Raw genomic sequence first — 144179 nt, forward strand, 5'->3', positions numbered from 1 at the left:
TGCCAGAAGTCAAAATTCCAGAAGTTGGTACTTAGCCAGAAATTTGACTTCCATTGACTTTAGTCATTTTAAAACGTGCGCGTTTCGTGTTTTAAGCATGGTTAACTGACTCTGCAGAAGTCACTTCGAAATTCTGACTTAATATCTCGAACCGCTTCGCGGTTATCGATAAACGCCAGAAGTTCTCGGTGAATTCAAGCAGAGTAACTTAACCATTACTTCATGGTTTTGGATTTGGAGCCCTGAAGAACTGTTGTATACCGCTTAATAGGTTAACATGTATCATGAACTCAAAGTAATTCTCAAAGTATTTCTCTCTATGGGATACACTGTCTTGACATGGGATACAGAGAATAGTGACATGGGATACAGAGAATGGGATACAGAGAATGAGATACTATTTGAGAAGCTCACATGTTCAATAAGTATGATGTAGAGCTAACTACCTAAATTTTAGATATGTGGGCGCAGTCATTTTTGTTACTATTGTAATGAGTGAACTAGATGCGCATATTTAACAATATGACTAAAAGACATCTTTTAAACTTTCCTATCATGCTTATTAAATTTTAAAAAAAACCAACAGTATGGTATGACTTATGCTCCTCAATAAGGGCTCCATTGGGTCTAGGAAGAGACGCCCACGGAAATAAATCCCCATTTTAAAATTGATTTTTGGTGGCGATAACTTATTTAGTTGTGACTGGTTTATATCAAGTCTGCTTCTCTTATTCACTCACGAATTAGGCCCGGTTGATTAAAAAAATGAAAAAAAGTAAACTTTCAGCCTAACGGTCACAAAATTTTGAATCTCCTTTACTCCTTGGAAAACGCGAAATTAAAAAAAAAAATTATGACTCACAATCCTGTACGATCGTTGAACATTGACTGAACACAAAAAAACCGGTTGAGTATATAGTTACTCCCCCCCCCCCACTAAAATGGATCGTAACCGAAAAAAACATTAAGGCTCAGTTACAGAATTTCAACTCATATTTCGTTAGATTTTTATTTTTATTTGGAATTGTAAGGAGTCTAAGCAGGTAGCTTACATGCTAGCTGTCATTTTTGTTACTCTTGTAATGAGTGAACTAGATGCGCATATTTAACAAAATGACTAAAAGACATCTTTTAAACTTTCCTATCATGCTTATTAAGTTTTATAAAATCAACAGTATGGTATGACTTATGCTCCTCAATAAGGGCTCCATTGGGTCTAGGAAAGAGACGCCCACGGAAATAAATCCCCATTTTACAATTGATTTTTGGTGTCGATAACTTATTTAGTTGTGACTGGTTTATATCAAGTCTGCTTCTCTTATTCACTCACGAATTGAGGCGTTAATGTAATGAAGAGAATTTATAAACAGCAGTCAATCGGTTTTCTTTAATACAAAAAAGCGGCCATAAAATTTAGTTAACGGTTTTCAATTGAGTTGTTACGGGATCTTATATAAACTAATCTATTTTTATTGCTTTTTTGAAAAAAAAAGAATTTATTAAGTAGGGACTGTTTCAAATTGTCATGGTATTACAAGGCAAACAATGCATTTCATTTTAAAAACTTGTAGAATTGGGTATTTTTTGAAAATGGTATTTTGTTCATTCTAGCCAAACGTGCAAACGTATTGCAATCTATTGCAGGACAAAAAATTTAATTTTAAATGCTAACTTTTTGAAATAAATTCTTTGCTATTCCTCCGTCTTATTACACTTGCACCTGAATACCTTTAAAGACTGATTAATCAACTCTCAGTTCATTTCCAAGTTGAACAAAATTGACCTCGCTATCACTGCGCGGCTGCTAAAAAACTCATTTGTTCAATGAAAAAAATCGCTTATTTTTTTGGCAAAAATATCTAATTTATCAAAAATAAACTATGCATTTTTTTAATTAATTATCAATTTCAACTAGGAAAAAATAGGAAAAAACTGCTCAGAGAAATTGTTATTTCCAGAGAAATTTCATAAGAACCGGAGAGGCCATATCTGGCCTCCGGAGGCAATCCTAAATAGCCAATATCGGAACAAATTAAAGATTGTGTCACCAGTTTTCACGTCTGCACCACTGTCCAAAATCGACAAAGTGGAACAAATAGTTTGATTAAAAAAAATGGAAAAAGCAAACTTTCAGCCTAACGGTCACAAAACTTTGAATCTCCTTAACTCCTCGGAAAACGCGAAATTAAAAAAATGATACAACTCACATTCCTGCACGATCGTTGAAAATTGACTGAACACAAAAAAAACAGTTGAGTATATAGTTACTCCCCCCCACTAAAATGGATCGTAACCAAAAAAAATTAAGGCTCAGTCACAGAATTTTAACTCATATTTCGTTAGGTTTTTATTTTTGTTTGGAATTGTAGGGAGTCTAAGCAGGTAGCTTACATGCTAGCTGTCATTTTTGTTACTCTTGTAATGAGTGAACTAGATGCGCATATTTAACAAAATGACTAAAAAACATCTTTTAAACTTTCCTATCATGCTTATTAAGTTTTAAAAAATCAACAGTATGGTATGACTTATGCTCCTCAATAAGGGCTCCATTGGGTCTAGGAAAGAGACGCCCACGGAAATAAATCCTCATTTTACAATTGATTTTCGGTGGCGATAACCTATTTAGTTGTGACTGGTTTATATCAAGTCTGCTTCTCTTATTCACTCACGAATTAGGCCCGGTTGATTAAAAAAATGAAAAAAGTAAACTTTCAGCCTAACGGTCACAAAACTTTGAATCTCCTTTACTCCTTGGAAAACGCGAAATTAAAAAACATAGCAGGACAAGTCCTGACGTACAATTCAAAGAATTTTCATTGACTAAAAAAAACTAGACCTAAAACGGACTATGAATGGATTGGAAAAACCGTTTAGAAAAAAATCCAATCCAAAAAAATCGAAAAAACAGTAAAAATCAAAGTGAAATTGGCGCATGTGAACAAAAAACCACTAGCGAGAAAGCAAATTTTTGTTTCAAACACCGTTTTCTCACTCTACTTTAAATTTAGAGCGAAAAAATTTCACGCCGCAAAACCACTCGCTTTTTAGCTCCACTTCCTGTTTCGGCGTGACCAAAATCACTACTCCAATTTGACTTCAAAAATCATGAAAATGTGTGAACAGATCTTAAAAAAAAGACAGCGCCCCAATACAATTCAAATTCTTTGAATTGTAAAAAATGATAACTCACAATTCTGTACGATCGTTGAACATTGACTGAACACAAAAAAACAGCTGAGTATATAGTTACTCCCCCCCCCCCCCCACTAAAATGGGTCGTAACCAAAAAAAAACATTAAGGCTCAGTTACAGAATTTCAACTTATATTTTCGTTAGATTTTTTTTGTTTGGAATTGTAAGGAGTCTAAGCAGGTAGCTTACATGCTAGCTTAAATTTGATAGCCGTTACAAGCACTGGTCTTGAGCTCACAAACCTGGGTAACCCTTCTCCTTTCTTTTGTTCTTTCTTGTTTATTAACTCTGTCTAACCAGGATTATGATAAATAAATAAAGTTTTATCAGGCTATGTCAGGCTATGTCAAACTTGTTTATGAACAATTAATTTGTTGCCAACTCTAACAGAAACAAGCTTTAAATGATTGTATTTTGACACCAAGGACTTTTATACGTTACACGATTTAACTGATATCGCTTAAAATATTTTTACTTGTCAACAAAGTTGGGTTCACCTATATATTGCCGTGTAATTGAAAGAAAAATAAGATTCAGTGCTCCTGACTCAATGAAAAACATTTCTAGTTATAAGAGACTAGTAGAAAAACGCATTTCAACAGATCCTTGAGCTCTGAATCAAACTGTTCTGAAGATGACTCCGTAATTCAGTAACCATTGGCTCTTCCCCGTGCAACTACGCCTGATACCAAAAACACAATCCCCTATCATAGGTCATTTTCACATTAATTGAGAGACTGGAGAGGGGTTTAAGTTCTTTCACTTCCAAGGGGGGTAGTAGGTCTATAGCGGAAGAGATTAATCAAGTTAAAAGCCCTCTATAGGTAAATTTGAACCAGTTAATTAAACCCCCTGTCCATTTTATCGCTTTCTTTTTATCACCATATTCACACGATGATTCTGACATCCTCCATTTTTCCAGTTGTTAATGGCGTCTACTATATGATCCATCTCGGTCACCCCTGTCCTGGGGTTGTCAACAGTGTAAGAGTTCCAGATACTGTTGAAAGTGCCAGAGGTCTGCTTCCACTGTCGTTGTTGGTATGCAAATCCACTAGCAACCAATTTGTCTCGATTGGGAACTTCGCCAAATATATGGTAGTACGCCTGAATTGAAAATTCATTGTACCATTCATTGCCAATCTGACAGTTTTCTTTTTGAACTTTTTTTTTACTGTTATGTGATATTATATTCATTGATGCGATCGTGATTTAATTCCTTCTGTAGAATTTGGTAAATCCAACTTTTCTCGCAAAATTTCGCAATAAAAATGGATACAACTTGAAGTTCGAAAGTCGGTTACCATCAAAATGCTAGTAAGACTGTTGGCTTGCGATTCAAGGCCATTTGACAGATCAGGCTTTTATGGAACAAAAAAAGGGTTACTTAGAAGTTGAGTGGGTGCAATATTGATTTTCTGAGAGGGACCGAATTTGTAAAAGTTAGTTATCATCAGGTATTTACCTCAGTGCGGTTAAACTTGGTAGGGAGATAGTGAATACCGTTGGGCAAGTTCCGTTGTTGTCAGTTTTGGGGAATTTGTTTGAGAGATACCGTGGGGGGGGACTTTAAACTTCCAAATAAGGCTTAAATTCTTGAGTTCATAGTTTGACCGACTGATTAATTGGTAGCGTCATAAGTCTGATACTGCTTTTGTTTTAGTTTGAATAGCTTGAATAGAAGTCAGCAATGTATAAAGAAGGCGTTGAGGTTATTCAATTGTTCTTTTGAAGTCATAACAAACTTTACGTAAGAAAGGCCTTTCTAATGTGGTCCATAATGTGAAGTGAAAAGATTCTTTTGTTTTGATCATTCTTGTACGTTGTTGCTTGATAAGTTACTTAGGAGTAGAACCATGGCATTACCAAAACACAACCAAAACACAGCTGTAGCTCAGGAGTTGACCTGTATAGAAGTTGTGATAACAAAAACATTGTTGAGGGAGTTGAATTGAATTGATAAAATCAGAACACCGGTTTGAGCGATTGGAAACCAGAACACCGATTTGCGCGCTTGAAAATCAGAACGCTTGAGAACACCAATCAACCGCATCTAGATCAAGCGGCTTAATTGAGAGATTGTAGAGTTAGAGAATAGTAGCTCTTTATCGGTGAATTTGGTTAAAGTTGTGAACCATCTTATTATAAAACTCTGGTTGATTATTGATTTGATTTTGTTATCTTTCACATTTTCTGTTTATTCATTTTATGTTATTTGATTACTCAACTCAATTCATTATTCTAACTAGAGTTTCTTACAGCCGACAAGAGCAGTGTGGGGACAAAATAACACTCCAATAAAAGTCCGAGAGCCATCAAAACACCCCTTTCATTTCGTTAGAGTTTTGGGCGCTAGCTAGTCCCCAGCTAGTCAGCCTAAGCAAAGTACAAAATTCTACAGTGGCGCTCCTGGGTGGGCTATCTCGAGACTTCATGGCGGTTGGAGTGGTTTGGTGGCTGTGGTGGTTACAGTTGAACAATAGTGGACTTTGCAAGTGCGAACAACAAGAGAGGAAGGAGAATTGACTTGTGTGGCAACAAGTGAAGGAAAAAGAGAAACCCGAGGAGAGAGTCACGTTGGCGCTTGATTGAAAGATAGAGTGCGATTGTGCAGAGCAGTTTTCAGTTAAGTTGGAGTTCGAGGGTGGGTATTGTTATCATATAGCTTTTCTTGAGACTAGAAGAGAGAGGAGAGAAAGTTTTGACTTAGTCAAGAGCGTAAGTTGCGTGAGACTGAGTTTGTACAGAGAATTGAGTAGAGTATCGGCTTTCTTAGAAGAAGGTTGTTACAGGGCCTTGGCCAAGATCAAGAGATTTGTGAGGCAAGGTAAAGAGAGAGAAGTGAGAAATAGAGGTAGTCTAAAGAGAGAAAAGCTAAGTGAGAGCAAGTTATTCAAGACTGTCATTGTTAGTAATTGGCTTCCTTGAGAAGAAGAGGGCCAGTTCAGAGTATCGAGAGCTTGGAACAAGAAGTTGGCAAGCTGGTATTTGACAAGTGACAGTTGCGTGTGTAAGGTTTGGTGAGTATAGAGTAGAGTTTAGAGAGATTAGATTTGAGGGAGAGGGATTTTCCACGCGGTTTTTGTTTTTTTTAATACTGGAGGAACACGAGTTAGAGAGTTTGACTCTGAGGGAGAAAGCAAAAAGAAGTTTGCAAAGTAGGCTAGTGTTGGTTCAACAGCAGCAAGATTTCAGTTAAGATTGGCAAAGTAGATTAAGTCAGGTTAGAGGAACAGTAGTTAATGATAGGAGAGGAGGAACTGGGCTTAGAGTGATAGGCTAAGGGATCTTCTCAGAGAGAGAGGACTGCTGGATAGAGTAGAAGAGTTAGAGTTGAGGAAAAACACTAGTAAGCGGAGAGGGGAAAAAGAAAACCATAATTGTTTAAAAAACATGGATTGGAGTGCGTTCCCGTTTTTAGAGTATTTTCCGTCGGAAAGGTTTCCGAAGTGGGAAGACTGGAAGTTGTACTACCTTGACGTTGTAGAAACGTTTTACAAATGAATGAGGATCTAGCTATGTCGTCAATGCTTGGTCTATTGAGAGGATGGGCGTTGCAAGCGGTTTTGGATTTGCCTTTCAGATTCTGGTTGTCGGAAACTGGTGAAGTGGTAATGTCGTTAGAAAAATACTTTGATATCATTGACGAGAGACTTTCTTTAATAAAGGGGAAAAATTGTGATCATACGGATAGTAGTAGAAGTATGGGAAGAAATGTAATGGAAGAAGAAGCGGAAAGTGAGAAAAGTCAAGCAGAAGGCAGGATAAAATACTCCTTAAACGAGAACTCAGATGAAAATTCTGAGCTTAGTGAAGTTGGTTCGGATTTAGTGGGAACAGAATGTAGTAGCCAAGATGAAGCAATGAGGAAGTTCCAGATAGTGGTGGATTTGCTAAAATTGAGTAAGGAGCAAGTAGAAAAATTAGATCTGAGTTTGTTGGGAGAAGTAAACGAGGAAGAGCAAGTAGGTATTAAGTATCGATACGATCAAAGAACCGGACAGGAAATAATTGTGATCCCTAGTGAATGGCTTGAGGCAAATGTTGCTTCTACAGGTTTCAAAAAGGAGTCATTTGGAAGTTTTGATGAAGAAGCGCGTCGAGGAAATGAAGTTGAAGAATGCAAATATTTTGATGAAGAAAGAGATTTCGGGGATAGAGAGTTACAGTCTCAAAATACAAAGAAAATTGAGGAAAAGCGGCGCCGTGAGACCTTGATGCTAGTTGATATAGAGAGCAAGGAACCGAGAAGACTACAGTAAGAGAATAGGGGAAAATTCTTGTCTAAGTTGGAGAAAGTAGTTACGCCTGAAGGTTTTGTCTATTACGTTGACAACTCTTCAGCGAACAATGGGGGTGATGACTGCTTTCCCAATAGCGACTCTGACAATGGGGGCAGTAAGGATGAGGAAGTTGAGTTTCGCTCTGAACAGAATGAGTTGGCTGTTTGTACTCAAGAGAAGAACAGCGACTGCTTAGATCTCTTGTCACCTGAGTTTTTGTCTCTAGTAGGAGGCGGTGAAGTCGATATGAGAGAGATGGAATCCAATCAAAGAACTTTTGCAGAAAGCCTGGCTGAAGACTATCTTAGAGCTACTTGGAATGAAGAGATTGACACTGTAATTGAAGAAGTCCCGTGTTTAGTTGAGAGAAGGGGTTGTGTATCTAGTAGAGATGAAGTGAAGTCTTTTCGAAACAAAAATAAAATCAGAGAGAAAAGTAATGGTTCCGTTTGCCCCGCGAGCGTTAGTTCTGGACACTGGCGATGTACAGGCTTACAAACAAATAGTATTGCAGAAATTTTTAGACAGGTTGAGTGGAGTGGCAACCCAGCTGACTTAAAAGGGAAATGGCTAAAGCTTTGGGCAGTGAATAATCCACAAGGGGATGCAGCGGTTAAGGAGTTTCAGGCTGAGTTAGAAACTAGATCAAGTGCAGTTGTGGACTTCGAAAAAGATAGGAGCGTCGTCCAGAGTCCCAAAAATTTGAACAGACGAGATAGGATTCAAGTATTGTCGAGGGGTTATGAAGCATGTCTGTACTGGGATACAACAAGAGTTTTTGAATCGAGCGGAACAAGCACGTCAGCTGCTGGCTTGGAAGAGGTGTTTGACAATTGCACTTCAACTAAACAAGACGAGCAACTCGAGGTGATTTTGAGAACTTCCGAAGGAGTTGTGTCTTGGGGGACAGCTGAGGTGTTTACGGTACCAAAGCCAACAAAAGAGAAAGCTCATTGGATTTGCAATCTTGACCACTGCAAATCGGCAGGGGAATTTACAAAGAGGACCAATAACGAATTACAGAAACGACCTCAACTGCTATCGATGTCGAGAATGAGAACTTTTCAAAGAGTGTTTGAACATACGGCACCAGTGATCAGGAAGGAATGGGAGTTTGGGCAAGCTTCGTTGGTTGTTTCAAGCGAGGAGAGCATTACAGCTTTAAACGAGTTTGAAACAATTGATTTGAGGAAAAAGGTTCAATTACTAGGCAGAGCTCGTGATACCATTGTGAAGTGGGATGCTACATCAGATTTCCCTCAGTTGGATGCAGTTTTTGAGTCGCTCGCTATGTTGACAGACAATTTTCAAAGCTATAACGAAGTAGTAGAGAGTTTTAGTCAATTTCATCTTGGAGGAGGAGGAAACAGTGATGTCACGGATGCGCAAAGGCGTGTGGAATCTTGCGATAAATTGTCGGTTTTCAGGACATTGGTTGGAAACGTTTTGAGTTGTCTAGAGTTCTTGCTTGTTCTAATGTTTGGTATCACGAAAAGTTTTTGGAAGTTTGAGAGATCCAATGACTCACAGATCTTAGCAGAAAAACAGAATAACCGGGATCAGTAGGAGCAGATCTTAGGATGTTCATTGGTGGAAACAAATAAGTTGAGACAAGAACCAGGTTTTAAAAAGCTCAGTCAAGTGTTTAAGAATTACATTTCAAGGTCTGAAAAATGTCAATTGGTTCCATCAAACTTTCCTTCCAGTAGTGAAAGTATGCAGGGATGTGAATGTGGGTTTGAACAGTCAAGCAGTTTGGAATGTAGCAATCAGAGGCTTCGGTTAAGATTGAGGATTGAAGTGGGTCACGGAGTGGTTTTAGCAATCAAGAAAACCCCTCTGCTAAAGATGTCCTCAGGAAAAGAAACGTGTTTGAAGTTTAGTAAACGGCGAAGTTTGAGTTTTGGTGGAAGGTATACAAAGAGGAAATTTAAGAAGTTGAATGAAACAGTCAGAGAGCAGGTTGAACTAGGCAAAGGCAAGGAAATCTCTAGTACTGACGAATCGGTCAACAATACAGATGTAGAGGAGGCTCAACCAGACTTGACAACCAATGCGTTGTGTGTGATCACAACCGAAGAGTTGGACTTTCGGTCTACTCTTGACAGTGAAGCTGGAAACTTCTTGGGACAACTAGAAGTTATTGATGTCATGACTTCAGATAGAGTGGAGGACAGATATGTGGACCCCCAATTGAGTACAGGAGTCGAGGGAACAGAAGAATTACGGAGATTTAATGAGGGAGATATAGGGCACAGCAATGTGTGGATGGTTGAAAGAGACTCTGATGACCTGTGGTTCCGAATGGGAGTGGCGTGTAATTGTGTTAGTCAGGGCCACGGTCCTCGAAAAGAGTGTTATCCTTTTTCTTTGGGGTATTCAAACGACTTTGGAAGCAGAAGCGAGGAGGTTGATTCAATGCCTATTGCGGGGTACCCAACAGTTGATAGCACAAGTGATGTAGTGTACAACAGAGGGAGGGAATCTCAGTCAGTAGTCGATTTGCATTATGAGATGATGAGATCGATGGGCGATGTCCACAGCAGAAGGGAGGAGTTCTGTCAAACAGGATTCTGTTTCAACGGTTGTGAAGACTTGTTGTCACGAGGGACAATGTGGCTTCAGACGAGTCGGAAGGAGAAATGGAGCAGGTTGAAGCTGATGAAGAGATGGTGCTGGAGGAGGAGACTTCCAGATGTGAGGTGTTGGTCCAGAGAGGAGATGGGCGGACATCCTTTCAAGCATCGAAGGAAGAAAGATTTTGAGGAAGTACAGTCGGTTTCGTAATCTTCAGCACGATGGCCTCTTTTATTTTGGTATCCTATTATTGTGTTCAAAATTAGTTTCTGTGTCTAATCATTGGTCGGTAGAGTGCTAAAGTAAGTCCGAAGAATTGATTAATGGAGTTAAGTTTGTTTATATGGTGAAATATTTGCTTGATATTGTTACCCAAATTGTAACTGGTAGAGGGTGCATAGAGTATCTGTGGTTAAACACAGAAACTTTGCTTGTGAATTTTAGGTAGATTTGCATAGTTTGTAATATAACTAATATTGAAATAGTTATGAAAGCTGAGTTGAACCAATTTAATTGAATTTGAAGTTACCGAAATTTTTTGAAGGAGAATTTTTGATGAGATGGCCGGGGGAAATGATGAGAAGATTCGATGATTCAACTAATCGGTTGTTTTGTAGATAAGACGTAACAGAGATTGCCATTGATTTGCCTCTTTATTAGTTGTTATATGTGTTATATCTTTATACAGAGACAATTTTCTAATTTGTATAATCTTTCTAGTAGTTTCAGCCTTAATTGTTGATTTGAATTCATATGCTGTAAATTTGGTAAAAGTTCTAGATTGGAACGTTAATGTACTGATGCTTATATGTAGATAGCGATTGTTCACAATTTGATCTAGTAGGCCTAGCTTAAGTGAAAATAACTGCTGTGATGTGTTGTGGATTAAAAAAGGAAAAAGTAAGTTATGCATGAAGCAAAATCTGCTGATAAGTGAGACTAGATGTGAGAACAAGACAACCAGATAATTTTTTTAAGATTAAGCTTAGTTAAGACTTAAGTCAAATGCCAGTTTTAGCAATTATTCGAGAGAATAATAGTGTAGAAGGGAGCAGTGTAGAATTTGGTAAATCCAACTTTTCTCGCAAAATTTCGCAATAAAAATGGATACAACTTGAAGTTCGAAAGTCGGTTACCATCAAAATGCTAGTAAGACTGTTGGCTTGCGATTCAAGGCCATTTGACAGATCAGGCTTTTATGGAACAAAAAAAGGGTTACTTAGAAGTTGAGTGGGTGCAATATTGATTTTCTGAGAGGGACCGAATTTGTAAAAGTTAGTTATCATCAGGTATTTACCTCAGTGCGGTTAAACTTGGTAGGGAGATAGTGAATACCGTTGGGCAAGTTCCGTTGTTGTCAGTTTTGGGGAATTTGTTTGAGAGATACCGTGGGGGGGGGGACTTTAAACTTCCAAATAAGGCTTAAATTCTTGAGTTCATAGTTTGACCGACTGATTAATTGGTAGCGTCATAAGTCTGATACTGCTTTTGTTTTAGTTTGAATAGCTTGAATAGAAGTCAGCAATGTATAAAGAAGGCGTTGAGGTTATTCAATTGTTCTTTTGAAGTCATAACAAACTTTACGTAAGAAAGGCCTTTCTAATGTGGTCCATAATGTGAAGTGAAAAGATTCTTTTGTTTTGATCATTCTTGTACGTTGTTGCTTGATAAGTTACTTAGGAGTAGAACCATGGCATTACCAAAACACAACCATAACACAGCTGTAGCTCAGGAGTTGACCTGTATAGAAGTTGTGATAACAAAAACATTGTTGAGGGAGTTGAATTGAATTGATAAAATCAGAACACCGGTTTGAGCGATTGGAAACCAGAACACCGATTTGCGCGCTTGAAAATCAGAACGCTTGAGAACACCAATCAACCGCATCTAGATCAAGCGGCTTAATTGAGAGATTGTAGAGTTAGAGAATAGTAGCTCTTTAGCGGTGAATTTGGTTAAAGTTGTGAACCATCTTATTATAAAACTCTGGTTGATTATTGATTTGATTTTGTTATGTTTTACATTTTCTGTTTATTCATTTTATGTTATTTGATTACTCAACTCAATTCATTATTCTAACTAGAGTTTCTTACAGCCGACAAGAGCAGTGTGGGGAGAAAATAACACTCCAATAAAAGTCCGAGAGCCATCAAAACACCCCTTTCATTTTGTTAGAGTTTTGGGCGCTAGCTAGTCCCCAGCTAGTCAGCCTAAGCAAAGTAAAAAATTCTACACCTTCAATGGAAGGCAACAGAACATTCAAAATATGCGGATAACTTCCGTAAGCACGGTATTATATCGCATTTGTATTTTTGGCTTGACGGCATTTGCCGATCGTAGTTTTCAATTCCAAATTGTTTGGTTCAACTTTCAACGCCAAGTTTTGTTTTATCGAAAAGGACAATCTCTCTAGTTTTTCAGAGAACTCCAGAAGTCTTATTTTTCGTGGATCTTGATTGTGATTAATCAGAAAAGGGCATTTAGACCAACCAGAGATATAAGTTACCGTGTCATCGGGAGAGAAAAAGGAAAGTAGACATGAGTTTGAAATATGCAAGTTAAAGCGCAATCTCGCATTATAAAACTTCCTATATGAACAACACCATTGCTAAGACACCACAAAATATCCAATATTAATCAGTAAATATATAATACAAAATATATAAGATATGTATTTTAGTTGTTGACAAGGAGGCTCAGTAATGTGCGTTTGCACATAATGTTCCGACACCGCTCATCCACATTTTCGGCTTAATTGTCTACCAAATGAGGAACGGATAGAAACTTCCAAAACTCAAGTATTTTTCGAAAATAACTGGTGTATGAATAAAAACTTGCATCCAAATCAATCACTAAGTGGAATTTTAAACAACATGCCACTTCAGATGGCCATGGAGATTTGCCTTTCTAAGAACACGAGACAAGACAAACAACAAAATCAAATAACCATTAATAACGAAAATTAAATAGCGTCAGATAAAACCTGAACTATAAAAATATCTAGTTTATTGTTCATCATTGGAGAAGGTATGGAACCAGTCCTTAATGAGACTCGGTAACAAAAAGATAACAAAAAACAAAAGCGGCCAACTTAAAAGTTACGCTCATAAATTTTGAAAACAATTAGTTCCAAAGTAAAGAAAGCCAGTAGATGTGAACTGAAATCAATAAACAAATACGTCAGTAACACTACCATCTATACCTCCATTAGACATTACATTGGGTCCCGTCGACATAAAGACTTCATACGACTACAAAAATAACAACAAATACAGAAAAAACCGAAAATTAAAAAAAAAACTTAAAAGATGTCCAAGCCGTTATGACCATAATCCTTGCCCTAAGAATAAGAAATGTTGGGTAGCGTTTGTTTTGAACGCCAATAGAGGGATATGTGACCACTCATTAATGAGACTAACAAGCAGACAATAAAAGAACAAAGTTAAAAACAACGTTTGTTTTTTTTTCGAAAACAATTAATTTAAATGCCATGAAAATCGTTAGCTATCAATTTAAATCAAAAATTAGGTTTTTTCATTAATTTAAACAAAAACCTTGACACTTTTTTGGTCGGAGTATGTCCTACGTTTGCAAAAAGAACGTCGATTACAGCCAAATAAAAACAAAATGATTATTTTTTTGGAAAACCAGTGTCGAAGCCGTTAAACCTAGAATAAATTCATTTCACATAGAAAACCATGGAGACCATTATTTATTGTTTGTTTTTTTGTTTTCTGGGTTTTTGATTTTCTGCTTATTATTTACAAAACTTTCAACATCGTTTACTCACTGAAAAAGCGAAAATCAAAAAAAATTTTTAATTCCATATTCTACACTGCACGTGTTTTCTAATTATACCACTCACAGCTCTCTACAATGGTTACATCTATCAACCAAAACTGACAAAACAAAAAACCCCATTTGAGTACATAGTTCCTCGCCCCACTAAAGTGGCTCGGAGCAATAACGTTTTGCGACGCTTACAGTTTTCGTTTAATTTTCTCAATAACAGATTTCTGTAGGATACAGGACATCCCATACTTTTAGAACTGGTTGTTGATTTTTTAAATGGATATTTCAAACTTTAGCTTGAAAATTTCAACAGAATTTCATGCAATGAATCCATTCTAACACTCTGTAGCTTTAGAGAGAAAACAGAACAAAAGATAATAAAACATAAAAATAGAACATTTTAAGTGTAGGGTTGTTTAAGATTTAGGTCAAATGCAAATTTTTGCAACTACTCGGGAGAATAATAGTCAAGAAGGGAGGAGTGTAGAATTTGGGGAAATCCCACTTTTCTCAAAAGTGTCGCAATTGGAAGTGATACAAATTGAATTTCGAAAATCGGTTAGCACAAAATTGTTAGTCTCACTGCTGGCTTGCAATTCAAAGCCATTTCACAAACCAGACATTTTTGGGAAAAAAGCAGAGTTTTCAGAAATTGAATGGGTGCAATATTGATTTTCTGAGGTGGACCGAATTTATAAAAGTTAGTTATCATCCGGTATTTAACTCAGTGTGGTCAACTTTGGCAGGGAGTTAGTACAATCAACGGGGCAATTTCCATCGTTGTCACTATTGGGAATTGGTTTTCTAGATGCTGTAGGGGGGCTTTAAACCTCCAAATAAGGCCAATTTTCTTGAGTTCATAGTTTGATCGATTGATTAATTGGTAGCGTCATAAGTCTAAAACTGCTTTTGTTTTAAATTGAATAGCATGAGTAGAAGTCAGCAATGTAGAAAGAAGGCGTTCAGTTCATTCAATTGTTCTTTCGAAGTCATAACAATTTTTACGTAAGAAAAGCATAACTAATGTGGTCCATAATGCGAGGTGAACAGATTCCTTTGTTTGGACTTTCTTGTACGTTGTTGCTTGATTAGTTACTAAGGGAAGAACAGCAACACTACCAAAACAGTACCATAACAGAGCTGCAGCTTAGAAACTGACCTGTAGAGAAATTGTGATAGCAAAAAACATTGTTGAGAGAGTTGAACTCACTTGATAAATTCAGAACACCGGTTTGCGCGACTGGAAATCAGAACACAAGAGAACACCGGAGAACCGCAGTTAGATCAAGCGGCTTAATTAAGAGCTTGTAGAATTGAGTGAATAGTAGCTCTTTAGTTGTGAATTTGGCTACAAAGTTAAAGTTGTGAACCATTTTTTATAATAAAACTCCGTTTGAATTTAGTGAAGTTTTTTTGAAAACACCTCCTTTCAATTTGTCAGAGTTTCGGGCGTTAGTCAGTCCCCAGCTAGTCAGCCTAAGCAAAGTACAAAATTCTACACTTACAGGATATATTCAGCAGATTTTTTAAATTCTTGTTGACACTAAAAATTTTAACAATCGAAATTCTTACTTATTCTACTGCATCTCACCTGAAATCTATATGGATGGTCACTTAGTGTTTTAGAGCTCGAGACCGTCATAGCATATTACGAATTTTTACAGAATGCAATAAATTTGGTGTTTGAGTATGAGCGTGAGGTTGTTCCTATCAAAATAAGGTGCCCATTTTTCAACAGGTCTCTCAAGTATTTCGTTTGCTGGCTGCAAGTTTCAAGTCGGGTATAAATGGATACGAATAACAAAGTGTCCTCTGTGTGTTGCACAATATCGCAGTGTCCATTGACTCGTTTAGTCGAATCGTGTATGCAGTGATTGAAGAGGGATGGTCTTAGTGGGAATCATTTCGTACCTGTGATATCAACGTGATTCAGTGTTATTTGGCAATGTGATTCGGTGCTATATTTGAAAGAAAGCGTTTTTGGAATTAAAAGTAATTTAGCGAAAACTATAGAAAGTGGGCTATAGAACACTTTCTATAGTTTTCGCTAAACTACTTTTAATTCCAAAAACGCTTTCTTTTTTTTCGAAGCATGTAAATTACTCAGACTATAACCCTAAGGTTAGATATCTACATGCTCTAAAATGTTAAATAAATTAATCAGCATTGTTATTAATATAGTAATCTTCAAATTGTGGAGGTTCGTTTTTATAGGTAAAAATTGGATTTGAAGGCTCCTATTTGTCTATTAACGGGTACTTTCCTGTGTTGATCGAGCAAAAACTCGGTTAAAACAATTTTAAAGCAAGTTTTACTGTTAAAAATTTTGATTGAAGAGGGCAATTTGTTCCATTTTTGAACGCTTTTCAAGATTAAAGATTTGTTACTCCACTTCGTTTTCGTTTTCTTTTTTATAATAATTTGATTTGTTCTGTTGTTCTGTCTGGCGTTATGGCGACTAGTAAACATTTTAAAATTTTCGGATGTTTCCCATTGTTTTATATCTGTTTGTAACTTCATTAGGCTAACTTTTGAGATAAACAATTCGGCTGGCAGGATACGATCCTTAATGAGAAGATCAATGGAGTGGTCAAATTTTTGACGAAAATAACAAACTTTTATTCCCCAGTTAATTTGCCTGTTTATGCGGTTTATGTTTTTCACTGTAAGAGTTTGGAGGAATACTCCACTGAAAGAAAGATAAGACAGTACAACTGACTTGAAAACATCAATTCTTACTTTCAAAGTTATTTGATTTCTTACAAGATACAAAGAACGAATTGCATTAGCCATTTTGCTTAAAACTGAATTCGGGTGATTTTCAAAGGTTATGTTTGAATCAATTTGTACTCCCAGATAACGACATGCATGAGCTGGTTTGATAACTTCACTTTGAAAGAAATTTCTGGATCCGAATTAGTATGATCTAAAAAGAATAACATCTCTGTTTTATCGGCATTTAATGTGAGTTGATTCTCTGTCAGGTATTTGTCTGTTTGTTCTAAAAATTTTTTAATTTTTTGGGGAATATTTTCATTACGTTCAAATTTGCATTTAATACTAGTGTCATCCGCAAATTGAACAACATCATTTTCACCTTCCAGCTTTTCAGAAAAATCGTTGACATATAACAGAAAAATAAGAGGTCCTAACACAGTTCATTGTGGAACACCATGATTAATAGTTAATTTATCTGATAAGTCAATACCCAGTTTTACGCATTGTGTTCGATTTTCGAGAAAAGATTTGAGAAGTAAAATTGTTGATTGAGAGAGGTTGAAATTTTCAGCTTTCTTGAGAAAGATCTCATGTGAAATTGAATTGAAAGCTTTTGCAAGATCTAAGAACACAGCACCTGTGTCGTTATCTTGCATATTTCCTATTATTTTTTCAATAAAGTCCTTTCATAGGACTATAGTGACTATTATGTTGAAGATCAGCCTTTTCTGTTTGTAATGATAGGATAGACAAAGTTTTTTGAAACGCTGTTGGAAAAGAACTACGGTCAATGCATCTTAATAATAGCGTCGTAGTATGTTGACCGTGACAGTTAAAATCATTTTTTAAAGACGCTACCAACAAAAATTCATGGCACAAAGGGCCTGCTTGGATTAATTGATCCAACATACCAAGCCTAATCAAAATTTTTCTCATCATTTAGTTTTGTTTCAAACTGACATTTTGTTGGGCAATTTGTTGCTAAAAACAATTACCAAACTTGGAGAAACGATCATTCAATTTTAATTTTTTTTGCTAGTTCTTTGAAGTAACAAACATCTTTGCAAAGATTCTGTGCAAGATGGCATTATTCGATTTGTCCTTCCGAACCATTTGTCCACGATTTGTCATACGAATGGATAGTAATACTAATGGATACGAATATTGTAATACTAATGGATAGTAAAATTCTGTCAAACTGCAACAGCAGTCTTGCATCTTTGTCTTTTAGTACCGTTGATAATAGTAGCAGTTTCCACTATTCTGATGTACTGTTTTGACTGCATTATAATGTTATTTGACGTGTCATTGTTAATGTGGCTTTTGCGTTAATATGCTACCAACGTTTTCTTCACTGCTCTAAGCTTTATCGAAAGAACTCCGAAAGAATTAGACAGTAATAAAAGGCAAAATTGATTTTTCAAAAAAAAACGCAACTCGAACAGACGGCTATAAAATTAACAACAATTAATTGTCCTAGCGAAGAAGAGACAACTCAAGGCAACCCTTTTTCAATGCTGTTTTATGGTGTTGCTCTATTGCCTTTAATCAAAAATTGCACAACCAGACGAAACATAAACAAAGTTTTTATGCAGATGATGCCGCGGCTTGCGCAAAGATCGATGACTTAAAACAGTGGCTGCAACAAGTAGTTGCTGCGGGGCCAAAGTATGGATACTACCCTGAGCCAAAAAAGAGCTTCCTTATTGTTCATCCAGATCATGTTGATGAAGCCAAGCGTTGCTTTGAGCAAACCGGTTTGAAAAATGTAACTGGAAAACGTTATCTTGGAGGCTTCATTGGCGATGAAATTACCATGAAAAAATTTGTTCACGAAAAAATCAAGAATTGGCAGACTAAGATTCAATTTTTGAGCACTCCAGCCAATTTCTGCCCTCATGAGAGTTTCTCAGTGTTCACTAAATCAGTCCAGGCCGAATGGAATTTTCTGATGAGAGTTGTCCCAGGTTGCGATGAATTTTTGAAACCACTTGAAGATTCAATAAAAAACCAGTTCATATCAACCGTAACTAACATTTATACTGTGAGTAATCCCCAAAGTACCCTGTCCAGTTTGTCTGCTAAGATTGGAGGATTAGGTATTCCAGACCCACTGGTAAAAGCGAGTGAGCAGTTTGAAATGTCCAAGAAAACATCTTCACTGATTTGTGATTCTATTTGGAATGGAACGACATTGGACGTCGACGCGCACAAAACTCACGTTCGCAGCAGCAAACAAAGTTTTCAGCTGGAAAATGAGTCCCAGCAGAGTAATACATATAAGGGTTTGTTAGACCAAGCATGCATATCAGAGAGAAAAAGAATGGAGCAGAATTTCAAAACGGGAAACTCCTGTTGTTTAACAGCAAAAGTGTCAGAGAGAGACAATTTTTTTTGTCGAACAACGAATTCCAGGATACCATGGCGCTGAGATACGGTTTACCCCTAACAAACCTCCCTGTGAAATGTGACGGCTGTGGTGAAGATTTCCATGTTCAGCATGCCCTGATCTGCAAAAAAGAGGCCTGATTACACAAAGGCATAATGAATTTAGAGATTTATTGGGAGACTTATCGTGCCTTGCTTGGACTTACACAAAAAAAGCCAATAATTCGTGAACAATCAGAGAATCAGAAAGCGTTAAGAGCCGATCTTCTCATAAGAGGTGTCTTGAGCCCGCAAGAAACTGCCTCGTTTGATATTCGGGTCACAGACACTGAGGCAAAATCTTACAGCAACAGAAATCCAGAGGATGTGTTGGAAAGCTGCGCTGACGAAAAGAGGAGAAAATACTCCGAGGCTTGCCAGGAAAAACATATCGCTATTACTCCGTTATTTTTCAGTGTTGACGGCATGATGGACAGAGAGAGCAAAATTTTCCTCAGAAGACTGGCGCACAGACTCGCTTCTAAGTGGGACAAACCCTACAGCATTATCATGAACTGGGTCAAAAATCTCTTTTATAAGTCATCCAATCAGCAGGGACAGCAAATTTTAACGCTAATTATTAGCGCTCTGATGTTTTTGTCACCCAATGAGGGGGAGCATCAAACTAAAATCAAATTGACGATGGTGCGGGCAACTTTAAATGGGCTCATTTTGAAAAGTTCACCAAGCCGAAAAACTACATTATGTATCCTGAAGAAAGCCCTCTAGCTAAGTTAATGCCTAATATCACCAATTTTCGTTCTTAACTGACCTAAATGGGGAAAACAAAATCATATTGTAAGAGGCCTATTTCTTGTTGTGAAGAAAAGAAATGGACTGCTGATATTAGATTAAATAAACTGCTAATCTGTTGTGTTGATGACAATATCATGTTAACCAAGTCAATTGTCAATTGATTTTAAATTAATTGTCCTATCCTTTAGTAGCACTCCGCCCCACTCTCTCGGGTACATTTTTCTGGCACCCTGGGGCACACAATACTATATCAAATAACTTATATCTTAACTGTAGCCAGCAAAAACCTAAGGGAGGATGAAAAAAAAACAAAAAAAGATAAAGAAAAATTTGTGTATTCTAAATAATCTAGCATACTTTGGCGTGCGCGGTTCCAGCGATGCCGACCTCATTCACAGTATCCTCGTCAACTATGCAAAGGTATCCAGATTTGCACTTCCTTCCATTGAGACGCCATTCAGTCTTCCCATCGTATTCATACAGAATGAAGCCCAGGTAATTCCGATTGGCCCGGAATTGACTCGACCGGCAGGACACGTGGATGAACTCGACATAAAGGTTGCCTCGAAGTCCCTGGAAACCCGTTTTCTGCAGACCACGCGATTTGATTTGAGCTTCTCAAAATCACCAGTCAAATATTGAATTTACCAAATGTTACGTTTTATGTTAGGAATACAGCCTTAATGAATTCAAGCGTAGTGATATGTTTTAGCAGACGTTGCTTTTATTTAACTTTATATATTTCTCTTCTCATTTTGCTAATTCAAAAAGGTGATGTATATCTAAATAAAAAACTACTTTTGAGCATTTCTGTGAATCAAACTCTTTGGGTAACTCTATGTGCAAAGAAACGGATTTTCAGCTCCACCTATTTGCATATTGGCCGGCTGAAGCAAACAGCATTTGCTTTTTCCTATTCACGTTCTTTCCCAAAGTCTTTCTTTATCGACAGGTATTAGATTAGCTGCCAGGAAGGAGAGTGGTCGGGAGGCCCGGGTTGAATTTTCCCGCCCAAAATGATGTAAGAGTGGGGCTGCAATGGGAGGATCTTTTAGGAAAATGCAGCTCAAAACTCTTACGTCTTTTTGGGCTGCATTGGGCTTCCAAGGGGGGTAAAATGGTGTAAGAGTGAGGGGATAACATACAAATTAACCCCCCACTCATACATCTTTTTTGGTCTGCCAAGGGGGGTAAAACGATGTAAGAGTTGGGGGGTAATTTGTCTTTTACCACCCTCACCCTTACACCATTTTACCCCCCTTGGCGGGGTAATTCCTGAAAAAACCTCCCATTGCAGCCCACTCTTACATGGCAATTTCAGTCAGGGGGTAATTCCTGAAAACTCCTCCCATTGCAGCCCATTGCAGCCCACTCTTACATGGCAATTTCAGTCAGGGGGGTAATTCCTGAAAAGTCCTTCCGTTGCAGCCCATTGCAGCCCACTCTTACATGGCAATTTTAGTCATGGGGGGTAATTCCTTAAAAGTCCTCCCATTGCAGCCCGTTGCAGCCCACTCTTACATGGCAATTTCAGTCAGGGGGGGGGGGTAATTCCTTAAAAGTCCTCCCATTGCAGCCCAACTCTTACATCATTTTACCCCCTCTGAACAAATTACCCCCACACTCTTACATCAATTTACCCCCATAGACAAATTACCCCCCATTCTTACATCAAAATGGGAGGATTTTAGGGAGGACAGTCGACCCGGGGGGAGCGGGTGTTGTGGAGGTGGGAGAACTTGGATCTTCGATCTTGGGGGCGGGGGGGGGCATTGTGTGCATTAGTTGAGCCTTCGATTGCCTGAAAACATGAGGTAAAGCAACAATAATCCGCCCCAAATCTCAGAGGTGCGATCAGGCATTTGGGAATATTAGAGACTGTTGATTTTTTAAAATTGTTTGAGACCTCTGTTCAATGCGATGTAAAATGATGATAGATTCAATACAACTCAAACGGACAATTCTACTCCCCATTAAAAGTTTTAATTCTTTTTATAAAATGACTTTGCACAAAAATTTACAAATTCGCATTATTCAAACTATTAGCACATTTCCCCACAAACGCTCAAGCCCTACAGTCACGAGAACCCAAAAACGAAGGAGAATGTCCTCCTTGGATAAAGTTCTGTTTATTGCAATAATGAAGTCTTTTCTTTCAAAATAGGTAAAAACTAAAACAAAAAAAGTAAAACAAATCTCTTAAATTATATTGAATTTGTGTAAAATGCATTGAGTAAACGGTAATCTATAAAATTGATTAAACATTTTGAAATTGTGGTAATTGAGCTGAAAGAGCCAGCGAATCACATTAGTTTAGTTGCATTTTTTGCAAAAAATTGTATCAGTAATTGCACAGGGAGAGTCTAAAATGATGCTAAATAACAATATTTGGCAGGCGATTATTTTTTTCTGAAATCACAAGATTTTATTATTTCTCAAAACTTTCTGCAAGCTTTTGTTCTCCAAGTTTTCCTCTGAAGGGTAAAAATAGCTCTGTAGAGCAAAAACAGAAGCTTTATGCACACAAAATTTTTTTTGGAGATCATTGCTGTCAGCTGCATGGAAAAATGAGAAATTCGTGGTCCACGCTCTAGCGATTTTCTCCGCAGTCTCGCACAGAATAATTAGGGATTTGTGAAATATACGTGCAACTATTCGTAATGGTTTCTCACATTTTGTTTTGTTGCTGCAATCATAAGTAATCAGATTTGAAATTCTAATTCTGCTATTATCAGCTGCGCTTATTTGCGTTTGAAATATTTAATCTGCTCGAAATTGCGATGGAAAGTGTTATTCACAAGGATAACTAGGAACACACATATATATGCATGGGCCGTGATTTTTACTTACATTCTAGTGCACAGATGCACAATGTTCAAGAATTCTCAAATGCCGTTAAGTAGTCAGTAATGATATGGCCAAAAATGGAATTTAGAATTTTCGAATTTTCAAGCTCCACTGACCGTTTTTATAGGTCGAAGATTATTAATTAAGTTTTTCCGAGAATGAAAAAAAAAACAGAAACTTCGGTTTCTTACAAAAATGATTTGTTGGATCTATTCTGTCCCCCCCCTTATATTTTTTACGCCCCCCCCCAGTGCACGTGCTAATTTTTTATATAGTAACGTGCTATATTACAAACGTTGCTATATTATAATTTCTAACTGGGGGACGTAAAAAACACTGGGGGGAACAGAAGAGATCCGATTTGTTAAACAAAATTTAGAGTCAGGTGCTCCCTCGAGTTTTGAGCTGCGCGCTTAGTCAGGTCCAGGGTTGAAAATAAACGGCACTAAAAACTTGTTTTCGGCGCCTAAAACGGCATAAAAAATCAGTTTTCGGCTGAAAAATTTATTTTTCGGCAACGTAAGTTTTTACAAGTTTAGGTATTTATTATACCGAATAAACATGAGCTTTTCCAAGTTTTTCCACGAGATAACATGTGGGCAAAACAAGTAACGTGAACTATGTTTGGATACATTGTTTTCAGATTCTCGCCAGCTAATATATTATACTGTACTCCATCGGTAAGAAAAAGACGAAATTTTGTGTAATAAGTAGTAGCTCCCAGTTTTGATAGCGCTGTCATAACTTGCTGTTGGACGATAATATTATTTGGCGGAATATTAATTCGCTCGATATTCAGCAAATAAGGTAAATGTGTTTTATCGTTGTCAAGTTTCCCAATCAAAACAACATAATATTTGTTTCCAAGATACTCCGCTTCATCGAACTCAATGTAGAAAGCCGGCCATGACGCGACAATGTCTTTGAGTGTCTCTAGTTTCTGATCATAAATAGTACTAGCGTAATTATTTGCAAGAGTAACGGAACTTGGAATAACCCGCTTGAATCCATTTTGGAGGACACCGTGTAACTTTTCTCGGTCTAATGCCGACAGCGGAAGGCCTGCGTCAATCCATGACTCGGTTAAATCGAGGAAAAACTGGTCTACCACAGTTGTTTTATTCGTACGTGTCAAATGTGTCAAGTTACTCTGCCGCAATTTGTTAAGATTTGCGTTTTTTATGTGTTTATCTGAAGCACAGTGATCGGCAATATGGTTACTTTTTGATACATGGAACGATTTGCCACATAAATCGCAAAAAACTAGAAGCTTTTTCTCTTCGGTGGATAAGATTTTGAGGCAAGGATGTTGTTTTACAGCCTCTTTAGTTGACGTGAAAGGCGCGATTTTAGGCATAGTTAAATAAAGCTGTTAATTACCAGTTCAACAAAGCGCGAATGATAGATTTGCGATGACTAATTGCGCGGTAGAAAGTTGGATTAATCCGCTTTTACTTTTGTTCAATTAACCTAACTTCAAATTACCAGTATAGATCTCCGGCATATAAATTTTAAAATCGGCGCGCAATTAGCCTAAATCGGCAAATTCGGCGTTTCGGCATATGCCGTTTATTTATAACCCTACTCAGGTCCATATTGCTTCACCATTCGTCTTTAGCCGAGGGCTATAAGAACTGCTACTGACTGTCTGAATTTCAAGAAAGTTTTCAAAAGTGAAATTGCTTTGTTAGCGAAGAAAACTTAGATCAATCTGTTTCCATTTTAAACGGTTCATAACTGGCGCATCGTCTAGTAAAAACCCATCGAAAAAGATGGTCCGTGAAAGGAAACAGACTTCACGCCTATTTTCAATCTCGTCCTCATGTTGTCTTCTAAACTCATCATCGTCCTCTATTGTGTACTCATGGTAGGATTTGGGAGTAAAAGCCATTGTTCGCCTGAAAAATAAACCAGAACACAATCACATATCTGCCATAATTAATCATTTAATTTTGAATAATGAATGTAACAAGAATATGCGTTCGGTAATGTGCGTTCGTACAGAAAGTCCCGACCCCGCTCATGCACATTCATGGCATATATATCTACCAAATCAAGCAGAGATAGAATGTCAAAATAAAAAAGGTAAACCAGGCTTTTTGAATTAATAAATGATGTATTCTTGTACCAGTAAGGGCAAGGCCTTTTTCTCTTTTTTCGACAGAATGAATAAAAGAGAAAAAGGAAAACATTTTAAAGTTAGTTGAAAAAGAAATCAACAGCAATACAAACTCTAGCAGGAAAAAATAACAAATTTGTCAGGTAACCAACTTGCCAAACAACAAAAATGGCTATTTGAACAAAAAAACTTTACGGTTATCCGGCCTGATTCACCCGTATTTCATTTAATCAGATTTTGCATTTTCAAATAAAATTCAAAAATTGCGCTGAAAAAAAATAATCAATTAATTCGCCCAAAAAAGATACATTATGCTGCTAAAAAAAGACATCAGAAACACAAAATCATCAACATAGTAAGAAATCAGCGCAAAAATTGCTCTCTATTCACTTTACGTGTGAACCGATGGTCGTAAATAAAATTGAAGAACAATTGATTAGAGAAGTATATGAGCAAAGGTGAATTCAGGGGAAAAAATAGTGAGCAAAACACGTAAGGCAAGAACCAACGCAAAAAAAGAGAAAATTAATCTGGACAAAAGAAAACTTTTAGCCCAAAAAATGTGATAGATCCAAACAAGTCGTTTTATGTGAAACAAATTCAAGCTACTTCTCACCAAAATCAAAATTTTGCGATACCAGCGATAATATATAATGTAAATAACAAAGAAACGGATGTTTTGGAAAACTCAAAAGGTTAGTGTCATCAAAGTTTAAAAAAAGACGTTACTTCATATTAAAACACGTCAAGTGCCATTTAAAATCAGTAGCCACTTTTTAACATTCAGACAACCCTATTCGAGCTAGATAACGTCTAAGACTCGAACTACAGAAAAACGGTAAAAGAACAATCTTTATTCAAGATAACAATACGTATTTTCAACGATATGCTCTTATTCTATCACACATAACAATCCTCATCGAACGTACACATAAGACATCTAAAGTAACACTGGCGGCAAAAAGGCTAGACAAGACCTGTTAGCCTTTTGTGAGCCAATAAAGGTCAGTTCAGCTCATGTGTAACGTAATTTGGCCTTGCTTTGGCATTAAAGTTAAACCATTCAATGCGTGTTGTTAGTCTAATAATTTTATATCTAAGTCATCTTAGTCTAAATAGGGCTAGTTTAGCTTAAACCGCTCTCAAACGGTTCGTTTCTCAAGGCACATGTATTAGAATACGGATTTTGCTTCGTAAGGTTCGACATGGTGGGGGCTCGAACTACCGGTCCTTAGATTGAGAGTACAGTGCTATACTAACTGTGCTATGGTTACTTGTTTTGTTACGCATACAATTTAAATATACTCACTTACTTTTGTCGCTGCATACAATTCTCGCTTACATTTTTTTGTATTCACAACATCCTCCGGCCCCGAAAGTGGTGTACCAAAAACTGGAATCAATTTTACAACGGGTCTGACATAGTTACCGGACTTAAGATCTTATTTCGGCGGAACGGGCAAAGCCGTCGTCACCAAAGCGAAGTTTTTGATACGTCCTAGAGGAAAATGGCCTCGGGGAGATGAGTCTTCGGCGAGCCATACCAGATCTCCTGTTTTTAGCTCATCTGAAGCGGATTTTGACCATTTACTGCGACGATTCAAAGCCGGTACGTACTCATCCAAACATCGTTTCCAAATTGAGTCGGCATGTGATTGCGCCCGGATGTAACGCTTTCTGTGATCGAAATTGTCACTTTCAACTAATGAAGGGAGCACACTAGGACGGAACCCGAGAAGAAAATGATTTGGAGTAATTGCGCTCATTTCTGATGGATCATTGCTTACAGAAGTGAGCGGCTGCTTGTTGAGCGTCATTTCAACTAGACAGAATGTTGTTTGGAGCACCTCGTCAGTCAATCGGCGGTTACCGAGTACAGCGTAGAATGTCCGTTTGACACTCCATACCATGCGTTCCCACGAACCACCATGATGGGGGAAGATGGAGGGTTAAAGTGCCACTTAATACCTTTCTGTGACATTTTGCTTGCAATCGCACGTTGGTTCACAGCTTTAAAGCAAGTTGGCAACTCTTTCTCCGCACCAGTAAAGTTTGTTCCATTGTCTGACTACAGAACTTGCGGTGTCCCTCTTCGTTCGATGAATCTTTCTATGCCCATAACACAAGAGCTGGCATCCATAGAATTTACGACTTCAATGTGGAGCGCTCGAGTTGTAAGGCACGTGAAAAGGAACCCCCAGCGCTTCTCAGTTGAACGCTTGACGGCGACATAGAACGGTCCGAAGTAGTCTATCCCTGAGTTGGAGAAAGGTGGATTACCAAAGGACAGACGCTCGACTGGTAGATCATTGGCTTCACTGTGTCTGCACTACGCTTACGACATAAGATACAATTGTGCTTGATTGACCTCAAAGCGGGACGAAGCCTGATGATAGCAAAACAGCGCTGGATGAAAGCTCGTAAGAATTCAACACCTTCGTGGTGGTTTTCCAGGTGTGCCTTCAAAAGAAACAATTTTACTGCAGGATGACGGCTATCTAAAATAATGGGGTGTTTGAGGTCATAGTCCGCCTCAACCAAACGTTTCAATCGGCCGGTTGATCTAATTAAGGCATTTGGGCCAATGAAGGGCGAGAATGGTGCGATGCGACTCTTCTTGTTAATTTGTTTACCATCAAAAAGAAGTTTTTGTTCAACTGGGAATGATTCCAACTGCATGAGAAACTGAAGCTTAGCCTCAGCTACTCGAAGTTCATCAGGATCGCAAATATTGCGGTCTGGTGTACGATATGAAGCATGTTTAGGGAGTATACGGAGGAGATAGGCTGTAATTCGAACTAGTTTGTTGAAAGAACTGTACCTATCAAAGTCAAATATTTTCTCAGGTTGCATTATATTGACGGCAAACGCCATTTGTGGCTCAGTTACATCCTTTTGTGAATCGTGCAAGGATGGTTTTGTTTGAAGGCTATCTCTGATGCTTGTGCTGGGTTGAAAAGGGAAGTGAGAAGTCAACAAAAAGCTTGGCCCTGTTAACCAACTGCTTGTTCTTAAGTTTTCAGCTGACATGCCTCTTGTTCCAGCATCTGCTGGGTTGTCTGCAGTTGGCACATGGAACCATTGATCAACAGTTGTTGACTCCAGAATTTCAGAAACTCTATTAGCAACAAATATAGGTTGCTTGTCAAGTGAACCCAGCCACTGTAGGACAGTGGTGCTATCAGTCCACATAAAGACTCTGCTCAAAGGAATTGTTAGGGCTTTAATTATGTCAACTTTCAATCGTGTCGCCAAGAGGTCGGCCTGTAATTCTAGTTTAGAAACTGTTAATCACTTCATGGGGGCAACCCTCGCCTTCCCTAGAACAAAAGCAATTTCAGTGCGTCCACTACTTCCTGATTTTACTCTGGCCCTGAGGAAGGCAACTGAACTAAAAACATCCTGAGAGCTGTCTTCGAAAACGTGGAGCTCCAACTGATCGAAAGCCCCGGAGAAGAAACTTCTAGGGATAGTTAAGTTGCATAATTTAGGCAGATCTGAACTCCAGACTTTGAACCTATTCATCATTTCAATGGGCAGGGTGTTGTCCCAGTTTTGGCCACTCAGTCTCCAAATGTCCTTCAACAATAGTCGAGCAGTAACCGTGAATGGCGCGACCAACCCAATGGGGTCGAAGACTTTTGCTACTAAGCTGCGGACTAAGCGTTGCGTGACTTTGTTGCTTGCGTCGCACTTTGTGCCTCGACTAACGACTAAGGTATCCTTTCGATGGTCCCATTTTAGACCCAGAACATGTGAAGAAGCTTCTTCATCAGAAACTAAGATCACTTTAGGTTGGCATAAATGATCATCGTTTTCGATTTCATCCAGTAAGTGTGGTGTGTTACTTATAAATTTTGTCAGCTTAAATCCTCCTAACTTCAATAATTCAACTAATTTCTTGGACCTACTTAGTGCTTCGTGTGGTGTTTCTAGAGAATCCAAATAGTCGTCCATATAGAATTTATCTAATACAGCTTGCGCAGCATCGGGGAGCTTACGAATGTTGTCTTTTGCTGTTTTCTGAAGCGCAAAGTTCGCACAAGTTGGCGGATCCTCCCGCCACAAAAATCTGAGGCAGGGCTGATCGGCGAGTGGGACGCCCACTTGAAGGAACATACCCTCGGTATCGGCGGAGACGGCATACATATGCTGCCTAAAACGGATGAGATTATGAATGAGACGCTGAAGTAGGTCAGGGCCTGTCAGTAACGATCTATTTAAAGACGTTCCGTGGAATTTTGCGGCACCATTTAATACCCTTCTAATTTTTTCAGGTTTATTTGGATTTTTTACAGGGTGGTGTGGTAAGTACCACTCACGTTTGGATCGCTGACTGGGTCCTTTTGGGTTTTCTACTCGAAAAACGTAGCCTTTCTCGACATCATCATTTATGTTTTTTGAATATTTAGACCGAAGTTCTTCGTCCTTAGAAAGCCTTTTCTCGAGGGACTTTAGCTGCACGAGCGCTGAGTAATAATTGTTTGGTAAGTCGACGTCGTCATTAGCCCAAAGCATTCCAACTTGATATCTTTGACCGTCGTGCGTCGTGATTTTCTCGAAGATTTCGACTGCCCTGCGGTCTGCTGATGAACTTGGATCAACTTCTTTCATTGCACAGTAAGACTCCAGTTCGTACCAGGTTCTTAACTGCTCTACTAAATCTTGTTCTGGCTCAACAATAGCTTTGAAGCAGGACGAAACGAAACTAGAGCTTGAAGGCAGTGGACCACTCAACACCCATCCTATTGGTAGACGGACGGCAACGGGGGCGCATTTTGATTCACTTTCAAAATACTCAATCGGGCGGATGGCGTGGTACACGTCCTGGCCTAGAATCATTTCGATATTCGAATAGCTATACCGAACGGGATCCAGAATACTCAAGTACGGGTAGGTTTCTTGCAAATGGGGGACGTCCACTATAGCAGAACCAATGTTTAAGTTCTCCCTAATATATGGACTAACCTGGAAACTTTCACAAGTGTTTTCTGCCATAGGTTTTACGGTGACATCTGTCACAAGTATCAATTGTTTGCTGAGTGTTTATCCCGCAAACCGTTAATAAGAGACTTTTACCCTTAAGCTCAAGACGTTCAGCTGCAGCATTCGAAATCCATGAATGACTACATGCCGGATCACATAGTGCAAAAAATTTTGTTTTCTCATCAGTGGGGCTAATTAATTCAACCTGTTTCACTTGCAGAAGACCTTTTACGTCCGATACTGAGGGAATAGAGGATGAGCTATTCTGAGTCGGTAGTTCATTCTTACCACCAACTGTTACTGATGAGGACGACTGTGTAGTTGGAGCATTGTTAGCTTTACTTCCTTTCTTAAGATTGTTTCTAGGGAAGATACGATCAGCTCCGTGTAGCAATGAATTGTGTGAACTAGTGCAACCAGAATGATTACCTTTTCTGGGGTTGGGGCAATTTCTAAACTGATGTGACCCTTTCAAGAAAGAGAAGCAGAGCCTATTCTCAGCGACAATTCTTGTTCTTTGTGTTGGGTTCTCACGTGTAAATTTTGGACATCGCCACAAAGGATGGTTAGCCTTACAATGAGGGCAAGTTTCATCCTTAATGGGTCTTGGAGTTTGGGTTTTCGTTTTCGCGTCAGTTATTTTTGAACTAGATGCAAAAACCTTTGACGTAGTTTTTGTTTTCGACGAAAAAGACGGCTCTTCAGGTTTCATTTTAAACTTGGCTGTTTTCATGCGGTCATGAGTGCCAGATTTCGTTTGCAGCCAATCTTTGAAATCCAGCAACGTTGGACGGTCCCATTGGTTCCTCACAATGTGTGAGCACCAAGATTCTTTAAGATTTGGCGGTAGCTTATCCACGGCTTGATTTACTAAAGACGAACTTTGAAGATCGGCCTCATACGATAATGACCGAAACACGCCAACCAGACTAGAAATTACGGACGCATAGGCAATAATGTTTTCGGAGTTATGCATCTTTATTTGGAGGTAGTTGTTCAGCTTATCCAGATGAGCACCAACAATGGCGTGTGGTTGGCCGAGTTTTCTTTCCAACACTTTCATTGCGTCATTGTATAGAGCTCCTGAATACGCGAACTGTTCTATGGATTTCATCGCTTTTCCAGTTAAAAGTCCTTTCAGATAGGTCAACTTGGCAGCATCTGAGAGATTCTGGGAATCTATTGCACTTTTGAATTGTCCTATCCATTCGTGCCACAAAAGTGGGTCTCCATTGTAATTGGAAAGGTTCCATTTAGGCAAGGGATTGAGATGACTAGAAGTTATAGCGTCAACCAAGTCTTTCACATTGAATGACTGATTTGTTTGAGGTATTTGTGCTGCGGGGAGAGGCATGAAAGCGCTTGACGGGTATATGGGCATCGTGGATTGATGATGAAGAGCCCTTGGAGCTGCAGGTTGATGCAAAGGTGCTGACACTGGTTTATTTGGCTGATTTACCACGGTAGCTGTTAGAAGGGGTTTTGATGATAAAAAGTTGTACCACCACTCGAAAACGACACCACAGGTTGGCTCATACTTGAGTTTGCCATTTGTGGTGCGTTCACTTGGGAAACTCACTGGGCTACAGTATCTAAAGTTGGCATATGCCAAATTGTTAAATTTGGTAAGAGGTGGCTTGCCATTGGATAATAATTTTGACGATGGTTCGAAAGTGGGTTATGTCTACTCTGAACTTGTGCATTTTGATTCTGAGTGAACGGTTGGCTTAAGACAACATTCGTGTTGTTTGTATTAGCAACGACGTTTTGATTGTTTGTGCTCTGATTCACAAAAATTGGAAGGTTTGTGTGTGTACTTAGCATCATACTGTTGTTTACGTTCGCTGCTTGGGTCTGCTGTTGTTCAGAGTTATTGTGATTGGCATCATTTGACGTCAGATTCAACGCTTCACCCTGGGAAAAGGATGATTAGGTCTAACGACATTGTCCGATAATTTAACAGCCACTTGAATGTTCTCACTATCTGTTTGCAGATTTTCATCAGGTAGCTGCGCATCATTATTCCCCAAAGAAAAGAAGTACGGTACCCCTCTGGGTGTTCGGGTGAAGCTGCTATTAGTGTTAGCAAATAATGATTGATCGTGGAAACCTCCTAATGAGGCTTGCGGAACTTGAGAAATGTCTGTTAGGGATGGACCTATCTGCGCGTCGTTATGTTGCAAATTTTCAACTGGTACTTGATCTCGTGATCTACCAAGCAGTGGATTGATCTCCATCTGCGGAGCAGCAATTCCTGGATTAGCAGCTCCTGAATTTCGTGGTACTTCTGAAGGCATTGTTTCGATCGCGGCAGGCAATATGTTATTGGGGTTGGCATTGTTTACCCAATCAGTTACACGCTCAACAGTATCGATATGATTTGACGTCAGTTGCTCGTCAAACTCGTTACCTAGTCTTTCATCCGAGGACTCCATCGCCTCGAGCTCGTTCACTTTGGCTTCAAAAAGCCTTTTTCTGTTTTCTTCGCTGATTGTGTTCAGTTCTAGTTGATGCTTTTGTTGAGCCAGTTTTAACTTATTTTCGTTTTCTCTTTCTACCTCTTCTCGCTTGAGTTTTGCTATTAGGCGTTTTTGACTTGATGCCATCGAATTCGTCTTTGTACCTCTACTCGACGCTTTCCTCTGAGTTTTGCTGGCACATTGAGGTTCTGTGAGTGACTCGATGTACTGGCGCGCCCTTATCACATACTTATCATGTGTTTCGCTTGCCTCCTTCAACCAGAGTTCCCGGTCCTCGGTGATTTGTGCTTTGTTAGGGTGTCGGGCGGCTAAATTTATTAACTGCTCATTTTTGGATATTGCTGTAGACAAAAGGTCTTTGGCCTTGCCTACCATGGTTCCGACTCGTGCTTTTCGTGCAGCGCCTTCAATGGCTTCATCTATGCCTCTGTAAACTTCGTTTACGTTTAGTTCGGCTTTAGATCTTGCTTCAATCAATTTTGTTACTTGGGCCTCCATCCTTGGAACAGTTTTAGAAATTGAATTTCAATTAGAATGAATTTTTATGCACTCAACAATTTTAGATTACAATATTAAGTTATGGGAATACAATTAAAGGGTTAATGGTTTCTCTAAGCGATCAGGGACGTAAGCGATGTGTTTCGTTCGTGAGATAAAGTTTTAAAGATTAACGGGGAAGGCCGACGAGCTCAATTTAACAGCACCGCCACTAGCCAGGAGCAAACCACTGCCAAGCTATAGCCTTGCACTTAAGCTAGCCACGGCTCGAGAGCAGAATCCTCCAAGAGAGCAGCAGCCCTGTTAGCGCGAGCTTTTCGACGTCGCTGGTTCAGTCTCTTCGGACGCGTTTTCTTAATAAGACAATTAAGGTCGAAGCTATAGAACCTTACAATTGTTAGGGACTTGATCTCACAAGAGAAAGGTGGATGCAATTGGGTGTAGTCGTTAACAACAGCTGGGTCCTTTGCTTTGCGTTTTGAAAGCAAATCTTTTAAAACGTGGACTACAACAAAATCTGTCTGTTTAAGTGCTGCAAAGATATCAGGAGCTCCTTGCCGGGGGCAGTAGACTACTGCACTTATTTTGTTCTTAACAAGATTAAGCTCCTTAATTAACTCTTTTGCGGATAATGGGTTATGATTGTTGTTGTGATGAGGCGTTAAACTATTATTTATGGCGTCGTGCCAAATGATAACTTTGTCTGCGTGTGGGTACTGAACGCTTAATTTATACTGCACAGTTTTCCTTTGCTTGAAAGCTTTGAAGCTCAACCCAGGCTCAGCTATGGATGATTTTACGTGACGAGAGTACTGAGGTTCACGCAATTTGCTTATTGTTCGACTAAGGGAGCTAGCACCAACAATAGACAGCATTTGCTTTTATTTTCGCCGTCATACAAAATTATTGATGATCACTTTGTTTTCGGTTAAGTAATCACTAAGAAATTTTCGGCCTTATGGACACTCAAAAACTTTTACGCTAATTGAACACTCAAAAACTTTTCGGTTAATTGAACTCTAGGAAATGTTTCGGTTAAATGAACACTTGAAAAATTTTCAGCTAATTGAACACTGGGAAATTTTTCGGCTAAATGAACACTCGAAAATTTTTCGGCTAATTGAACTCTAGGAAATTTTTCGGCTAATTGAACACTCGAAAAATTTTCGGCTAATTGACCACTAGGAAAATTTTCGGCTAATTGAACACTAGGAAATTTTTCGGCTAATTTAACACCCAAGTTATTTGGCTAATTGAGCACCCAAAGTTATTGGGCTAAATGAGCACCCGAAGTTATTCGGCTAATTGAGCACCCAAGTTATTCGGCTAATTGAGCACCCGAACTTATTCGGCTAATTGAGCACCCAAGTTATTCGGCTAGTTGAGCACCCGAAAATATTCGGCTAATTGAGCACCCAAGTTATTCGGCTAATTGAGCACCCAAAGTTATTCGGCTAATTGAGCACCCAAGTTATTCGGCTAATTGAGCACCCGAAATTATTCGGCTAATTGAGCACCCAAGTTATTCGGCTAATTGAGCACCCGAAATTATTCGGCTAATTGAGCACCCAAAGTTATTCGGCTAATTGAGCACCCAAGTTATTCGGCTAATTGAGCACCCAAAGTTATTCGGCTAATTGAGCACCCAAGTTATTCGGCTAATTGAGAACCCAAAGTTATTCGGCTAATTGAGCACCCGAAGTCATTCGGCTAATTGAGCACCCAAAGTCATTCGGCTAATTGAGCACCCAAAGTTATTCGGCTAATTGAGCACCCAAGTTATTCGGCTAATTGAGCACCCGAAGTTATTCGGCTAATTGAGCACCCAAAGTTATTCGGCTAATTGAGCACCCAAAGTTATTCGGCTAATTGAGCACTCAAAATTTTTTTCAGTTACTTGTGTCTAAGTTGAGGTCTGCCGCCAGTGTGAATACAAGAAGCACCAAATAGAGATAGAGTTTACTTTGAAGACTAATGTTTTGTCTTACAGTTTTTCCACACTTCCCTGCCCCAGATGACACTGTCTAAACGAATGACCAAACCTCTGTGTGCCAGAAGACCAAAAACTGTCACTGACCCAGCCTCTGTTCGCCACAAGACCAATAGCAGTCGCTCACCCGGGCTCTGTGCGACAGAAGTACCAATAGTAGTCACTGACCCAGCCTCTGTGTGCAACAAGTTCCAATAGTAATCCCTGACCCAGCCTCTGTGCACCAGAAGTTCCAATAGTAGTCACTGACCCAGCCTGTCTGCGCCAGAAGTGCCAATAGTAGTCAGTGACCCAGCCTCTGTGTGCCAGAAGTTCGAGTGGTAGTCACTGACCCAGCCTCTGTGCACCAGAAGTTCCAATAGTAGTCACCGACCCAGCCTCTGTGCGCCAAAATTTCCAATAGAAGTCACTGACCGAACCTCTGTGCGCCAAAAGTTCCAATAGTAGTCACTGATCCAGCCTCTGTGCGCCAGAAGTTCCAATAGTAGTCACTGACCCAGCCTCTGTGCGCCAAAAGTTCCAATGGTAGTCACTGACCCAGCCTCTGTGCGCCAAAAGTACCAATAGTAGTCACTGACCCAGCCTCTGTGCTCCAAAAGTTCCAATAGTAGTCACTGACCCAGCCTCTGTGCGCCAGAAGTTGACGTAAAGCGGACGATGTAATCCTTAACCCGATTACTTTCACTCGGTGGACCAAAATATTCGAGCTAGATAACGTCTAAGACTCGAACTACAGAAAAACGGTAAAAGAACAATCTTTATTCAAGATAACAATACGTATTTTCAACAATATGCTCCTATTCGATCACACATAACAATCCTCATCGAACGTACACATAAGACATCTAAAGTAACACTGGCCGCAAAAAGGCTAGACAAGACCTGTTAGCCTTTTGTGAGCCAATAAAGGTCAATTCAGCTCATGTGTGACGTAATTTGGCCTTGCTTTGGCATTCAAGTTAAACCATTCAATGCGTGTTGTTAGTCTAATAATTTTATTTTTATGTCATCTTAGTCTAAATCGGGCTAGTTTAGCTTAAAACCGCTCTCAAAAGGTTCGTTGCTCAAGGCACATGTATTAGAATACGGATTTTGCTTCGTAAGGTTCGACATGCTGGGGGCTCGAACCACCGGTCCGTAGATTGAGAGTACAGTGCTATACTAACTGTGCTATGGTTACTTGTTTTGTTACGCATACAATTTAAATATACTCACTTACTTTTGTCGCTGCATACAATTCTCGCTTACATTTATTTGTATTGACAACAAACCCGATAAAATACAACATGGAATGTAAACACCTATGTTTTAAAACATATCTCTAGTCTAATCATTTGTTAAAAGAGCACGTCTAAGTTTCACGTTGTTGGACAAAAGAGTCAAGTTTTAGTTGCAATTTTGGCGGCTTTTTGAATCATCTTGAAAGTTGCAATAACATTGGCCACATGCTGCAAGGGCACAAAGGGGGCATCAAGGGTTTTCGGAGGCATCAATTGATTGAAGTCTTTTGTCGTCCTCTTTGAAATTGGCTCTGAAACTGTAGGCTGAAATGTTGTCAATATGGTCAGTACATCAATTTGTGGGAAAGGGGTAACTCACGTTGCCTAAAACCGGAGCAAGAAAAGACGAAAAAACACTACGGAGAAAAAACGCGTGCGAGACCGGAAACTGGTCGAACGAACGTGCCGTAAGCCGTTTTTACCTTTACGACTCGTGTTTCTCCATCTCGTCATGGCGTTGTCTCCATGACTCTTCCCAGTGGCCAAATGCCTCTTGGTGTTTGGTCTTTCAACACCCAAACAATGTCGTCCACTTTGAGACGTCGATCGTTGCTGTTTGACCATTTCGACCGTCGGCTAAGCGTTGGCAGATACTCTTTCACCAAGCGTCGCCATATATGGTTCATCAGCTTCTGCGTGTTCTTCCATGTCTTCAAGCTTGCAGGTTGCTGGTCTCCAAATTGTCCTGGTGGCAAGCTATTGAAGGGACGCTGGATAAGAAAGTGGTTTGGAGTCAAAGGTTCCTCGTTGTCAGGCTGCTCAGCGACGTTAGTCAGTGGTCTGGAGTTGAGGATTGATTCTGTTTCCACCATAATTGTTAGGAAAGTGTCAAAAGAGAGTCTTCTGGATCCTAGAATGAGGAGGAGCGTTCTTTTGGCGCTCTGGATCAAACGCTCCCAGACACCGCCAAAAGGAGGGCCGTAAGGGGGATTGAATTTCCACGTTGTATTGGCTACTGCTAAAGCTTTGTAGATTCTGTCATTGTCCAAGTCTTTAACAGTTTTCTTAAGTTCTTCAGAAGCGCCAACGAAAGTTTTCCCGTTGTCGCTGTAGAGAAGTTGGGGCTGGCATCGACGACTGCAAAATCTTCTGAAGGTATTGAGAAACGTATCTGTATTGAGGTCTGGACACGTTTCTAAGTGAACTGCTCGCGTCACCATGCATGTAAATATTAGACCATAATGTTTTTCTAAAATGCCTTTGGCGTCTTCGATGTAGAAGGGTCCAAAGAAATCTACACCAGAATTAGCAAAGGGGAACTGTGTTTTTGCTGTTGGAAAACGAAAACTAGGTAATGGTGCCATAATTGGTTGAATGTTTTTTGTGTCAAAGCGTCGACATAAGAAACAATGAAACCGTACGCTTGCTAACGCTTTCCGAAGGCCAATCACATGGTAACGTTGTTGAATGAATGCTTTTGTTGGTTCTGTGGACTGGTGAATACATATTTGAGGGCATGTTCCAAGTACAAACGAACAATTTTGTCCTTGGCGTGCAAAATTATTGGACGTTTTTCCAAATCCAGTTGTGTTGGTGCATACTGCAATCGACCACAAGATCTGAGTAATCCGTCCTCATCCAACAGTGGATTTAAGCATCGTATTTTGCACTTAGAAACTAGTTTGATTCCACGTTGTAAGGAATTAACGGTCGAATGGAAAAAACTGTCCTGAGATAATTTCAGGAGATAATTTCTTGATAATTGAATGTCTTCAGTTGTGTATTGGTGATTGTTCTTTCGCATTTTCTTTGCACGATTAATTAGGTTGAAAACTGTTGCAACTGTCAGAAGAAGTTTGTTCCATGTTGAGAATTTACTCGGATCGACTATAGGTTTAATTGTCTTGGGACTTCTCGTGACTGCCGCACATGTTGCGCGTGGTTTGTTCATCTCATTCCAGGTCGACTCGCTTTGGCAAAGAAATTGGGGTGGATCTAACCATTTCTGCTGAATTTCGTTTGTCTCAAGACCGCGAGTTCCGTGATCGGCGGGATTGAGATAAGTTGAGATGTGATGCCATTGCTGGGGTGAAGAACTTTTATGAATTTCTCGCAATCTGTTTGAAACAAAAACGTTTTGCTTCTTATTTGAGGCTATCCAGTCCAAAACTACTTGACTGTCGGACCAGAAAAAAATTTGGTCGAATGTCAGTGTCATTTCTCTTTGGATCAGTTGTAGAAGGCGCACTCCTATAACAGCGGCTTCTAGTTCCATTTTTGGCACACTTATTTGTTTAATGGGAGCAACTTTGCATTTTCCCATGAGAAAGCATGCCTGTGGCGGAGTGGTTTGACTATTGGTTGTACGGAGGTAAGCAACGGCTGCCATAGCTGCCATTGAGACATCCACAAATATATTAAGTTGGCTGCTTGTGATTTTACTGAAATTGTGAACAGTTCTTGATATTCGGATTTCTGGCATGGCAAAGTAGCTGTTTAGAACTTTCTGGAGGTCATGGTGTAGTTCATGTGGTATCAAATCATCCCATTTTCTTCTAAGTTTCCAAATCTGCTGCAAAATCATTTTGATTCTAATTGTCAGGGGAGACAATATGCCGAAGGGATCAAAGATTGAAGATACCAAACTGAAAATTTTCCTTTGTGTGTACACTGTTGCATCTTTAGGAAATTGTTGTAGGGGAAACACGACAAAATCGTCAAATGTTACGTTCCATTTTTGACCAAGGACTCTTATGATCTCTTTTGTTTCGTCTTTGTCCTCGGAAGAGATTTCAGCAAGTACATCTGGTTGGTTCGAAACAAATTTTGTCAACCTGAAGCCACCATTTTTCAGGCATCTTGATGTCTGTGATATGACTTCTTTGGCTTCTGAAATTGTTGGCAGGGACTGAATGTAGTCATCCATATAAAAGTGGTGTTTAATAGCGTTCAAGGCGGCTGGAATTTCACTTTTGTTGTCTTCTGCACATTTATTGAGCAAAAAATTGCGCAAAATGGTGAACATGTTGCGCCAAAGATTAATCTAGTGAAATGAAATTGTCGAATGGAGTTGTCTATCATCCAAAGGAAACGAAGAGCAGACTGGTCTTCTTGTCTCACGGCAATCTGCATGAACATTCCTTCGATGTCTGAAAAAACAGCAACCGGGTGTTCTCTGAATCTCAACAGCACTCCAACTAAGTTATTTAGCAAATCAGGACCAGTTAGAAGATTTGAGTTCAGTGATTCACCGCGGAATTTTGATGCTGCGTTGGCAACTCTTCTCACTTTTCCGGGTTTGTTTGGATTAGTGACTGGATGATGAGGTAAGTACCATATTGACTCTGGGGGTGGTGCTTGCATTTCGACTGGCTTGACAAAATTTTTATCCAAGTCCGTTTGGAGTGTCTGGTTGTACTTCTGATTGAGACCGGGATCGTTTTGTAGTCGTTTTTGTAGACTTTTTAGTTGACTGACTGCTGAGAAATAGTTATTCTGGAGTTTCTTTACAGGTTTCCAAGGAAGGCCAATCTGATATCTTTCACCGTTGTGACAGATTGAGTTTTCCATTGTTTGCACTGCTAATTGGTCTAGTGAGCTGTCTTCATTCTGTTCGGGTAATGTACCTTCAGCTTCTATTTTCCAGAATCTTTGAACTAATTCGTCCAATGGTTCCTCTTCAGTGTCTTTCCGGCAGACATGGTAAATGAATGGTTGGCGAGGGGGCTTGTTTGAGTTCATTGTTTTAGGAGATAGCTCGTACTCTCCAGCGAGAGTCCAACCAAGCTTTGTTTTTACGCCGAATGGACGCTTTTTGCTACCTTGGATTACGTCGACTGGATATGTGAAGGCAAACGTATTGACACCAAGAAGGGCGCCTATTGCACCGTTGGCTATGTCAGGGAAATAAATGTGACTAAGTTCCTTAAAGGTGTCGCATAATTGATTGAGTTCAAGAACGTTAGCGGGTTATACATTGAGACATGGCGTGCTATAGGCTCTTGCAATGCTGAAGTGTTGATTGATTTTGTCATAAGGCGTTACTGTCACTGTTTCACTAATTTTGGACAGTGGCATTTCATGTTCAGTGTTCAGGTACTGCAGAGTTGTTGATGCTTGTGCTTCGCAGGGAAGCTCAAGAAAGCTAGTAACTTTATCCAGCAGGAAGGTGAACTGGCTTCCGGGATCAATCAAGGCGTAAGTATCAAACACTTTACTTCCGTTTACAAATGAAACTGGTATTATTTGTAGTTGTTCATACCATTCAGGAGGAGTTGTATTTCGGTTGATACTGAAGTTTTGGGTCGGATTCGAAGCATTCAAACGGGCGCGTTGAATATTTTGTTGTTGTGATTGTCTTTTACCAGAAAACGATTGACCGTATCTTGTTTGCTGGCTCTTTGTACTGCTGACAGTGTCAGTACTTTTGTTTTGATTTTGTTGTTGAAAGGATGGCTGTGTTTGGGGGCTTGCTAGATTTTGTGTCAGTTGATTGGGATTGCTTGTTGAGAAGGCAGCGGTGGGCCGCTTAACTTGTTTCGAAAGATCATGCAAAGTTGTGTGGTGAAATCCTTTACATGTTTGGCATCGTTTTGTGGACGGACATGACTGCTTAAAATGTTTGTTGCTTAAACAGTTCGAGCAAAGATTGTTCTTGCTCACAATGTCATACCTTTGGTCTGGCGAACATTTCTGGTATTCAGGGCATGTTGCGAGTATGTGACTTCCTTTGCATTTCTCGCAAGACTTGTTTGACTGATCACCATCTTTACGCGGAGGAAAGGGTGGTTGACCATGCTGGTTTGCAGGGCGACTTGAGTGCAATGAATTCGGTTTCCAATTGTTTTGTGAAATATTATAAAATTGATTCATAGCATTGCTGTTCCTATTATCATTGTTGTTGTTAATTCTGCTAATGCTATTACTGTTTTGACGAAAAGTGTTCCAATTATTAAACGGCTTATGAACATTTTCTCTGTTGATTTTGTCGTATACTTGGGCCTGTACTTCAAGCCACTTCTGAAAATCAGAGACGGTTGGTTGATTTCCAATTGATGTTAATGTATATTCTGTCCATTTTATCAGAATGTTATGTGGAATTTTTTCTTTTGCCTTTTTCATCAATGTTGAACTTTGTAAGTCGGCTTTGAAGCCTAAATATTCAAAAGCTTGCACTAATCGTTTGAGAAAAGAAGCGAAAGATACGAAACTCTGATTGTTGTAGTCATTGTTCGGACGCCAGGCTTCCAGTTGATTGATGAAAGCATTCACAACAATGCTGGGATCTCCAAAGTGATCCATGAGCTCTTTCAAAGCAATCTCGTAGTAAGCTGGGTCACACGAGTAGGCTTGAATTTTTTCTTTGGCTTTTCCTACGACCGAGTTCTGTAAGTATGTTATACGGTGTGTATCCGTAAGGCTAGTATTATTGTGAACTAGGTTGAAAAAATTGTTTATCCACTCATGGTATTTCAGTGGGTTACCATTGAAATTTGATATTGTTATTGGTGGAAGTTTAATGGAATTTTTGTTTGTGGTTTGTAATTTAAAATTTTTTCAAACGGGATTGTTTCTGTTTGCATTTCAGTTCGCGGCTGAAAGAGTTGCTTTCCGGAAAAAGACCAATTTGGAATTTGTTTCGAATTTCCCGAAATGTTTGGTTGGCTTATATGTTGAGTAAAGGGGGAAGAATGGCTGTTTGGTAGTTTGTAAAGGGATTTTCCGGAGAAAGCGGACAATTAGGTGGCTGAGATGATGTACAGCAAACAAGGTTGGTACCTTGGTTGTTGAGTGTTGTATTGGAGGGGAAAACAATTCCATCGTTTGGTTCTTCCAATCGATTTCCATTGCTAAAATAAACTCCAGTTGGGTAAAGTGGGTTCTGAAATTGTTGGGAAACGTTTGTTTGCGCTACTGTTGGTAACGACATTGCTGACACCAATTTTCCGCTGTTCTGGTTTTCACTTATTGGAACAGCTGAAAATTGAGTGTTTGAAACAGTTTGAGCAGTTGCACTTTGATTGTTGTCAAACTGTAGGGGATTGTGACGACTGTCTTCGTAACAATATGGATTTGGCGTGGTCTCATTTGTCACTCTATTTGTTCCTTTTTCTGAATGAAATTGACGCTGAAGCATTTGCTCATTCAAGTTGCATGAACTTGATATATGGTATTTATTGGTTTTGTTAACTGAGCCATTATGTTGAAGTGAGTTTTGTAAATCTAATGCAAAACGTTGTATGCTTTGATCTTCCCTTTTGTTATTTAAGGGAACAGAAGACTTTTCTTTTGGTCTAACTGTGGCATTTGCTGGTTGATTCATTGGCAATTCGGGCAATGTGATCAATTTTGAATTAGAGAACTGGTTCAATTCTTCAATTGATGAGTGAATTAATTCCGGCTGGTTATCAAAAGATTCAACAGGAAATAAGACTGCAGTTTAATTCATTGGAATGGAGGGTTGTTGAATTGAAGCCATTTGGTTGAAAGTGTTCTCCTGCTCTCTGGGAACAACGTTGTGTTCTGGGGATTGAGGATTACTCAAGACAAATCTGTCTTGAATGTTTGCCCTGGATCATAGGGTTGATGCTGGTGTTGGGGCTGCTAACAACGACATTGATTGATTTATGTGTTCAAACCGTCGTAAAATTTTTTACTGATTCTTCAGTCAATTCTCTAGTATCCTGCGCAAATTGTCTGTTGTTCTGAAGGAATTTGGAGAGAAGGGTAGGTTTATTTTCTCCTTGCGGAAGGAAAAACGATGGTTTCGCCGGTCTTGGGGGCACTGGAGGGGAGACATTGCTGGCAGGATTCTTTACTGTCATGTTGTTTTGCTCTGAGTTTTGGGAAACCAATGTCAATCGATGCGACTCGAGCTGTCTTTTTGAGGAGTGTGAGACGCAGCTCATGTCATCGCGCACTCGAGTTAATGATTGACTCAATTGACCATCATCGTCGAGACTGTTGACTTCTAGTTCCAATTTTTCTAGACGAGAGATCAAGTTCGATTGACGTTTCATGACTGAGTTTATGCTACTAGAGCTTACTTTTTCCATCATGATGCTGTCAAGGTTCGTCTTCAGCTCTTCAACGCTCTCCTTGATTTTGTTGATCAACAAAGAAAGAGTGCGGAAGCTTTTTCTCTGCTCAACGGATGTCTGTAAGAGATCAAGCTGATTTTTCATGTTGAGCTCAGTCATTTTGAACTTGTTCAATGCGTATTGCAATTTCTGGCTGTTTTCTTTTGTCATCTTGATGAACTGACTATAGTCAACTCGTGATGGTTCTGTCGTATTTAAAGTAAAGGTAAAGAACGGCTCGAAATTTACGGAGCGACGACTTTTTTGGTAAATTAAAAAACCTCTTAAGTTTATGTAGGCTAATCAGCCTAGCTCTTTTCGTTCAAAAATAGCGACGCAATTTTCACAAAAACAGGAATCCTAAAGATGTTTTTTTTTGGTGCTAAATCTGGCTAAAAATTTGCTTAAAAAAAGGAAAAACTAAGCGTTCGCGCGTGTGTACCGTTGATCTGTTGAACAGGACCAAATAATTGCTTTCAATTTTTTTTACATATGACTTTGCAACGATTCTCCTGTAAGTTTTGGTTCTCCTTTTATCACTTTCAAGGTAACAGAACAATTTTACTAAAGTGTTTTCTCTTTTTTTTTTCTGTGGAGGTTTAGGAACAAATAAAACCTAAAACCAAACAAACTAAATCTATTTTGATACTTCTTCAAAATAAGTAATTTTTTTTAGAATTTAAAATGCGGTGCGAACAGGCAACGTGAGCTACAGACAAGCAGAGAAGACTGGTTGCTTATAAGCTGGGTCTACTTTGAAGCTCTTTTCCAAGAAATTCTGTTTTGCAATTCTTATGAAGTTTAGGACAACTGCTACCATTAAAAACTGCTTGTATTTGTTACTGGATAATATCTGCCACCTATGAATTGATCATGTTTACTTTGGTGACTACTGCGACCCAAAGGAAACACACTCCTCTTCAAATGTTGACTACTGAGACCAAAGGGGAAAAAGGGACTTCTTTCGGCAACTTCTGAGACCGCGGACAAAAAGAGACGTTTGAGTTTTCCAACTTAAAGCGACTATTTGCGTGAGCGAATTTTAGTGGGGAATTTTTCCAGAGCTTTTGATTTCCTTGTTTTTTGAGAAAAAAAAAGAAAATAAATCTTATCTTCCCTTTTTTATTTCTCTTGAGAAGGTATTTTCAGTGTATACTACTCAATTAACTAGATGCGCGGTTAGTAGTATGCAAAATTGAAAACAAATTAAATGTAAATGTCGGTTTTTCTTAGGAATGCATACTACCCCATTAACTAGGCTCGCGGCTGGTAGTATGCAATTATGATCGAAGAAAATACAAACATCTTTGTAGGTTTTTTTTTGTCAGAAGCTTTTCAGGAATTTTCTGTCTGTTCTTTTCGGTTTTGTAGAATGGTTATATAGTTTCTCAACTTGTTTTGTAATGAACTGAGGAGTTTCACAAATAGCTCTGTTTGAAAATTTATTGACTTTTTTTTCAATAAGAAAAAACGTTAGAAAAAACGTTTTTTTGATTTTTATATAACAGAGAAACAATTTTGCCACTTTTCTGTTGCTTCTTTGCAGTTTTGCAAGGGGATGAAATAAATTTTAAGCTGGTTTTCAGACAAACAGAAGTTTTTTCGAACGCTTTCTTGTTATCTACTGAAAATTTCCAATAAACATTAGAAAAATGTTTTTTGATTTTTTTAAGTAAAAGGAGCAAATTTGCAAATTTCAAGTTGCCTCTTCAAAAACTTGTATATTCAATCAACTGATCTTGAAGCTTCTTTTCCAACGAAACCAGGGGGGCTAATCAATGGGTTTCAGTGGAATTATTAAATGTTTTATTCAAAACTTTAGGAAAACGTTTTTTGATTTTTTTTTAGTCAAAGAAGCAATTTTTGTCAAAATTGAGTTGCTTCTTTACAAAATTGCAAAATCGATAAATTGATTTTAAAGCTTCCTTTCCAACGAACCCAGGGGGGCTAATCAATGGGTTTTTTGGATTTATTAAAAAGTTTTCCTTAAAACGTTAGAAAAACGTTTTTTGATTTTTGAGGCTCAGAAAAGCACTTTTGCGACTTTTGGAGTTTTTGAGCAAACATTTTACATAAGGAGTTCAACCAAAATAAAATTGATTTTAGGTCCAATTGAAGTGTTCTATTCAAATAAAAATTTTACTTTCATGTAGATTTTTTGCGACAAATTGAGAAAATTGTTTTTGAGTTTTTCCGATGCAAAAAACGCTATATCGTTTTTTCGTGCAATTTGTGTTTTTTTTTCGTTAATGGCCTACATGTAGTTTCTCACGGTTATGTCATTCATAAACCATCAACAAAAGCTCGTTGGGGGACAAATTTTGTGTGTTTGAGATTTTTTGTCGCAAAAAAATCACGTTTTTTTCGATACGTCTAACCGGGGAAAGGACTTCTAAGGTGACGTCTGGAACCTCGGGCGGTCATCTCTTGGTGACGTCTGCAACCAAAAAAAATGTCAGGCCTTCTTTGTCGGGTGACGTCTGAAAACCCTTGAAAAAAAGAACTCTTCGTCTTTGGTTGGCTCGTCTGCACTAAGAAACTCTTCCTCTGTCGTAGTCTTGGATATTAGTCTTGGGGTGTGCTCATGCCCCCTCTATGTTTCAAAAAAAAATTAACTTAAACACAGAAGGTTTTATGTCACCAAAATTATGTTTCAAAACATATCCCTAGTCTAATCATTTGTTAAAAGAGCACGTCTAAGTTTCACGTTGTTGGACAAAAGAGTCAAGTTTTAGTTGCGATTTTGGCGGTTTTTTGAATCATCTTGAAAGTTGCAATAACATTGGCAACAACCTACAAAAGAACATAAGATTTGAAAAATCACCAAAAATACTCAAAAGTAAATGGTGATCTAGTCATCAATTTCAACAACAGACTAAAACCCACACAGCCACTACGACTAACTAATAAGTGATGAATTACAAAAATGATTTTAATTTCCTAAAAAGTATCAATTTTTGACCCCAAGCAATGTAAAAGTTCATTGGTGGACCCTTGACGAGCCAATGAACTTTTGGCTCTTCTTTCATTAGTTAGCAAAAATTTGTTTGCGGTCCATTGATTGAATCAAACAACAGCGTCTCTGCACAACTGGACCACAGGCAAAATGAGTTGCCATTTCTGTCTTCCAAAAGTATATTTCTTCTCTTTTAATTTAGTTCGGAAAAAAATTGCTATGAATTTTATGCTATTGCAAAGAGTGCCGATGTTCGAATTGGTTTTCAAAAGGTTATATTTAGTTATACGAAAAAGAGAAAAAACGTAAATTAGGCCAAATTAAAAAATGAAGTTTTAATTAAGAAATGGCACGCTGACCCTCAACCATAACACCAATTGTATGTTCTTTGCGATCTGATGGAATTTCTTGTTTTAATTTTATTAAGCGTCGAAGAAAAGGGATAAATTAAAGGAAAAAGAGGGGTGACGAAGAAGGGCTGGCCATTTACTTTTCCCATTTCTGATCAGAAAAGCATCTTGTATCTGACGAGTAAAGACAAAAAATTTCTAATATTTGTGTCAACTTAGGTGTTCGCTTAAATTGCCCACATAGATATAATTTCCGGTTTCTGGGCGAATTTCAGGTTTTGTTCTGAAAACTGAATTTGGTTGAGGCATGCTTGGTCAAGTACTAAACCAAACTGTCCAAGAACAGATAAAAACGACTCAAACAGATTGAACTATCACATAGGACGGGGCGTATAAGGTAATAAAAGAATAAAACAAGGTATGAACCAGAATCAGAGGGTATCGACCCATGACACTTTTTGGCCAGACCGGAATTCTTGACTATGCAGTCCACTATCTGTGTTTGGTCTGAGACCTCATCCCCTGGAAAATAAAGATACTTCTATATGCTAATTCAAAAAAAACTCACCTTCAACCTCCAACAATTTCAAACTTGGATTCACGGCGACTATTCTGGTGAACTTGCTGAGATTTAATTATTCTAAAATGATGACATTTCAGAAGACAAACAGCTGTAGTATTTAGAATTTGCAAAATTGTAATATGCAGGTTCATAATCTGAACAATTGTCGATTATTTGTTTGACTTACGGCTGCGGTATTTGGATATTTGTGCATCTTGCGAGGCAGTCTAAATTGTTACCCAGTCTTTCTTTCGATGAAAACAGCTTTGGTTTACGTCATATATCAATTTTGATACTTGTGTTGGACTGCCGCTGAGTTAAAATTTCTAAACATTACGAGTGTGCTCCTAAATTAGTTGTCATATAATTGAGACATCTAATATTATGACGCCATCATCATTGCATCAGCCAATCAGTGTATTTACTGGACACTCAGATAGCAAATATGACAACAATAATTCGAGCAACCAATCAATTCCGAAATGAGTGAATATAATGTCATAGATGCTAGTTAACCTTTTATACCAATTCAAGTTTTGCAAGATCTCGAAACCGGCAAAATTACTAATTGAGTTCAGCCTCCTTAGACAGTAAGTTGGGAACAAAACTATCGGTCACTGAATGAAGCTTTAAAAAGTTCAACAATAGATTGAAATTAGTTTATCACTAAGGGAATTTTAATCTTCAATCAGTTAAAGTTACAGGCTTTTATAAGACAGAGTGATTATTGGTTTTGTCGAGATTGTTAGTCAATGAGAACCAAGTGAAGAACCAGGCTCGAGCTCCTGAATTAGGTTGTGAAAATTGGATTCTTCAGCAGTGTCAACAACTTTTTATGGCCTATTATGGCATTTCAAGAAAATTGAAAATCGTTAATAAAACAAATATATTTTGTAGAATAGTAAACAGTTTTGTAGAATAGGAAACAAGACATTCTATGAACACAATTAAAAAAAACATAGCAGGACAAGTCCTGACGTACAATTCAAAGAATTTTCATTGACTAAACAGGAAAACTAGACCTAGAATGGACTATGAGTGAGTTCAGAAAACCATTTTAAAAAAATCAGGACAAAAAAATAAGAAAGAACAGAAAATCAATATCAAAATGCCGCATGTGAACAGAAAAACCCCTAGCGAGAAATGAAAATTTTATTCAAATAAAAAACTAGGCCTAGAATGAGCTGTGAATGGATTGGGAAAGCCATTTAGAAAAAAATCCGATCCAACAAATCAAAAAAACAGTAAAAATCAATGTGAAATTGCCGCATGTGAACAAAAAACCACTACCGAAAAACCGAATTTTTATTCAAACACCGTTTTCTCACTCTACTTTAAAATTAGAGCAAAAAATTCACGCCGCAAAACCGCTCGCTTTTTCGCTCCATTTCTTGTTTCGGCGTGACCAAAACCACTACTCCAATTTGACTTCAAAAATCATGAAAATGTGTGAACAGATCTTAAAAAAAGACAGCACCCCAATACAATTCAAATTCTTTGAATTGTAATAAAACAACAAGTCAATTTTCTCTTTCACTGTAGATGTTTTGGATTCCATATCTTTGCATGTTTATTTGAATCCGAATTGTTCAGTTTACAGAGCAAATAGGGAAAGCAAAACAAATATCGAATCTGACGCACCAAAGTAAATGCGAATTACGGAAATCCAGATCCAATCAAAATAGGATTCTCTCATATTTCTTTATTGAGAAATACTTTTTTTTCGGAACGAACTTTCAACTTTTCTGCCAAATTACAAGGGAGAATAAAAAAAAATGAGAGTCCTATTTTGATTGGATCTGGATTTTCTTAATTCGCATTTACTTTGGTGCGTCAGATTCGATTTTCAATATTTGTTTTGCTTTCCCTATTTGTTCTGTAAACTGAACAATTCGGGTTCAAACTGAACAATTCGGGTTCATTTTTCAAAAATCTGCTTTGAAAGAATTAACTTGAAAACAGATAGAAATAGCTGGTAAATCGCTGAATGAGACTGCGAAATTAATTTGCTTGCCGTAGAAAATAGATACAAATAAGTACAAAAATGAGATGATGAAGTTCTTGACGCTGTTAAAAGAAACTAAGAAAAGTACAAAACCTTTGTATGAGCTTTTGAATTAAATTTAAAATCCCAAGCACAAAGATCATTTTTTTAAGATAGGCACATAAATTATGCTCAAAATGAGCTGGCGCAAATGACGCAGGAACTCAATTTAGAAGGACTGAGAAATGGGAGAAGAAAGGCGTTAAAAATTACGTTCACCTCTTCTGTGCGAAAAAAAAAATCAAAGATTGTTTCACTTTTTAGATTGCTTCAATCTATGACCCCACATAGCGCAAAACAAATAAAACACAAAAACTTTAAAAGAAGCACGCCGTTCTACTCAACAAATGTTGGTTTAGAAGCAATCGAAACCAATGACAACATGACAAGTAGCTGCGGGGATAGTGGCGAAGAAATTAAAAGGCAGCTAAACCACTCGCCTTTTAACGCGACTCCCTTTCTCCACCTGACAAATGTAGCCACTCTAATTTTATTTAAATAAATATCAAAATTTCAAACTAAGGCAGAAGAAATACGTGTCTTCATCAAATAAGAAAGCTGAATAATTTATCTGACGCCCAGAAGCTAATTTTTAGCATGTCATAGTTGCTGTGGTACAACAGCGATTTTTGTGGGATTAAGCAGATCTTAAGTTGACTTTGAGATATAATTATCTGTTCACCTAATGTTATTTTGACTCTGTCTGAAGAGGAAGTCAATTCTTCATAATTCTAACCTTCTGATACTTCATTTAAGTTTTCGCAGATAAATCATTCTCCGTCTAGTCTCTCTTTTGAGCGTAAGTATTTAGTTAGCGGAATCGAAATACGTTTCCATTCAAAAGAATTCACAGTGGAATTGTGACAAAGATATAAGTAGAGCAGAAAGTCTGTTCAGCGTACTTTCTATTCTAGCTTGCATTCGACAACCGAATCCAATACTACCCGTAACAACATATGTTTTCGTCTCAGGGTTGCTGGACAATATGGATTGAGTATCACATGGTGCAGTCAGCGCCCAAAGAATGAGTGGTAATTAGCATCAAGCCATACTGGGAAATACCAAGCCTGAAATCCCCAGTCAAATGAGAAAAACACCGTGAAACACCTCCCGATAAAAAAAATTTGCCCAAGAAGATACACAAACAGACACCCACACACGCACACACACACACACACCCACACACGCACACACACACACACACACACACACACACACACACAAACACACACACTTACACGCATAAAAAACGCAAACAGAAACACATAAACGCACATACACCCACACAGACAAATACCAACGCACACACAAACACACGCACACGCACATACACACAAACACACACACAACACACACTTACACGTATATTGATCTTGAAAATCCTTCTCTTCTAAATTTGAGTTGAATTTTCAGCTCAAATATTGTGCTGAAAACTTCAAAAGTTGAAATTTGTTCTGCATTTTTTTCCTCTGTCATGTTTATGAACAAACCTTTAACAGTCAGTGCGTTAATACCCAACAATCAGTGAACAATATAAGAAAAATGCTCGTTTAATTTTAGAAGAAGCAGCTGAAATTGTGAACATATTATGGCAAAATGAATGTTACACTAACAACTATAGCATTGGCATTTTTCTTGGCAGAAGAATTACCAGTAAGTTTTATTCTATTTTTAAACATATCACTCTTCTAGATGAGTTCAAGTCATAAGTTCATCTTTATTAGCTTTTGTATTTTTTAATTATTTTTTAGTTTAAAACATTACCAACGTTTTCAGTCAACAATATTCTTTTATTTCTTAGTTTGGTAATGGCGGGGAACGAATTTGTGCATTGCGCGTAAAAAATGTTTAGTTATGTAAACCGGATAGGTCGAAAGTATAAAATTTGAGCTCAACAAAGAAACTAAATTAGTCTTTTTTTCTCAAAAATATTTGAAATGAGTTTTTGAGCACTGAATACGTCAAATATTATCACTGCAGCAAAACAAATAGTTTCAAAATTTATCATCTGTGAAAGCCATGGTGAGTGTTTTGAAAAGCCTTGACAATGATTTTGTTTGAAAGTTAATAGGATGTTATCAACTTGAATGGATAGAGTACTTTTGCTTTTATATTCTGGACCAGTCCGTTGACCCCAAATTTTGTTGCCCCTAGCGCTTATTTTTTCATACATTATAAGGTCAAAACTTGATACCCGTAGGGTCTTGAGGTCTTTAAAAAGAGTCATTGAACTTCTTGGGGTGAAATCGCGAAATTACGGAAAACCTGGGAGATTTTTGCTAACATTCCGGAAATCTATGGTTCGATCAAAAAATAGTTAACCCTGTCTTTTGGATTAATTTTTTTTGCAAAACTCGAATACTGTTTAAAGATTTGGATCAAGGAAAATTCAAAATTTGAGCTCAGAGGAAGTTTTACCGATTATAATTAATCTATGGAGAGCAGAGCCCGCGAAATGAGTATTGAGTACCGAATACGTCAAATATTATCACTGCGCCAAAACAAATAACTTTCAAAATTTATTATTTGTAAAAGCCTTTAGAGTGTTTTGGCAATCCTTGACAGTACTTTTGTTTGGAAATTATTAGGTTGCTATCAACTTGAAGGGATAGATTACTTGCTTTTTTGTTCTGTACCAGTACCTCCACCCCATTTTTGTTGCCCCTACTGCGTATTTTTTCATACAACATAAGAGAAAACTTAAGAGAAAAAAAGGGTCCATTGAACAGCGTTAATTGCTAAAATACGGGAAAATCTGGGAGACTTTTGCTACCGGCGTTTTTCTACCGATAAGCTATTGCTCGATCAAAAAATAGATGACCCTGTCATTTGGATTGTTTTTTTGCAAAACGCGATAATTGTTTAACTATTTGGAATAAGGAAAATTTAAAATTTGAGCTTGGAGGAAGTTCATCGATTATAGGTAACCTATGGAGAGCAGAGCCAGCAACGTGTTTATTTTTCTTCATTTTAGTTTGAGACGAGTAAGATGACATCCTACCAAGAACACCACTATCCGAGTTTTTATCCGTTTTTGTGTAAATATTTCTGCTAAATTTTTCGAGACTTTTTTAAATCAAAAGGCTGCAAAAAAGCTTTTGTTTCATACTTCCTTTAAATTTGCAGAAAGTAGAGACCTAACATCTACCACCACAACCTTTGAAAAGTCCAAAAACTAGCTGTACATTCGCTTTCTATAGGAGTTTTCTTGAACTAAATTTTTGCCGGTTTGTTGAAAAATAAACCTAATAATTATACAAAATGCATGATTTAATTGTGGTTTATTGACATAATTCATTTGCTAATTACTTCATTTTAAAACATATGGAATTATTAATTATTTGTTGGACGCTGAGAAAAAGCAGGGCTAAGAATGACCTCATCATGGATTCTTACAATCAATAATTGTTCGGAATTTATTAGGGCGAGGTGTTTTTCAAACATTATTGCAGTTTTGTCTTTTTTTAAGTTGATAACTGACAAGAATTATTTCAAATCACGTCCAAATCAATGACAGATCATGTTTATACGAACATATGGCCATATGATGATATAGTTCGTCTTCAGAGAAAAGCGCGTAGTTTTCATGGCTTTGACAATGTATTTTCGTAAACTTTAAATGGTTCCTTTTTGTTTTGGGATCATTTGTCAACCTTTATTGCAAGCCTCAAGACTACGTTTTATTAATTAAAGATTCAACTGTGCTCTTATAGAGCTGCATGTGAGCCTACACATGGCCTGCAGTTGAAGTCTAATTCCTCTTTAACTTTGAATATATGTTTTAAGTGAATGTTAAAGAAGTTTTTGTCATTTTTTGATTAATTTCTGTCGCAATAAAGGTTAGACCCAATTTATACAAGGCAAAACTTATTCAAAGTGAAGGAAAAAAACACTTTATACTGTCTTTATATTCAAGTAATCTTTTTTGGCTTTCTTACTACGAAACTTCGTAAAAATTGTGTTACTACTTGCATACTTTCTTCTATTTGAGGTAGCTCTTTAATCCACTTTTCAAATAAAATGTTAACCATAGCTTCAATTGGCATTAAAAGAATGCGCAAAATAAACATTTTTAATGGCTTCTGTGAATAGCTGACAATTTTAACAACTGAAAAAGCCGTTCTCTCAAAAAACTTATTGGATATTTATCTTTGCCTACGAGAGTGGTTCTCTTCGTTTTCGTACGGCATAATCCTGTCAATCAAGAGCCCTAAATCCTCCTTTAGATGTATAAATGAATCTATTTACTGAGCTCAGATTAGAGCTAAAAGCTTCAATGATTTTCAGTTAATTTTATTTAAGAAATTAATTTTGTACTTCCCAATTTTTGCATGTTTTCATGAATTTGGGTTGTTATTCGTTCTCTTTCGAACATATCACATTTAGGAGAGTTCCAACTGGCTGCGAGGGAATGCAGAAAAGAACCTGTTTGAAGACTTCAGTGAATAGCCTATAGTTTTAACGGCTGCGCATCCGTGCTCTGGCAAAATTTAATTAGTTTTTTTGTTTTTGCCTCTAAATGTCATTCTTTTTGTTGTCCGTCGGCATATTTATGCAAATTGAGGGCCTTTATTGCCTTAACAATTGTTTAATTGAATCTATTTCCTGATTTCAGTTTATAGCTAACGGTTTTAAATTTTTTCAATAACTTTTTTAAAAACATTTTTGTTATCCCATTTTTTGTTCTTTGTCGTCAACAAATTACTAAGTTTTATTTATGACAGAGCTCATCACTTCTCTATTGCCCTAAACACGAATTTTCCTGCTGGTGGTTATGTTTTGACAGATGTCTATAGGGCTTAGAAAAGTGTTTTCGTAAAAAGTTCGTGAGTTTTCGATACCGAAAAATTGTGGTTTTTTCTTTTTGTCTTTTCCACAAATACCCTTCACATATAAGACGCATTTAAAATTAACAAGAACCAAAGCAAATCTTGAAATCGCTTTCATCAAATTAAAATTTTTAATGGTTTTTAATTTGTTATTGATATAACGGCTTCAAAACTGTGGCTTCGATAAATTCTTTGAAATTTTGAGTTTTGTCGGTATTTGCTGTTTTTGTCCTATGATTTGGTCCCAATAACAATAAGCACAACAGGATTCCTGAGCAGTTGTAAAGAGATCTGATTTTAATTCAGTTGAAAGCTTATGGGTTGTTTGAACTTTTGAAAATATTTCTTTCAAAATCAGTGGAATTTTGATCTTTTTAACTTTCATATTATTTCTTTCAAATTTGTAGCTTAGTCTCTGTAACGGAGGGTCGCATCTTTTTTCCAGTAAACCAAGATCCAATCTTCATAATAATTTTATATTGAACAAATAGTTTTTTAGCTTTGGTACTAAGCAATTTCATTAAAGTGTGATTTTTGGATATTTGCTCATTCTGCTCATGCAGTTTTTTGGACATTATTGCCCAATGTTGCACATTATATCTAGTTTTTCACAATATCATGATTATGGTTGGCCCAATTGTCATTGAAAAATTGCCAAGTTAACGGTGCCCAATACTCTCCATGAATAGCCTGTGGGTTGAACGGTTGCTGTACCGCTTTCTTGTTCAATTCGTATTTTTTTTCGTTTTTGCTGTTATTTTTGCAGTCATCCGACATATTACGGATAACGACAAGTCTTAATTGCTTCCTATGACGTATAAATTAGACTTCCTGAGGAGCCGAGTTCATACGAAGTGGTTTGAATCAATTTAAAATTGGTTGTGTTCAGAAAAACTTATTTTTCAATTTTGTACTTTTTCCTCTTCGTTGTCGGCCTGTCACAGAGTCGTATTATTGAGAAGTTTTATATTTTATCCACTCAACATCTAATGAAGTACAGGTCAATTTGTATAGATCGGGTTTTAGCGGGCTACTTGTTCATTTTGTTTTTCTGATTTTTAAATATAGTCATCGAGTTTTGGTCGTAATTAATGTTTGCTATTATTTGTTTTTGTGTCTTGTGAAGTACTCTCATTGATGGCAAGTCTCATCGGCCCTCTAACCCAGAATTAATTTTCATTTGTTTGTTGAAAGATATGTGATTTTTTGAACCTTTTCTCTCTCTTCCTCATTTGGTAGACTATTGAATCAAAACGTGGACGGGCGAGGTGGGAACTTCATGTGCTAACGCACATTACCGAGCCTCCTTGTTTGCTAAAACAATAATCTTGAAAAAAGGTTTGAAACTTGGAAAGGACGTTCTGTTGACAATAGGGTGGGCCGTTGAAAAAAGAACATATATGTCTAAAACATTCGAATTTTGCTTAATTTTATAAATTCTACTTACTGTCCGCATTCTCAATTCTCATCATTGATGAAAATTAATCTTTGCAGAACATGACGATGATACTGTTATTAGCTGTGAATGGAACGTTCGCTATTCTTGAAACCGGTTGTAAAAAAATAGAGCAAGGATTCCAATTTGACAAAGATTCCAATCTAAAAACTTTTACTTTTATTTGCACAATAATGTCGCTTTTACTTCCAATGATGCATAAAGAATTAAATTCGCATAAACAAAAATCAACCTGCTGGCAAAAGTCTCAGCAAATATATTCTCATCAAAATGGGCGCTTTCACTTCATAATCGGAGAAGATCTCAAGCAATTGAGGCAGAGACCTTTTTTTTTATCAAAATCTATGTATGGCTACGCGCCATGTTTTTATGTCTTCTCAGCAGCTTCGGTGATTTGCACACTTAGCGACCAGTAAAGCCCTAAGACAGGTGTTCAACGACTTAAACTGTTTAACCCGCTTTTGAGGACGAAAAGTCAAATGGTCAGGAGAAAAAACTATCAAATGGAAAGTCTGTGGTACAAAATATAAATTTTCCCATATATTAGTCCAACAGGACTAACATAATTCGATTGAGAGCAATCAATGATAAAGGTTTGGCTTACATTTATAGGGATATATTTTGATTTTAAGCACAAATACATCGCTTGCTCATCAAAGACTGAAAACTGAAAAAACGTTCAGGTAGATTTACAATCAAAAATATTCTCTCCAATTTTTAAACACCGCAGGGAATTGATGTAATCTTACATTTCAGTTCTCTAAATAAGTTAGAACATAAATGGTGGCCCCCTCGGGACGTGTACCCAGCAATCGGGCGCAAGTGCGCTCGTACTCGGCCTTTAAGTCCCTCGGGCCCGCTAAGATTTATCTTCTAACATATACTTAGAGACTACTAATGCTCTAAGAGCAGTGAATTTATTTTCACATTCGGGTTTTGCCATTTTATGCTATTTCTGAGGACAAAAATTCAACTTGGTCAGACCAAAACGATCAAACTAAAAACAGCAAAAAAGCAACCCGAAGCAAATAACAGCTAAAACGTTCATTTCAAAGCACCTTTAATTTTATAAAAAGCACCTTTAAGAAACATAGGAAGATCACTTTATGGGTTTTTCAAGCAGTCTTGATATTTTCCACCGTTTTCCAAATATTTCAAAACTTCTTCAGAACAGTCGTCAATAAATTCTCCTTTGTATTTGGGTCTATGTTCAACACACCACAAATCGGGTAAAAATTGAGGGTTCATGGTTTCCACAAAATGAGCTCGCCACCGTTGTTTCAGAGCCTCCAAACCTAGGCCCCGTTCCACGTAACTCCGACAAACTTTCAAGCCATGTGGCTCCAATGCTTCGTGTTTGAGACTTCTAAATATCAAATGATCTCATCGAGGTGCCCTTGCATTTGCTTGGCTAAATTGTATAATTATGTTAGGACAAATGCTGTGGATATATAAAGCCAAAATTGCAATAAAGGACGACCCTCGTTTTGTGCCCCGAGATGCCTAAAATATAGATATTACCAAGAATCTTGAAGGTGAGTACGAAAACGTAGCAGGACCAGAAGTGAATTCCTTTCTAAAAATTGTGCAAACGAAATATCTGACTGCCTGCCAAGTTTCTATTAAGAGACATTTTTGAAACAAAAACACCAACAAGACTACATGATAATAGTAACAAAAAGATAGAAAGGAGTTGACACCATCAAAGTCTTTTCATTTGCATAACTAATGGCTTCAAAAGACATGAACCACGAAAAATGCAAAATCTAGAACTTGAACACATGGAAACATGATTCGTCTGACATCTCATACCAATCTATATCAATACCACTAAAAGACAAAGTAAAAGTAACATGAGAATAGTGCAAAAACAAAGGTGTGATGTCAGTCAATTAAGCACGTAAAAAATAAACATATAAAAAACTAAATTCAACAAATTGACTAGCATTTCACCAAAAAAGATAGGGGACATGTCTTTATTGAGAATAATTAGCAAGTAGACAACAACAAAAGCGGCAAACCTAAAAAAATCCGTTTATACGTTTTCAAAAGGTCGTTTTAAAAACTTTTTGAGAACAAAGTCATGAAAACCATTAGCTATACTGAAACCAATAAATGACTTCATTTATACCTCCACAGGAAGCCGTTGTGACCTGTCATGCAGAATGTCATACGACTACAAAATCGCATCGCATGATATGCAAAATGTCATCATATGCGACTAAAAAATCGCAGCATATGATATGCAGAATGTCACACGACTACAAAATGGCATCATATGCTATGTGATATGTTATTAATCTCATAATCGGCAAGGCAGCAGAAAAAAACCCCAAAAATTGAAAAATGTCAAGAAAATAAAAAAGCTAAAAAGCTCGCGGTATCAAAGCTATCATTTAGAAAAATAGCATCGAAGACTATATTCGAAATCACTTGAAAGAGCGCGCACCATCATTCCTTACCCAGACTACGCTACAGGGCGACAGAACCAAAAATAAACATAACCGACTAAACGTCGGAAGAATTGCTCTCGAACGACTCTCTAATCAATTGCAACCTGCTTCAAATAGGGGGCACCCGTTTCGGCGCACTTTTTATTTGACTTTTAGTTTTAAATTACCGCCAATTGAGTTCAGCTGCTTGAATGTGTGATTGAGAGAGAAATTTAGATCGCGCAAAACGCAAAAAGTCAAGGGCGTAAAAGTCACTCGACAAATCAAAACCGTCAAGCGAAAATTTTGCATAAAAAAGACGCTTAAGTTTACAATAATTGCTATGAACTTCGTTCAAGAGCAATTAAAGAGGCCAAGTTTGAAAATCAGTGATTTTTTTGAACAATTTTTTAAAACCATACGTCATTAAAACCATAAAAACCATTCTTCAATAGCTCTCTAGATAGCGAATTAGTTTATGATAGAGTAGTGCTCTTGAGAAAAGGCTATTTTGGTGCTCGTTCAGTAAAAAAAAGTAAATTATCAAGAAATCTGCCGCAAAAATAGTCCAATCAAAGGATATAACGATTGTTGTTATCGAAAAATGAAAACACTCATGTTGCTTAGCAAATTCTCATATTATATCAAACGAAACAAAAAGCATCAAAAATAAACAAAAATAGTGACAATCAGTCGATGTTCAGACAAATTAACGATACTTCTACGAAACAAACGAAATTCAAGAATCTACCCTACATCATTCAAAGCTTCGTATGCCAAATATATCACTCGCCAAAATTGAACAAAAGAATTAGTTGTGCATATAGCCCCCATTAAATGGGGTCGGAACAACAAACATAACCGACTAACGTCGGGGAAATTGCTCAAAGACGACCCGTGAGCGGTTGACTTTGTCAGTAGCTAGCTACGGTTTAGTGAGGTTAGCTTTTGCTTAATTGAAGGGGTCTGAGGTGAGTGCAGCGGGGGTGCACCGTTGGCAGTGGGGGTTGTGGGGGTCAACCTCTATGAACCACCTTTCACACCATACGTATGTCTCCAAAACAGTTTCTGTGAATCACATACTTTGAGACTAGTGAGCTGAAAGACTCTAAGAGAACTTAATGCCCGCTGGGCGCTACCTGTTTATCCCGTTTTTGAGGACGAAAAGTCAAAAGCGTCAGACGACAAATCGGTCAAGCGAAAAATCGCATAAAAAAGAAAGACCAACAGGACTAATGATGATAAAAGAAAGACCAAGATGATTATTCGTCAGAGTTAGCTGTTACGAGTGGTGGTCAACAGGGTTCAGTGTTTGCGGTTTTTATGTTTGCTGTGTACATTAATGACCTTCCATCTCTAATGGAGAACAGCACATATCTTTTCGCCGATGACACAAAAATTATTGGAAGTCAAATGAATTTATTTTCACTACAAAATGATTTAAACAAAGCAATTAAATGGTCAAAAGAAAACAGAATGCAATTCAACAATGCAAAGTTTGAAGCTATATGTTTTGATGTAAAAAAGTTAGATCAGTGTAGTGTCCACTTGTATGCAGACGATACAGAAATTACATGCAAATCTTCGGTGAATGATCTTGGTGTAGTAATTACTAATAACTTGAAATGGGACAGTCATATCAATCAGCGGCTGTCAAAGGCACAACAAAAGCTTTTTTCTTGAAGAGAAACGTTCCCTTTTCTACAAATACGAAAGTAAAAGTAAGTTTATACAAAAGTTACATTTTATCAATTCTCCTGTACGCGTCAAATGTATGGTTCTCGAATTGGCCAAATTGCAGAAAACTCGAAAAGATGCAAAGACGAGCGCTCAAGTGGGCTTTGAATAAGAAATTTTTTACAGATAGTGACTACAATCAGAGCCTCATTTCCAACAATTTGTTGCCGATCAGTTTTCTTTTGGTTCGAAATGATCTTCTTATGCTGAACAAAATTTACAACTGTGGTACTGCCCTTAAGTTTGATGATTATTGGAAAGTTTTCAAGGGACCACGCAGTAACCGTTCTGCAGCAAAACAATTTTTGAAGACCAATTTTAATTGGACGAAATCAGTCAAATTCGAAGAGTATTTTGTCTTGAGAGTTGTGAAATATGCAAATGTTCTCTCTCAGCGAAATGACATCTCAACTTTTGACTGGACATGTCCAACAGTGTTATTTCGGAAACAGCTGAACTCGCTGTTGAAATTAAAGGCTTTGAACTTTAAATACTATCAGTATCCTGTTAATTGGTCCTGTTTCTAATTAGTTAACAAAGTGATTCCCGCATCGCGGGTACCAAGTCAATTTAATAATAATAATAATAATAATACAATTGCTACAAACTTCGTTTGAGAGCAATTAATAATGGTTCCACGTGATGACAGGCGATAGAAGAGCATAGAATAATTAATGCAGTTCAAAGACCTCATTGCATAAGATGGAAATCTTTGAAATCGTCACCACTGGTTGCCTAATTGGGATCAACATTTTTATAAGAATGCTTATCAGAAACCATCCAACATCATTACTTGATTTTTTACTTTACAGTCAAATATTCTGACAACCCCCGCCCACATTAATCTTATTACGTCATTAGTTAGCCAAATTAGAATAATGTCGGTACCTGACATAGTAAGAAAGTCCCGAGGAAAAATGAAAGTGTAATGACAACAGCAAAAAAGAATATCATAATAATGAACCACATGAGCTATTTTTACTAATATTCTCACTCACTGATGTTTCATACTGGCCACTCTTGTGATGTGATCAATTGTCACTTGGCCAGTGAAACTGTACCCATTGCCCATTTCCATCTTCGCATCCTCACTTTGAAGATAATCTGCAATTGGCTCCTTCAAATGGGCTATCCTTTCTGCAGGCATTGTCTCCATATGTGCGTTCAAAGCCCTTAACGAATAATTGGACTTCCAAACTGATTTATACAAAAATCAAAAGCTATTCTCACAAAAAGCGTAGCCTTGATAAGTCCATTAGTGTAAGAAAGCAAAATTACTCAAAATGTGTCAAAGTTTTTTTTAAGTCATACACATATTTAGTAAAGCGCTAGGGCAATAGTTCTCTAAGCAGCACTCCTAAAGCTTTCGTAGCCGCTAAGTGAACGATGGAGCGAATCTGCCGAAGAGCGCTTGAGGGGGCAAGGTAGACTATTGTGAACCACATTAGTATGCCTAGCCCCCTCAAGCGTTCTTCGGCAGATTCGCTGCATCGTACACTTAGCGACTACGAAAGCTTTAGGAGTGTTGCTTAGAGACCTATTGCCCTAGCGCTTTACTAGTTTGTCCCTTTTTCGAAGAAGGAAAGTCAACTGAAACAGCTCGAGCGAGCAAAAGTGTTCGAGAATCTTCTAGCTAAAAAGACAAAACGAACAAGCAAAAATTTTGCAAAAGAACTGTTTACTTCGTTCGAATGTAATTAAAAATCATGACTCAAAATTTACCATGCCACATTTTGATGTCATACTCATGAGCATCTAATTGACGTTACGTACACAAAATCAAATATATAACCGGCAATAACAAAAAACCTCTTTTGAGTTCTCACGTAGAAAAAGCGTGAACAAAAATAAGCAAGAGGCAACACAGCGAAAGTATAACCAAAATCATTCTCGAAAAGACTAGAAGAGTTGTGAATAATGAGTTCTAGAAGCAATGATAAACAGGAACCCGAGTAACTAAAATCATTAAGGTTGCTAAGGGGGCTTCAAATGACGTCATTAGAGGTTATTATCTACCAGTATAATCACTAACAAGGAGGCTCGTTAAGGTGCGTTTGCACATGATGTTCCGTCCCGAGCTCATCTACATTTTTGAGTTAATTGTCAACCAAATGAAGAGATAACAAAAATTGATTTAAAAAAGTTTAAATAAGTTTGAAAAAATCGTTACAAACCCTAACTGCTAATTGAATTACATAATGCCATGCCTCATTGCAGCGCTCACAATAACCGCCATTAAAGAGACTGCGAGAAAAAAAACAGACAACAAAATAAGCAAACAAAAATTTCACGGCAAAAACTCAATATTTAATTTTAAGAAGCACCTAGTAACAACGTCAAAATGCAATCAGATAAAAACCTCAACCACACAAATTTTCTTTTTCCTGACTAAACAGCGGATGAAAAATTTCCTTAATGAGACTAGGTAACAAGTCGACAAAGAGAAGAAAAAATGAGACGAAATTCAAAAATGAATCAACATTTTTTAAACCAAATAATTTCAAAACACTTAAAAATCATTAGCATATAACAAAATAATTCAATATAAATTTACTAAAAAGTCATTCTGAAAACAATGGGACCTGTTTTTGATTAGACTAAGCCATAGGAACTAACTCAGGATGCAGAAACACTCAAAAAATTACAAACAATTTGCGAACACACAAATTATTGAAGCCATTAAAATCATTAGCTATTATCTAAAAATTGTATTTTTCTTTCAGTTTTTATTTATACTAATTCAGCTAAAACTATACTGAAAGAATAAATAAGTTCATTTGGACCACATCTGAATATCATTGGGATCTGTTATTTCCCGAATGTGCTAAACGAATACACCACCAACAAAACTTTAATGAAAATGCATATTGTCCAACAAATAAAACATCAGTTAGGAGATAATATCAGTAAGCATGTTTTGGATGGGACCTCTCAATGTCGGTAATAAGTTACACGTTGACAGGTTATCACAAACTTTCAGACTGTTCGATATAAACTGACTGCTTTGGGTAAAATAATTCTTTCAATCCTCAATTACAAGCTTATGAGAATGGTTAGCACTTTACGGCTACCTAAAGAATTAAAAAAACAGACAAAAACAGTAAATTCAAAAAACTGAGCGAGAAAAGTGTCGCAGGCATTAGAAAATGAACTTTTCAGTAAAAATTTTTCTATTTACAATTAAATTTTCCACAGCTAAGGGATTTTTTTAACAATATGACTTCAAAAATTCACCGAATTTGAACAAATACATTAAGACCACGATTTTGAGAAAACCCGTAGAATCAACACCATTAAATTCAATAGCTTTCAATGGAAGCCAATAATTACGCTAAAATATGCCTCGATGGGACGCAAGGCTGTTTGTCATTCATAAGTCATCAATAAGACATTACAACAAGTCATTGACTATGAAAACAACAACAAATACAGGCAAAATGCAAAATTCAGTAAAAAAGTGCGAGAAGAAAGTGTCGAAGGCTTTTAAACTCTAAGCTTTTCTCTGAAAACTTTATATGTGACCCATTAAACGTCTTCTCTAAACCAATGGGAACTATCAATATTAGGATGTGATAAGATTTAAAAAGAAACCAAAAGTACGAATTGCCATTGGAGTCATACAATCAATAGTTAGAAGATAAAACCGCTCACCAGATTAATTTGGTTGCAATAGAAAGGACGGGGTCTTGCCATTACTGAGACTGACGTACAGTTCACGAAAATAAATTTATGATTGGTTAATGTTTTAAAAAATTTTCAAAATTTATTTTCAAAGTCCTAACAGCCATTAGCTGTCCACTGAAAGCCTTACATAGGTTCACTTCATGGTCATTACGAAACCTATTGCACTTGCAGTCAACACGTTTATGCCATAGGACACCAAAAATTTAGTCGAAACCAAAAAAAAAACATGAGCGATTCCTTGAAAACAATTTTTGTTGTTCATTGGGCTTCATTTGACTGTAAAAGATGCTTGTCATTAATGGAACCTCGATAAGAAAAGTGACTAGTCTCTAGGTGACTTAAAAAAACAAAAAAATATGAAAAATTTTTCAAAGAGCTCTTAAATAGAATTTAAATTTTGAAGTAAATTTCGCTATGAGACCAGAACCAGTCTTTTTTATCGCCTTTCGTCTATTAGAAAAACATAATTTTTTAATTTTGTGGCGTGAAATGTAATTTTGAATTACTATTTTTATAGATAAAATCTTAATTTGAAGAAAAATTGCACCAAAAGTGATCAAAATTGTGCCAAATATCCAGTGTTCACACAAAACTGCAATTCCTCGATAACTCCTCGAAAAAAACCAAATTCATGGTCATTACGAAACCTATTGCACTTGCAGTCAACACGTTTATGCCATAGGACACCAAAAATTTAGTAAATCCTCAAAAAGAGAATCAAAATTTTTATATAAATTTACGAGAACTGAGAGTCGAATCCAAAAAAAAACATGAGCGATTCCTTGAACACAATTTTTGTTGTTCATTGGGCTTCATTTGACTGTAAAAGATGTTTGTCATTAACGGAACCTCGATAAGAAAAGTGACTAGTCTCTAGGTGACTTAAAAAAACAAAAAAATATGAAAAATTTTCTTAAGAGCTCTTAAATAGAATTTAAATTTTTTGAAGTAAATTTCGCTATGAGACCAGAACTAGTCTTTTTTTATCGCCTTTCGTCTATTAGAAAAACATAATTTTTTAATTTTGTGGCGTGAAATGTAATTTTGAATTACTATTTTTATAGATAAAATGTTAATTTGAAGAAAAATTGCACCAAAAGTGAACAAAATTGTGCCAAATATCCAGTGTTCACACAAAACTGCAATTCCTCGATAACTCCTCGAAAAAAACAAAACTCATGGTCATTACGAAACCTATTGCACTTGCACTCAACACGTTTATGCCATAGGACACCACAAATTTAGTAAATCCTCAAAAAGAATCAAAATTTTATTTAAAATTACGAGAACTGAGAGTCGAATCCAAAAAAACATGAGCGATTCCTTGAAAACAATTTTTGTTGTTCATTGGGCTTCATTTGACTGTAAAAGATGTTTGTCATTAATGGAACCTCGATAAGAAAAGTGACTAGTCTCTAGGTGACTTAAAAAAACAAAAAAATATGAAAAATTTTCTTAAGAGCTCTTAAATAGAATTTAAATTTTTTGAAGTAAATTTCGCTATGAGACCAGAACTAGTCTTTTTTATCGCCTTTCGTCTATTAGAAAAACATAATTTTTTAATTTTGTGGCGTGAAATGTAATTTTGAATTACTATTTTTATAGAAAAAAATCTTAATTTGAAGAAAAATTGCACCAAAAGTGAACAAAATTGTGCCAAATATCCAGTGTTCACAAAAAACTTCAATTCCTCGATAACTCCTCGAAAAAAACAAAATTCATAAAAATCTTTTTAATTTCGTTCTCTACGCTGGATGAGCTTTTTAATGATACCACTCACATTTCTCTACGATGAATATATCGATCGGCAAAATTGTCTGAACAAAAAAACCATTTGAGTATATAGTTCCTTCCCCCACAAGTGGGGTCGGAACAATAAAATTTAACGTTAAAAAGTTCTCCAACTTCGGTGCACCTTTCATTTGACTTTTAGTACTGACTTAACAACATTTTGGGTTGTCTACATTTGCGAAGAGCTGGATGGACAGCCACTTCTTGAAAATGAGGACAAATCTCTCAGCTCATATAAGAGTTTAAATGTACCAACCTCAAGTACTTCCGTTTTGGTGTTAACCACGGAAACAACTGTGTTTTGATTGCCATACATTATACTACAAAATCTGAAGTTCTTGTGCGTTTTGGAAAGTTTTACAGTCAGAGAAAAAATGAGGTGCTACCTGGCAGCATGAATGGCCTGATTAAGGAGAAGAGGGGGCTGTTTCTTGACAAGTGATGTTATGGCACCCATGGGAGCATCGCACTCCACTTCCAGCTTCCGTCTCATCTGCAGATCATGCCAGTTGCTCTGCACGTGACATCCAACACACACAACTAGAGTATCGTGCGACTGGTGCGACTTAATGGAGTCCGGGAAGTGTCTAGAAAAAGTGAAGGACTTAAACGCGTTATGCTTTTAAATGAGATCTGGTATTCGAATATTTGCTTTAAACCACTACAACAGCCACAAAATTAGGAGCGCAAAACTATTCATTAGAGAATAGCCTGATTAAGAGGGCTAAAGAGATGTATGTCTTTAGTTCACTAAATTGCTCATTACACCATTATGCCTCCTCCACAGTTTCAATGAACCATACACTTAAAAACTTTTATAACTCTGTCCGAGCACCAATGCAACTTCAGGCCCTCGTTTTTTAAGTTTATAGAGTCTGTCATCAAAACGTCTAATAGTATCATATATTGATCTAACAAAAAATCACATTAAATCCCATTAAACTGGTGGTCTAACTGAAACAACTAAAATATTCTAGGATTTAAACTCCAAGACCAATGCCGAAAGCAAAAAGCTCCAAATGAACAAGAGAAAAAATAAGCAGAAGTATAACGCCATACGATACTCAATAAAAGCAGAAAAAATTTCTCAGTTAAATTACGATAAAGACAGGACTTTCAATGGGTAACTTTGAAGATTAGGAAACAATCTTCACACCATAAAATTGTTTCCTCGAAAAACTTTTGCTGAATCATATTCTTAGAAACTGATTAGGCGAAGGGCTCTATGAGAACTCAAAACCCTCCCAGAGTAAACTGTTTATTCCGTTTTTGAGGTCGAAAAGTCAAATGGGTCAGATGAAAAATCCATCAGGCAACAAATGGCATTAAAAAGACCACAGCACTAATAAGATTGCTGCTAACTTCGGATGACAGCAATTAAAACCCTAAGAATTCATTCAGCTGTCCCCAATGAACAGCTTCGGATAAAAGCAAAACTGATCTATGTACAAATGACCGCCATGACGACGGCGTCCGGCTCTTTTCGCTGAAGAGCATAAGTTGCCGTAGGCCCTGCCTCGCCGGTGCAAGCAAACACTAGCGGCCTGAATTTGCAAGGGAGGGTCTCCCATTCGAGAAGCTGAAGATGTGGTTCGATTTGAACGTCATGGTACATTTCCTACAGGAGAGTGGCCTCAGTGTCGTCTCCAAAGTGATGAAGCCAATGTTTATAACGACCTGTGGTGCAAAGCGGGACATCAGTTACACAGAACATTTTACCACGGAAATATTTGCTACATACAATTGTTGTGCTCCACTCACATCTCAGATAAAGGCCACCTTTGAATTTTTGGGGTAGAAATATTTTGCTAGCAGAAGACCGTTTAAACAACTTGCTGCAAGAAGCTAGTATGCAAAGTTGTTTCGTGGATTGATATACAGGATTCAGATGTACCTGATTGGTCAAGGTTGGCCTCGGAAAAAAGTCGAATAGTTGAACGCTCAAACACAATCAATGAGGTGTAATATAATTTCTAATTTTGATGGTTCAGATAATTTTCCGTAATGAAGGACTTACTTTTTCAGATATTTTATCTCATAAAACAAAAAAAGTCGAGGGTGCGGTGCAATAAGAAACGATGATTTATTTGGGCTACTTTGGTGAAACAAGAACAGAAATTCAATGGGGACCTTTATACAAAACTTGTCAGCTTTTGTGCTGTTCACAGATACTTTGTTTCGCATTGATCAATGTGACTTAAGCATGACTCAGCCATGAAACGCGTGAACCATCTCTGCGCCAAAAACGGAACCGCAAGCACATTTTCAGGTCCAGGCATAGCAAGATGTCGAATGAGTTCATAATTCAAAATTATCAGTAATGAGACAATCAAGCCTCTTGTTTCAAAAGAAACGCGTATACGCTTTTAAAGATTCCCCATGGCCATCTGTTGTTGCTGAACTAACATTACTTTCTCGACTGACGGCTCAGAAGTCTGCATTAGAAGCTGAGATTATGGAGCTTTGACGTCATCTCCAAGATCTAGAGAGAACGATAATAAAAATCATAGATTTGACCAATTAATTCAACAGTTTGTTAACCACTATTTTGGTACACTCCTCGAATTCCTCAACTGACAATTTAGCCGTGACGAAAGAAATGCAACGAAGTCTGTAGACCACAATATGACACTATAGTAGAAAATTTTCGCTCTTAGACCTAGCTGCACAGAGTTGGTCTGATCCTGTTTTCAATTTACCAATCATTTCGCGTCGCTGATTGGTCTAGCGAGAATTACTGCACAAGTCTCGCTTAAAATCTTCACGAAAAATTGAAACTTCTAATGAATGCTAAAAATTTGCTGTGCACTTCACTTTGCTTTCACTATCAGACAAAGCTTAAGCTGTATATTTCCGTCTACAAACTTACAATATGACCGATTAAGTTTAAACGATTGATGAACGACCTCTTTCATGCATGGTATCTAGTTAGTTTTGTTATTCTTAGGTGAGCTCTTATTTCAACGGTTAGCATGTGCTTCCATTTAAAGTTCAATTCGACGTCTTGAATGTTACTTGTTGCGAAATACTTGGATCTGTTCTGCCTCCCTTAGCTTGGTGACCATATCGCTTTCACGCGCAACGGATATGCATATTTTTTAACCAAAAACATCATAAATCTAAAAATTTGCTGCAAATAAATGTTTCTACACTACAATTAAAGCTTATAATTTCTTGCAAATGCTAATTAATTTTCCGCCTCATTAGAAAATGTCGCCGAAATACAAAGTAAAAAACCCACTTGCAATTTAAAATTTTCAAAATACTGAGCACTGAAATGAATTCCTCCAGTTCTACGGGTTCTTCGCCCATTCGGAGTCTTTGCTGGAACAAAAAAATTAGTTCCTTTTTCTTCTGGTTTTCAGCTATCGCTTAAGTGCTGACTAAAGTTGTGTTAAAATTCGCTCTAAAAGTTTTTTTCAGGATTTTCCTACAGCATATTCGCTAGCGATAAAACGTGCCTTGTTTTCAGCTGCTCCTAAATAAGTTCAACGCAATCTTTTAATTGCTGTTGACCTAATGCCATTCTTCAAATAACAGCAGTTAATCCATAATTCCCGATACACGGACCCCACCACTGTCACGAAGACCACTCCATTTAAAAGAACAAAATCATCCGTGCAGCTTCAATTTTGGAGGCCCTAGTTTTCCAGCAACGCATCCGTAGTTTGAAAGCATTGCGTTGTCTAATTATTGTTAGCTTAAGCTCAGGAGATGTTTTTAAATGAAAAACAACAAAATCTAAACATTTTCGGGTTTTTAGTGCCTGTTTAATAATTGGTAATGTGCTCTCCCACACGCGCAACTGTTCCAACACATCATTCGTCCGGTTGTACAGACGAAGGCAGACGGCAGCTCCGAAACAGATTTGGGTACCTCGTTCTAAATTACACACGGCAACGAAAAACCATTTCTCTGCAAGCCCGAATCAAAAGCGTGGCCGAGGTATTGACCTAGACAATAAGTTCCGACAACGAAAAAGCATCACTATGCGTATTTTTAAGCAGCAACGAGACGGATGTGACGTTCATTCGAAACCATCCATCCGGAAACTGCAAAATTGAAGAAAAAATGCTAGACAACTACAGGGAATCCAATTCTGAGAGATGTACAAGTAGAGGAAAAAAATATGTCGCAAAACAATCCAGCAGAAAGTCAATTTTTGGACAACCAAATATCAATTGGTCATAGTGAACATAGTCATCCAATGACAATTCTCCTATTAAGAAGGCTCCGATTGTCAAAAGGGCACCAAATCTCCGGGATGATCAAGTCATTGAACCAAGTGAATGATGTAATAGAGTGTGTTGTGTCTTTGGTGTACATCGGCCAAAGAAAATCAGTAACATTTTTTCTGTGCTCTTCTAACAATCAGAAAGTTAGGTGAATCAAGCAAAGTTTTGGACATCTGTTCCTTACCAAGTTGTTCTTCATTATACAGGCTAGAGAAAACAATTCAAAACATCACTTCTTTTAATAACATTATAAACATTTGGTTGATTTAGTGCATATAAAAGTTCTTTTTTCACGAGTAAGCCTCGTTTACTCTCTTTTTAACCCGCTGAAAATTTAGTATGAAAATCATAACTGCAAAATATATTTTTTACCAACTCAATATAATGCCTACTTATGCAAAAAGATTCAACTTATGGAAGAAATAGGACATCTGAGCTTTATCTCGCTTTATTTCAAAAGCTTCAAATCTTTATACAGATTTTTTTTTCGATGACTCATTTTTTTTATTCGAGCCTTCTTTCATTTTTTGCTCTAAGAAACTTTTGTGACAAGAAAACAGCGGACACGCCTTTCGACCAACGCTCCATGTTGTTAAAAGAATATCTGTGCAATATGACGCGTTAAGACTGAAAAGATTAGGCAGGAACTTGATTAAATACGAGAAGATAGTTTCTTTTACCAGCCGTTTCTGACAGGTTCTCGACAAAATTTCGACAAGTTCAGTGCCTGTGCGTTACGTGTTTCTATAAGTAAGATCAATGAAAGCGATCATTTTAGCGCGGAAACAAGTTGGTTTGTTAAATTGCTGTGAAAATGAGGAATGACCCAAAGGTATATTTTCAATACCATTTCCTGGAGTTTAAATGATCAATTTTGGGAATGTGGGTTGCCTCTTTTGACGTCTGGTAGATTGATACAGTGCCTAAATTATGCAATATCTCCTGGTAGAAGACGTATATCAAGCAGTACTATCGATGGATTAAATATGGATTTGTTGTTTAGCCAATCCTAAAATATTGATCGACCAATATATCCCCCGTGTTGACCCCATGAAGCAGCCCAACAGCGTTGACCAAAATTACTAGCCCTAAAACACACTTTGGCAAATGATTGAATGATTTGATAGACTCAGTATTATATGTCACTGAAATTTTGGACAAAATTGGTTCATTTCATTCATTGGGATTCTTGAGAATTTGGATGTTTTGAGTCGCCCAGGTTCATTTTTGGACATTTGCTACCAAAAGCTCGATCGGAAAAATCTGGAGAAATTGTTTGTCGACTGAGCTGCTTATTCCGAGACCTCATTATATGTGCTTTCTAGAAACGTAATTAAAAATGGAGAAATATCCAACTCAAACTAAATTTGAAAAGGTTCCAAATTTGAACGGACCTGGTCTGGTCGGTTTTTGCTCTGTAGAGAAGGATTTTTTCATTTTGTTTAATGCTTCTGACGGCTCATTGAAAGACGGCTTTGAAGGTGTACCTGAGGTAAAAATTTGTTTCAAAAAAAATAGTGAAGAAAGCACGCGGAAAAAGAGAAATTTCATCATTTTGAGCTTTTCTGACCTCATTCGTGGCGTGAGAAGTGGTTAGATTTTAATTTTTGGAAAGTCGTTTTTTATTTGGATCAAAGAGTTGTTCAAATTATTGGAAACCTAAAGTTCCCTTATAAAAGTGGACTGCAAGACAGCAAGAACTATCGATCTCGCTAGCCTAGGAAAAAAAGTCGGGTTTTCACTTGTAGATGTCGAAATTCTTAATATTTAAAAAATGGTTTTTCAGTCGGGACAAGGAATTGTTCAAATCTTTTGAAACCCACGCCAAAAATCCCCCCCCCCCCAAAAAAAAACAAAAGTGGACTATACAATAGCAACAACTTTTGCTCCAGCAAACCCGGGAAAAATAGGTTTTCACTCGTAAACTTTGTGATGTCACTATTTCTAATTTTTTGAAAAGTGGTTTATTCAACATAAGTTGTTCAGGTTATTGGAAGCCCAAAGCTCCTTTATAAAAGTGGACTGTAAAACAGCCACGTTTTCAAAGTTAGCTAGCCTAGGAAAAAAGTAGGCATTTTGTACTTAAATTTCGAGAATTAGCAATTCTTAGTTTGCAAAAAGATGTCTTTATTTATTCGGATCAAGGAATTGTTAAAATCCTTCGCAGCTTTTACCCGAAGTTCTCTGAAACGTTGCCTGTAAACCACAAGAAGATTTGATCAACCTGAAAAAATGGCTTTCCATACGTAAATTTTGATATTTTGCATTTCTTGATATTTGCAAAATAGGTTTCTCAATCGTGCCGGGAAGTTGTTCTGATCATTTGAAACTCAAGCCTCCCTTATAAAAGTAGACTAAAAAAATGAGACCTTTGATACAGCTATCCTAGAAAAAAGTTACTTTTTTATATGTCAGTTTCAGAGGTTTTGCGATTCTCTATTTTTGAGAAGTGATTCTTTTCAATCGGACCGAGGACTAGCTCAAATTATTTGGAACTCATGCCCAAAGTTCCCAAAAAAAGATCGACTCCAAAACAGCAATAACTTCTTATTCAGCTAGGCCAGGCAAAAGTTAGGTTTTCATTTTTAATTTTAGATGTTTTGCCATTCCCTATTTTTGAAAAGTTGGTTTTTCAATCGGGTCAGGGAGTTGTTCAGATAATTTTTAGGTATATTTGTATACATGTACGTACTTATGAATAAAAATATGTATATATGTCTGTCTTTGGTTGTATACATGTATGAATATATGTAATCATCTTAGTAAGTTTTTTATGTGTTCATGGATTGTTGCTTTCGTTGCTTTTTGGTTGAATTCGCTGCTTTTTAATTCGTTGAAATCGTTGTTGCTTTCGTTGCTTTTTAAGATCGAAAATGGACAGTTGAATCGGAAAGACTAATGTTAACAACTTTGATGAATCAGATGTCACGCTCTCAGCACCAAGTGTGAACAAAACAAGAAACTAACCGAGGTACTCTCGGCATCTCAATCTCCAACTAGAGTCAATTAGAAATACTGACTGCTATCGTGCGCGTACCTTCTCAATGGAAGCTGCCTTGATCATTGCGTTGTCTTCTCCCTTCCAGGTACAATTATCAACAACTTTTACAAGCTGATGCAATCGATTGAATCATATCAAAATCTCATCTTTTTCGCTACTGGCAATAATCTCTCGAGTTCCAATAATCATGAAGACCCGCCCGGTGCACGTTTTGCAGCACGTAAATGATTTCCTGAAAGCGGTGACACGAAAACCAAGTTAATCTAATTGTTTGCATAATTTTGAGGAGTCAGTATGCGAATCGCCCAAATATACAAGATACTGATGCCCTTATTGTGAGTATCTAAGCAAAGATGTTTACCACTCGAAGTTATTCATCTAACACTGAAAGGTCGAACGTCACTAGCGTGTGCTTTGGAAAAATTTCTTAACAAGAACAACGCGATTCAAACACTTGAATTGAATTCAACTGAACTGATTTAACTATCGGTTTTTCTGCCGTATAAAGGCTGTCTTTCAGAAGATAAAAGTATCAATTTTACTGGCTTGTTGTCGCTGTTTATTTTAAGTTGCATTGAATTGCCCCAATTTTGTTTTTTTTTGCTGTTAGAGCCTGTATTTCAATCATTTTCAGAAAATTTCACTTGGTTTGGTTCTTAGCCTTTGTTTTTAAGCATAAAAAAAGATTTTAATAAGAAATGATGTTTAATTTTGATCTGAAATTTTTATTCATTTTCAGAAGTTTTGATTCCTTAATATTTGTTGCAAAAACTTGTGGATACTGCCATCTTCTCTTTAAAAACAGTCTCATTTTGTAATTCACTGAACAGTGATACCGTTTATTCATATACTATTTGGAAACAAGGTCTGCTTTTCTGCAGGTTTTTCTGACCCCATCTTCTCAAATATTTGCCATATGTCTTTTTTCCGCAATTTTAGAAGCTGAAAAATTAGCGCTTGAAAGCCATGTCCAAGAACTAGAGAGAAAGACAATCAGAATCGTAGATTTTTGATGAACTAGATTTCAACGTTTCAGCACCAAGTGCGAACGAGAAACTCACCGAAGGTACTCCAGAGATCTTATTCTCCAATTTTTCGAGTCAATTAGAAATACTGACTGCTATTGTGCGCGTTCCCTCTGAATGGAATATGCTTTGATCATTGCGTTGTATTCTACATTGCAAGTAGAATTGTCAACAGCTTTTAGGAGCTGATGCAAACCAGTGAATCATATCGAAATGTCAGCTTTTCCGCTGTTATCAATAATCTCTCGACTTTCAATAATCGTGAAGAACCGAAGCACGTGTTGCAGAACGTTACTGATTTCGTGAATGCAGTGACACGACTGCCAAGTTAATCCAAATGCTATCGTTTGCACAATTTGGAAGAAAACGTATGCGAATCACCCAATCATACAATATAAAGATGCCCTAATTCTGATTATCTAAGCAAAGATGTTTATCGCTTAATGGTGTTCTTCTAACGATGAAAGGTCGAACTTCATTAGCGTGTGATTTTGAAAAATTTATCAACAAAAACAACGTGATTCAAATACTTGACTTGAAATAATTTCGACTGAATTGCTCTACCTATTGAATTTTCTGCCCGTATAGAGCCTGTCTTTCAGAAGATAAAATTTTCAATTTTGCTAGCTCTTTGTTGCTTTTTGTTTTTTAGTAAATCTTTCACATCTTCAGTCAGCTCCTCCTCCGATTCCTCAGGTTCCCCATTTTTCCCCTAAGTTGGGTTGAATTGCGCTAATTTTCGGAGTTTTTTGCCGTTAGTGTCTGCCTTTCAGAGATTTTCAGTTGTTCTATTTCCTAGCCGGTGTTTGTTTTTTAAGAATAAAACTAGATTTTCTTGAACTTTTTTTAGCTGCGAAAATTTAACTTTTGATTCCTTAGAATTTGATGAAAAACTAACGGATACTGCCATCTTCATTTTAAAAATTTTCTCATTCAAATTTATTTGTAATTTAATTGAACAGTGATAGCGTTCAACCGAACACTATTTGGCAACAAGGTTTGCTTTTCTGACACAAGCTTCTCAAATAAAAGCCAAATAATTGCCAAGTTTTTCCTTTTCTCGCAATCTTAGAAGCTGAAAAATCAAAGCTTGAAGTTCATTTCCAAGAGCTAGAGAGAGCGACAATCAAAACCGTAAATTTGACCAATGAATCTAACCGTTTATCAACCACTACTTCGGTACACTCCTCGGATCCACCAACGGACAATTTAGCCGTGCCAAAGGGAATGTAACGAACTCTGAAGACTATATATTTCGACACCATATTAGAAACTCTGTGTTCATAGAGCTCAGTGCATATAGTGCTGCTTTGATGCTGACTTCAATTCATCTATCAGTTCGTGTCTTTGATAAGTCTCGTGAAAATCACTGCAAAAGTCTTGGTTGAAATCTTTACGAAAAAAGTAACTTGATATGAATGTTGAAAGTTTCCTGTGCACTTCACTTTGCCTTCACTGCAAGGCAACATTTCCACTGTTTATTTCCGTCTAACCACTTGCAATGTGACTAATAACGTTTAAACGATATATGACAGACATCTGTCATGCTAGGGTCCTTAAATACTTTAGTTAATCATAGGTCTTGAATGCTATACCAAATGCGAAAAATAAATCTGTTCTGCCACCCTCCGCTTGAACCATACAGCTTTTACGCACCCGTGTACGTGCATATTTTTACCAAAATATTGTAAATCTAAAAATTTGCTTCAAATCGTTTTTTCTCTACAGTTAATGCTTATAATTTCTTGCAATTTCTAAGCAACTATTGGCATCATTAGAAAAGGGCTCAAAATTACAAAACTCAAGTTCCCACTTGCATTTTTTTATATACTGTCCAAAGAATTGAATGTCTACGGGTTCTTCGACCATTCAGAGCCTTTTGATGGAACAATTTAAAGGTTCAATTTTTGCGTTGTTTGCTAGTATTTAAATTCTGCCAAAAAGCTGTATTATAATATGCTCTAAATGTGCTTTCAGGATTTCCATACAGCACAGCGTATTTGCTAACTTAACGTTCATTTTTCAACTTTTTCAAGCAAAGTTCATAGCAATCATTTTAATTGCGGTTGACCTAGTTCGATTCCTCAAAAAATAGGAGTAACTCGATACAACCCCGCCCCTCTCACAAATACCGCTCACCTCAATTGAACGCACCCATTCGCGAACAGACTCAATTTTAGGAGCCCCATGTTTTTATGCAAGGCACACGTTGCTTGAAAGCATTTCGTGGTTCGGTGTGTAACGTTATTATTGTTAGCTTACGCTCAGTAGAAGTTATAAAACACCAAAATACAAAAAATGGATTTCAAGTGGTTGCTTTTTTAATGGTAATGCACCCATCCCATCATTCGTCCGGTTCTACAGACGAATCTAGACGCCATCTCCAAAAAACTTGGGTACCTCATTCTCATTTACACAGGATAAAGATCATAACCGACTAAACGTCGGAAGAATTGCTCTTGAACTAGTGGGAGCTCTAATCAATTGCAGCCTGCTTCAGTCGGGGCGGGGAGCCTAAATGGGACTAAGAAGTTCTAAAGTGGGCTTCAAATAGCCACATTAGAGGTTAACATATACCACTATTAAGATTTAAGGTAAAGAAAGACAAGAGTTTCGGCGCACTTTTCATTTGACTTTTAGTATTAAATTGCTGCCAATTGAGTTCAGCTGCTTGAAATTGTGATTGAGAGAGAAATTTAGATCACGCGAAATGCAAAAACTCAAGGCCGTGAAAGTCACTCGAAAAGTCAAAATTGTCAAGCGAAAATTTTGCATAAAAAAGACACACACGTTTACAATAATTGCTATGAACTGCGTTCAAGAGCAATTAAAAACTTTTGTCTCCAAATCTGAATCAAGAGTGGCAAAAGGGTTTTCAACTAGGCGCTTATTTGAGCTCACGAAAAACACTGCAATTAAAATTTTTGTATACAAAAGCGAGACAGATGTGACTTTATTCAGAAATGTCCATCCGATTTAACAAATTCAAAAAATTCAAAAAAGCTAGTCAAATTAAATGAACCGAATTCTGAGAGAGGTATAAGCAAAAAAAAGTTAAGTCGCAACACAATCCGGTAGAAAGTCAATTTTCGGAATCCCAAATATCACTTGGTCTTAATGAACATAGTTCTCCAATGACAATTCTCCTATTAAGAAGGCCCCGACTCTTAACAGGGCACCAATTCTCCTGGATGAGCAAGTCATTGAACCAAGTGAATGATGTAACAGAGTGTGTCTTTGGTCTACAACGGCCAAAGAAAATCAAGAACGACATTTTTCTGTGCTCTTCTAACGAACAAAAATTTAGGTGAATCAAGCGAAGTTTTGGACATCTGTTCCTTACCTAGTTGTTCTTCATTATACAGGCTAGAGAAAACAATTCAAAACATCACTTCTTTTAACAACAAAAAACATTTGGTTGATTTAGTGTATGCAATAGTTCTTTTTTCGCGAGTCAGCCTCGTTTACTCTCTTTTTAACCCGCTGAAAATTTGAATATGAAAATCGTAACAGCAAAATATGTTTTTTACCAACTCCTATGTAAATATGTTTTTTACAATGCCTACTAATGCAAACTAGAGACCACTTATGGAAGGAATAGAATATCTGAGCTTTATCTCGCTTTATTTCAAAAGGTTCAAATCTATATAAAGATAATTTTTTTATTCTATCAGCCTTCTTTAATTTTGCACTTTTGTATGACCGTTTGTCAAAACGGTCACACAAAAGTTTGCATCAAAAAGATAGAATAATAACTGTTTCGAAATTTCGTCTGAGAACAATCGAAAACTCACATAGAAAAAGAGACAAGCAGTCTCAAGCAGTTGTTCTACTAAAGCATTTGAAATCCTGCACAATGAACTTGTCAGATTCAACCCACCTTTAATGTTAAAAAACAGTCAGATATCAAGGATAGCTGAATAAGAGTAGTTATAAACATATGCTGTTTTGGAAAACATGAAAAGAGGAAGTTTTGTAAAAGTTCATGGGTACATTAAATAAAAATACTGAAACGGAGCTTCAAATCTCTTCAAGAGCCGATTGCATGCTGAGAGCATAATTGTTTCTTCACGATAATGATCCAGAAACAGAAACAAATTAGTAAAACTCCTGCTAAATACTGAAACCAAGCTAGCCGAGTTGTAAAAGCATTGTTTTGAAAAAGAAATCACATGGGAAAATATACATGCTGAGCAAAAACAACTGACCTAATGTAGCTTTGCTATAATCCATCTTAGCATGAGCGTTTATTGTGAAAAAAACTTAAGGGAAGGTCAAAAGACTAAAATGAATCAAATTCCAAAACGGAAAACTACGAATTAGGAGATTAGGAAGTAAATTATGTAAACTAAGGGGAAAACTCAAGTTTCTAAATTTCAAATTTTGGCACTACTTGCGAAACGGTTTGAGCGCTGGAAAGCGGGGACTACGCTGGACTATGGTATGAAGCTGCATCGATGAAGCCATCAAGAAAAACCGTTACTGAAACCATAGAAGCACTTGCAGCTCGTGCTTAGGCGCTGCACCACCAATTCGGGAGAGCATCAGAACTTCTGTCATCCGATGGAGTAGCACCAGATAATATGCAAACATTCAGAGAGCTTAAAACTCTACACCCTCTGGAAGAACATTGGCTGCAATTTCGAGATTGTCTCGGGCAACACTTGCGGCCTAGAACGCAGAAGCAATAAATGTGAGGTCTGGTCAAAAGGAGCTCTTAACACGATCGATAGCAGAATTAGAAGAAACAGGAGAGGGACTTCAAAAACAGGGTGCTGCTGTTGGATCCAACCCGATTCGTTGCTTCCTCGATACAAACGAGTTCAAAAGATCGGAAAATTACTGGAGAACCTGGAGTACATAAACGACTCACAATGTGCTCTTGGCATTCTACGTAGTTGTCTGGGTGCACCAAAAATGGTGTATTCACTGCGCTGTATTACACCAGAGAAAGCTGTAAATATTTTTGAGGAATTTGACTTGCTTCAAAGGACAACTTTCGAGAATATACTGGGAACAGTCTTGTCCAATGAGTCATGGTATCAAGCATGTTTGCCTATCAATAAGACTGGAATTGGCATCGGAGGAGCGTCTGATCAGATAAAAGCAGCCTATATTGAATCGATATCGCAGTCTGCTACATTAGTAGAGCTTATAACTGGCCAAAGTCCGACAGCAGATCACACTTTTACCAAAATGATTGATGAAATAAATGGTTTGTCAAAATCGAAGCTTACTCAAAGCAAAATGTAGGAAGGTTGCTCTCGATAAAATAATAGAAATTCAAACATCCGAAAGAGAAAAAGCTCGTATATTGTCAATCTCTCTGCCTCAATCAGGAGCATGGTTATTGGCAGCTCCCATACCGGATCTCGGCCACCATCTCCTGCCAAACAAGTTTCGTGCAGCTGTGAAGTACAGACTGGGCGCCCCCATATATGAAAAAGAAAGGAAGTGTCCCTATTGTAAAACAGGATCTTTGGATACACTAGGTGATCAAGCTGTTGCAAGTCATGGTCGGGGCGATGTGATTCCGCGACAAGAACGCCTAAGGGACAAATTTTTTTCCGATTGCAGCGCTGCCAACCTGTCCCCACTTTGCGAGCACAAAAACCTGATACCAGAAACAAATTCGAGACCTGGAGATTTACCTTGTTGTTGTGCTGCGCAATCGGCAGCTCTGGATATAACAATTACCTCACCACTGCAACCCAGTATTACTTAAAATGATGCGAGGAAGTCTGGTTTTGCCCTGATAGCTGCGGAACACAGGAAGTTGCAGCAATTTTCCCAACAGCGTGCCAACATAGGTGTTCAATTTTTTCACATGGCTTTTGAATCATTTGGTGGACTCTCTGAATTGGTCAGAAAGACATTGAAGCGAATAGTTGTGCTCACTGACAACAGAAGTTTGTACTCAGCTCGTTTGTCACATGCTTTCAGCAGGCTTGCTCAATCCGTTTCAGTCACACTAAAGCGAGGAAGCGCTATAATGTTGATAGCAAGAAGCGCAGAACTGTGAGCCAGCCGCAAGCAAAAGAATGTCTCCTGACCTTTGATTGTGTGGGTTTCAGTATCCCAATAGCAAACCAAATGGTGCGGGTTTCACTATCCTAGTTGAAAAATCGATTGTGTGGGTTTTACTATTCCAACTGAAAACACGATTGATTTGATAAATTTAATTAATTATGAGTTTTTATTCTTACCTGACCAAAGTGGGGAGAATAGAAACATATATTTCATATCTGGAAAACTGAAATGAACCGTTGAAAATTGATTTGTTAAACTGTTGATCTGCTGTTTTATAAACCTAGTCATGGTAACCAAGTTATCTATTAATTCAAAATTTAATTATTATAAAAAAACTTGCGAAATAAAAGGACAAATGGGACATTAGAACAAACGTCTATAATGGCTCAATGACTTTTTGGTATGCGATTTAGGTCAGGTATTATTCTTTAATCATATTTGGGCTTCAATATTCGCTTGATCTATATTGAAACTCTATGAAAAATATTCCTTGGAAATAATTTACTTCGGTGGTGGAGCCGATTAGTGAAAATAACCTCGGATAATATTGAAAAATGGCGGATAAAAGCGACGAAATGTCGTCACTAGTTTTGACGTTGTTGCAAAATTTCTCAACGCGGATAGTCTTACGGATGCATCCAATTTTAGGCAGCTGAGAAAACTTTGAATAATTTCCTCCAGAGCTTTCAACCCTAATCTTTAAGCATGTGAACAAAAAACTTATATACTCGCTAAAACAGCTGTTTGCCAAAAATGTGTTTTTATTACAGCTCAAAGTTTTCCCCTGCAAATATAAAATTTCTGGAGCAAGACAGCAGTTTAGTGAAGAGTGATCTTATAGTAGGGCATCAATCAGTGTTATCAAAACTGTGGTTACTAACTTTCTATATTCAACAGGAACCACATTTTTCCTCAAGAGGTGCTGATCCTTGCCACATACAACACACCTATTCTCTTTAGGCAGTCTGTAGTACTCACTGTCCTCACTCGGACGATTAGCTGGCTCAAAGAACAGACGGACACTATGCGAGTCAACAAATTCTAAACAAAATTGCTTCAGTTAGATACTAAAATGACAAGAGCCACCAATTTAACTCGAGCAAATGGGTCCTAAATTATTATTACCCGTCCCAATATAGGCATCATTTCCGCAAATCCACAAAATGATGAAAGTTTATCTATGATAAGTTCTCTTTAAGAGAAAAATTAACATAATCGACTGCCGTCGTACGCATTGCTTTCGAAAGACAGAAGATGGGTTGGCTTCAGTTGTAGCGAAGCTAGCCTGAGGCGATAATAAAATCGGAGGGGAGGGGCGGTAAATGGTGGGAGCGATCCAAGATAGTCGCCATTGCCCTTTAAACCGTGGTAATCTGCCACTTCAAGCAGAGCCCTAACATCGTACCTATACGAATTCAGGTATTTTGATTTTTAGAAAAGCGCATGTTATTCTTTCAAATAGAAAAGGAAGAACACAGAAGAACCAAACAACTATCGACCGATAACAATTGCAACAAGCATTTGCAAAGTTTTTGATATCATTTTAAGAAATGAGAACATAAACGACAAACGTCGGGCTAATTGCTCTCAAACGACAGGCGAGCGGTTGGCTTCCGTAGTAGCCAGCTGGTGCTTACGGATGATGCTAGCATTGGGAAGGGGCTGACCGGTGTGTGCGTGCGTGTGTGTGTATGTGTGTGTGTGTGTGTGTGAGGAGGGAGTGTTGAGGATTAGGAAGGCTAGATGAGAGAGGAGTTCAAATTGTCACGTGCCGGAGGGTGGACAATGTGAGTATTGATGAGGGGGAGGTAATGGGGGGGGGTGTGTTGACAGAGGGGGGTCAAACGTTCAAGAATAAGATTCGCCCTTCACGCGATGAAATTGTCTCCACAGTTTTGGTGAATGGCTTTCTTAGAGTTTAGTAAAGCTTCCGGCTCTAAGAGAACTTAATGCCATCCGAGCGCTACCTGTTTATCCCGTTTTTGAGGACGAAAAGTCAAATTGGTCAGACGAAAAAACCCGGTCCAGCAAAAAATCGCATAAAAAAGATCACAGATCTGATATAAATGCTACAAACTTTGTTTGAGAGCAATTAATCACGTATTATCTTGAGCACAATAACTCATTAGATGTCAGTATGGTTTTAGTAAAAAAATTGCCAATTGATTCCCTATTTTTTGTTTTGAATACATCAAATCTATTCATTACCATAGTTTTAAGGTTTAGCAAAGTTTCGTTATCCCCTTAAACTAATAGAAAATAAAAAAAACAAAAACTTCAAAAATAGTAAAAATTAGTCAAAAGTTAAGTCAAAATTAAGCCTGAAAACTGTTGCATTGGTCAATAAAGGAAACAAAACCAGAAAATTGTCAAATGTTTCAAAAAAACTTAAAATTAGCAAACAAAAATAACAGAAATAAAAGTTACAAAAACAAAAGATTTCCAGATTGTCAAAAATACTTTTGTGTTGTTAAAAACATTCCATCAACTCATCCCAACCAACATCCAAAAGCCTTAAAATTCTTTGCCCGATAAATGAAATATTGTTCAAAATGCTCAAACTTTGGAGTTAAAGTTGGCGTAAACAACAAAGTAGACCAAAAACTTTAGCTTAAAAAGACTTTTCGCGTGGCATAATTGCCATATAAATTACGGCCCACACTTAGTATAATCAAATTACAAATAATCGACCAAAAAAATGAAAACTTGCTACATTCAGGTTCAAAAACCGCCCTTTGCAACTTAAGTTTAGGCCTGACAGCAGTTTCAGCACATCAAGCTACAAAAAAAGCTACTAAAGCGAGTCCTCGATCCTCTCTTAGACCTAATGACTGCCGAGCTTTACCTGTTTACCCATTTCAAAAACTCAAAGTCATGGGAAAATGTGTGAAAACAAGTCATTGACTCCAAGTAACCTTTGAATGAATATATAATACAACAAACTCGTGAGAAACAATGACAGACAAAGCAAAAAATAATCAATAACTGTAGAAAATTGGCACAAATCAGAATTTTGACAACCAGTGGCGCAAAAATAAGCGAACCTCATAACTACGGACCTCATGACTAAAAACACATGCACAGCATGTAATAAAACGATAAAAGTCATAAAGGACATTTCAGCGGTTCTAATGGCAGAACTACAAATGAGGGCAAGATTCACAAAAAGGAATGGTATTTGTCACTGAACACGTTAACCAAAGTTGAAGCCAATAAATTGACTTAAATAACGCCACACAAGAAGGTCATTAAGAACTTATTGTTTTTTAGACTAAGTAAAAAGACCAAAACAAAAACAAAACAGCAAAAAATCAACTGTTCGTTTCCGAAAAGCCAGTGTTGCTGTGCCAAAACTCAAACAACTATTACATTCACCTAATACTAAGAAGCAACCGATGAAATCTGCCATTAATGAGATTAATTGATAAAAAAAGTAATAGGCTCAACAAATGCTAATAAAAATCAAAAATTCACTGAATTTTAAAAATAAAATGCGTAGAAGTCAAAGAGAAAACAACTAAAAACTGAAACAATCAATTCCATTAATTTAGACATCCTTAGAAACCAATGAGACTTATCAGCGACAAAGAATTGAGCGATAAAAACTCGTAAAACCCTAACAATTCAATAATATTTCGTGAAAAGAATGAGAGTCAAAGTAATAGAAAGAAATGGCTTTGAATTGAAATAAACAAATCGATTAAAATATTTCCTAATAGCAACCTATGAGACCTGTACCTAATGAGATTAAACGATAAGACAACAAAACGTGTACAAAAACACCCAAAGCTCAAAGAATCAATAAAGTATTTTGCGAACAAATACTGTCAAAGACTTGAAAACCACAAGCTATTCATTTATATGATACTGTGATAAATGATACTAAGTTATAGGACAACAGCAAATATCAAAAATGGGCAAAAAATCAAATATTCAATTAAAATTTATGACAACAAATATTGTTAGTGTAAAAAAAGCATTAAGTGCCCGTCGATGAGTTCAATCAATTGCAAATAGGCGCTATTAGAATACATATGTATCATAAAATGGCACTCCAGAGAAACACAACACTGAAAACAGCAGTCAAATTGCCGCAGCACTTGAAAAAATCGTTTTCAAGAACCTAAAATTTGTTCAAATACCTTTGTCACTTTAATTTAAAATCACATTTCAAACCTACTTGCATTTTCATTCCTTTTACTAATCCAACGTGATTAAGACCGACATTCTAATTTGACTTTTCACTGACGTGAAAAAGCCAAAAAAGCGTGATCAGATCTTAAAAAAGCCAGCACACCAATACAATCCAAAAACTTTGGATTGTAAAAAATGACAGAGCAACACAACAATCCAAATTCTTTGGATTGTAAGAAAAGAGCAACTAAAGATCGACCGAAGAATAGCCGTTGAGAGGCTACTAAGGTTATTAATAACCTTTTAGATGTATCAAACGAGTATCAAGATCCAGCTTTCGTTGTCGGCGATATAAATTTAAACCAGAAGCATAATGTGGCCTGATTGTTTAACAAAAAAGATATATTCATGCATTCTGGAAAGCGAATGATTAGGACTATTCAGTAGGTCAAATTCCGGTTCGAATTATTGACAGTGAAATCTTTTAGTTACGGCATCATCAAGCTGACCAACTTTCATACAGCATTTGCGACAGCTCCTCTTGTTCCTCTTGCTATTAAGAGCCAGTCGTATATTATTGAAGTTAATTTAAAATACAATGATGTGTTCGCAATTCACAAGCAGAAACCAGCAAAATTTAGAAAAGTGACCCCCCACTAAAATTAAATACAGAACATAAACCGACCAACGTCGGAAAAGTTGCTTTCGAATTACAGGCGGCGCAATTTAATTCAGGAGCTGTAGTCTACAATAAATTTCTCTGAATGGGCGCGAAAATATCAGCTGAAGCTAGGATTCAAACCCCGACCTCTTGAGTACTCTTCCGTCACCTCAACGGAGGTATAAACCACTCGGCTATTAGAGCCTTGATAAGAACTCTCTGACAATCGGTTTTGTCCGACCAACAAACTTTATTTTGGAGTGAGAGCAATTGAAATCACTCAAAAATCAAGAAGTGCGTGAAAAATTACCTTGAGAAATCAAAGATTATTCTAGAAGAAAAAACGCGAAACGGTCCAGGGAAAAATTTGCATAAAAAGACACACGTTTACAATAATTGCTTCTCATTCGAGAGCAAATAAAAAGATAAAAAAGATTGGTATGTAAATAAACCGAAAACTGCAACAAAAATTGAGCATTTCAAAAATTTGGGTAGCAAGTCGGTAGTATTAAAAACAATTTCAGAACCAACCTCACCAAAATAAAAACATTTTTCCGGATTCTGCAGAAGCCTGAATAGTTTTGTTGAGGAATAATAAAAATAGTAACGTAAACGAGAAGCACGTAATGATCAATCGTACACTCAAAAACTGAAGGAAGCGAGATCAGAGATCTTTTCAACAATTGCCCCCTTTCACAAAGGGGGTAGGCTTTTCTTGAATAGAATTTAAGCGAGCGATTTACGAACCAATCAGAGACAACTAATAACTTTCCACGTATGCGCATACCATGTTACACTAAATAGAATAAAATACGCCAAGCTATGTTAATTAACAGAATCGGAATACAAAGCGAAATGACCATTTCCGGATAACATCCCACAGCGCATGAGAGGCATGACCGTTAACAGCGGTGCGCAATTGCGCTTAAATTGATATTCGGCTATATGGTAAAAAACCTTCGCTTTTCCGACCGATTGAGCTTGAAGACATGCTTATTATAGCGAAGTAGAATTGAAAATCTTTGCAGCTTATGATATCGTGTCTATACCAGTGGGCGGTATTCAGGTTGTGTTCCGAAAACTTACCCCCTTATGTATCATATTGTTATTTCATCTTTTGGAGGTGGAGTTTTTCCAGCTTCCCTAAAATTAGCTACTTCTTAAAAAAATCTAATTTGAACAATTATATAGGCCCGTAGAAGAGTTGATTGTCAATTCCAAAAATTTCGGACAAGTTACTTGTACTAGAGATTATCAATCTTTTGATTTCATTAACTGAATTGGGTTTTACATGTAAAAAATCAATAGTTAATGCAATCACAGAAATAACTGAGAGATTCAGAGTCTAGGTAATAAAATTATGAAAATTTATGAAAACGAATAGCATCAAAACCGGAGCACTATGTTTCAGGGAATGTTTAATTGTTATGATATTTTTTACATCAAGCGACTTCTCCAATATGAGTTTTGTTGTACAGAGCTACGTGTCTTTTAAACTTGGCCAAAAAACTTTGGCTTATTCTTTTCAAAATTGGAGAGCAAACATTGATGAAAATTTGCTTGAAACAAGGTTTACAGTGTAATTTAAGCACCAGTCGTTCAATAAGTACAGAGGCTGCAGACGTTGAAACTTTTAAGTCATCATGAAAATAAGGTACAGTGAAAACTTGAAACTTAAGAGTCAGTTAGCTTAATGATGAAATTCATAACTCAAAAATTTTTTTCTCTCTAAGCGAAAGATGATACGTAAGGCTAGCAAAGAAATAAAAACTGAGTGGTTTAACTCATATAGCATGAATATGCAGCCTCTGGTACTTATGATATGGGCAACCGGTTTGGTGCCTTTTTCCGTTGCCTGTCATTACCTTTAAATACCTAAGTTAATGATTAACGAGCAGTCTAAAATTGCGCGTCAACACTATATTTTACACCTTTTCTTATATTTCAATATGTCTATATTAAAATGAGATCAACTAAACGACCGGTGAGCGGTTGGCTTCTTCAGTAGCTAGCCACGTTTTAGTGAGGCTAGTTTTAGCTTAATTGAGGGGGCGTGAGTTCACGGTAATAGATGATGACATCACGCCACATAAAGCCGCTGAAGTGCAGCAGCAACAAAATAGTAGGGAAAGAGAGTGTGCGAGAGAAAAAACGTGAACGAGAAAGAGAAGGAAAGAAACCCCAACCAACACACACACACACACACACACACACACACACAAACACAGAGAGAGAGAGAGAGGGAGAGCTGGCAAAATTTTCCATGATGGGATTCGACTCTGCAACTTCTAGTTTTCTAGCCTTGTTAGTGATTAAATCTCATAGAAAAAACTGAAAGTGCAAAACTCAAAAGAAAAATTTGACAAAACCATTTTTTGTCCCTGGAGTTCTCTCATGAAACCCATCTGCAAGACTTAGAAAGTTTTAGTTGGTCAGTAATGATAGTGTAACTCAGAAAAGGAAAGAAATACTCAAAAATTTTGAAAACAAATGCAAATTTTAACAAAACCTTGCTAAAAATCGTGATATTAACATCTTCAGAACCATTTCATTGTCTGAAGAGACTATCCAGTGTCCCTATTTCAAGCCTTTAAAACTTTCACTGGCTCATACAGATCCCAACACTTGGAACATGATAATAATATTTCAAAAATTTGAAAAAAAATTAAAATTTTATCAAAAAGTTGCTAAAACTCGAGTCATTAAAACATTGATAACCCCTGGGGCCGGAAATAATCGACAACTCAAAAATATTCGAGAAACTTAAAAAATGCATTGTTTCTAATTGTTTAAATTCGTGATATTAAAACATTCCATTGCATCTAGAAACTATGCAGTAATTTATCGAACCCTAGAGGATAATAGTAACCGATTATCAAACCCTAGAGGTAAAAATTACAGAAAAATTCCAGAAGACCTGAAAATATTGCTAAAATTTGTGATATTAAAAAGTTGAAAACTATTCCATGGCCAATAATTTTTTTTCCGACCCTTGAGGCTGAAAAAATCCGAATAATAACAATAAATGTCAAAATATTGAAAAATATTGCAAGTTTTGTCAAGAAAGCCAAAATTCGTCATGATAAAATCTTGGAAGACATTCCATTGCATGCAGAAACTATAAAATAACCTATAATCAAACACTAGAGGATGTTCCTTGTCTTTTGAGGCTGGAGAAACCTAAAAAATGACAAAAATTTTCAAAATACTCGAAAAAAAGTTTTAACAAAAATTTGCTAAAATTGGTGATATTAAAAAGTTGAAAACTATTCTATGGCCAATAAAATTTTTTCAGTAACTTGTTATCGAACCCTTAAGAAGGTTTTATGGCCTTTGGGTCTGGAAAAACTTGAATTACAATAATCTCAAAAAAGCTTTTCTCAAAAAAGCTACAATTCGTGACGCTGAAATGTTAAAAACAATTCCATTACCACCAAAAACTGTGCAGTAATCTACTGGAGTAAGTTTCGTAAAATCCAGTGCCAAAAACTCCAAAAATGACAAAATTTCCAAAAAAAACTTGAAAAAAAAATGAAAATTAGTATAAAATTTCGTCATAAACATTAAAACATATATTTCTTAAAATGGTCAAAAAAAACAATTATGTCGTGCAAAGGACCTCTATAAACTTTAACCAGCCTCAATTTTAGACTGGTCCAACAAAAAATGTGAAAACTGACGAAAAAAAAACAAGAAATAAGGCAACATTTTGGGCTCCAAAACGACATTTTAACGTTAAACTACGGCCTACCCGGTACCTTCATCCCACTGAACTCTTGACCACTAAACTCGGCTATGGGCCTCTAATGAAATTTAATGCTTGCTGGGCGCTATCTGTTTATCTTGTTTTTAAGGACGAAAAGTAAAATGGGTCAAGCGAAAAATCGCATAAAAAAGAGCAACAGGACTAATTTAATTGCTACAAAATTCGTTTCAGAGCAACTAAAAAGCTCAAGTAAATTGAATTCGAGAATCCACAATGCCAAAAACAAACAGAATGCCAAAAACAAACCTAACCGAATAAACGTCGGAAGAATTGCTCTCGATCGACTAGTGGGAGCTCTAATCAATTGCAACCTGCTTCAGTCCAGGGGGAGGGGAGTTTAAATGGGACTAAAAGATCAATAGTGGGCTTCAAATAAACACATTAGAGGTTAACATAGACCACTATTAAGATTCAAAGTGAAAAATGGCACCAGTTTCGGCGCACTTTTCATTTGACTTTTAGTATTAAACTGCCGCCAATTGAGTTCAGCTGCTTGAAATTGTGGTTGAGAGAGAAATTTAGATCGTGCAAAACGCAAAAAGTCAAGGGCGTAAAAGTCACTGGAAAAATCAAAACCGTCAAGCGAAAATTTTGCATAAAAAAGACGCTTAAGTTTACAATAATTGCTATGAACTTCGTTCAAGAGCAATTAAAAAGGCCAAGTTTAAAAATCAGTAATTTGTTTGAACAATTTTTTAAAAACAGACGTCATTAAAACCATAAAATTCAAGATAAATTCTTCAATAGCTCTCTAGATAGCGAATTAGTTTATGATAGAGTAGTGCTCTTGAGAAAAGGCTACTTTGGTGCTCGTTCAGTTGCTTGAAATTGTGATTGAGAGAGAATTTTAGATCACGCGAAACGCAAAAAGTCAAGGGCGTAAGAGTCACTCGGAAAGTCACAACGGTCAAAAGACACACACGTTTACAATAATTGCTATGAACTTCGCTCAAGAGCAATTAAACAAAAAGAATCAGAATTTTAGAAAAAGGTTTTAAATGAGGAGGAATTTTCAGTACTTCAGAAAATTAATGGCTGTGGGTCGTGAGCAGGTAGTTCGGGCGTAAGGGTAGTCGGTCATAACATCGGGTAATTGGTCATAGTAAAGGTCATAACATTGCAAAATGACCTTTTCAATTTCAGTTGTATGTAACGGATCAATTTATTTCGCATAAATATTTTGCACAGTGCTCAAAGTATCGGTCTAAAAGCTACAGAGCATGACTTTCGCTAACAAATAGCAATATACCAAAACCCTACAACCCTTCAAGCAGTTTAACTTAGTATTTCACAACAGCATCCAGTATTACAAACTTTAAACGTATAACATCAGGAATTGGTAAATAAAAGAGGTTCTTTGGTACTACACAACATTATAAGATGTGATTTGCCGTTAAGATTAGTTAGAACTACTAGTAACAATCCTCTTTTCTCTTCAGAGTTAATCTCTCCCTCCTAATCTACTCTAAGTAACTGCCTTCCGTATCATTTATTGACTTACGCTAACTATCACCAAACATACAACCAAACTTCTTTATGTCTCCCGTCAACATTAAGCCCTGAGCACAGACACGACAGTTGATTAAGTGCATGAATTAGCAACTTAAACAAATTCTATTCTTGTTCTTTCACATTCACTTGTTCTACAACACCAAAACTAGTGTTAGCCCATGAAAGCTCGAGGCTATATTGCTAGCCGTTTCCCTGTCTGTTTCGTACGGTTGAACTGATCGACCGTTGCTTCAAAGTTTGTTCAGGCTCGCCAAGAGCTACTTCCTCGGGTGGTAGAGGGACTTTCACAACGATAACAGTACCTCAGTCGAAACAAAAATTAGCCTAACCCTCGCTAACCAATATAACATCGCTGCATATTGCCAGAAAAAAGCTGCAATAGATTATGAGACCTGCATGCAGTCTCGAAAGACTGAGAAAGACCGAAGATAAATTTCAGTTTTTTACCTATAGCTGAGACCAACCTTCATTTAGAGTGACATCTATTGAGATTACCTTACTTCCTTGCCTGTTCTAGATTTTCGTATTCTAACAAGCTATTTGATCCATAAGTTATGCAACTGATGTGGCAACGAGAGTTGATTAAAAATCTAGGAACGTCACAACAATTATCCTGGATAGGTCTTCAAAAAGTGTTTTTCATAAATCAATGATTCCCTAACGACTCGACAGACAGGAAACAAACAGTAAAGCAAATCAAAATTTGGAAAAAAAGTGACATTGATTTCGCGAAAAACGGCCCTATCTAGTGTCTCCTACTAGTAACCACACCCGTAGAAAGGGTCTTAACAAATAAAAAACACAAACGAAATAATGTGAAATGTACAAAACAGAAATGATCAGAAATTTCAAAGTTATGAATAATGGGGTAACATTGGACTTAATTAAACAAGTTTCATCACAAATACGCATCAAAAGTAATTCGAATCAAATGAGAAGCAAATTCGCTCGCTTAGATCATACTTTTTCACACCAACTTTTCCCCTCTCTTTCAAAATGATGTATAAACATATAACTTCATTTGCTCTCTTCTTTTGACTTTATTCAGCAGTTTGACCTAAACACTTATTTTCACGGGCGTCACTGAATTTTACGTTCTATTGCAAAGACACATAGCAGATTTAAAAAAGAAGCAGGAAGAATTCTGTGAATGACTTGAAGTCAATTTGGCCAAAATCTTACTTTTCAAATAGTATCTGCTGACGTAACTCATCAAAGCGGAGAAAGTAACAATTTTAAGTCAAATAGCAGAAAAACTGGCCCAAAATAATCTAAAAATAGGAAAGTGTCAAATACTTTTTGATATAGTACAAGTACACAATTAAACGAAAAAAAATGGTTTCATGTAATCGAGACTATATAATTGCTCACATAAATTTATGAAAGCATTAATAAGCTCGCAAATATCAGTCGGGGGGGGGGGAGCTTAAATGGGACTAAGAAGTTCAATAATGGGCTTCAAATAACCACATTAGAGGTTAACATATACCACTATTAAACTTTAAAGCGAAAAATGGCAGCAGTTTCGGCGCACTTTTGATTTGACTTTTAGTATTTAATTGCCGCCAATTGATTTCAGCTGCTTGAAATTGTTATTGAGAGAGAATTTAAGATCACGCGAAACGCAGAAAGTCAAGGGCGTAAAAGTAAAAAGTGTCAAGCAAAAATTTTACATAAAAAGACACACACGTTTACAAAAACATCCGGCAGATAGCCGCAGTTGATTCCAATTAGCATGATTGGGATTGAAAGAATAGAAGATGTCGAAAAAAAGATTTTTTTAATAAAAACATTCAAGTCCGAGTTATTTTGATGGCATTTCGTAGTTGAACCTACTTCTGTTTCTTAGAGATAGGCTACATGGGCTTCTACCAATACCAATAAGCATTAGAGATGGTAACTGAGACTTATAGGAACGACATTCAAATAGCGGGCATCTAAAACTGGGCTTTATGGGTTTATCCCGTTTCTATTTCTGACTTCAATTCTTTATACTGACTCTGTTCATTTTAATCGCAATAAGTATTAAAGCTGTCAAGTACAAAACTAAGCAATTTTCATGAAGATGGCAATATCTTGTGTCCAACGTACGTTGAACTCTCCAACTCTTAGCTCAATTCCATAGACAATCAGTTTTTCACGCGTCAATTAATTTTTTGGAATAGTTTGGAAAGAAAAGTTTTGAATAACCAATTACTTTGAACTCTTGTCGAACAAAAGAAATGCGGTCCAGCCTACATGTCTCATTTATACTTTTTGTCCAACGAGGATTTTTTTCTGTACGTTTTTGTAGTTTTTGCCTTAAACTTCAACAAAATAATGTCGAGAGAAGTTTCAAAAGTGAAAATTTTTTACTTCAGTCAAAATTTGTCCTGCTTAACTATTTTTTGGTGATGAGGATTGAATATAAAAACTAAAAACCATTTTTTTGGGTCAATAGTTAGTAGTATGTCGAAACACCATAACATGAATGTTTTGTGTTAGATACTTTGAATATTTTACGTTAGTGCACAGAACCAATTCAATTTCAATTACCAGATTTAAATGATTTGCTCTGAATTTTTTGAGAGTATAAAAATGAGACATCAGAACTTTATTTACTTTAAAAAAAACATAACCGACTAAACGTCGGAAGAATTGCTCTCTCGAACGACTAGTGGGAGCTCTAATCAATTGCAGTCTGCTTCAGTCAGGGGGGGAGCGGGAGCTTAAATGGGACTAAGAAGTTCAATAATGGGCTTCAAATAACCACATTAGAGGTTAACATATACCACTATTAAACTTTAAAGCGAAAAATGGCAGCAGTTTCGGCGCACTTTTGATTTGACTTTTAGTATTTAATTGCCGCCAATTGATTTCAGCTGCTTGAAATTGTTATTGAGAGAGAATTTAAGATCACGCGAAACGCAGAAAGTCAAGGGCGTAAAAGTCAAAAGTGTCAAGCAAAAATTTTGCATAAAAAGACACACACGTTTACAAAAACACCCGGCAGATAGCCGCAGTTGATTCCAATTAGCAGGGTTGGGATTGAAAGAATAGAAGATGTCGAAAAAAAAGATTTTTTTAATAAAAACATTTAAGTCCGAGTTATTTTGATGGCATTTCGTAGTTGAACATACTTCTGTTTCTTAGAGATAGGCTACATGGGCTTCTGCCAATACCAATAAGCATTAGAGACGGTAACTGAGACTTATAGGAACGGCATTCAAATAGCGGGCATCTAAAACTGGGCTTTATGGGTTTATCCCGTTTCTATTTCTGACTTCAATTCTTTATACTGACTCTGTTCATTTTAATCGCAATAAGTATTAAAGCTGTCAAGTACAAAACTAAGCAATTTTCAAGAAGATGGCAATATCTTGTGTCCAACGTACGTTGAACTCTCCAACTCTTAGCTCAATTCCATAGACAATCAGTTTTTCACGCGTCAATTAAGTTTTTTGGAATAGTTTGGAAAGAAAAGTTTTGAATAACCAATTACTTTGAACTCTTGTCGAACAAAAGAAATGCGGTCCAGCCTACATGTCTCATTTATACTTTTTGTCCAACGAGGATTTTTTTCTGTACGTTTTTGTAGTTTTTGCCTTAAACTTCAACAAAATAATGTCGAGAAGTTTCAAAAGTGAAAATTTTTTACTTCAGTCAAAATTTGTCCTGCTTAACTATTTTTTGGTGATGAGGATTGAATATAAAAACTAAAAACCATTTTTTTGGATCAATAGTTAGTAGTATGTCGAAACACCATAACATGCATGTTTTGTGTTAGATACTTTGAATATTTTACGTTAGTGCACAGAACCAATTCAATTTCAATTACCAGATTTAAATGATTTGCTTTGAATTTTTTGAGAGTATAAAAATGAGACATCAGAACTTTATTTACTTTAAAAAAAACATAACCGACTAAACGTCGGAAGAATTGCTCTCTCGAACGACTAGTGGGAGCTCTAATCAATTGCAGTCTGCTTCAGTCAGGGGGGGAGCGGGAGCTTAAATGGGACTAAGAAGTTCAATAATGGGCTTCAAATAACCACATTAGAGGTTAACATATACCACTATTAAACTTTAAAGCGAAAAATGGCAGCAGTTTCGGCGCACTTTTGATTTGACTTTTAGTATTTAATTGCCACCAATTGATTTCAGCTGCTTGAAATTGTTATTGAGAGAGAATTTAAGATCACGCGAAACGCAGAAAGTCAAGGGCGTAAAAGTCAAAAGTGTCAAGCAAAAATTTTGCATAAAAAGACACACACGTTTACAAAAACACCCGGCAGATAGCCGCAGTTGATTCCAATTAGCATGATTGGGATTGAAAGAATAGAAGATGTCGAAAAAAAGATTTTTTTAATAAAAACATTTAAGTTCGAGTTATTTTGATGGCATTTCGTAGTTGAACATACTTCCGTTTCTTAGAGATAGGCTACATGGGCTTCTACCAATACCAATAAGCATTAGAGATGGTAACTGAGACTTATAGGAACGACATTCAAATAGCGGGCATCTAAAACTGGGCTTTATGGGTTTATCCCGTTTCTATTTCTGACTTCAATTCTTTATACTGACTCTGTTCATTTTAATCGCAATAAGTATTAAAGCTGTCAAGTACAAAACTAAGCAATTTTCATGAAGATGGCAATATCTTGTGTCCAACGTACGTTGAACTCTCCAACTCTTAGCTCAATTCCATAGACAATCAGTTTTTCACGCGTCAATTAAGTTTTTTGGAATAGTTTGGAAAGAAAAGTTTTGAATAACCCATTACTTTGAACTCTTGTCGAACAAAAGAAATGCGGTCCAGCCTACATGTCTCATTTATACTTTTTGTCCAACGAGGATTTTTTTCTGTACGTTTTTGTAGTTTTTGCCTTAAACTTCAACAAAATAATGTCGAGAGAAGTTTCAAAAGTGAAAATTTTTTACTTCAGTCAAAATTTGTCCTGCTTAACTATTTTTTGGTGATGAGGATTGAATATAAAAACTAAAAACCATTTTTTTGGGTCAATAGTTAGTAGTATGTCGAAACACCATAACATGCATGTTTTGTGTTAGATACTTTGAATATTTTACGTTAGTGCACAGAACCAATTCAATTTCAATTACCAGATTTAAATGATTTGCTTTGAATTTTTTGAGAGTATAAAAATGAGACATCAGAACTTTATTTACTTTAAAAAAAAACATAACCGACTAAACGTCGGAAGAATTGCTCTCTCGAACGACTAGTGGGAGCTCTAATCAATTGCAGTCTGCTTCAGTCAGGGGGGGAGCGGGAGCTTAAATGGGACTAAGACGTTCAATAATGGGCTTCAAATAACCACATTAGAGGTTAACATATACCACTATTAAACTTTAAAGCGAAAAATGGCAGCAGTTTCGGCGCACTTTTGATTTGACTTTTAGTATTTAATTGCCGCCAATTGATTTCAGCTGCTTGAAATTGTTATTGAGAGAGAATTTAAGATCACGCGAAACGCAGAAAGTCAAGGGCGTAAAAGTCAAAAGTGTCAAGCAAAAATTTTGCATAAAAAGACACACACGTTTACAAAAATACCCGGCAGATAGCCGCAGTTGATTCCAATTAGCATGATTGGGATTGAAAGAATAGAAGATTTCGAAAAAAAGATTTTTTTAATAAAAACATTTAAGTCCGAGTTATTTTGATGGCATTTCGTAGTTGAACATACTTCTGTTTCTTAGAGATAGGCTACATGGGCTTCTACCAATACCAATATGCATTAGAGATGGTAACTGAGACTTATAGGAACGACATTCCAATAGCGGGCATCTAAAACTGGGCTTTATGGGTTTATCCCGTTTCTATTTCTGACTTCAATTCTTTATACTGACTCTGTTCATTTTAATCGCAATAAGTATTAAAGCTGTCAAGTACAAAACTAAGCAATTTTCATGAAGATGGCAATATCTTGTGTCCAACGTACGTTGAACTCTCCAACTCTTAGCTCAATTCCATAGACAATCAGTTTTTCACGCGTCAATTAAGTTTTTTGGAATAGTTTGGAAAGAAACGTTTTGAATAACCAATTACTTTGAACTCTTGTCGAACAAAAGAAATGCGGTCCAGCCTACATGTCTCATTTATACTTTTTGTCCAACGAGGATTTTTTTCTGTACGTTTTTGCCTTAAACTTCAACAAAATAATGTCGAGAGAAGTTTCAAAAGTGAAAATTTTTTACTTCAGTCAAAATTTGTCCTGCTTAACTATTTTTTGGTGATGAGGATTGAATATAAAAACTAAAAACCATTTTTTGGGTCAATAGTTAGTAGTATGTCGAAACACCAAAACATGCATGTTTTGTATTAGATACTTTGAATATTTTACGTTAGTGCACAGAACCAATTCAATTTCAATTACCAGATTTAAATGATTTGCTTTGAATTTTTTGAGAGTATAAAAATGAGACATCAGAACTTTATTTACTTTAAAAAAAACATAACCGACTAAACGTCGGAAGAATTGCTCTCTCGAACGACTAGTGGGAGCTCTAATCAATTGCAGTCTGCTTCAGTCAGGGGGGGGGGAGCGGGAGCTTAAATGGGACTAAGAAGTTCAATAATGGGCTTCAAATAACCACATTAGAGGTTAACATATACCACTATTAAACTTTAAAGCGAAAAATGGCAGCAGTTTCGGCGCACTTTTGATTCGACTTTTAGTATTTAATTGCCGCCAATTGATTTCAGCTGCTTGAAATTGTTATTGAGAGAGAATTTAGGATCACGCGAAACGCAGAAAGTCAAGGGCGTAAAAGTCAAAAGTGTCAAGCAAAAATTTTGCATAAAAAGACACACACGTTTACAAAAACACCCGGCAGATAGCCGCAGTTGATTCCAATTAGCATGATTGGGATTGAAAGAATAGAAGATGTCGAAAAAAAGATTTTTTTAATAAAAACATTTAAGTCCGAGTTATTTTGATGGCATTTCGTAGTTGAACATACTTCTGTTTCTTAGAGATAGGCTACATGGGCTTCTACCAATACCAATAAGCATTAGAGATGGTAACTGAGACTTATAGGAACGACATTCAAATAGCGGGCATCTAAAACTGGGCTTTATGGGTTTATCCCGTTTCTATTTCTGACTTCAATTCTTTATACTGACTCTGTTCATTTTAATCGCAATAAGTATTAAAGCTGTCAAGTACAAAACTAAGCAATTTTCATGAAGATGGCAATATCTTGTGTCGAACGTACGTTGAACTCTCCAACTCTTAGCTCAATTCCATAGACAATCAGTTTTTCACGCGTCAATTAAGTTTTTTGGAATAGTTTGGAAAGAAAAGTTTTGAATAACCAATTACTTTGAACTCTTGTCGAACAAAAGAAATGCGGTCCAGCCTACATGTCTCATTTATACTTTTTGTCCAACGAGGATTTTTTTCTGTACGTTTTTGTAGTTTTTGCCTTAAACTTCAACAAAATAATGTCGAGAGAAGTTTCAAAAGTGAAAATTTTTTACTTCAGTCAAAATTTGTCCTGCTTAACTATTTTTTGGTGATGAGCATTGAATATAAAAACTAAAAACCATTTTTTGGGTCAACAGTTAGTAGTATGTCGAAACACCATAACATGCATGTTTTGTGTTAGATACTTTGAATATTTTACGTTAGTGCACAGAACCAATTCAATTTCAATTACCAGATTTAAATGATTTGCTTTGAATTTTTTGAGAGTATAAAAATGAGACATCAGAACTTTATTTACTTTAAAAAAACATAACCGACTAAACGTCGGAAGAATTGCTCTCTCGAACGACTAGTGGGAGCTCTAATCAATTGCAGTCTGCTTCAGTCAGGGGGGGAGCGGGAGCTTAAATGGGACTAAGAAGTTCAATAATGGGCTTCAAATAACCACATTAGAGGTTAACATATACCACTATTAAACTTTAAAGCGAAAAATGGCAGCAGTTTCGGCGCACTTTTGATTTGACTTTTAGTATTTAATTGCCGCCAATTGATTTCAGCTGCTTGAAATTGTTATTGAGAGAGAATTTAAGATCACGCGAAACGCAGAAAGTCAAGGGCGTAAAAGTCAAAAGTGTCAAGCAAAAATTTTGCATAAAAAGACACACACGTTTACAAAAACACCCGGCAGATAGCCGCAGTTGATTCCAATTAGCATGATTGGGATTGAAAGAATAGAAGATGTCGAAAAAAAGATTTTTTTAATAAAAACATTTAAGTCCGAGTTATTTTGATGGCATTTCGTAGTTGAACATACTTGTTTCTGAGAGATAGGCTACATGGGCTTCTACCAATACCAATAAGCATTAGAGATGGTAACTGGGACTTATAGGAACGACATTCAAATAGCGGGCATCTAAAACTGGGCTTTATGGGTTTATCCCGTTTCTATTTCTGACTTCAATTCTTTATACTGACTCTGTTCATTTTAATCGCAATAAGTATTAAAGCTGTCAAGTACAAAACTAAGCAATTTTCATGAAGATGGCAATATCTTGAGTCCAACGTACGTTGAACTCTCCAACTCTTAGCTCAATTCCATAGACAATCAGTTTTTCACGCGTCAATTAAGTTTTTTGGAATAGTTTGGAAAGAAAAGTTTTGAATAACCAATTACTTTGAACTCTTGTCGAACAAAAGAAATGCGGTCCAGCCTACATGTCTCATTTATACTTTTTGTCCAACGAGGATTTTTTTCTGTACGTTTTTGTAGTTTTTGCCTTAAACTTCAACAAAATAATGTCGAGAGAAGTTTCAAAAGTGAAAATTTTTTACTTCAGTCAAAATTTGTCCTGCTTAACTATTTTTTGGTGATGAGGATTGAATATAAAAACTAAAAACCATTTTTTTGGGTCAATAGTTAGTAGTATGTCGAAACACCATAACATGCATGTTTTGTGTTAGATACTTTGAATATTTTACGTTAGTGCACAGAACCAATTCAATTTCAATTACCAGATTTAAATGATTTGCTTTGAATTTTTTGAGAGTATAAAAATGAGACATCAGAACTTTATTTACTTTAAAAAAACATAACCGACTAAACGTCGGAAGAATTGCTCTCTCGAACGACTAGTGGGAGCTCTAATCAATTGCAGTCTGCTTCAGTCAGGGGGGGAGCGGGAGCTTAAATGGGACTAAGAAGTTCAATAATGGGCTTCAAATAACCACATTAGAGGTTAACATATACCACTATTAAACTTTAAAGCGAAAAATGGCAGCAGTTTTGGCGCACTTTTGATTTGACTTTTTGTATTTAATTGCCGCCAATTGATTTCAGCTGCTTGAAATTGTTATTGAGAGAGAATTTAAGATCACGCGAAACGCAGAAAGTCAAGGGCGTAAAAGTCAAAAGTGTCAAGCAAAAATTTTGCATAAAAAGACACACACGTTTACAAAAACACCCGGCAGATAGCCGCAGTTGATTCCAATTAGCATGATTGGGATTGAAAGAATAGAAGATGTTGAAAAAAAGATTTTTTTAATAAAAACATTTAAGTCCGAGTTATTTTGATGGCATTTCGTAGTTGAACATACTTCTGTTTCTTAGAGATAGGCTACAGGGGCTTCTACCAATACCAATAAGCATTAGAGATGGTAACTGAGACTTATAGGAACGACATTCAAATAGAGAAGTAAAAGAGCCTAGAGAAGTAAAAAATATTTCACGCAAAATGTTGAAAAAGCGGCAAAATGAGGTAAAGCGAAACATTTTTTTGTTCGACGAAGTAAAAAAAATAGGAGCGCTATAATAGCCGGCTGAGAAGATGAGGTCGGCTATTAATAATTGCTATGAACTTAGTTCAAGAGCAATTAATAACTCAAATTGCTACAAAAATTCTAGACACATTTTTTTAAATCGAAAACAACGTTTCTTCGGTACCTTTTCACATCCATATAACTAGGCGCTCATATAACCCATGTGCATTAAAGTTAGCCATTGTTGTTTTAATCTCTTGCTTAAAAAAATTAACTAGGTTTACCTAAGCCCAGATTTAATCATATATAACCATATAAACTTAGATCATGATCTTTTACCATAATCAGAGAGACACCGGACATATAAACCTTATAATGTTCCAATCTATCAGATGTCAAAGAAAAAAATGTTTAAACTAGATGTGCGATCTTTTTCATGTATTTAAATTTTTAAAAAAACTGATAAAAGTTCTAAATTGGCGAAACATAAAGAAAAGTGAAAAAAATGTTTTCAGCTTTTAAAAAAATTCAGTTTGATGATATCCATACATAAATAAGAACCAGAAAATTTCTGCTCTGAATGGACGAAAATCACCTTTCTATAACCCACTTTGACTTTTTCTTTGAAGTTCAGGAGACCATAAAGGAGGAAAACAAGGGCTTTAAGAAAGTGTGTTGCGAAAACCATTTAGCTTAAACAATAGTGTAGTTGAATAGCTGCTACAAAAGTTCTGACGGTTCAAAAGAGCTCGATTTTTTAAAAGAAAAAACATTTGTAAACTCGCTCTCAAAACAAGATGAAAATCAAATTCAAGGAATGTATATCTTCTTGAGGCTGTTTTAAAACAGATAAACTTTGCTCAAAACTCTTTCAAATTTAGGTTTGCCTCAAAACTTTTGCCAAAGATTAAAATCGGTTTAGATAAAACATATCTTGCATCAAAATTGTCCCTTTAGATAAAATAAAAAGAAATATTATGGAAACTCAAGACAAATTGAAAACTGTTAAATCTACTCCATTTGGCAATCTGAAATCGTACGCAATTCGCAACCTCATTTTAGTCTGATGAGGAGCATAAACATATTTCTAAAAGTATTTCGGAATTGTTCTTACGTCACACAAAATTAAAACGCAGTTTATGTTCTTCGAGCCATTTTAAAAAGCAAATTTGTTGAGTACTTTTTTGATACCCAATAAACAAGTTTATGTACTCATTTGGGTCTTTTCGGTTATTGACCCCTCCATTCTCCACTGTCATTTATGCACCACTCATCTGCAGAACACGTTCCATTACATAGTTAGTCATTGCAATACATGGCACGATCAATTCTGGGTTCAAATAATTTCACATAATACGCACCCAATAAGCTGGAGGCACAGATCGAAATGATTCACTAATTACGAAGAGATAAGGTGAAATAAGGTTTTAAAAATTTAAACCTCGATTTATACTCGAGAAATTTAACAAATGAAATGTCTCTTCGCGAATCGATGCAGTTTTTCATGGGTATTTCAATGATACCACTCTTGTATGTCTCCGTTAGATATCGATCAGCCAAATTCGACTGAACAAAAAAGCCAGAGTACCATATAGTTCCTAACTCCAAAAAATAAGGAGCTTGGAACAATAATTACCTCTGAAGATGGAAGATAAAGTGCGAAAAATATCAAAGCAATCTGTAGCATTTATTGCGATCTAGATTTCCTGTGAATCTTTATTCAATATCAACGACTTCAAATTGAATCAGCTCTCAACAACGAATCCACTGAAGTTCAAAATCAGCACTTTGAATCAAAAATTTTGAACGTTTCTCACGATTTGTGACTGACATATTTCTTCTAGAAAAAGTTAAGTGAGGTGGATTTTACTATTTCCTTTTACCCAATCGGGCTGTCGCCTAATTTCCTACACACCCATGGGATACTGTCATAGCTAAAATGTAGACTTGAATGCTTTTAATCTTTTTTGACGTTAATTAATTTGCATCCTTTCTAGAGTAAAGTTTATTACATGCTGTAAGTCATAAATATATTATGAGCAACATACCTCCCAATCCTTTGAGACAGTACCACTTGAGTTTGTTCAGACTACAAGTACAAAGAAGCTGTCCATCTGGGGCTAAGAGACTACCATTTGAGTATATCTCAGTCTTGCTCCTGAACAAGTACTTGATGGAAATGTTCTCTTCTGTTGGAAAATCTCCTAGTTCTTTGTTGACAGGCTTCTTTGACTGTTTGGAATTTTTTTGGCTGTTTGAACTCTAAAGAAAAACAGAACCAAATCTCAAACTAGCCTAGAAAAAACCTCAACGGAGAAAAAAGCCCCATATTGACATTGAATTTCAGTCGTATTAATTTGTTTGGTTGTGATAGTTTCATATCAAGTCCCACGGGCCGCTAAGGCACACGGCATTGGCCAAACAACCTAAATGCGCACCTCTTCAAAAAGTCAAGAGGAGTTTTATTTTATGTATTTTTTTTTTGGGGGGGGGGGGGGTAATTTTTCCTTAGTTTTTTTCCTGCCTAAAATGAGGTGTTTTTTTTTCTGAAACCGATCTCAAATGCGTGATTAAAAACGTGCTTTTCAATCTTGTTTCACGGGATTCTGTATCAAAATCAAAAATCACCACAGAATCGAAAACTCATTAAAAAGCAAATTCCTTGCCATATTACAGAATTTTCAGGCCAGATTAAATAGTTCACTACATAAACAGGTTTTCAAGGACATTAATTTATTTGAAATCATTGAAAGCGAAGTCATAGCCGTACCTTAACTTTATATCTCTGATTAAGAAAAGGATGTAGCCTCCGCGTGAAGTCTTCATAGCTATTGTGATAGAGAGTGAAGAATTTCACGTAGACCCTGAGAGAGACTAGAGCATCGTTGGCAGCATACTTAACTTGTGCATCTGAGAGTTGACTCAAAGTCCAGTTAGATAACTGCAGATCTTTGCTTATCTCGGTGCCAAGAAGATGTTGACTTAATTTAGCCAGACCCATACTGAAACGACACGGCGTAATTATTGAAAGACAGCGCTACAAAATGTCTCAACTTTAGTTTAACTATTGCCTCTAATTGTACCAATAGTTTCACTTAGAGAGACGACCAATTTTCTAAATTGCGAACAGGATGTATTTTTCAGTAATTCACAAAGAACCCACGATCATAGTTAGAAAGAACATGGTGTGGAGAATATTCAGAATTTTTAATCAACATGAATAGGAAAAGTGTAACATAATGACAATAACGTTACAATTGATAATTAGAACTACGAGTACTCAGACAGCTTTCTTATCATTTGTGGACTCAGTGAAAGCAATAATCAATTTCACGCCGATATAAAAGATTCAAAGTTTTTTTGTTGAGTAACGCTTACTTTTTCAAATTGATCTGGTTGAACTCAAGTGGGAGAAACCGGAGGTCCAGCCAGGAGTTAAGCGGGATGTTCAACACCTCCAACATCCTCTTCGCGTCATTTTCAATTCCCACACCCACCTTCACAATACTGTAAACAAATGAAGTTCACTCCAACATTATTCAGCTCAAAGTCTGGACTATTTTGCTTGTTAGGATTTCTCAATGATCAATACATAAAGAAACATTACTTGAAATAACAAAACATAGCTGGCAGATTGCCAGAAAATAACCGTAATAGCTTCGTAGATCTGCAGTCTAAAAAAACAGTAAAAAGACTAACCAAAAAAATTCGTCTTTTCATTTAAGGCTGATATGTTATATTTTGATAAAAAATCTGTATGTTTTTGTTGCCTCCATTAGCTGCTCTCTACTAACCTTCATTTAGAGTGACACACACCCATTCATCTCTTTGAATAAAAGTAAATAAAAGTCAATTTCAAAGTGCGGAAGTCATTTTTGAGAGTGAGGTAAGTCAAGTGTGACCAAAACATAGCATGACAAGTCCTGACGTACAATTCAAAGAATTTTCATTGACTAAACAAAAACTAGACCTAGAACGGACTATGAATGGATTGGGAGAACCATTTAGAAAAAAAATCCGATCCAAAAAATCAAAACAGTAAAAATCAGAGTGAAATTGCCGCATGTGAACAAACCACTTGCGAGAAAGCAAATTTTTGTTCAAACACCGTTTTCTCACTCTACTTAAAATTTAGAGCGAAAAAATTTCACGCCGCAAAACCACTCGCTTTTTCACTCCATTTCCTGTTTCGGCGTGACCAAAATCACTACCCAAATTTGACTTCAAAAATCATGAAAATGTGTGAACAGATCTTAAAAAAAGACAGCGCCCCAATACAATTCAAATTCTTTGAATTGTAAAAAAAAACCAAGAGAAGGTCAATAATAGCCCCAGCTATCGCTGTGCGGCTATTAAAAATACATTTAGCGCCAACCCAACAACTACCAAAAATTGTAACTCCCTTTAAAGTTAAAGACACGCCATGATGAACAAATAACCTTGCACAAACAATGATCTGATTGAAATATTGAATGGGCCTAACTTTTTAAACAAGTTACATTTTTGTTTTGTTTTTCTTTTTGTTTGTTATAATATTCCTGTCTCTGATTGCTAATCGAGTAAATTAAATGAGTTCTGCAATTTAGTAAAACTGAACTTATCCCGCGAGAACATATTCTTTGATATTTTAGATTGATGAAAAAGGCAAGTTATTAAGGGCCAAACAAATTCTGGTGTAAAGCTGGCAGCAATGTCTTCTCAATTTTCCAATTGTAAAGCAGTATTTTGATTTGAAGAAACTAGAGGGAAAAATATTCAGAATACATTGGAGGTATCGAATCAAATCAAAATTGTGCCAAATACATTTTGCTCTTAACGCCGCACAATTGAGCTGCTTTTCTAAGAACACACATGCATTAATTTTTGAACCATTATAAAGTAGGTGTTTTTTTCGCCATGGAAACTCAAGTTACCATCAATTCGAACTCTTCATGATCGGAGTTAAATTTATAAGACTTTGTTTCACGAATGACTTTCTTCTGCGTTTCACGAATGACTTTCTTCTGCATTTAACAAATATAAAAAATTAGGTTTTAGAAGTGTTAACATAAGTTGATGTTAATTAAAAGACAATAAGGTTATAGGTGTTAATCACGAATTTTATTTTTCTTTTATTCAATGATATATATCAGAAGTTAACATTATATCTCAGCATGCTGAATTAAATCAGTTTGCTCGTCTACTCTTGAGGTCATATCATTGCTATACAAATCAAAAACAGAAATGGCCCTTGAACAGTTCCTTGGGGTAACATTCTTGTAATTGATAATTCGTCTGCTACTGTCCAGGAGGACAAATTCCCGGCAGATTTAAAAACAGGTTAAACTTTATTATGAGCTTTCATCAAAACCAAGAACATCTATCTTAAAGTCCCAATTCTTTAATTGAATTGAATTGAAAGCCTTGGAAATGTCTATTAAAGCAGCAGAAAATGGTCCTCTTCAGTTTTGCTTCAGTTGTATTTAGTAAATTATTAAGGAATCAAATATTAAACATATTACTGAGTAAACTATTGTCGTTTACTGAGTAAACTATTGTCCTCGAGATATTGAGGAAAATGATTAATTTTAAAAAAAGAAATGCATAGAGCAATTGAAATAGCAAGATAGTTAAATTGGTTTTCACGGGTTCTCCTTTTTATACAAGAGATTAACATATGATATTTTTAAATCATCTGAAAAATTGATGAAAGCAAATTGACTTAAAAATATATAGATGCGTAGAAATGACAAGGCTGGCATCTACAAGACCCCAACGAGGGATGCACCCTTAGGCCCATTGGATGGTCCACTAGTTGTATTCTTACCGAGCATTTTGAACGCATCGAAGCAATCTGTCACAGGTAAACAAAACTAAAACGTATATTTGTGAAATTAGATGAGTTTGATAAAGTTGCCAAAGGTCCCTTATAGTCGTCAAATGCTGAAAAGCAGTAGTTTAGAATATTGCAATTTTCCAGCCTGTTACATAATGCGCAAGTACATTTTTAACGCTAAAAATAATCGCCTTCGGTTTGTCCGGGTTTCGGACTGATTTCATTCATCAATAATCGTTTCTTCCTATCAGTTTCAACAACCAAGTCTCATTGAAAAAGGCTAAAATCATTACCTTGAACAACTGATTGTTCGTTGATTTCAAAATATCTTCAAAACTCATGAAAATTTTTTCGCTATCTATCGTCAGCTGCTTTAAATCAACATCCTTTAGATCAACTTGTCTCATCAAATGTTTTCATCCTTTAACATAACTTTTTAGTATAATTTAGCAACATATCCAACATGATATCTACACGTTAACAAATTACTCCACTCTTTATAATGAAGGATTCTTTGAATTCAAGAGAACAATCGTTTTCTTTTCTATCGTTGAAGGTTAACGCAGAAGATTTTGCTCTGTTCTGATATAAAATTTGTGAAAACTAAAACTATACAAAATTATTTTATGTTATCACCTGCGCGTCTAATATAGAAGACAAACAGATATAGTGTGATCGACCACTTTTGGCATTGTTGGATCTGTTAATGCGTGTGAGATTGCTTTGATTTTTGAATTATAAGTCATATGCAATAACTATCGTGTCAAGTTTACATCTTTGAAGGTTGTTTCAAAAAACTTGCAGTAATCCCGTACTAGAACAATTTTCTCGTTCTTAATTATTGAATTGTCGATATTGATGGCGAGCTGGTAAAAAAATTCTGATTTATTTTGCTTGTTGGGAATATAAGGAACATTCAAGGGTGACGAAGTGTTTGGTGGGAGTGTTAGTCAGAGTTGGGAGTGTTACCCAGATGCTCTAAATTTTTAAAGAAAAAAGTTCATGTTATTGAAAACTCTAAGCGAAAGTACCCTAGGTATTAGTGTCATCACTCCACAATCCTTCTGTTTCCATTTTCAAGTTTGGAGCGATTGTTTTTGAAACAAAAGAAGGGCTACTAAAGACTTTGTACGATAAGAATAGAGCTGGGTTCGTCACCCACTAGAAGTAAAAATACCAATACCAGCATTATTTAAACAAACTTTAACTTCGTTCGTGGAAGGCACATGAGGGTCAAAAAGATCTCGCTTTTGAGGAATTGTTGCTACCGCTAATTTTTTGTTCCTGCTGACGCAACAATGCCCCCGGCCATAAAAAAACAAAAAAAATTGCGTAAGTACATTTTGATTGTTGGGTTGACAAGAAAAATATATGAAAAGACATTAGAAATCGGACCTTATGTTAACAGATCTCATTATCAAAAGTATAACAATATTGCTACGATCAAATTAATTGATGCAAAGCGGCTATGCTCGCTTTAGATCAAATTAAACGCTCGTGTTAAACCAATTTACCAACTCAATTTAAATTCAAACGCCCGCTATAAATCAAATCGAACAGCAGCAGAGATTTGACCTCTCAAATCAAACAGATCAGCACTATAGATAAAAATTGCAACTATAAAGACAAAAATGTTTGATGAAAAAGTATTCCTCGCTTTACAAGCAAGATATTTAACAAATTTACCTAAAAACGTACAAATAATCATATAATCATTAGTACAAACAGCCTATAAATTTAATCGGGAAAATAATAAATAATTTTATGTTCATTGAACAAGGAATCTTCAAAATGCGCATGCTGTATCTAAAAATTATCACAACTCTTCTGTATCTAAAAACTATCACATAGCTGGCAGATTCTCAGAAAAGAGCCTCAATAGCTTTGTAGATTTGCAGTCTCAAAAAAATTTAAAAAAGCAGACCGGAAAAGAAGTTTACCTTTTTCAAATTAATCGCTGAGATGTTATTATAAAAACCAGTTCAAGTTATGGCTGCTCTCAAATGATTTTAAATAAGAGTGAAATACACTCAGTAAACTTTACCTTCTTGAATTAACGTGAGTGAGTGAAGGCACATCTGATACAAAACTAATTCACACAAATGAAAAACAATCGCTCCAGTGAGTGAAAAATGACCTCACGCAAGTAATTCAGTCCAAATCGCATAAATGAACAAAGAGCAGATTCGAAGCAATCATGACGCCATATGGTCGCACCAAGAACTCTGGAAGCCATTCTAATTGCCACACCCTGTCAAAAAAACAGTAATTGCAGCCTTGAACATTATATTGTGTCTGAAAACAACTATTCTTTGCCATACCAAAAATTATTCAGCTTAAATATTTTTAAAAAACGTAAACCAACGTCGTAAAAGAAACAGTTCAGAATTGACATGATGTACGGAAGCAAATAAAAAACAATTACCACCTCATTCAGGAACCAAATCTAAAAGCCACAAAGCATTAAATCAAATGAAAAAAACTTCACAGCAAAAATACTGAAATCTCGAAACCACAAAATTGTTGTATTAGGAACATCTGGAAAAGTTGAAAAACAGTTAAACATTTTAAGATGGACGAATACTAACACACTCTAAACTGGCCGGACTACTAAAATTGCCGAAAGAATTGAGGCTGTCCAATTGACTGTAAGACCCCAAACACACATTGGGAAAGCATGCAGATAGAATTCGTCCAAATTTAACTGAATTATAAAAAAAGAACCAAAATTAAGTTCTCAAAATAATAACATCTTGGCATCGCATAAATTTAAAAAATATCAAAAACTACTCTGTTGATATCTTTGTCAAAATGAATTCAAACTATTGCAATATATAAATTTATCAGAAAAAAATCATGAAGGAAACAAAGGTAAAAAAAAACCCGCTTATTGCCAAAACTTCAACGCCACAAGAAACGCGGCAGATAATGATAAACTGCAATTTAAATTTTAAAAAAATCTTAAATTAAAAAAAATTAGCGCGGCAAATTGTTAAAGGAAATCAACAGCAAACAAAACTATTGAAAAGAATATAAGCAAAAGGCTAGTCTTTAATTTCATTCAACAATTCAGAAAGGCAGAGCTAATAATATTGTAGGTTATGCCGACAACTTAGCATATATATTGCATAAAAAAGGTCCCAAAATCTAGCATGTGGCGGTAACGGATACATTGTAAAAAAACTACAAAGGGCATCTTCATAAGTTTACAACTTGAAAATCCGATTTTAAAAAATTAACTAGAACAAGTTGATTTCATTATCTATTATTGAAGGTTCAGAAAAATTGTTTATCCTTCATCCTCATGTCAACATAAAACAATGAAAATAATTTAAAGATGCCAAACGTCGAAAAATTTGCCAATAATGTCAAAAAAACGGGAAAAAATCAATAATGAAAAAATTAATTAACACAAAGTTCAAATACCTGACGGTGAGTAGGAAGGATGTTCATATTTAATCTAACAAAATAAACACAAAAAACTGGACAAAATCCTCCAAAATCTAGAATGTGCACTATCTCATATTAAAAAATAACTCATGTCAAAAACAGACATTTAAGGTCACCATGTACACTCATTACGAAACGATTGGCTGAAACATTTGAAAAATTAATTAACAAAACTTTAAATGAACTGAAAAGTTGAGACCAATCAGCCTATTTTGAAATTGAAACGCATTGTTGATCTCTAGAAAAAAAACCCACTAAAATATCAATTACAGACTGTCACACATATTGATGCAGCTTCAATTTAAAAACATTACTACAAAAAAACTAAACCAAAAGGAAACAATAGAGCCAACTAGACAAACAAACGGTTCTCTGTATGCAGCATTGATTAAAAAAACACATTTCAAAGTTGCAAAGTCATTGAATCAACTCAGCGCATCAACAAAAAATAGCTGAGAAGTTACTTCACATGACAATTTCACTCAGTTTCGCTTTCAGATCAAAACTGGGGCTTAGGATACTAGCCAAGCTCGATTTGTTGAGGCCAATTTTTATAGATATTAGGCAAAAATTTTCACCAAACATTTTGCGGAAATCCGAAAAAAAACAAGTGAAATACATAGATGTCGCTCAAAATCCGTTTGATGCACCAACGTAAGCGTGTCCCTAACTATTGTCTTTACATGAAAATGAGTTTGAAAGCCTGTAAAATGTACTGTTTTTTTTTCAAACTATTGCATTTCTATAACCCTCGTAAACACCATGGAATATAATTTTGGCAATATTTAGAAGAAAACGAGTGGACAAGATGAAAAATGTTTTGCATTGTTCTAAATAGCTCAGGGCTATGGTATGGAAAAAAAATCGAGAAAAAAGCTGCAAACGCTCAATACTTCTAAAACTTTAGACTGTGTTTTTGTAAGTTATTATCATGTAAAGACAATTTTAGAAACAACTTAACACTTTATAGAGTCCAGTATAGTCTGAAGTACCATATATAAATGTTTTAATTGTTTTCGCCTAATTTCCACAGAATTTTAATTGGAATTTTTTGCCCAATAGCTACGAAAATTGGGTTCGCCTAATCGAGCTTTCGCCTTCCAGTTACATCCGGTAAAAATCAACAAACGGCCAATAATAGCCCCAACTTTCTCTTTGAGGCTGTTAATAATGCTGACTTATATTTACCTCGCATCGACTAATAACTCCGCTAACTCCCCCAGCGGGTTATCAGAATAAACACTTGGTTCTTCATTGATACTCTGCTGTAGAAGAGCTCTCAATTGAAGAACATACACAGAACCATCACAAAGAGCTATCTGAATCAAAGAGAGTTTTTCCAGTCTTTCTTGAAGCCACTCCTGTGATGATGAGTCGTTTTTATCATAGCTCAGAGCTTCGATCCAATCACTTCTGTTAGCAGAATCATTGTTCAAGTTGGATCCCCACTCACAGTCGAATCCGATCACCTAATATACATAATTAAAATTAAAAAACGTCGAAAAAGGGTTTACCACCTGCTTTTATCCTAGAGGATCTCAATAGCAAAGATATAACACGTTATAACATATCAAGGATCGCAAAAATAAGCATCGTTATCTTATCAGCTAACTTGTATCAGTTTAGCCCTAACCAAAGTTTAATTTCGAAATTCTCACAGAAAATTTTTGAGTCTGTTCTCTGATGTGAGGAATGCATGACTTCAGTTGTAAAATGTCTTGGACCAGAACTGGTTTCAACTCCAACAGCAAAATTTCATGAAACAAAGAACCGCACTTCTTCAGAAACTGATACACGCGCACTCCAAAAATCAAACCTGAAACAAAACATCACAACATTACTATTGACTATCTTGAGTGATTTTTATCACCGTTCCTTTCACTAACGCAAAAGATTGGCTGGCCGTTGAGATAAAATGAAGATAGTTGGTTTGATTATGTAATATGACCCAAAAATCACGCCGAAAACACCGATAATCGACAACTAAAACTTCAAAAACAAAAATAGTAACATTAGGACATGTTTAACCACTTGGAGCAACAAGTTTAGCCATAAGCCACAAAAATGCATTTTTATAAAATCTTTTATACGCTTTTTGGAACTGTCGCAAAATCTCTCATATTGTCGCAATATAACATTAAATCAATTTTGGCACAGCTTTCTTGATACGGCTTCTGTTGGCCCGAAAAATTTCCTAAGCGCCTACAAATGAGTGTCTGCCTAAACTGCGTTTTGATAACCCGCAACATGTATTGTTGACATTGACAGGCACGACTAACAGTACTAAAAAATTTTTTATCCCATTTCAACTAATGCCACGATGCCCAATTAAAGGAAAATTGATTGATATTAGGGTTCAGCAATCCGATTACAGAATAACAAAAAGCATATCGAAAGCATGCTTTGCCTTACTAATCGCTTTGGTTAATTTGATCACATGAGTCTCAGTAGTCTCACTGGCCACTGCGACATTGCCGCGTTAATCTCGCTTGGAGACATCTAGGCGAATTATCTATTTCTGAAAACTTTGATTAATGTGTAAAAACACATTGTAAAAAACAAAGAGGTTCGGTAATGTCCCGTAACACATATGGACACAATGTTTTGACCCTGCTAATCCATATTTTTGAAATAAATATCTACCAAAAGAAAGACAGAAAACTAAATACTATTCGAAACCAATTGTTTGAGTTATGATTAACTCTTTTGGAAACCGAAGGGACATGTCATTGGTGGGAATCAGCAATAAAACTACAAAATGAAAACCAATGCAGGAAAAACTCAAAAAGTTACAAACAACTTACAAAAACAAAGTAATAAAGCCATTCAAATTATTTGCCATTACCTGCAAAAATTATCATTTCCACTTGCGTCTTATCTGATTATCTGTGCGATATTTCACTAGAAGGACTATTTGAAAATACAGCAAACAGAACCAAAAATATTGACCAGTAACAAAAACTCTGTAAAGAACTAAATTAAAACATCAAACAGATAGTTAAATATTTGATTAACAAGAGAGTGGATGGCAATAGTCATTGATAAGACTACGTTTGAAGTTGACAAAAAACAAGATAAAGGGCCAAAAACAAGCACTCTGACAACCAAATAAATTCAGAGTCATTCAAGTCAATAGCTATCAATTGAAGCCACTAAAATGGTTCATTTATACCTCAAAAGGAAGCCAATGATACCTCTCATCAGCCCGAATAATTTTTTCGACCGCAAACAAATACATGCAAAAACAAATCAATCAAACCTCAATTTTAAAAATGATCAAATGGCCCTCTTTTCAACGCTAAGGGAACCTGTCATAATTGTGATGAAGTGCAAGACTTCAAAAAACCACATATATTACCAAACAAAATTTTTATGAAAACTCGTATAAAAACCACCCAATAGATTAGATTCGTTTCATTTGAAGCAACATGGGACCTCTCATTTGTGCAAACGAGCTACAAGTTGACAGAACTGTGAATGAAACGAGAAAAAATTAGATATTTTTGTTTAAATAGTTTAGTAATATCAACCATTTAGTAATAACAAGGCATTGAATAGGTTCACTTATTCCTGTTTCGGAAGACCTTTGGATTGTTGTTTAATAAGACTAAGTTCATAAGGCACAAAAAAGTGAAACAAATGAAGGCAAAACTCTGCGCAAAAATATGCGCAATTCTTCGAAAACAAAATATATGTTTATTGGGATCCATCTGAACGTACATAGAATCTGTTTCTATTTAAGGATTGACATAAAAAATGACTGGCCTGTAATTGACGTGAAAAAAATTGTGAGAAGATAACACCGATCGGATAGAATGCGACCTCTATTGGTTGTAGAAATCTACGATGAGATAGAACTAGCCTTTCAATTGCTCAGCATCCGTTAAAAGCACGTAATTATTCCAAATCTTAGCTCAACACATAATTTGAAACATCAGTTTTATACAAAAACCTTCAATTGAACGCTAAAAGTGAACAGAATCAAGTCAAATATCAAATGTTTACAAAACATTAAACCTCAATAGCTCCTAGAAAAAAACAAATTCAAAAAAACTTTTAAATTTAAAGCTCGTACGTTCATTTACTGACCTTTTTTTCGTATATCGGGATATTTTCCAAGTACTTGGGCGCTTTATCGTGACGCCTTATTGGGATCTTATAAATCGGTTGATATCCAAGTTAATTGAAATTCCTAGCAAACACTACATCTTAAAGTGTCTGACAAGGCTGTGACATAGAAAACAACAAGGCTCGCATAATTTTGTTCATGCTACAGAAAATCACTAATTCATATTTAGCGACAAACCATGGGTCGAATCACTTCATTGGAATTGAAATTGCATCAGTTCAGGAATATCAACTTTTTTGAAAATTTATACCAAGCAAAGAATTTGATTGCGTTGGATGCTTATGCTCAATTCTAATCTGATTCTGCCAATCAATGGAAAGATTAATTGTTAATGTAATACTCCTATAAAGTGTTGAAAAACATTTTGTCGCCAATAGTATTGGTTTCGATTCATAATTCATCATCCCTCGTTGCTTATCACTTTTGCCGGCTGCGCTTAAGTTGAAGATTAAAAAAAGATTTTGACTAAATCTGTTGAGGCAACCAGATTTAAAGATTTTAAAAAATACTAATAAAACAGAAAAATAGTCCATATAGACAAGGTGCCTTCATTTTCTCAAAACAACAAAACAAAAATTGTTTTTCGAGTTTTTGATGTCGCTTTCGCAAGCAGAGCACTCTTTTCAAAACATAAGAATATATAACTAAGCTCCGGTAGCAAGTATATCTTTACAGTTAGTGCAAAACTTTGAAAAAAATAACAAACAACCCACCCTTTCCGCTGCGGGTCAGGATGGCAGAGCGACCTTTATAATAAGAACAGAATGCAGTAGGGCGGGGGGCTTTAATTTGATACCCTTCTCGGCTTTCCAAATGCAAAAAAAGGTGCGAATTTCACCGAAAAAAAAGAAACTGGCTTGCATATTCCCCCATTTCTAAAGGAATGTTTGAACAATGAAAGAAACCGTTCCATCTACCAATCAGGCCACTATTGAAGTAGAAACATTGCTAGCTCATAAAGTTCTGAAAAGAAAGGATTCGTCCTGAAGAACGCTTGTGGCGTCAATCAAAAATTCAATTAAGGTCAAGTAAATTAATGCAGATACGTGCATCAAGTGACCGAAAATATTCAACAAAGTATTTGTGTCGATCTCAGTGAGAACCAAGTTCGGACAACTTAACTAGCGACCATAGAAACTGCGAACAAAAGCAAACTAACCTAACGCGGAGAAGCCAAAAGTTGCCAATAATTGAGATTGAGTTAAAATCTGGCCTCTACTCATAACTGTCCATACATAGAGAATCTTGACCAACAACGTTATCTGAAAAATGTTTAAAATCAAAACAGGATCAGAAAGTAAGACAAACCATAACAAACTTCTTAAAACAAACGAACACAAGCAGAAGTTTTTCAGTTATATGTTGGCCAATTTACTGAGCATAAAATCTAAAAAATAAAATCTGTGCATTGCTTATAAAAAACAAATTGAGCAATGAAACAATATTTGTGACAAATTATAAAGATAGACAAATCTTGGTATTGCATTCCGCTTATATTCTAATCACATTTAATGATTTGATTCAATTGAATCAGTCTTTATGGCGTAGAAAACGGTCACTTCTTAAAGTTAAGATCAACAGAGCAAATTTATAAATAAACAAGGCGGCTCGGTAATGTGCGATGGCACATAAGATTCCGACCCCGCCCATCCACAATTTTGGCATAATTGTCTACCAAATGAGGAACAGATAGAAAAACCCAAAAATTATTTTTTGCGAATCCCAAAAAAGCCCAAGTCTTTTTCAAAAAATTATGTATGAACGATAAGATAGCCTCCAAAGCAAATAACGCAGGGGAGTAAAAATTGATGCATTAGATTGCTGTAATATGTCAATATTAAGAAAGCGAGTCAAGACGAACAGCAAAATCAAACAACAACAACAACAAACACTAATTACATCAAAAAAATTATGTCCCTCTTAAAAACTAAAATTAATAACAAAGTCAACATACCGTCAGATAAACATAAAACTAAACAAAAATAACTTATAAATCACCAGAAAACATATGCGACAAGTCCATAAAAAGGTTTGGTAACAATTATACAAAAAAGAACAAAAACAGTAAAGTAAAATTAACTTTTTTTTGAAACAGTTAACTTCAAAGTAAAAAATACCATTAGGAATCAATTAATATTACCACAAATTTACGATTACCACTGCTTCTATAGAAGGGCATTAGGACCTGTCTTATTCAGTTTTTAAAGCGGCTAAAAAGAACAACAAAGAACAAACAAAATTTCAATTGAAACTTGCCAGAAAACGCTGTCAAAACCGTCAAGCCAAATTTTGGCACTCAAAATATATTTGATTGCGCCTTCTTCAAACAGCTATAATGTAGTCCGTGGCCATTCATTAGTAAGATTAGGTAACAAGTTGACAAAAAAGCGAAGTGCTAAAGTATGTGACACTTTTAATTTTTTTTTTCGAAACAGAATTACATTCAATGTCATGAAAGGCATTAATTACAAAAAGAGCTATTTAAATCGTTTATTCATGAAAAAGAAGCCCTCGAGACCTGTAATTATCCAGAATATTTCTTGCATCTACAAAAAGAACGTCAAATATGACAAAAATCAAATTAATTTACTTTTTTTGCGAAAAACCGGTGTCGAAGCCAGTAAGGTCATAACAAATTCTTTAAAAAGATTTTGGGACACCAATCCCTCTTATTCCCTTACACCAATATTGTCATATTTGACCTGTAATTAACTAACGAGATTAGGTAACAAAAAGAAACATAAAAAGAACAAAATTGCGAAGTTAAAAAGTTTTTTTTTTAATTTTGGAAAACGATTGTTTTCAAGGTCATGAAAGCCATCAGCTATCTACTAATATCAGAATATCGGTTCTTCTATTCTTCCATGAAAAGCCAGTGATAGCTATCACTATACAGGAAATTTCATACGACCGAAACGACAAAGTATAAATGACAGAGACAAAATTAAAAAATTCAATTGATTTCTTCAAGAAAGAGGCGTCGAGGCCGTTAAAAGGATGATGTATATCTTTCAGGATTTTAAAATGTTCAATTTTGCCTTATTCTGAATGCTAATAAGGTGACATGAGAACTGTCAAAAATGTGACAAATTAGAAAACGTGAAAAACTGGCAAATATCAAAACAAACAAAAATCTGAAATATTGTAGTATCAAAGCCAGAAAACAATAACTTCAGGCTTAAAACTGCAACCGAGAATAAATGTTGAATCAGTAGAAAGAAGAAGCAGTCTTTCTTTGCTGACACTAAGCTGGAAGTTGAACAAATTAAGAAAAAAATAGAGGAAAAGTTAATTAAGCCATTATTTATTGAAAAGTCAATTATTTTTAAAAGAAACGACCATAAAATTTTAATTAAAAAACTAAATGCATTAGCTTGGAGCTGCTTAGCAAGCGAATTGGTTGGACCTATCACTCCTGAGCTTTGATTTGATATGTTCTGTTCTTTATTATTAAAAAAAAGTCTTTTTTTTTAAAAAAAAAAAAACCCACTGATTACAACCCGATTTTTTTTGGATTGTAACAGTCCAAGAATGGCCCAAAACTAGACCTGCCATTACTTATTGTCCGTTAGGAACAACTGATTTTTCGAATGTTGTAGATATAGATAATTTGTTAGTTGAAAACTCAAAATAAATTCTGCATTTTTGATAATCAACGATTAAAGTTAGCAAAAAACGGCAACGTTTTAACTACAGTGCACTCTCAGCGGACTCTGAAGTAGAAATAGCCCCCCTCTGAGTCTACAAAGATTGTATGAGTGTTGTTTGGGGGTGTACTGTCGGCAAATTTAATCAAAGTGGACTAAAGTAGCTTATTTCGTGCTGTTTTTGATGAAAAATGCTAAATTTTGATATGTTTATCCAGATTTTTTGACCAAAAAAATTAAATCAAAACAATCAACAATGCTTGTTCGTCTTCAAAAATAAAATCAACGACACTATTCTTAAAAATTATAACAAATTTAAGCAAAATTGACGAAAATTTAGGCAAAAATTCCGGAAAATGTGAATAAAAACAACGTGAATTCACTCTTCTTTCCTCAGAAGTTTAAACCTCGATAACTCCCTGTAGAAAACGAAAATAAAAAAAATCTTTTTAATTCCATATTCTACGCTGGACGAGCTTTCTAATGATACCAGTCTCGACTCTCTACGATGAATATATCGAGCGGCGAAAATTCACGGAACAAAAAAAAACCCATTTGAGTATATAGTTCCTCCCCCCTCAAGAGGGTCGGAACAATAAGAAAGGTTAACAGAGTTTGTTAAATAGTTCGAACACGCATTTCAAAACTTTGCCAACATACATTTATCACATCACTTCAGGTTTTGTATTTTTTCATTATATGGCAAACGATTTCGTGTTCTTTCAGAAAAAAAAATCAACTGCAACTTTCTCTTGGCGTAATTTTGCTACACCTACATCAACTACCCACCTTAATGAGAGCTGTGATGGATCTCTTTGGCAAACTAAACTAAAATTATTGCAAGGTCTTCTGACATAAAGAGGGCGCTATCATCATAAATTTTAAGAGGATGACTCGTGCGAGTCTGTGCGTTGCACAGGAAGTTACAATATAGTCAACGAAAAAAAAAAACAGAAATGATCTAAGCCATTGCTGCCAAAAAAGTGCACTATTAGCTTAAAAATGATCTAAGCAAAAAGTGCAAAGATGAAATAATGAATAAACAAAAGTTCATTCGGAAACTTTTCGGAACACTTTCTTAACCGGTAGCGGAACTTAACGCAATTTTCTTCCATATAGTGATTTAAGATGCGCTTACACTTATTCATTTAATGCTATTGGAACTTGAAATGTTCTCTCCACTTTAAATTGGTCCACTTACAGTCAAATTAGGATTTCAAAACATCTTTCAACGACTTTAATTCTTTTTCAAGACGAATTTGAAGAAAATTGAACAGGATTTTTTCGACTTTTCTTCAATTTGTCTTCTGATTTCTGTATAGTTATCTTATTGAAACCACCTGCTTGCAGTTTAGCCAACTTGATGCTCTGAAGTCAAATCGAATAATTCATTGGGCTTAGTTTCTTATAACTGAAGCTTGTCATCATTTTCAATCATTTATTACCTTTTGTTTATTGTGATAGTTCTCTCCGCTTTGTGTCTCCTTGTAATGAGAAAACATTCAATTTCGAAATTTTCATTACAAACTTGTAGCGGAATGTTTGCTTCGTTGGAGTTTGTAGATAGTTCCAAACTAAAATGTTTTAATCTCAAAATTTGAAAAACGTATCTTCAATTTAGCCGTCTCTAATTTTAATTATTGATCAAAAATATAAATGTGAGACAATCTAATTTTTAAATTAAGATTATATTTTTCAAACGTTTGGTGTCGTCATATTGCCTGCACTTTTCGAACGTAAGAGGTAACTAATTTTTATCTTTATCTATTTAGTTTGCTAAAATTAACCCACTGACCCTTCTTGATATTATTCTTCAATTCTTAATTTGAAAAAATGACCTATTTTTCTCAAAAGACTCTGGGTTCAATTTGTCATTAATGATGCAAATAGCTCCAGCAAGATTTCAAAAAAAACATTAAATGCGCAAGTGTTTCATGATATGTTACCAATGTCAAGGGTAAACAATTTCGTTAAAAAACGAAAAACGCACAACATTGGCAAAACTTCAAAAAAACTGACACTCTAGCCTCAAATTACTGCTTTTCTTTCAACTTCACTCGATTTAACACTGCTCTGAGTTACCATTTTGAGTCCTTTAGGCCCAAAGAGAGATGCAAAGACAAAATCATTAAAAATGAAAATTTTACAACCATTACTTTTAATTTAATTTAAATCTTATTTACTTTTAATTTAAATCTAATTTATTCAAGACCAACTATTTCTTGCAACAACTCACAAAAAGGCAGGACAAAAGTCTAGCAGGAAAACAGCTTGTCATATAGGAGATAAAATAAACGACTAGCGACGAGCGAATTGCTCTCAAACTTCTATGAAAAGTCAAATGTGCCAGACAAAATATCATTCCAGCGAAAAATTAAAAAGAAAACAGGACCATTATAATTTCTACAAAATGCGTGTGAGAGCAATCAATCATCACTACACACTCCTTAAACGGTCAATAAACACCTCATCAACGAAACAAAATCAAAGAACTATCGCGGACATTATCAAATTTATTACATTATTAGCAAAAATATCAAATTTGTTGGAAGAAGCGGTGTTGGTTGTATGTTTATGCAGTGAGAGAGAGAGAGAGGGAGGGGGTAAAATTGGTAAGTTTTCATGTATTCGAACTTTAAACTAAATAAGCTTTCTTATGATAAAACTCTTTTCTACAAAGCGCAGTTTTTGATTTTGGCTGGGAAAAAATCGGCCAGCATTATAGTTCCTTATAATTTCATTTAAAATGTTGGGATAACAAGGTGTAGGTTAAGCAATCTTTTACAGAAAGACGGGGGACTAACAATGCCCAATACTTAACGCCCAGTTTTTCAAAGAGCATTTTTCAACTTAACTCCACTTATCTAAAAGCATTGAAATGCACTCTCAAGTTCCACGGAAATCAATACCAGGAAGCCTGTTCAGTAAGGACAGGAAAACATTCCCCTAAACTTTCTGAATTCAACACTGCAAACAAACTCATGGTTCGAATTATCAATTTTCAGTTATATGACCGCAGAGGTTAATACGAGAGAAATCGTAAATGGAACTTATGAAAATCCTAAAACGAGCTTCACTGGAACTTATGATACGAAAACAAATCGTTTGCAACTTCTCTTGCGTAACGAAAACTTTCTAATGCTCTTATTCTCTGAGTATCACAATAACTTCAGCAAAAAATTGTTTCGCATTAAAATTTGCAAAAATTTCATTTGCATGAGCTAAACATCATATTTCAGCAGTTTTACAAAATCGAAAAAATTCAGAAATTTTAAGATTTCTCGTGTTGATCATTGTTCCGACCCCACTTGTGGGGGGAGGAACTATATACTCAAATGGGTTTTTTTGTTCAGACAATTTTGGCCGATCGATATGTTCATTGTAGAGAAATTTGAGTGGTATCATTAAAAAGCTCGTCCAGTGTAGAATTCAAAACCAAAAAGATTTTTTTGAATTTCGGATTTTTCGAGGAGTTATCGAGGATTGAAGTTTTGTGTGAACACTGGATATTTAGCATGATGTTTAGTGTAATTTTTCTTCAAATTAAGATCTTTTTTATAAGAAAATTAATTCAAAATTACATTTCACGCCACAAAATGTATCATTTTTGAGGTTCTTATAGACGAAAAGCGATAAACAGTTTAGTTCTAGTCTCAGAGCGAAGTTCAATATCAAAACAATTCGAATTTAATTGAGAGCTTTTTTTTTAGAAAACTTTTCATTTTTTTGTTTTCTTAAATCACCTAGAGACTAGTCACTTTTCATATCGAGGTTCCGTTATTGACAAAATTGATTTACAGTCAAGTGAAGCACAATGAACAAAAAAAGTTGTTCTCAAGAAAGCGCTCGTGTTTTTTTTTGCTACGACACTGACTTCGTAATTTTAACGAAATTTTGATTTTCTTTTTGAAGTTTTACTAATTCTTTGGAGTCTTATGGTATAGACTCGTTGACTAAAATTGCAATAGGTTCCGTAGCGAGCACTAAGTTAACCTATCTGGTGCTTTGAGCGGACAGCTAATAACTGTTGAAACTAAAGGCTGCTAATGATTTTTAGAAAAAATTTCAATATTAACATAGAAAAAACTTATTTTCGAGAATTGTAAGTCAATCTTAGTAATGACAGGAACCCCTTCCTTTCTAATAGAACCAAAATTAAAATGGTTAGCGGTTTTATCTTCTACCTATTGGTTATATGACTTCAATTCCACGAGATTTCAAAAAAAAATTTAAAAAAATTTGATATTCACATATTATTGGTACCTCTTGAAATCTTGTCGCATTATCCTGATATTGATAGCTGTGAATGACTTAGAGAAGACGTTCAGTGGGTTATAGATAAAGTTTTCAGAGAAAAGCTAAGGGTTTAAATGGCTTCGACACTTTCTTGCATTTCTCTACTTCATTTGGTTTTTGCCTGTATTTGTTGTTGTTTCCATAGTCATAAGACCTATTCTGATGTCTTATTGTTTGCCTACGCATGAAAAATATCCTTTTCTTCACATTGAGGCATAACTGAGCTTATTTTTTGATTTCCGTTGAAAACTTTCGAATTTAATGGCTGTTAAGGCTTTAAAAATAATTTTTCGAATTTTTTTTTTTGAAACTTTTCGAATTTTTCTTGAAACAAATCTTAAATTTATTTTCGTGAACTGTAAGTCAGTTTCAGTAATGGCTGGACCCCTTCTTTTCTGCTTCAGCCAAAATTAATCTAGTTAACGGTTTTATCTTCTAACTATTCGTTCTTTGACTTCGATGCACGAGTTTTCATAATTTTTTTTAATTTTTGGAGTTTTTTTCGTAATTTTGTTTCCCTTTGAAATCTTAAAACATTGTCCTTATAAACATAGTTCCCATTGGTTTAGTGGAGTATTTCAATGGATCAGAGACAAAGTTTTCATGGAAAAACTTATGTTTTAAATGGCTTCGACACTTTCTTCTCGCACTTTTCTACTGAATGTTTGGATTTTGCCTGTATTTGTTGTTTTCATAGTCATTGACTTTTTGTAATGTTTTATTGACGATTTATGATTGAAAAACATCTTTGTCGTCTCATAGAGGCATAACTTAGCGAATTTATTAGCTTCCGTTCAAAGCTATTGACGTTAATGTCTTTGATACTAAGGGTTTTCTCAAAAATTTAGTGATTTTCAATGTATTTGTTCATATTTTGTTGATTTTTTACAGTCAAATTGTCAAAAAAAAACAAAATCCCATTGCTGTTAAAACATTATTCAACAATGATCATATTTTAACAGCTTCGACACTTTTCTCGCCCACTTTGTTTTTGAATTTGCTGCTTTTGCCTGTTTTTTATTCTTTAGGGAGCCGTAAAATGCTAACCGGTCTCAGAAGCTTGTAATTGAGAATTGAATGAATTTGTGTTACCCGAAGCACTCCGTTTATAGCGAATAGTCTTGAAGTGTATGATATTATACGTTTTCAATGATTTTTCAATTTCTTCAGTTTTTGTTCTGTTCGTCAACTTGTAACTTATTCTCATCATTGAGAGGTACCATCCAATTCCTTGTATTTTAAAAACTAACATGTTTACTGATATTATGTCGTAATTGATGTTTTGATTGTTGTCTCAGAAGCTTGTAATTGAGGAGTGACAGAATGAGGTTACCCAAAGCAGTCAGTTTACAGCGAACAGTATTAAAGTTTATGATAATACACATTTCTTATGATTTTTCAATTTTTTCCGTTTTTGTTGTTCTTTTCGTCAACTTGTAAATTGTTCTCATCATTGAGAGGTCCTATCCAATCCCGTGTACTTCAAAAATTAACACTTCTACTGGTATCATGTCGTAACTGATGTATTGTTTGTTGAACAATATGCGTTTTCATAAAAGTTTTGAGGGTGGTGTATGTGCACTTTTTTTTCTCTTCCTTTACCACATTCGCGTAATAACAGATCCCAATGATTTTCAAATGTGACCTAATTGAACTTATTTATTCTTTCAGTATAGTTTCAGTTGGATTAGTATATATACAATTGAACTAAAAATACATAATATTCAGATAATAGCTAATGATTTGAAATCATTAGCTATTATCTGAATATCATGTATTTTAATTCAAGTTGTATTTATACTAATCCAGCTGAAACCATACAGAAAGAAGAATTAAGTTCAATTGAGCCACATTTTAAAATCATTGGGATCTGTTAACACGCGAATGTGCAAAAACAAGAGAAAAAAAACACAAATACACAACTCACAAAACTTTTTTTGAAAAATCATATTGTCCAACAGACAAAACATCGGTTTTCGCAATGTTTTTAATTTGTTGTTCGTAATTTTCTGCATCTTTAGTCCATTCCTAGGTCTTAGTCTAATCAAATACAGGTCCTATTGGGTTCATATTTTTTTAAGTAAATTTATCAAGAATTATTTCGTTAAAAGCTAATGATTTTTAAGACATTTGAAATTATTTGGTTGATTGATCTTTGATTTCCCCTCATTATTGCTCCTTTTGGTCGACTTGTTACCTAGTCTCATTAAGGAAAAATTCCAACTGTTGTGTAGTTAGGAAAAAGTAAATTCTTGTAGTTAGGGTTATATGTGATTGTAATTTGACGTTGTTACTAGGTGCTTTCAAATTTTAGATATTGATTTTTTGCCGTAAAATTTTTGTTTTTGCTTTTTGTTGTTGTTTTTCTTGTAGTCTTTTCAATGGCAGATCTCGCTGTAATGAGGCATGGCATTATGTAATTCAATTATTAGTTTGGCTGTGTAACAATTTTTTAAAACTCAAATATCTATTTTTGATTATCTCTTCATTTGGTTGACAGTTAACTGAAAAATGTAGATGAGAGCGGGTCGGACCATCTTGTGCGAACGCATATTAACGAGCCTCCTTGCTAACTTCTCATTTCGTTTAGGTAATTGATGGCCTCATTACGATTCTACCACCAAAAATTTATTGCCCGTCTCAACATAGTCTTTGGTCGACCTTCATCTGACAGGCACTTTTCAGAGTAATTCCTGAAAATATTCTGCTCTGTTAACTGAGGCTGGGTAGTTCATGTATCAATATACTCGCATTTGAATTATTTAGCTGATGCTGATGAGTTAGATAAAAATGTTATTTTTTTTAAAAAATGTGTATATCTTCAAAGCACGTAAGCGCACAGCACATATATAATCCGAGAAATTCATAAGTGATATCACGTGACGCCCATTGCATGGAATATAAAGCCAAAATGTTTTGCAATTTTGCTTTCTATGGAAAGCTATGAGTGAACAAAATATCCGTCGCTCCTAAAATGAAAACAGACTTTCCAAAGTCAATTTTGTTGCAAGAGGATAACAGTTTCTGACTCTTTGCCAGTACTTCTGAAGTTTTCTTCTATAAAATGTCTAATTAAAACATCTAAAATTTTACACATCTCCTCATTTAAGATATTAAAAGTAGCTCGAATTAATTTACATTTCACAGTTGCCTCTCCAATACCATACATTAGTTTAGAGTTAAAAATCTTAACGATGAAAGAACAGAAAATTCTAAAATTATTTTGCAAAAATTCTTTTTATCTCGGAGCATTTCGAACAGTTGATGCTTAAAAAAAGAAAAAGTTGCCAACAAATGCTCCAAAAAGATTATCACAATTATTAATTAAAATGCTGTAACCTTTCAGTTATAACTGAATTACTTACTGGTTATATCACTTCAATTCCACGAGATTTCAAAAAAAAAATTTTTAAATTTGATATTCTCATATTATTGGTACCTCTTGAAATCTTATCGCATTATCCTGATATTGATAGCTGTGAATGACTTAGAGAAGACTTTCAGTGGGTTATAGATAAAGTTTTCAGAGAAAAGCTAAGGGTTTAAATGGCTTCGACACTTTCTTGCATTTCTCTACTAAATTTGGTTTTTGCCTGTATTTGTTGTTGTTTCCATAGTCATAAGACCTTTTCTGATGTCTTATTGTTTGCCTACGCATGAAAAATATCCTTTTCTTCACATTGAGGCATAACTGAGCTTATTTTTGATTTCCGTTGAAAACTCTTGAATTTAATGGCTGTTAAGACTTTAAAAATAATTTTTCGAATTTTTTTTTGAAAATTAAATCTTTTGCTTTTTTTTATTCTTTAGGTAGCCGTAAAATGCTAACCGGTCTCAGAAGCTTGTAATTGAGGATTGAATGAATTTGTGATACCCGAAGCACTCCGTTTATAGCGAATAGTCTTGAAGTGTATGATATTATACATTTTCAATGATTTTTCAATTTCTTCAGTTTTTGTTCTTTTTGTTAACTTGTAATTTATTCTCATCATTGAGAGGTACCATCCAATTCCTTGTATTTTAAAAACTAAAATGTTTACTGATATTATGTCGTAATTCATGTTTTGATTGTTGTCTCAGAAGCTTGTAATTGAGGAATGACAGAATGATGTTACCCAAAGCAGTCAGTTTATAGCGAACAGTCTTAAAGTTTATGATAATACACATTTTTAATGATTTTTCAAACTTTTCGTTTTTGTTGTTCTTTTCGTCAACTTGTAAATTGTTCATCATTGAGAGGTCCCATCCAATTCCTTGTACTTCAAAACTTAACATTTCTACTGGTATTATGTCGTAACTGATGTATTGTTTGTTGAACAATATGCGTTTTCATAAAAGTTTTGTGGGTGGTGTATTTGCGCTTCTTTTTCGCTTCCTTTAGCACATTCGCGTAAAAACAGATCCCAATGATTTTCAAATGTGGCCTAATTGAACTTATTTTTTCAGTATAGTTTCAGCTGGATTACTATAAATACAATTGAAATGAAAATACATAATATTCAGATAATAGCTAATGATTTGAAATCATTAGCTATTATCTGAATATCATGTATTTTAATTCAAGTTGTATTTATACTAATCCAGCTGAAACCATACAGAAAGAAGAATTAAGTTCAATTGAGCCACATTTTAAAATCATTGGGATCTGTTAACACGCGAATGTGCTAAAGCAAGAGAAAAAAAACAAATACACCACTCACAAAACCTTTTTTTGAAAAATCATATTGTCCAAGAGACAAAACATCGTTTTCCGCAATGTTTTTAATTTGTTGTTCGTAATTTTCTGCATCTGTAGTCCATTCCTAGGTCTTAGTTTAACCAAATACAGGTCCTATTGGTTTCATATTTTTTTAGTAAATTTATCAAGAATTATTTCGTTAAAAGCTAATGATTTTTAAGACATTTGAAGTCATTTGCTTTCAAAAATGTTGATTGATCTTTGATTTCCCCTCATTATTGCTCCTTTTGATCGACTTGTTACCTAGTCTCATTAAGGAAAAATTCCATCTGTTGTGTAGTTAGGAAAAAGTAAATTCTTGTAGTTAGGGTTATATGTGATTGTAATTTGACATTGTTACTAGGTGCTTTCAAATTTAGATATCGATTTTTTGCCATAAAATTTTCGTTTTTGCTTTTTTTGTTGTTGTTGTTTTTCTTGTAGTCTTTTTAATGGCAGATCTCGCTGTAATGAGGCATGCCATTATGTAATTCAATTATTAGTTTGACTGTGTAACAATTTTTTTAAACTAAAATATCTATTTTTGATTATCTCTTCATTTGGTTGACAGTTAACTCAAAAATGTAGATGAGAGCGGGTCAGAACATCTTGTGCGAACGCACATTAACGAGCCTCCTTGTTAAATTCTCATTTCGTTTAGGTAATTGATGGCCTCATTACGATTCTACCACCAAAAATTTACTGCCCGTCTCAACATAGTCTTTGGTCGACCTTTATCTGACAGGCACTTTTCAGAGTAATTCCTGAAAATATTGTGCTCTGTTAACTGAGGCTGGGTAGTTCATGTTTCAATATACTCGTATTTGAAAATAATTGTTCATATACGATTGGTATGTTGTTTGAGAAAAATCTTTGAAAAAGTAAGGAAAAATCACTGGAAATTCTTAGAACCAAAAAAATTTAAGGCAATTTTCTAATTCTGAAAATTGTCTTAGCTGAAGTAATTACTAACTGAAATTGATTTATTTAGCTGATGCTGATGAGTTAGTTAAAAATGTTATTTTTGATTAAAAATGTGTATATCTTCACAGCACGTAAGCGCACAGCACATATATAATCCCAGAAATTCATAAGTGATATCACGTGAAGCCCTTTACATGGAATATAAAGCCAAAATGTTTTGCAATTTTGCGTTCTATGGAAAGCTATGAGTGCACAATATATCCGTCGCTCCTAAAAATGATAAACAGACTTTCCAAAGTCTATTTCGTTGCAAGAGGATAACAGTTTCTGACTCTTTGCCAGTACTTCTGAAGTTTTCTTCTATAACATGTCTAACTAAAACATCTAAAATTTTACACATCTCCTCATTTAAGATATTAAAAGTAGCTCGAATTAATTTACATTTCACAGTTGCCACTCCAATACTATACATTAGTTTAGAGTTAAAAATCTTAACGATGAAAGAACAGAAAAATCTACAATTATTTTGCAAAAATTCTTTTTATCTCGGAGCATTTCGGAACAGTTGATGCTTAAAAAAACAAGTTGCCAACAAATGCTCCAAAAAGATTATCAAAATTATTAATTAAAATGCTGTAACCTTTCAGTTATAACTGAATTACTTCCAGCTCAGCAAGTAACATCAGGAGTCTAATTATTTTTACACGTAATAGTATAGGGAGCCTTCGAAGTTAATCGGCCCATACTGACAACTGTCACTTTAGCATTCGGTCAAGTCGGTGCTAGGAAAACTGACCGACATGGAGTTAAGCCGACAAGGAGCAAATATCATATGAGAAATTTAGCCGACAATTTCTTAATGGTCAAAGCATTTCATTGGTGAGTAAATCAATAGCTCAGTGGACCATTATCGTTGTTGTGCGGTCAAGTGGCGCTCCATTCGGTCTCTGTTTTGCCACACCCGCGCCCTCCCCCTGTCGGGGCGAGAAGGGAGGGTGCAACCTAGGATAGACATTCGTACGCTAGTTGATAAAATCTTGCCGTTTATTTTGTCCGCCTACAAATGCCGTTTTTAATTGGTCAGAATGAATCTATTTGATCATATCACGTGAGTTGTCGGCTAAATTAATTTTTTGGCCGGCAGACTCTAACATCAACGAAAATTTGTACAAAAAAACGGCGTTAAATTCGTAAATTCAATAAACTATCAATTAAACAGATTATTGTTTGTAAAATCAATTGGACCTGTAATCACTGCATTTAAAAGATGAGACATCGAAAATCAACAATGCTAAAACAATCATAAACTATCGTCTGGAAACATTAGATAGGATTTCTCCATGTCTCATTAGAAAACCAATGGGAACTGTCAGCAAGGAGGCTAAGGCAAGACAAAAAAACGTCGAAACTCAATTAAGTGATAAAACCATTAGCTGTCCATTGACGGAATAAAAAAACATAGCTAGCAAATTGCCAGAAAATAGCCGCAATAGCGTCATATCTCTGTAGTCTCAAAAAGAAGGTAAAAAAGACAGACCAAACAAGAAACTTATTCTTTTCATTAAGCTCTGAGACGTTAAATTTCGATTTGAAATCTATATAATTTATTGCTGTTTCTATTTGCTGCTCTTAAATAGCCTTCAATTAGAGTGACAAGCACTCATTTGACCTTATCTCTTTGAATTAAAGCAAAAAAGTCAATTTTAGAGTGAGGAAGTCATTTTTAAGAGTGAGGTAAGTCACGTGTGATCAGAAATTTAATCACGCAAATGAAAAAACTCGCTCCACTAAGAGTGAAAAATGACGTCACGCACGCAAATCAGTTGAAATTGTATGCACGAATGAACAAAAAGCAGATTTGACGTGGTTGTGACGTCATATGGTCGTAACAAAAATCATGACGACGAAATAAATAAAAAACCAAGAGAAGGCCAATCATAGCCTCAGCTATCGCTTCGCGGCTATTAAAAATCAGAAATGCATCAGCAGAAAAGCATATTAAAATATATAACTTCAACAACATTCACGAAAAAGTGAAAAAACAACAGAGAAATTGGCGCACCTGGCAGCAATTCCCGCTGAAATACCAAACAAATGTTCAAACGGGAAATTTTCACTCAGTTAGAAGCAGCTTGAAAATTACAGCTAAGAAAATTAGCAGCTCTAAAACACTCACTTTTTGTTCCCCTAAAACACTCCAGCATGACTGAAATCACCACTCCAATTTATTTGAGTTCTTATTGGCAAATCTTAAAAATATGTGAACAGATATTAAAACAGACAGTAAACACAATCAAGCAAATAACAGCCTCGCTATCGTTTCGCTGCTATTAAAGAGAAACATAACCGGAAAACTGGTAAATTGATTGAAATTTCACTGCAATTCAAAAGAAAATAATCACTTGAGAAGTTCGATACTCAAAGAAACTGTCCTTTATTATATAATTTTGAATAGAGAATCAAAATTTTAATTATGATTCGAGGCCATTTTTCTGACAATAGTCGTGTGACACAGTTGCAGTTCAATCGATGATTTACAACAGGACAAGTAATATAGAAACCGATACATACTAAAAACAAATGAGAAAAGAGTAACGGAGAACAAAAAAATATATTCAAGAAACAAGTAGCGAAACAAGTTCACAATTATTTATGATAACCCGTGGTATTATCACTTCTGATCGATCATTGGTTTTTCAGCAGACATAATACACTCTGGGAAACAACGAAGACCAGAACGTCAACAACAGCCCATACAATGGTTCTAGATAAAAATTTTCCGAAAAAAATGCTTTAAAAAGCAGGAACAGAAGGCAGAATAGATTTAAAAAAAAGACAAAAAACACCAATTGACTAAAATTTATCACATCCCTGTGATTAATCACTTACCCACATACTCCTGGCAGGGTGTCAAAACTTGAGAAAATTGCTATGGAGCGTCTAAAACTTCAAAATACAAAAAGCTAGCTGCATATTGCACCTTTAGGTCTTGAAAGGTTTAAAATGATCAAAAGGCCAAGTTCAACTTTTGCCGAGGTTATATTAAAAACAAAACCCTACTTTTCTTGCTCTCTCGTGAAGAAAAAAACGCCGTTTTTCTCGATCTCTTCTCTGCTTTCGACTCGTTTTCGGCAGACTGAACCACTCGTTTTCAAGTGCGGCATTAAATTTAACACCATGTTCCGCTGACACTCCATCGATTTAATAAATCTAAGATAACCATCACTTGGAGTCGCAAAAATTTAAGTCGTCAGATTTTTAAAAAGACAGAGCAGCAATACATTAAAAAGTTGATTACATTAGGAAAAGCCCTAGCTCTCGTTGCGTGGCTAATATATATAATCGACTAGCTTAGAAAGAATTGCTCTCAAACAAGTGGTTGCAGGTTCGATTCTATCATAGCCTGCTTCATTTTGGGTTACACGGGGAGCTTGCGGCTTCATTAAAGTTCACAAAAGAGCTTCAAATGACGTCAATAAATATTGATGATTGTCTATAGTAACACCTAGTGATGTCATTTGAAGCACTTTTGTCAACTTGAGTGAACCCGAAAGCTTTCAAACTTAAGTGAACCCGCAAATTCGCTTTCTCGGTTGTAGTTTTCTTTGTTCACATGCGGTAATTGGACTTCGATTTCTATTGGTTGATTTTTCATTTGCAGTTTTTCTAAATATTTTTTCCAATCCATTCATAGTCCATTCTAGTTTTCCGATTACTCAAGGAAAATTCTTTGAATTGTTTCAAGACTTGTCCTTCTATGTTTCTTTCGTGAATGTTTGTTAAGACCGTATGACCTCGCGCTGGCTGCAAATCAGGGATCGTTCGTACGTTAATGAAATTTTTCAACTGCTATGCGTGCTTGACGACATTTTTTATTTCTGTTGGAGGGAGAGCAAACTTAAAGTGTGAGCTATTGGATAAATCATGGGTCACACGTCACTTTCCTGTTTCGAATTTTCGAGCCACTTATGTTCCTCACTTTTTGTGTTGAGTGATCTAAGCTGCTCTCAAAATCGCAATTTTAAACAACTAATCCCAATTTGCGGCAGTTTACTTCCAATAATCAAATATTAAGAGCGACCATTTCATATAATTTTTTCCAACTTGTAGATTCTGATGATGGTCTATAGAAACACCTAAAGTTGCAAAAAATTGCGATTGAGCGAACAGCTTAGATCACACAACACAAAAAGTGATGAACGTTAAAGTCGCTCGAAAAATTCGAAACATAGCTGGCAGATTGCCAGAAAATAGCCGCAATAGATTCGTAGATCGGTAGTCTAAAAAACAGTAAAAGAGACAAAATTTGTCTTTTCATTGAAGGCTGATCTGTTATATTTTGGTTAAAAATCTGTATATAAGTTATGACTGCCTCTATTAGCTGGTCTCAAATAACCTTCATTTAGAGTGACACACACCCATTTGACCTTATCTCTTTGAATTAAAGTAAATAAAAGTGAATTTCAAAGTGAGGAAGTCATTTTTGAGAGTGAGGTAAGTCAAGTGTGACCAAAAATTTAATCACGCAAATGAACAAAAAAACTCGCTCCACTAAGAGCGAAAAATGACGTCACGCTTGCAATTTAGTTGAAATTGCATGAACGAATGAACAAAAAGTGGCTGTGACGTCATATGGTCGTAACAAAAATCATAACGACGAAATAAAAATTATAGCGGGACAAGTCCTGACGTACAATTCAAAGAATTTTCATTGACTAAACAGAAAAACTAGACCTAGAATTGACTATGAGTGAATTGAGAAAACCATTTTGAAAAAATCAGATCAAAAAATAAGAAAAAAAAAACAAAAAAACTATGTCAAAATGCCGCATGTTAACAAAAAAACCACTAGCGGGAAATGAAATTTAATTCAAACAAAAAATTACGCCTAGAATGAGCTGTGAATGGATTGGGAAAACCATTTAGAAAAAAATCCGATCCAAAAAATCGAAAAAACAGTAAAAATCAGAGTGAATTTGCCGCATGTGAACAAACAACCACTTCCGAGAAACCGAATTTTTGTTCAAACACCATTTTCGCACTCCACTTTAAAATTAGAGTAAAAAAAATTCACGCCGCAAAACCACTCGCTTTCTCGCTCCATTTCCTGTTTCGGCGTGATCAAAATCACTACTCCAATTTGACTTCAAAAATCATGAAAATGTGTGAACAGATCTTTAAAAAAAGACAGCGCCCCAATACAATTCAAATTCTTTGAATTGTAAAAAAAACCAAGAGAAGGCCAATAAAAGCCCCAGCTATCGCTGTGCGGCTATTAAACAGAAAAGGACGTGTAACCAATAATTTAACCAATCGCTCACCCTTTCACAAAACTTTGCTCTCCCTCCAATAAAAATAGAAAATGTCATCAAAAATGCATAGGAGTTGAAAAAATGCATTAATGTATGAACAACCGCTGATTTGAAGCAAGCGCGAGGTCATATGGTCTTAAGAAACATTCACGAAAGAAACAAAAACATAGAAGGACAAGTCTTGAAACAATTCAAAGAATTTTCCTTGACTAATCGGAAAACTGGAATGGACTACGAATGAATTGGATAAACCAATTAGACAAACATTAAATAAAAAGTCGAGCAACCAGTAAAAATTGAAGTCCAATTACAGCATGTGAACAAAAAAACTACATGAGCATTTTTTTAAACATTGTTTTCTCACTGCTTTAGAATTGGAGAGGAACAATTTTATGCCACAAAACCACTCGCTTTTTTGTTCCATTTCCTGTTTTATCGTAACTGAAATCATCACTACAATTTGACTTCAAAAATCTATGAAAATGTGCGACCAGAGCTTCCCAATAAAATTCCAATTCTTTAAATTGTAAAAAAACAGCACGAGAACTCTTGAAAAACAATTCAAAGAACTAAACAAACTCAAGATCTAGCTAACATACTCAAAAGAACTACAGCCAATAATTAAAACAAGGCATCAAAAAAAATCAGATACTAAAAACAAATGAAAAAATTGAAAATTCCCGTTTTTTTCTTAGAAGCTTGGTGTTATCAAAGTCAATAAAAAAAAACAAAATTTGTCTTTTCATTGAAGGCTGATCTGTTATATTTTGGTTAAAAATCTGTATATAAGTTATGACTGCCTCTATTAGCTGGTCTCAAATAACCTTCATTTAGAGTGACACACACCCATTTGACCTTATCTCTTTGAATTAAAGTAAATAAAAGTGAATTTCAAAGTGGGGAAGTCATTTTTGAGAGTGAGGTAAGTCAAGTGTGACCAAAAATTTAATCACGCAAATGAACAAAAAAACTCGCTCCACTAAGAGCGAAAAATGACGTCACGCTTGCAATTTAGTTGAAATTGCATGAACGAATGAACAAAAAGTGGCTGTGACGTCATATGGTCGTAACAAAAATCATAACGACGAAATAAAAATTATAGCGGGACAAGTCCTGACGTACAATTCAAAGAATTTTCATTGACTAAACAGAAAAACTAGACCTAGAATGGACTATGAGTGAATTGAGAAAACCATTTTGAAAAAATCAGATCAAAAAATAAGAAAAAAAACAAAAAAACTATGTCAAAATGCCGCATGTTAACAAAAAAACCACTAGCGGGAAATGAAATTTAATTCAAACAAAAAATTACGCCTAGAATGAGCTGTGAATGGATTGGGAAAACCATTTAGAAAAAAATCCGATCCAAAAAATCGAAAAAACAGTAAAAATCAGAGTGAAATTGCCGCATGTGAACAAACAACCACTTCCGAGAAACCGAATTTTTGTTCAAACACCATTTTCGCACTCCACTTTAAAATTAGAGTTAAAAAAATTCACGCCGCAAAACCACTCGCTTTCTCGCTCCATTTCCTGTTTCGGCGTGATCAAAATCACTACTCCAATTTGACTTCAAAAATCATGAAAATGTGTGAACAGATCTTTAAAAAAAGACAGCGCCCCAATACAATTCAAATTCTTTGAATTGTAAAAAAAACCAAGAGAAGGCCAATAAAAGCCCCAGCTATCGCTGTGCGGCTATTAAACAGAAAAGGACGTGTAACCAATAATTTAACCAATCGCTCACCCTTTCACAAAACTTTGCTCTCCCTCCAATAAAAATAGAAAATGTCATCAAAAATGCATAGGAGTTGAAAAAATGCATTAATGTATGAACAACCGCTGATTTGAAGCAAGCGCGAGGTCATATGGTCTTAAGAAACATTCACGAAAGAAACAAAAACATAGAAGGACAAGTCTTGAAACAATTCAAAGAATTTTCCTTGACTAATCGGAAAACTGGAATGGACTACGAATGAATTGGATAAACCAATTAGACAAACATTAAATAAAAAGTCGAGCAACCAGTAAAAATTGAAGTCCAATTACAGCATGTGAACAAAAAAACTACATGAGCATTTTTTTAAACATTGTTTTCTCACTGCTTTAGAATTGGAGAGGAACAATTTTACGCCACAAAACCACTCGCTTTTTTGTTCCATTTCCTGTTTTATCGTGACTGAAATCATCACTACAATTTGACTTCAAAAATCTATGAAAATGTGCGACCAGAGCTTCCCAATAAAATTCCAATTCTTTAAATTGTAAAAAAAACAGCACGAGAACTCTTGAAATACAATTCAAAGAACTAAACAAACTCAAGATCTAGCTAACATACTACTCAAGATCTAGCTAACATACTCAAAAGAACTACAGCCAATAATTAAAACAGTGCATCAAAAAAAAATCAGATACTAAAAACAAATGAAAAAATTGAAAATTCCCGTTTTTTTCTTAGAAGCTTGGTGTTATCAAAGTCAATAAAAAAAACAAAATTTTGATCAAATTTTAACACTGTGGACCTTGATCATTAATTCCAATTATGTAGAACAGAACTGAGACAAAGAAAACGGACCACAGATAAAAAAAAGAATGGTCAAACTCAAAATTTTAATCAGGATTTCAAAAACGCCAACAAAGTCATTGAAATTCGTAATTTAAAAAAAAACTAAAATTCAGACCACAAAATTACTGATGATTAGAAACTACAAAAAACATTTTTAAAAAAATAACGCAATTAACGCAACAAGACCGCGCAGCGAAAAGAACCAACGAAGCAACAATCAAAAACTAATCTACTTTTTTTGTTCAAAAACAATGGTCTCAATATCAAAAAACCAAAAGCTATAAAATGGAATCAATGAATAGATGAGCATTAATTGCAAAAAAACAAAAAGATATGCCAAAACTCAAACAGAAAGGCTATTGATCAAATAGATCAGCAAGCACGTTCAAAACTAAAAAAAAACAAGTGCAATTATTTTAACACAAATTCAATTATTTCAAGTGCAATTATTTTAACAAAAAAAATTTATCTACATAAAAACATAAAACAGATCCATTTTCATTAAATCAGAAACTATATGACATCTGTCTATTAAGACTACTCAAACTTACTGTCAATCAGGAACAACAAGCAAGCAAAACCCGAAAAAAAACACGAACAAAGCATGCCGAAGTGGTTATAGCATCTCTCTGTTCACGAACTGAAAACAAGAAGCATACCTTTTCAAACCAAATTGGACAGAGAAGGAGAACTATTATTAACAAGATATAAAAAAAGCAAAAAGTTTTTAGAAAAGATTAATAAACTTAAAAAATCACTGAGTTGTTCGAAACAAGTATTTTCATATTTGTTAAAATCGTTAGATATATATTCAACCATTGAAATGGAAATCAATTACACCTCATCAGAGATAAATTTTGAAATACGTGACGTCAAATACGTTAGAGAAGATTTTAAACGTTAAACTAGCTTCAAGAACTCCTTTTCAGAGCGCCAGTGATAGATAGGTTAACACTACTAACTAAAAAACGAGCAAAAAAATAAGTTACAATTTTTGAAAATAAGTAATGCCATAGTTATTACGACCGTTAGATAAATAATTAGCGTAAATAACCTCAATAAAGCCCATCATAGTATTAATGAGTCTTGACATTAAAAACATTTAACGATAGGACAATAGAAGAATGGAAACGGGCAAAATTAAAAAAAAAATATTGATAATTCCTGAAAACAAGTGAAGTCCAAGTCGTTAAATGAAACCATTTAATAGCTTCAATTATGCCTTTTTAGAGTGCCAATGAGCTAGGTCATTAGGAGTACAAGAGACAGCACAATCAAAAGGGATAGAGAAACTGTTAAAACTTTAATTAAAACTTCACAAAAAAATAACAAGTTTGTTCACTGTTCTTGCACTCCATTTAGAAATCCATGCCTTAAAAATACCCGCTTTTTGCTCCTTCTACTACTCCAGCGTAAGTAATTGTAATAAGCATGCGCAGATGTTTTTAAAAAGACAGCGCACCAATAAATTCGAACTCTTCGAAAAACCGAGAAGGCCAATAATTGCTCCGTTCAACTATCCCAGCTATTAATGAAAATAGAAACGTATACTCAATGTAGGGGAAAATTACCCAATATTTTGAGATAAGTTTACATTAGATTTGCTTTGTGCAGGTAAATGATGCAGGACTACATGCATTCAAATACAAGCTTACCTGAAAGATTGCAGGTACGTTCATGTACTGCACAGGCACAGTTCAGTGAAATTCACCTGCAACATGCTTAAAAATTTGGGCTTACTCTGGCTGTTTCTGAGAATTTTGGTTCAACGATTGATTTTTGGCGTGGTTCTGGCTTTGGTTGTTGCCTGCTTAAGATAAGGAATGCTCTAGAATCAAACATTGGTTGGACATAAACACCGGGGCCGTGTTCCAAACAAATACACCAATGAATAACGCATCTTCTAGGCAATTTCGGTGGAATATACAGTCAGGCACTAGTAAAGGGTACTTAGTGTCGTCGAGCTTTGCAAGAAACCATTACTTAACCAAATCACGAATTATGCTCAAGTTATGCACGACAAACATTTTTTCAAACTTCATTTTTCAAAAAAGATGTAAAAGTGAAAACACGCAGTCAAGGAATACAAGAAATCTTCAATCATTTTTTTCTTTGAAGCCAACTAGGAAATTGAGCTTCGCATAAAAACTACTTCAGTTCGCTTTTATTTACGAATCTCCGAGAGTCTGACTAGGCGTAATTTAAGAAACAAACCCTGAAGATAGCGATATTAATTTTTTAATTAAACAAACGAACAACCTCGGGCAAAACGACCAGCGGGCGGTTGGCGTGGGTAGGAGCCAGCTGAGGCTTAGGGATGTTAGCATTGGGGGGGGGGGGTGTAGTGGGTGAGCCGAGTTGGGACAAGGGGGGGGGGTTGTGGTGGAGGAGCAGAGTTGGGGGGGGGGGTGGTCAAACGAGAGGAGGGTCCAAATCGCCAGGTGGATGAGGGTGAACGGGCGAGTGTTTGTGGGTTGGTGTAAATCGCCAGGTGGATGAGGGTGAACGGGGGAGTGTTTGTGGGTGTATATCGCCAGGTGGATGAGGGTGAACGGGGGAGTGTTTGTGGGTTGGGGGTGTAAATCGCCAGGTGGATGAGGGTGAACGGGGGGGGGGGGGAGTGTTTAAGGGTTGGGTGTGTAAATCGCCAGGTGGATGAGGGTGAACGGGCGAGTGTTTGTGGGTTGGGGGTGTAAATCGGCAGGTGGATGAGGGTCAACGGGTGAGTGTTTGTGGGTGTATATCGCCAGGTGGATGAGGGTCACGGGGGAGTGTTTGTGGGTTGGGGGTGGAAATCGCCAGGTGGATGAGGGTGAGTGGGGGAGTGTTTGTGGGTTGGGGGTGTAAATCACCAGGTGGATGAGGGTGAACGGGGGAGTGTTTGTGGGTTGGGGTGTAAATCGCCAGGTGGATGAGGGTGAACGGGCGAGTGTTTGTGGGTTGGGGGTCCAAATCGCCAGGTGGATGAGGGTGAACGGGCGAGTGTTTGTGGTTTGGTGGGGTAAATCGCCAGGTGGATGAGGGTGAACGGAGGATTGTTTGTGGGTTGGGGGTGTATATCGCCAGGTGAATGATAGTGAACGGGGGAGTGTTTGTGGGTTGGGGTGTAAATCGCCAGGTGGATGAAGGTGAACGGGCGAGTGTTTGTGGGTTGGGGGTCCAAATCACCAGGTGGATGAGGGTGAACGGGCGAGTGTTTGTGGGCTGGGGGTGTAAATCGCTAGGTGGATGAGGGTGAACGGGGGAGTGTTTTTGAGTTGGGGGTGTAAATCGCCAGGTGGATGAGGGTGAACGGGGGAGTGTTTGTGGGTTGAGGGTGTAAATCGCCAGGTGGATGATGGTGAACGGGCGAGTGTTTGTGGGTTGGGGGTCCAAATCGCCAGGTGGATGAGGGGGAACGGGCGAGTGTTTGTGGAATGGGGGTGTAAATTGCCAGGTGGATGAGGGTGAACGGGGGAGTGTTTGTGGGTTGTGGGTGTAAATCGCCAGGTGGATGAGGGTGAACGGGCGAGTGTTTGTGCGTTGGAGGTGTAAATCGCCAGGTGGATGAGGGTGAGTGGGGGAGTGTTTGTGGGTTGGGGTGTAAATCGCCAGGTGGATGAGGGTGAACGGGCGAGTGTTTGTGGGTTGGGGGTCCAAATCGCCAGGTGGATGAGGGTGAACGGGCGAGTGTTTGTGGTTTGGGGGTGTAAATCGCCAGGTGGATGAGGGTGAACGGAGGAGTGTTTGTGGGTTGGGGGTGTATATCGCCAGGTAAAAGATAGTGAACGGGGGAGTGTTTGTGGGTTGGGGGTGTAAATCGCCAGGTGGATGAGGGTGAACGGGGGGGAGTGTTTAAGGGTTGGGTGTGTAAATCGCCAGGTGGATGAGGGTGAACGGGGGAGTGTTTGGGTTGGGGGTCCAAATCGCCAGGTGGATGAGGGTGAACGGGCGAGTGTTTGTGGGTTGGGGGTGTAAATCGCCAGGTGGATGAGGGTGAACGGGTGAGTGTTTGTGGGTGTATATCGCCAGGTGGATGAGGGTCACGGGGGAGTGTTTGTGGGTTGGGGGTGTAAATCGCCAGGTGGATGAGGGTGAGTGTTTGTGGGTTGGGGGTGTAAATCACCAGGTGGATGAGGGTGAACGGGGGAGTGTTTGTGGGTTGGGGTGTAAATCGCCAGGTGGATGAGGGTGAACGGGCGAGTGTTTGTGGGTCCAAATCGCCAGGTGGATGAGGGTGAACGGGCGAGTGTTTGTGGTTTGGTGGTGTAAATCGCCAGGTGGATGAGGGTGAACGGAGGAGTGTTTGTGGGTTGGGGGTTTATATCGCCAGGTGAATGATAGTGAACGGGGGAGTGTTTGTGGGTTGGGGTGTAAATCGCCAGGTGGATGAAGGTGAACGGGCGAGTGTTTGTGGGTTGGGGTCCAAATCACCAGGTGGATGAGGGTGAACGGGCGAGTGTTTGTGGGCTGGGGGTGTAAATCGCTAGGTGGATGAGGGTGAACGGGGGAGTGTTTTTGAGTTGGGGGTGTAAATCGCCAGGTGGATGAGGGTGAACGGGGGAGTGTTTGTGGGTTGGGGGTGTAAATCGCCAGGTGGATGAGGGTGAACGGGCGAGTGTTTGTGGGTTGGGGGTCCAAATCGCCAGGTGGATGAGGGGGAACGGGCGAGTGTTTGTGGAATGGGGGTGTAAATCGCTAGGTGGATGAGGGTGAAAGGGGGAGTGTTTGTGGGTTGTGGGTGTAAATCGCCAGGTGGATGAGGGTGAACGGGCGAGTGTTTGTGGGTTGGAGGGTTAAATCGCCAGGTGGATGAGGGTGAGTGGGGGAGTGTTTGTGGGTTGGGGGTGTAAATCACCAGGTGGATGAGGGTGAACGGGGGAGTGTTTGTGGGTTGGGGTGTAAATCGCCAGGTGGATGAGGGTGAACGGGCGAGTGTTTGTGGGTTGGGGGTCCAAATCGCCAGGTGGATGAGGGTGAACGGGCGAGTGTTTGTGGTTTGGGGGTGTAAATCGCCAGGTGGATGAGGGTGAACGGAGGAGTGTTTGTGGGTTGGGGGTGTATATCGCCAGGTGAAAGATAGTGAACGGGGGAGTGTTTGTGGGTTGGGGGTGTAAATCGCCAGGTGGATGAGGGTGAGTGGGGGAGTGTTTGTGGGTTGGGGGTCCAAATCACCAGGTGGATGAGGGTGAACGGGCGAGTGTTTGTGGGTTGGGGGTGTAAATCGCTAGGTGGATGAGGGTGAAGGGGGGGAGTGTTTGTGGGTTGGGGGTGTAAATCGCCAGTTGGATGAGGGTGAACGGGCGAGTGTTTGTGGGTTGGGGGTGTAAATCGCCAGGTGCATGAGGGTGAAAGGGGGAGTGTTTGTGAGTTGGGGGTGTAAATCGCCAGGTGGATGAGGGTGAACTGGGGAGTGTTTGTGGGTTGGGGGTGTAAATCGCCAGGTGGATGAGGGTGAACGGGCGAGTGTTTGTGGGTGTAAATCGCCAGATGGATGAGGGTGAACGGGGGAGTGTTTGTGGGTTGGGGGTGTAAATCGCCAGGTGGATGAGGGTGCTAGACGTGGAGTGGATGAGTGTGTTTGTGGGGGGGGGGGGGGTGAGTGGTGGGGGCTCAAACTTTTAAGATTAAAAACTGTTCTTCACACCACGAAATTATCTGCTCACAGTTTCGGTGAATCGCATACTTAGAGACTAGTAAGGCTTGAGTCTCTCAGAGAGCTGCTTAGCCACTTATTGCCCTCGGGGCATTACCTGTTTATCCTGTCTTTAAGGTCGAAAAGTCAAATGGGTCAGACGAAAAATCGGACAAGCGAAAAATAGCATAAAAAAGACTGCAGGACTAATATAATTGCTAAACTTTGTTTGAGCGCAGTTAATAAAGTACCTTAAGAAATCTTAGTACCAAAACGCCCAATTTTCGTGAAGTTTCACTTTGTTTTTTTTTGCAATAACAGCTTGAGAGGAAACATTAAATTTATTCTGAAATGATTTAAAAATAAAGGCATTCAATAATTTATAAATCAATAACCAAAATAGAAACGATACTCATTCATCCATTTTGCATTATTCGAGTTTTCAACAGCGTCACATGCGTACAAGAGCAGCAGCACAAACTTCGTCAGCAATTTTAAGAAACCAATATTAGCTGTGCTGCTCCTCGTTAATATTAATGAATTAAAAAAGAAGCGAGCAATTTAAGACTTATAATTTTCATGTAGTAATATAATTGATATCTGCTGTGCAAAAGAATAGGAATTAAAGCTTTTACAAAATGAGATACAACCAACCAAAGGAAGAGTGGGGGGACTTATATTACTGCAAGGATAGAAACTTTAAATCCTACCCAGTCTAATCCCCAAAATTGCCTCTCGCCCTTCCAAACAACATGAGGGCCATATTTTTTTAATCAAAGGGCAGGCGGAACAAGCACCCAATAGATAACATTAACTGGAAACCGTGTTCCAAATTTAACTGCAAATATAAACATACAACAGGAGCAAAAGTTTTTACCGTTTTGTTTCTTCGCAATCGTGACGTTCGCAGGGGACAATGATTGTATTCCACCAGAACTCGATTTGAGACAAATAGCAGCGTCTGAATTAAGCTATTACGTAACTGTATAGAAAAGCAAAGTAATATCATAAGTTACTCTAATTTATGCAGTATTATTACGCATGATCTCCAGATCTGGCGATTTCTGGTCAAATCTTTGAGAACGCAAAGCAAAACCCGAAGTTCTTTCGAAAAAAATCAGTGCTTGAAAACTTGAAATAGCTCTGAATAACGTAGAAGCTATCGTGGTTAGGCTAAGGACATGATACCATGCTACAGATATGTCCCATAAAATGTTCAAGCGAGGACTCAAGCTGAATGATCAGTTAAAATACCCAGAATAAAATTCATAACCACCGGATCTGAGATATTTGGGTCCTAAATAGAAGGGGGAATTATTTAGTCTCTAAGGGAAATGACGTCGAGCTCCGTGCGTGTGGGGTGCGTCAAATATCAGAACACGTCTGCTAAGAGCAGTCTTAATGCGACTGAACTCGGATGCCGGAACTGGAATCCTGGAGATCAATTGGTCCAGCAATTTGTAATCGCTATCTCCATCTGAACACAGGGTATTACCTGTATCTGGATACAGCAAGTAGCCGTTTATGTACATGCAGTTGGCCAGGAATTCTGCCCTCATTTTGACTGTGCTGTAATCGTAACTTGAGTTGTTTATTATTTGTTTCAACAGGTAATTTCCGTCTGGTGTGTCAGCGTACACAAGAAGTCCTTCACATGCGACCGATATGTAGTCTTTGAGACGTCGAGATTTGCTAAAAAGATCGAATTCTAGTAAATTTAGAAATAAATATTGCTTAAATTACAGATAAATATTTGATAGAGGCTAACAAAAATACAAAGCAAGCACTTCATTCAATATTGCCTCTTAAAAAAATCTTTCGAAGACTAGGCAAAAATTCATGGAAGCCCATATACATCATAGGGAAATTCTTTTTTGCTCAATTTTGTAAAATCACTGCCCAATTTTGCTGTTTCTTGAGGCATAGGAAGACATTATGTTAAAATTGGTTAACTATAATGCAACAATAATACAATCTTACAGCGGTTTACTTTGTTGAATTGCATCTCCGCGCTTGAAAAATTCGTGCAATGCGTTTTGTAGGGTCAGTTATAGTTTTAAAGTCTTCTCGCGAGGTGGTTTTACAGTATTGAGCAAAAGAGAATTTTACAAAGCTGTAATTGCAATTCCACAAATTGTTCCAAGAAGCTTGCCTTAAGGCTAAGGAGGTCTCCAAGAAGTTTGCTCAACTTATTTTACAACACAGTATTCTATGTTTTTAAATAAACCGCGAAAATATGTGTGAAGAGGTGCATCGTAAGGTCAAACAATGCACTGACTTCTTGAGAGTAAACCTTGAGAGAGTAAATTAGAGGTCTTGTTAAGCTAAAATGTTTTTCATAGGAAAAATTGGGTTGTAATTGCCGTAGGCTTACCAAAATTATATTCGAGCATATATTTAAGCATTAGTGGTCTATGAAATGTCAAAAATTTCCGAATTACGAAGGTAAAAGACTATTGAGCTGTTTAAAATTCTTATCACCAGTCAACTCGCAACGGTGCAACTATTTACATGCTATATTTGGCAAAAACAAGTTGAAGTTTTAGGAAATTGTTTAAATGAATAAGTACAATAGATATTATTATTGTTCCGACCCCACTTGTGAGGGGAGGAACTATAACTCAAATGGGTTTTTTTTGTTCAGACAACATTGGCCGATCGATATATTCCTCGTAGAGAAATGTGAGTGGTATCATTGAAAAGCTTGTCCAGCGCAGAATTCAAAATAAAAAAAAGTTTTTTTTGAATTTCGTATTTTTCGAGGAGTTATCGAGGTTTAAATTTTTTTGTTTAGCGTAATTTTTTTGTTCAAATTAAGGCTTTTCTATGAAAAAAATTATACATTTCACGATAGAAAAGGAATCAATTTTGTGTTACCAATAGAGCAATAAAAAGGCTAGTTCTGGTCTCTTGAGGAATTTTACCATAAAAAACTCGAATTCAATTTCAGTTGTTTTTTTAGAAAACTTTTTCCTATTTATTGCTTTAGTCACTTAAAGACTAGCCACTTTTCAGATCGACGTTTGGTTAATGACAAACCTCATTTACAGTCATGATACCCAATGAACAAAAAATTCGACTTCAAGGAATCGCTCATGTTTCTTTTGTCTCCGACTCGAGTTTTCACAACTTTTAATGAGACTTTGATTTTCTTTTTCAGATTTTACTAAAAGTTTGGAGTCCTATAGCATAGACTCGCTAACTAAAAGTACAATCAACTTCCTTATTTGCATTAGGTAAACCTATAGAGTGCTTTGAGTGAGAGCTAAGGGCTTTTAGGACTTCAAAAAATAATATTTCGATATAATTTTCGAAGATTAACCGACACTAAGCTTTTTTTCAAGAACAGTAAGTCAGTCTCAGTAATTCCAAGACTCCCTTCCTTTTTACTGCAACCAAAATTAATCTACTAAGTGGTTTTATCTGCTAAACATTGGTTGTATGACTTCGATAACACGAGTTTTCATAATTTCAAAATTTCTTAAATTTTGGTTCCGTTTAAAAAAGAACCTCATTGCTTTTTTAAAAATTATATGAGATCAGAAAAAGTTTTACCAATTTTTTAATTGGCATTGACACTTTTCTAGCTTTTTTTAATTTGCTGTATGCTGCCTTTAAAATTCTTCGTGTGATCGTAAAATGCTGACTGGTCTCATACTTTTCTAATTGAGGATTGAATGAGTAATGTTACTCAATGCAGTCAGTTCATAGCGAAAAGTATTAAAGTCTATAAAAATGTTCGTTTTAAAAGATTTCTTTATACTTTTCAGTTTTTTTCGTCAACTTGTAACTTATTCTCATCATTGAGAGGTTCCGTCCAATTCATTGTAATTCCAAAACTATTTTTCCATTGATATCATGTCGTAACTGACGTTTTGTTTGTTGCACAGTATGCGTTTTCTTAAAAGTTTTGTGAGTGCGTCAATATTTGTGCTTCCTTTTCTCTTCTTTTAGCACATTTGCTTAAAAAATTTTGTTTTTGCTTATTTTGTTGTTTGTTTTCTTCTCGTAGTCTTTCTAATGGCAGATCTTGTGATCGCTGTAATGAGGCATGGTATTATGTAATTCAATTAGTAGTTCGGTTGTGTTACGATTTTTTTTTAAACTCAAACATCTATTTTCAATTATCTCATCATTAGGTTGACAATTAAGTCAAAAATGTAGATGAGCTCGGGCCGGAAATCATGTGCAAACGCACATTAACGAGCATCCTTGTTATTATTATTAAATTGAATTGGTACCCGCGATACGGGAATCACTTTGTTAATTACAAAAACTTGTCATATATAAGCTTGGCATACATCTCCGGGTCGTTGCTTGTCTCAAGCGGCAGCTTAATCACAGTCACGGCCAAATCCGTCATTTTGGATGCAAACTCCATCGCACCCTCCACATTAGTGTAGTAACTGATGCCAATGAAGAACTCATAGCCAGTGAACAAAACATCACCCCCAACAATTCTCTTGGGTTCCTTCTCCACTCCATTTTCCATTTCATCACCAGCAGCAGCACCACCGTTCAGTTCCATCGGGTTATGGGGAATAGCTGAGGCGTACTCTTCCATAAAAAGGATTTCGATCCCGTAGTCTTTCAAGGCAATTTTGAGTGACTTGATTTCTAGCTCACGAGGGTCGCCCGATTTTAGACCTCGAGTAAGCAGTGCTTTGCCATTGAACACGACAGCTAAAGTAAAGACAAGGTTTAGATCCCGTTCTACAGTTAGTAAACGATAATCGCGCAGCTGTCAAAATTTCTGCTCTCGAAGTTCAAGCTAAATCCAAGTTCTTTCAATGACAAGAAAGTTGTACCAAAGATGATTCAGTATTAACTAAAAAGATGACATTATTTTAAAATCTC

At 36.4% G+C, this 144179-nt stretch overlaps 6 protein-coding genes across 9 annotated transcripts in view; all 6 read right to left on the minus strand.

The window, feature by feature from the left end:
• Positions 1-3534: 3534 nt before the first annotated feature.
• LOC142349238 (uncharacterized) lies at positions 3535-47147 on the minus strand. 4 transcript variants are annotated; one of them, XM_075400667.1, is made up of 4 exons: positions 47020-47147; positions 24388-24490; positions 20103-20333; positions 3535-4299 (listed from the first exon to the last, which is right to left on the minus strand). In XM_075400667.1, the coding sequence occupies exons 2-4, from the start codon at positions 24481-24483 to the stop codon at positions 4054-4056; spliced, it is 573 nt and encodes a 190-aa protein (XP_075256782.1). In that variant the 5' UTR covers positions 24484-24490; positions 47020-47147; the 3' UTR covers positions 3535-4053. The 4 variants fall into 4 exon arrangements, with proteins under 4 accessions (XP_075256782.1, XP_075256781.1, XP_075256784.1 ...); XM_075400666.1 differs by lacking the exon at positions 47020-47147 and adding an exon at positions 46839-46991; XM_075400668.1 differs by lacking the exon at positions 47020-47147 and adding an exon at positions 46839-46991 and having other exon boundaries at positions 3727-4299; positions 20103-20318.
• Positions 26154-26621, minus strand: LOC142349093 (uncharacterized). Its single transcript, XM_075400506.1, has one exon. It carries the CDS (start codon positions 26619-26621, stop codon positions 26154-26156), a length of 468 nt encoding a protein of 155 aa, XP_075256621.1.
• On the minus strand, positions 26962-27903 carry LOC142349094 (uncharacterized). Its single transcript, XM_075400507.1, has one exon. It carries the CDS (start codon positions 27901-27903, stop codon positions 26962-26964), a length of 942 nt encoding a protein of 313 aa, XP_075256622.1.
• On the minus strand, positions 28003-31078 carry LOC142349095 (uncharacterized). The gene is made up of 3 exons (XM_075400508.1): positions 29791-31078; positions 29027-29543; positions 28003-28867 (listed from the first exon to the last, which is right to left on the minus strand). Exons 1-3 carry the CDS (start codon positions 31076-31078, stop codon positions 28003-28005), a joined length of 2670 nt encoding a protein of 889 aa, XP_075256623.1.
• Positions 47148-55674: 8527 nt separating the features above from the next.
• On the minus strand, positions 55675-113559 carry LOC142349237 (exonuclease 3'-5' domain-containing protein 2-like). Its single transcript, XM_075400665.1, has 10 exons — positions 113406-113559; positions 109776-109933; positions 109306-109586; positions 102231-102359; positions 101623-101854; positions 100901-101114; positions 79978-80137; positions 65192-65392; positions 60329-60502; positions 55675-56527 (listed from the first exon to the last, which is right to left on the minus strand). The coding sequence occupies exons 1-10, from the start codon at positions 113467-113469 to the stop codon at positions 56266-56268; spliced, it is 1875 nt and encodes a 624-aa protein (XP_075256780.1). The 5' UTR covers positions 113470-113559; the 3' UTR covers positions 55675-56265.
• Positions 113560-139644: 26085 nt separating this feature from the next.
• Positions 139645-144179, minus strand: part of LOC142349823 (N(G),N(G)-dimethylarginine dimethylaminohydrolase 1-like) — a 5026-nt gene continuing 491 nt past the window's right edge. Inside the window, exons 2-3 of the mRNA XM_075401612.1 lie at positions 143624-144005; positions 139645-141014 (exon numbers count right to left, since the gene is read on the minus strand). Coding sequence (XP_075257727.1) covers positions 140648-141014; positions 143624-144005 — 749 coding nt within the window. The 3' untranslated portion in view covers positions 139645-140647. The remainder of the gene's footprint in view (positions 141015-143623; positions 144006-144179) is intronic.

The sequence above is a fragment of the Convolutriloba macropyga genome, chromosome 11, assembly GCF_964194025.1.
Source record: "Convolutriloba macropyga chromosome 11, txConMacr16.3, whole genome shotgun sequence".
NCBI classification, from domain to species: Eukaryota; Metazoa; Xenacoelomorpha; order Acoela; family Convolutidae; genus Convolutriloba; species Convolutriloba macropyga.

Coding starts and splice junctions, on each gene's coding strand:
- LOC142349093 (XM_075400506.1), bottom strand. CDS start 26,621: ATGGTATGGAGTGTCAAACGGACATTCTACGCTGTACTCGGTAACCGC.
- LOC142349095 (XM_075400508.1), bottom strand. CDS start 31,078: ATGCCCATATACCCGTCAAGCGCTTTCATGCCTCTCCCCGCAGCACAA. Junction 29,544..29,790: donor TGAACGTCTTGAGCTTAAGG/GTAAAAGTCTCT, acceptor AAATGATTCTAG/GCCAGGACGTGTACCACGCC. Junction 28,868..29,026: donor CAGCGATCCAAACGTGAGTG/GTACTTACCACA, acceptor CATCCGTTTTAG/GCAGCATATGTATGCCGTCT.
- LOC142349238 (XM_075400667.1), bottom strand. CDS start 24,483: ATGGCTTTTACTCCCAAATCCTACCATGAGTACACAATAGAGGACGAT. Junction 20,334..24,387: donor AGATTGAAAATAGGCGTGAA/GTCTGTTTCCTT, acceptor CGTGGTCTGCAG/AAAACGGGTTTCCAGGGACT. Junction 4,300..20,102: donor CTGGAACCGCGCACGCCAAA/GTATGCTAGATT, acceptor TTTTCAATTCAG/GCGTACTACCATATATTTGG.
- LOC142349237 (XM_075400665.1), bottom strand. CDS start 113,469: ATGAGTAGAGGCCAGATTTTAACTCAATCTCAATTATTGGCAACTTTT. Junction 101,115..101,622: donor ATCAGAGATATAAAGTTAAG/GTACGGCTATGA, acceptor GTTTTTCTTTAG/AGTTCAAACAGCCAAAAAAA. Junction 60,503..65,191: donor CAGGCCATTCATGCTGCCAG/GTAGCACCTCAT, acceptor TTATTCGTTAAG/GGCTTTGAACGCACATATGG.
- LOC142349094 (XM_075400507.1), bottom strand. CDS start 27,903: ATGTGGACTGATAGCACCACTGTCCTACAGTGGCTGGGTTCACTTGAC.